Consider the following 143,470-nt stretch of genomic DNA (forward strand, 5'->3'; position numbering starts at 1 on the left):
CTTTGTCAAACTTCCTTACCATTACTTTACTGTTTACTATATTTTGATTTCGTTACATATGTGAAGATGTGATATAACAATCTTTTCAGTGCTGAGGGCTTCTAAAGATCTTAATCCAACTCTCATTCTAAAAAATGGTACAAGATAAACTTAAAGAAAGAAGGCAGAAGTTGGGCACTAAAAAATGAATTTTGGATACAGCATCTTAAGGAAAATAAAAAGCAGAGCCATGATGAACGATATAAGGAGTAAGGATTTCTTTAAGTGGTGTGGAAGAAGAGAGGAAATTTAAATGTAAAAATTGAAGACAATTAAGTTAGATGTAAAATAGGGTCAATGTTAGAAAAGCCTCCAGAATCTTAACTACATTGTGTAACAGAGACACCTGCTGGTCACTATATATATTTCACTGTTCAAACCTTCAAAATGTTCTTTCACTCTGTAACTTGTTCGCCAGATCATCTCTAAACCATTAAAATTTCACAGCATGAACAAGGTGAGAGATTCATATTAAAAAGATAATAATTAAATAAATGGAGTGCATTTTTCCTCGAATCTGGGAACAAAATCTGGGCTAGCAAGACACCTTTAATTACATTAAGCCTGCTTTGTGTAATGTATAATAATATCCTACTGAAAGTTAACGTATACCATACAACTCTAGTAAAATAACTAGTTTTGCTTTTTGAAAGTACATAATAATAGTATGGTTAATGACAAAGATTAAAAAGTATAAAACAAATATATCTAAGACATTAAATTAGGATTCTGTCTTAGAAAATGAATGTAAGCCATGATTATGTAAAAATATTAAAAGTTTATCTTATAGTATTATAAACCAGTAAAAGAAACTGGTTTATTTTCTCTCACTGCTATAAAATTCTCAAGATAGATGTATCCATATCAACTACAGCAGTACCTAAAAGTCCTCAGACATAAGCATTAATCAGCTGATTGTGACTGATAAATTGGGACTCCTATCCCTAAGAGCACTTTGACTCAGTGGAAATATATCCCTTTTTCTTAAATAATTCAGGTTAATTAAGATACTATAAATATACCTTTGGCTAACAAAATATAATTTGCATATTCTTTAGCACCCTCAAGTTTCATGCTTTGAACCCTGAGATTTAAAAAATATTTCAAAAACCAAGAATTGCAATCAGAATCTTAATTTGCTTGTACCATAAATTAACTCAGTATGTTAGATATTATCCATGGCTAAAGTCACAATGTGGGCAAATATAAAAATGCTAATTATAATCAAATAGTTCATCAGTTAACATGTATCACCCCTCTGTGTTCAATACTATACTTAGGATTGTAAGAGATGCAGAACTATAAGACAATCTATTTTCAAGGACCCCATATTCTGATTGGATAGACCACTTTATTTCACATGAAATAATATAGTCAACAAAAGTCAGCAATAAATTATGAACTAAATTAAGTCATGTAAAAGCTCCTGCATGAGTTTTGGGATTGTTAGAGACTAGTTTGGGAAATGCTCATAGTGGAAAGGCACTGAAAGGGCATATGAATACTGGTCTGGATCCGAGAAGGCAGAAGTCTTAGTGAACGTTGCATCAGGCAAAGAGAACAACGTGAGCAATGGGAAGGGAGCAAGCCTGGTAAGAATCTGTTTGTGGGCAGGGAGTAGGTCACCCTAAAGCAGAGAGTGGAGTAAGGGAATAGCAAGGAATACTTGGCTTGAGAGTGAGGGGCCAGTATAGGGAGATTCAAGCTTTCAAGCTTGGCAGAAGGTTTAGATCTGGTGAATCAGGACGTAAGAAAGATGAGTTTTGATAAATTCAAAGAGAGTGACTTGATAAATTCACTGTTTAGGGAAGATTAGTTTGGCAGCAACCTTCACCATAAGTGGTCTAAAATAGATCGGCTCTGCTTGAGTTACTTTGCTAATAATATTTGGATTCGAACTTCAGCTACAGGGAAAGCAGTTCATATATAACTTCATACATTCTATATGATGATTAAATTATTTACTTGATGTCTATGCCAATAATAAATGAGGAAGACAGTTAAGCAATAAATTTGATTCCTATTGATGACCAACCTAGTAAATGAGAGCCCCATGCTCGCCCTCTTCTACCTCCTTTGCTCCACTCCTTGATTAAAGGATAAATATTGCTTAAGAGGAAAGAATAATTATCATTCTCCTCTTATTATCTAATCCTCATTAGGAAAATGTAGATTTGTCCAAGACTAGTAAGTACATAATAATTATAATAGGGAATACAAATACAGTCTATGCTACTATTAATGAATGCCTATTATTTGTCAAGTATAATATACATATTATTTCACTTCATTTTCACCACAGCCCTGCAAAGAAGGAACTGTGATCATTTTTCCAGCTGGGTTGTCTGAGGCTAACAGGGTCTAGAACTTCCCTCAGATTGTGTATTGGGATGTGAAGTCAGGTCTGTCTGGCTCCAAAACTCGTGCTCTCAGCATGCTTCTTCCCAGTCTCTCTGGTGAGGATACTGCTTGAAACATTGAAATGACTCCTTTCCCGCTTCATCCTCATAGAACTAAATGTCAAAGTTAAAGGTCACTTCAAACTACATCCAAATTATAGCATGCCAAAATGTTAGTGAACTGCTACAGCCATGATCGTGGAAAGCACAGGTATTGATGGTAAGGTCTGGCTAAGAACTCAAGCGGCAGACTTTCAATTCATAGTTTTAAAGTTAATTTGAAATATCTGAGAGTCATAATGAAGCCTGACATTGAATAAGAGGTTAACAAAACAATCTTCTGGTTTTGTTTCTTTGTTTCAGATACTTCTTAGTTTTGGGGATACCATCCAGGCATATCTACATTCTGGACTGTTTTTTAAAGTTCTTGAACTACTGATATTGAGATTTTCTTGACTATCCCTCTCATTTTGGCATGGCTTTTCACTATTATTGATTCATATAACCCCATCTGGAGAGCAAATAATCTCTGGTTTATAGTTTTTCAATAAGAGAGAAAGAAGGTTAAGAGTTCTCAGCTATCTAGGTACACAGTTCTTTCCAACTTCGGTAATAATGTACAATAGAGAAACAGGATATGGGTCCAGGTCAATTGATTTTAATGGCAGAAGTTAAGATATGTGGTCACTTTCACTGGCCCTAACTCACAAGTAAAAATTGCCATTTCAGGGGTCATCATTCAATTTAAATTATGCCATTTTTAGCTCAGAGTTTTTAAGGTTGCAACATAAGAAATCTGGAGGACTTTCACTTCCAGAAGAATTGTATATTAGACACATTAGAGTCCTCTCACTAGGGGAAAAAAAAAAAAGAGCTTCAATAAGACATTATTTTTATTGCATGCCGCTGAAAATTTGAGGAAAATCTCTAAGTGACTAAAATATATATATTTTAAAAAGCTTGCTGAAATTCAAAAGGAAAGCCAAAAAAGAATCCTCAGGAGGCAGAGATGCCCTAAGGGCAAATGTAAAAATCATCACTCCAAATCCTTGCTAGTAGCAAGACAGAGAAAATGAATCTGAGACTAGTGGATTTAGCTAAGGTCCTTGGACAGGACTAAAATGGTCCCAGATCCACTGTTCTGATTAAAGTGGATCACCCAAGTGCTTTTTTTTTTAAAAAAAAGACAAGTTTTTTAGAGCAGTTTTGGGCTCACAGCAAAACTGGGGGGAAGGTACAGAAATTTCCCATATACCTCCTGCACTGCACATGTATAGCCTCCTCCATTATCAACATCTCCCACGAGAGTGGCTACAACTGATGAACCTACATTAACACATCATAATCACCCAAAGTCCACAGTTTACCTTAGGGCTCACTCTTGGTTTTGCACGTTCTACAGGTTTGGATAAATGTATAAGGACATGTATATATCATTATTGTATCATACGGAATAGTTCCACTGCCCTAAAAGTCCTCTGTTCTTTGCCTTTTCATCCCTTCATCCCACTCTAACCCCTAGAAACCACTGATCTTTTTACTATCCTTTTACTATCCTCATAGTTTTGTCTTTTTTAGAATGTCATATAGTTGGAACCATATAGTATGTAGCCTTTTCAGATTGACTGTTTTCACTTAGTAATATGCATTTAAGGTTCCTCCATGTCTATTCATGGCCTGATAGCTCCTTTCTTTTTAGCACTAAATAATATTCCATTGTCTGGCTGTACCATAGTTTATTTATACATTCACCTACCTAAGGATATCTTGGTTGCTTCCAAATTTTGTTAATTATGAAGGAAGCTGCTATAAACGATCACATGCAGGTTTCTGTGTGGACCTAAGTTTTCAACTCCTTTAGGTAAATATCAGTGAGCACGACTGCTCATATGGGTATGTTTAATTTTGTAAGAAACTGCGGAACTATTGTGCAAAGTGACTGTACCATTTTGCATTCCCACTAGCAATTAATTTGAGTTCCTGTTATCCACATCCTCACCAGGATTTGGTGTTGCCAGTGTTCTGGTTTTGGGCCATTTTAATAAATGTGTAGTCGTATCTCATGGTTGTTTAATGTGCATTTCCCTGATGACACATGATGTAAAGCATCTTTTCACATGAACATTTGGCATCTGTATATCTTCTTGTTCAGGTGTCAAGGCCTTTGGCCCATTTATTAATGTGGTTGTTTGTTTTCTTATTGTTAAGTTTTACTAAGTCTTTGTATATTTTGGATAATAGTCATTTATCAGATGTCTTTTGCAAATATTTTCTCCTAGTTCATGGCTTGTCTTCTCCGACGTTGTCTTTTGCAGAACAGAAGTTTTTAATTTTAATGAAGTCCAGCTTAACAATTATTTCTTTCATGGATCATGTCTTTGGTGTTGTATCTAAAAAGTCATCATCATACCCAAGGTCATTTTCTCCCATGTTATCTTCTAGTTCTACAGTTTTGTGTTTTACGCTTAGGTCTATGATCCATTTGGAGTTAATTTTGTGAAAGATGTCAAATCTGTGTCTATATTCAATTTTTCACATGTGGATGTCCAGTTGTTCCAGCACAATTTGCTGAAAAGACCACCTTTACTCCATTGTATTGACTTTGCTCCTTTGACAAGGATCAGCTGATTATATTTACTTGGACCTATTTCTGAGCTCTCTATTCTGTTCCATTAATCTATTTGTCTATTCTTTTACCAATATCACACTGTCTTCAGTACTTCAGCTTTATAGTAAGTCTTGAAATCAGGTAGTGTCAGTTAACCAAACTTGTTCTTCTCCTTTAATATTGTTTTGGCTATTCTGGGTCTTTTACCTCTCCATTTAAACTTTAGAACCAGTTTGTTGATATTCACAAAATAACTTTCTGGGATTTTGATTGGGATTTCATTGAGTCTATAGATCAAGTTGGGAAGAACTGGTATCTTTACAATATCGAGTCTTCCTATCCATGTATAGAGTATCTATTTATTTAGTTCTTTGATTTCATTCATCAGGATTTTGTAGTTTTCTTTATACAGATCTTGTACACATTTTGTTAGATTTATACCTAAAATTTTCATATTCTGAGCGCTAAGGCAAATGTTATTGTTTTTAATTTCAAATTCCACTTGTTCATTGCTGATATATAAAAAAGTAATTGACTTTTGTGTATTAGCCTTGAATCCTGAAAACTTGCTAATCACTTATTAGTTCTAGGAGTTTTTCACGTTATTGTTAATTCTTTTGGATTTTATACATAGACAATTATGTCAACCACAGAGAAAGAGAGTTTTGTTTTTTCCTTCCCAACCTGTATAACTTTTATTTCTTTTTCTTTTCTTATTGGCTAGGACTTCCAATACAATGTCAAAATGAGTGATGGAAGGGGACATCCTTGCCTTGTACTTGATCTTAGTAGGAAAGATTCGAGTTTCTCACTATTAAGTATGGTGTTAGCTAAAGGTTTTTTACAGATTTTTTTTATCAAGTTGAGTACGTTTCCTTTCATTCCTAGTTTACTGAGAGTTTTTATCATGAATGGTTTTTGGCTTCTGTCAAATGCTTTTTCTGTATCTATTGATATGACCATGTGTTTTTGTTTTTGCTTTTAGCCTGTTGATGTGATGAATTACAGTAATTGACTTTTGAATGTTGAATTAGCCTTGCATACCTGGGATAAATCCCAGTTGGCCATGGTGTATAATTCTTTTTATACATTATTGGATTTGATTTGCTAATATTTTACTGAGAAGTTTTGCATCTATGTTCATGAGAGATATTGGTTTGTATTTTTCTTTTCTTGTAATGTCTTTATCTGGTTTTGGTATTACAGTAATGTTGGCCTCATAGAATGGGTTAGAAGTATTTCCTCTGTTGTATACTCTGAAAGAGATTGTAGAGAACTGGCATAATTTCTTTCCTAAATGTTTGACAGAATTCACCAGTGAACCCATCTGGGCCTGTTGTTTCCAGTTTTGGAAAGTTATTAATTATTGATTCAATTTCTTCAATAAATATACATCTGTCCAGACTATTTCTTCTTGTGTGAGTTTTGGCAGATTGTATCTTTCAATAAATTGGCCTATTTCATGTAGGTTATAAAATTTATGGGCATAGAACTGTTCATAGTATTCTTTTATTATCCTTTTAATGTTCATTGGGTGTACAGTAATGTCTCCTTTTTGATTTCCGATATTAGTAATCTGTATCCTCTCTCTCTCTCACTTTTTTTTCTTAATTAGCCTGGCTAGAGGCTTATTGATTTTGTTGATTTTCAAAGAATCAGCTTTTGGTTTCATTTTTTCTCACTGTTGATTTCTTGTTTTCAATTTCATTGATTTCTGCTCTAATTCTTGTTATTTCTTTTATTTGCATACTTTGAATTTAATTTGACCTTTTTCTAGTTTCTTATGGTAAAAACTTAGACTTTTTATTTTCCATCTTTCTTCTTTTCTAATGTATGCATTCAGTGCTATAAATTTCATTCAAAGCCCTACTTTTGTTGCATCTCACAAATTTTGATAAATTGTGTTTTTATTTTCATCTAGTTCAAAATATTTTAAATTTCTCTTGAGATTTCTTCTCTGATCCATGTGTTATTTAAAAGTACATTGTTTGATTCTGTACATATTTTGGAATTTTCCAGTCATCTTTCTATTATTATGACTGCCATTGTGGTCTGACAGCAAATATTGTATGATTTCTCTTCTTTTAAATTTGTTAAGGTGTGTTAACAAATATAGCCCAGAATGTGGTCTGTCTCAGTGAATGTTCCATATGTGCTTGCAAAGAATGTGTAATCTACTACTGTTTGATGAAATGGTCTATAGACGTCAGTTATATCCAATGGATTGATGGATTATTGAGTTCAACTATGTCCCTGCTGATTTTTCTACCTACTGGATCTATTTCTGATAAAGGAAGTTTTTGCTTCATGTATTTTGACACTCTGTTGTTAGGAACATATATGTTAAGGATTGTTAATTCTTCTCCAAGGATTGACTCCTTTATCAATAGGCAATGCCCTCTAAAGAGGGTATCCCTAACGTTCCTTACTTTAAAGTTTGCTCTGCACGAAATTAATATAGCTAGTCTTGCTTTCTTTTGACTAGTGTTAGCGTGGTATATTTTTCTCCAACCATTTACCCACCTCTCTTATGGATCCTAGAAGAGTTGATTTTTCAGTCTGTTCAGCTTTTTACTTGTTGTAGGACAGAATGGAGGCTTCTAAGTTCCTTGAATACAGAAATGGAAACTAGACTTTTTTTTCTAATATTTGTATAAAAAATAAATGGAAGAAAAATAGCCAACACACTCTTGAAGAAAAGGAATAAAGCAAAGGTATTTGCCCTGATAAAAAGCATGCTCTATTATAAAACTATAATAATAAAAATGATATTAGATCAATTGACTGGTAAAATAAAATAGCTCAGAAACAGACCTATAAATATTGAAATCTGGTGTATAATAGAGATGGCCATGCAAAACACAGAAATTATGGACTCTTCAATAAATAATATTCAGCTAATAGTTATAAATCTGAAAAAACAATAGTATGGGATCCTTACCACAAACCACACACAAATCAATTCCAATTTGATTAAAGACCCAATCGCAAAGCTAACAGAGTATAGGAGGATATATTAATGACCTCAGAGTAGGTTAGGTGTTTTTAAACAAGATATAAAAGGTATTAATCATAAAAGATTGATAAAATTGACCACATTATATAGTTAAAGTTTATGTCACTAAAAAACATTATAAAGGTAAGCTAAAGGTAAAGATAAGCCATAGAAATATTTGCAACATATATTAGTACTAAAAACTGCAAAATATAGTATTAAAAACATGTAAAGAACTCAATCTCATTAACAATCAGGAAAATGCAAATAAATATCACAAAGAGATATCACTCTACTTTTATCAGAGTAGAAAATATTAACCAGTATGATAAAGCCAAGTGTTGGCAACCATGTGGTTCAAATAAAACTCTGTATGGCATGGCTATGAGTATAAATTTGGTAAAACCACTCTAACAAACAATTTGGATTTATTTTATAAAGCCAAATATTCATGTATTCTACATTCTCCTATTTCTAAACCATTGAGAAATGCTTTTATAATTACATCAGGAGAATGTCTACAGCAGCATTCTTCATAACAACAGTTATAACTGGAAACAAATGAAATGTCCATAAAACAGCAGAATGGATAAGTTGTGAGGTATTTTCACATAATGAGCTATTATATACCAATAAAATTAAGGATATATAATTACAAAAAATAGCTCAGAAAGTAAATATTGAGAGAAAAAAGTCACAGAAATCTGTAAAGAGTGGATAATTTTTCATTAGGTCGATTCAACTAATTTGAAACTACGTGCCCTAGAGTCCCCCTGTCTCTGTGCTTTTTAGTTAAGTTTGCTACAAGAGAAATTTATCTGAGATTTGGAAGGTGAAGTTTTTAACTCCCAGAATATCAGTATCATTCATGTGCAGTTGCAGTTCACAAACACTGTGACTGATCTTGGCAAAGGACAGCAGCCAGGCCAACAGCTCCCCCCCAGATACCTCCAGGTCTTGTTCAGCTTCTCTGATTCTGGCTGTGGTTCAGCTCCAGGGTCAAGAGAGTCATCTTATCCTGCAGGTCATCTGCCTCATCAAGACTAGAGGTCATGGAGGCAAATATGTTTCCAGTTTGTCCTTGGTCTCTCCCACTTCATGTACAGCTTCACTTACAGACCCAGGCCTAGCTGACTTCAAACTGAGGGGAGCAAAAAAAAAAAAAAAAAAGACCTACAGAGACTGCGTATTTGGTTCTATAATTGCCTAAATTCTAACTCCTGTGATAAATACCTAATTCTATATCACTCATATGGGTTCTGCTTCCCCAAGCAAACCTTAACTGATGCCAACATGTGGCCAAATGTTTTACACAGCTCAAAACTAAAACTAAATAATGTATTGTTTTGGTATGCATCATACTGATAATTTTTTAAAGAAAGGAAATGGCTAACACAAAATTTACTTCTAAGAGGAAGGCAGGAATAGGAAAGGATAGGAAAGAAACACATTGGTAGATTCAGTGGTATTTGGAATGGCATGGGTAAAGTTCTTAAGGTAGGAGGGGGGATTCATCAGTGTACATTTTATTATTTTGCTTCACAATTTACACATAGATTATATACATAATTTTGTGTACCAAATATTATACAAGAATCATAAAAAATAAAGCACTGAGATAAGAAGGGCATGAAAAGAAAGAAAAAAAAATCAAAAATTCAACAGGAAAAGAATGTAGTATCCAGAGCAAAGGTACACCAATTTTCTGAACCAGTGCTAGGAAGAAACCCATCAGCAGAGGTTGGAAACACGAACAGGCCTGGGAGTAAGCAACAGGGTAATTGGAAAAATTTAGGAGTAAAGCATGCCTTTATAATACTCTGGAGGTACTAGCTTGTCTGTCTAATGAACGAAGGCTGCAACCAGTGAGGACTCCATTTTGGACAAAGTTAAAGCAGGTTCCTAACACGGTTCTCAAAGCCAAAGAAAAAGTGGAGTATTATCCCCATATAGCACTGCTCCATACAGTATAAATAAAAAGAAAAATGCTGCCACACATTTGCAGGGAACTCCTTCACTATTTTCTCACTCCACAACAGAAATGAATTATCATTATTTAAAGATGATAGCTACTTAGAAAATCAGAAATAAATCAAATGAGAATTAAACTGATTAAATGTATCAAAAAATCAGTAGTCTAAGAGTTTTAATTGACAATGTAATTCTAACAAAGATTGCATAATAATACCAACAAAGGCTACAGATTACCTTTGAATAAACTTAACAGGGAATGCGTAAAACCTATTTGAGGAAATTAAAACTGTACCACTGGACATAGAAGTCCTCATTAAATACGGAAATACATCTTATTCCTAGATAGAAAATCTCATTGCTGGAAAGATGTCAATTCTCCTCAAACCAATACAAAAAATTAAAGTTTTAATCAAAATCTTAATAGAATTTTTTAGAGAAAAAAGAACTAAGTTGATTCTTCAATCCATGTGGAAAAGTAAGTCAATGAAAAGGGGCAAGAAATTGTCAAAAGTGAGGAATAAATATACACTTATCCAATCAGATACAAATATTTACGATAAAGCTTCAGTGATTAAAACAGTATGTTACTAACCCTGATAATTGGATTAATGAAACACAATAGTCAAGCAAAGACCCATGAGCATATGGAAGTTTTGAACATCATAAATGAATCATTTCAAACCAGTGAGGAACAGAACAGCCTACTTGGTAACTATTATTTAAACAATTGCCTGTATATTTAGGAATAGAATTGGAAATCAATCTCACAACATATTTTATAATAAATTTCTGTTAACTTTAAGATTTGAATATAAAACAAAAATATATAAGAATAAAATGTGGGAACATTATTCAAATCTTAATTTGGAAAGTTCTTTCAATGAATGACACCAACCTTAGAAGCCATAAAAGAAAACACTTGACTATATAAAAATTTAAAACTTCAACATGACAAAAGATGGCATAAACAGAATAAAAAACAAACAACATACTGGGAAAAACTACTACAGCATATAAATGAGAATTTTGATATGAATATTAATAAGAAGTATCCACAAATAATAAATAAAAATGACCAACTAATGAATGAAGGATATGAACAAAATAAAATATAAATGAACTATAAACATTAACAAAGATTTTTTAACATCAGTAATAAACATATAAATGCAAAAATAAAGTAACTGTAATGTAATCATCTCCTATGAGATTAGCAAATATTGATAATATGCAGCACTGGCCAGAAGGAAGGGAGGGGCAGCTACACATACACATTTATGTACAGGAGTATAAATTGGTACAGATTTTTGGAGGACAAATTAGCAATACTTATCAAAATACCTATTCAAAATTAAAGTTTTTAACTCCTAATAAGTGATACGCAGAAATAATTATAGAAGAAGGAAAGACAGATGCAGAAAGATTTCAGTGCAGAATTATAAGAGCAAAAAGCGAGATATGATACAAGTGTCCAATAGTACCCAAGTACATATCTGATTGCTTAAATAAATTACAGTACATTAGTGTAGTGGAGAATTACATAGCTATTAGATTGGAACAGAATTTTTCATAACAACGTGGAAAGATATTTACTATATATTATTAAGGAAAATATGCAAAATTACAGAATAATATATATCATACAAGCACATTTCTGTTTAAAAAAAGTATAGTTATGTTATGTATGTCTGCAGAAAAAAAAATTCAAGAAAACACACCATATGGGGAAGTTGGATTTTTCAAAGGGGAAAAGTTTTCTAATTTTACATACTACTGCATTGTTTAAATTTTTTACAACAAGCTATATAAAGAAAATGTTTTCAGCTGGCCTAAAACTTACAGAAAAAAATTTCACATAAAAAATGAGAAATCTAGAGCAACAGTATATTTCACCTAATCTTCTGAGCTCATCATCTTCATGAATAAAACAACTCATTGCCAACATTTGAAATTCTTAAAGTATATGGCACTGAAATAAGTTTAAACCTATTTCCTAGAATACTGCAAAAGAAAAATTATAGGAAAGTACAGCTAATTTTGTTCAAAAATATATTTAAAAGAGTTCTAAAGTTAGTCTAAAAGAGTCCTAAGTAGAGTGCATTATCAGTATTATCTTCTTTATAGAAATTTTGGCCCATTAGCAATTAAATCTCTCTCTTTCATTACAGTAAAAAAAAAAAAAAAAAAAGGCTGAATGCTTCCCTTTAATACTTGGAAATAACTGTTGGGAAATAAAGACATAAAATATTATCCAAAAAGTTCCCTCTCCATTAAGGTAAATCTTTCTCTGAAGCAGTTATCACACTTAAAATTGTATGACTATTTTAGCAAGTAGTTGTTAAATGTCTGGGCTTCTCCAACTAAGTTATAAGCTCCTTGAGCTCAAAAATTCTTTCATTCTGGTTCCTTACTGTAAGAAATGGTAGGTGTAAAATAAATATTTGTGGAAGGAAGGAAGGAAGGAAGGATGAAAGGAAGGAAAGAAGGGAGGAAAGAAAGGTGGGAAAAGGGAGGGAGAGAAATCAGTTACAACATTTTAGAAGAAAAATGAATCTCCAAGGCCATCTCTGTTGAAGAGATGTAATCAGTGTCACAGAGCTGGCCCTGGAACTCTCTTCTAATAGCTGGCCCAGAATTATTCCTGTTCTACCAGGCAACATATGCTATTCTGTTTCAAGTTTATAGATTTCATCCCAATCTCAACCAAAAGAGTATCTTGATATACTTAGTACAGACAATCTGGTAAAAATTAGCCAAACCTTTCAACACTTATCACTAAAATCTCAGATAGGTTGTTGTTAAAATATTTAAGTCAGACCATTTGAATAGGACCTAGAGATTCTGAACATTTTACATCCCTCCCCTTCTCTCCTCTATCTTCAGCCTGTATGTAGTTAAGGCTAGAAAGCTTTTTTTTTTTTTTTAGTTTTTATTTTTATTTATTTATGGCTGTGTTGGGTCTTCGTTTCTGTGCGAGGGCTTTCTCTAGTTGCGGCAAGTGGGGGCCACTCTTCATCGCGGTGCACGGGCCTCTCATTATCGCGGCCTCTCTTGTTGCGGAGCACAGGCTCCAGACGCGCAGGCTCAGTAATTGTGGCTCACGGGCCGAGTTGCTCCGTGGCATGTGGGATCTTCCCAGACCAGGGCTCGAACCCGTGTCCCCTGCATTGGCAGGCAGGTTCTCAACCACTGCGCCACCAGGGAATCCCCTAGAAAGCTATTTTATTTTGCACTTCTCTTGAACTTCTTCTTTATGTCAGATAAAAATTTAAGGCCAAAACTTTTTGTTATGGAAAACAAATAAATACTTTGGAAAAGACCATGTTTCTTAAGGCTTTCTTTGTTGAAAAAGAGAAAACCACCTGAAAATTGATACACACTGCCATATTCTAGAATCCATATTAACTCCCCACGGAATGTTCCAGCTATATAAAATAATTTTTAACCATTGGGACAGTTTTATTCATGTGCTCCAAAACCATATCTAAAATATAATGATCTTGCTGTGGCTACATACTCTTTTGATGGGCTGAGGAACAATGAAGGTGGCAAAGAGGATTAGATTGTTGAAGTGCCATATCGTAAGGCATAATTAAATTTAGGAAACCAAAGATAGTTTAGGTTTATAACCATTTTCTGAATTCTAGAGCTACTAGGAAGAATAATTAAAGAGTGTCATTTGCATTAAAAATAATGTATAACTTATACTTTGGAGAGAAAAAATTGAAAATCATACAAGAACACAAATCTGTATGACCATAAACTTGTTCTTAGGAGATAGAATTCATTCATTAATTCAACAAATATTACTATGTGCCAGAGAGTTATTCATGGAGTTATTAATTGTAGGTCACAAAGCAAATTACACCCAGAAGACGAATAAAATAACTGAAAAAAACTCAAGATATTAAATCATTTCACCCTTATTTAAAAATTATAAATAGTACTAATTACAAAATTGCCTATTATAGTGTTGAAGAACTGCCATGGATTGAACGTGTTCCACTAAAATCATATGTTGAAGCCCTAACCCCCAATGTGACTGTATCTAGAGATAGGGTACTTAGGAAGTAAGTAAGATTAAATGAGGTTAGAAGGGTGGGGCCCTAATCTGAAAGGCCTGTGGTCTTAAAAGGAAGAGAAAGAGATCTTTCTCTCTCTCTCTCTCTTTCTCTCTCTCTCTCTCTCTCTCCCTTTCTCCCTCTCAACCATGTGAGGATACCGTGAGAAGGCAACTATCTGCAAGCCAGGAAGAGAACTCTCATCAGGAACTGAACTGGCTGCCATCTTGATCATGGATATTACAGCCTCCAGAAATAATGGGGAAATAAATTTCTGTTGTTTAAGCCACCCAAGCTGACTAAGACAAGAAGATAGTTTCTTTGTTTGCTTTTAATAAGACAGGCTTGGTTTCAAATTCTGCCTTAGCTAACTCTCTAAATCTTAGTTTCCTGTCTGTAAAAAATTATTAACCTATCCCAAAATCCATTTTTAGAAATACAGCTTATAATACATATAAAGCAGTTATTATAGAATTAAATAAATGATAAATATTATTATTTTGTTTTATTCATCATTTAAATAAATTGTTTTGCAAATCATAGACTGTTATAACTTAAAGAGAACTTAAATAATACATATTTATATACAAATTCGTCATTAATAAATGGCTTTTCAGAAAGAAGTGATTTATCTCTCATGAGTAGAGTCATTTGTTTTGATCTTCAAGTTCAAGGTAGTATAATCTTTGAATGACTAGCTTCATGGCAGAAGACACTAATGCTCATTAAACAAGATAAAAGACTAAAATTATTTTAACAGGTCGTTGAATACACTGTTTATGTAGCATTTAGTGAAAAAAATTTTAAGATATTATCTTATTGTTTGTATAAATTTTCATATTGTTATTACTTTAAGTAAAAATTGTCCTCAGTATATGTAGAATTTGACAACAGATAGGCAATCAGTAAAAGTTCATGTAATGAATGGATAAATCCAATTATTTTAGCAACACTAAAAATATATATGATGACCTGCTCCAATACACATCCAATCACTCATTCAAAAGCATCTAATCACCATGTATGGCATGCTGTGGAAATACTAAGATAAGCCAGACATGATCATAGTCTGCAAGCAGCTGGGTCCCCAAAATTCAGGAAAGGGTCTCACCTACATCCAATTATATCCACTTCATATTTACTTCTCTTACTTATTCAGTTAATACATTTTAAGCAGCCCCAATGTATTTAGCACTCACTGTTTCAGAAACTGGGAATACAATGGAGAACAAGACAACAAAGCCCCTTCTCCCATGGAGGCTCCATTCATAGTCTATAATGTACATGCCTCTTTCCGTCTTTATCTTTCTTTGTCTTGGGCACATCCACCACCTACCAAAGTTTGTAGCACACAGTAATAAATAGTGCAGTTAGACATAGGACTAGCATAAGTGTTACACTCCCATATCCAAACCCATGGTAGAAATTGTTAATTAATTATGGCCCTCATTCCCCAAGAGTCCGAAGTTGATGTCAAAATCCTTTTCATCACAGTATTCATACCAGCCATGACTAATCAACTAGACTTAACAAAAAAGCTAAAATATCTATTTAAACTGCTGAGTAGAATGCAGAATATAGGTGCAAGCTATAACTTCCCCCAACCATGTTAACAGGAAAAAAATGCATGCATCCATAAGTCAAATTTATAAAACCAGAGCAGTGAGGAAGCAAAGAGGAATGGACAAACTATTTCTAGAGATGGAATATCTCTTCTTAGGCAAGATGAGATCAGCAGCGATTAGCTTCATTAGGAGCATTTGTCAAATCTGTGATTTGAAGATCTAGTTAAGACTTAAGTAGAGGAACTCTACTAGGAGAAAGAGAAACTAGCAGAGCTTTGGGTAGTCACTGGAAATGGAATATAAGTGCTGGGGTGGTGCAAAAAACTCTTGCTTTCTTGCAATGCTTAGGAGACAAAGCCCTTCTAGAGGGAGGGGCCTGTGAAAACAAAAGAAATGTCTCTACTTGAAATATATGAAACCCGAGAAGTACTAAATTTATCTTAACCTACAATTCAGCACCCATCACGCTAAATTTCCAATTGAACTGAAGTAATTTGCCCTCAGTCTATGTGTGTAACAGAGAAGAGCAAATACTGACTGAGGGAAAATAAGATCAACCTCTCTCTCTATGGTTTTTGGCATGCTAAAATAAATATGAGATATCTGAAGAAGCACGAGAATGTAACTGAAAATAAAAAGAAAAAAAAACAAGATGATATAAGGAGATTCTCCACCCTCCATCATGTCATTGGAATAAACAGATGAGAGCTTTAAAATAAATAACAAGAAAAATTGTAAATAAAGTAAATAATGGAAAGAATAAAAGATTTTCAGTATACAATTAGAATCAACATAAAAATTAAATGAGACATTCTAAAACTGAAAAAAATACATATATGAGTTTAAGAACTCATGGAATGTGTTTAACAGCAGACTAGACACAGTAAATAGCAGACTGACACAATAAAGACATTATTAGTGAGCATAAAAATAGAATATTCAAACAGAAGTACACAGAGAAACAACTTGGAAAAAACAGAACTGCATATTAGACTATAGGGCAAAAAATAATACAGGACATGAATATATGTGTAATTGGAATCTCAGAAGAAAAGGGATGGAGACAATATTTGAAAAGATATGGATGATAATTTTTCCAAACCTGATGGCAGGCATCAACCAGAGATCCAAGAATCTCTGCCAACCCCAAGAAGGATAAATACAAAGAAACTATAAATGGAAAAACACAGTTAAAATGCTCAAATTATAGAGAAAAATAACATTTTTAATCAGGCCGAGAAAAAAAGACACATCACCTTCAAAAAGTAAGAATGAGATTTATGACTGACTTTCCAAAATAAATAATAAAAGACAAAAGTAATGGAATGACATCGTTAAAGCCTTGAAAGAAAAAAATTAAAACTGCCAACTAAATCCTATATCCAATGAAAATATTCTTCAAAAATGAAGGTGAATTGAAGATGTTTTCAGCCCCTCCTTAAAAAACCTGAAAGAATGTGTTACCAGTGAACCAGCACTATAAGAAACATGAAAGGAATATTTTCAAGTTGAAAGAAAATAGTCAAAGATGAAAGAAATGAACACTATAAAAGTTAAAGTTAAACCAAATGCATATTTATGATTTAAAAATAATAATAAGTAATAAGTATGCCTTGTGGGGTTAATAACATACTCTATGTACAAAATATGACATAGCAATAGTTCAAGGATAGGAGTGGTAAATGGAAAGAAACTCTAATCACATTTAAATAAATGTAAATCAAAAGAGTAACATGACTTTTTGCTGCCTAAGTTGAATTGTGTCCCCCTCCCCAAAAAAGATATGCTGAAGTCCTAACCTTCATTACCTCAGAGTGTGACCTTATTTGAAAGTTAGGATTGTTGCACATGTAATTAGGTAAAATGAGGTCACAATGGAGTAGAGTGGTTTCTCAATCCAATATTACTGATGTCCTTACAAGAAAATGGCCATCTAGGGCTTCCCTGGTGGCGCAGTGGTTGAGAATCTGCCTGCCAATGCAGGGGACACGGGTTCGAGCCCTGGTCTGGGAAGATCCCATATGCCGCGGAGCAACTAAGCCCGTGAGGCACAACTACTGAGCCTGCGTGTCTAGAGCGTGTGCTCCGCAACAAGAGAAGCCACGACAGTGAGAAGCCCGCGCACCGCGATGAAGAGTGGCCCCCGCTCGCCACAACTGGAGAAAGCCCGCGCACAGAAACGAAGACCCAACACAGCCAAAAATAAATAAATAAATAAATAAATTTATTAAAAAAAAAAAAAAAAAGAAAATGGCCATCTAAAGATACACTGAGACACACAGAGAAATGTCATATGATGATAAAGTCATGTTCTGTTACTGAGAGTGGTATGCTAAAATGTCCATCTATGGTTCTGGGTTTTACTGTTTTTCCTGTATGTGTTTTTAAAGCTATGTCAATTTTAGCTTTATATATTTCAAAGCTTTTTTTTTAGGCATATGCAAATTTAAGATTGCTGTTATCCTTTATTATCATGAAATATTCCTTTTTACATCTAATAATCCTTCTTGCTTCAGAGTCTACTTTGTCACAGGGCAGAACCAGAGTGCAAAATTTAAGGAGACACTGATTCTCTGGTGCTGACTCTGCACTTGCATTTTTATTTTCTTTCTATTAATTGGCTAGTAATAACTTTTATGATTTTTTAATTAGGTTGTAAATATTTATATTTAGAGGAGCTCTCTGTAAAGTAAGGAAGTTAATCTCTCTTGTATCTCATGTATGTTTAATATTTCCTCAGTTTGTCATTTGTCTTTTGACTTCATATATATTTATATATGAATAATTTAAAATTCTATATAATGAAATTTCTTTTTTGTATAGTTTTGTTTTATAATTTCTGGGTTTTAAGTTTTAATTTGAAATACCTCTTCAAATCCCAAGTTAATGAATAAAACCACCTATACTTTTTGAATTAAATCTTTCATCCATCTGGAATTTATTTTGATGTTAAAGTAAAATATCTCTATGGTTAATGACATAACCAATTGTTCCAATAAAACTTATTGGATAACCCATCTCTCCCTTTCTACTCATTTTAAAGGAAATGCCACTTTCTTCTTTGGTCTATTTTCTATTTCCTCTGCAGTATAAAGTTGTTTTGATTTTTGTAGCTTTGTCATTTATTTTAACATGTGAAAGGGCTTTCTCATTAAATTCTTATTCCTAAATATTCCAAATGAGTTTTATTGTCATTTTGTCAAGTTATAAAATACCCTTCTGGCATTGTATTTGATATTTCATTGAAATTAAAAATATAAGAACTGGCATCTTTAAAATAGTAACTCCCTATCTCACAAATTATGGTCTCTAAATACCAAATCCAAGCAAAAGGTGCAGGGATCCTTGGAGGTATGGCTAATAATAAATATGAGGCAAAAAAAAGAATAAGGGGATCCTGTGGCATCTTTTCAGAGCAAGTAGCAAGGAAATAAGCAAAGCCTACTAGGGTTGTGGTAAAAGCACTCAACAGTGAATTTTGAAGACGCTGCCACTGGCCAAAGTTAAGAAAATCTAAGTATTAAAAGGATAATAATTAACATAGATTGGAACATATACCACCACACAACAACAATAACTATAACAACAAATTAACTGGTCACCATTGGAGGATGCAAGTAAGCTAACTGATTATTTTTTAAAGTAGAAAGTAAAGAGAACAAATCAAGGGTTAATCTTGCCTTTTTACATAAGCTATGCCACTAGGTAATCAAATAGTAAATGAGAGAAGTTCTTCTTTATAAATATATTCCACCTAACAAAGAAGGAAAAATAGAATATCATTGTTTTGCAATGCTTAATAAATTAATGAGCTTGGGCATTAATCATCAACTAAAAGGGAGACAACCAAGTATTATTTGCCTTCTAATAGAAAAACACATGGCCAAAGACAAAATAGTCTTGCAAGAACAAAACAAAAAAGAGCCTAAATTAGATCAAACCTCCATATCCAACTAACAATCTTTACTAAATACACAAAAGGAACAAACATGTTTATACCACAGAGATGCAATCAGCAAAATTCAGACTATACAAAACCTTGGAGGACAATTTTTTTAAAACTGCAAGTTCTAGACTTTATTTGAATTCTAAGTCAATGGACCAAACTGGAAAACGATATAATATTTATGAAGCAATTGGAAATTTGAGTACTAACTAAATTCTTAATAGTAGAGAATTATTTTTAATATTTGGGTTTGACAACATTGTGTGTGTATTTGCAAATTATTAATTTTTAAAGATATTTATTGAAATATTTAAAGATAAAAAATATATCTATTTTCTATTAGCTTCAAACTAATACGGAATGGGGAATGGGTGGAAATAGATATGAAACATGATTAGTCACTAGTTGATAATTATTGAATCTGGATAAAGTATATGTAATTAATTTATTTTACATATGTTTAAAATTTTCTATAATAAATTTATTGAGTTTTCCTATCCAAGAAGGTTTTATCTTTCATTTACTTAAATATATTGTTCTAGTCTTAGGGGAGTTTGAAAGTTTCTCCTTTTATTTTTAAATTTAATTCTATGGGTTTTACCTTTTTGTTTCTACATTAAACAGGATCTTTCCTGCCATATTTTTCTAACTGGTTATTGTTTGCATATAGGAAAATTATTTGTGCACAATATTATTAAAGGAGCCCCTTATTCAATTCTTATTGTTTCTCAGATATTTTTGGTGTGCTAATTTTTCCATGTATATAATTGCTATAGACTGAATGTTTGTGTTTGTGCCCCTACCATACATATATTAAAACTTAATCCCCAATGTGATGGTATTATGAGGTGGGACCTTAGGCGGTGACTGGATCTTGAGGGTGGAACACTCCTGAGTGGGGTTAGTACCCTTATCAAAGAGACTCCAGAGAGTTCCCTTGTCCCTTCCACTCTGTGAAGACACAAAGACAAGACAGCTGTCTATGAACCAGAAAGCAGGTTCTTCCCAGACATCAAATCTGCCAGTGCCTTGATCTTGGACTTCACAGTCTCCAGAACTGTGAGAAGTAAATTTCTGTTGTTTATGAGCTACCCAGTCTATGGCATTTTGTTACAGTTGTCTGAATTAAGACAATAATTATATAATTAGAAAAGAATCATAAACTTTTTTCTTTATTCTTTCTCCAAATTTATACTTCTATTTTATTCTCTTGCACTGGCTGTTAACTCCAGAGCAATGCTCTATAAGAGTTGTAAATGAGTATACTTATTTCATTCTCAGTTTTACTGGTAATAATTCTAAGTTTTGTCTGGTTTATTGTTTGGGATATATATTTTTGATCACGTAAGAAGTATTAATGCGTTCTTATGCCTTTAAGTTTTTATTATGTTTTGCTTTGATCAGAAATATATTTTTAAAAGACAATATGTTACTTATTGAGGACACATGTAATATATATTTCCATTTAAATTCATTTGAAACGTATAGGCAATATCCAAAATAAAAGATATTTTCAAACTAAATAGCAAATACATTTATCAAAGGTTCTGAAGTGTAATAGATTCTTTGAAAAAACAACATTGGCATCAGCTTTTTAGTTACAAACCAAATTTATTACTTACCTATACCTTTACATGAAAAATCTTCATGTAATAAATGTTCAGTCCCCAGAAGATAGAAATATATGAAACCATAACACTCTAGTAAAAGAAAAAAAAGTACACATACTCTGGTTCATTAAATGAGATTTGTCCTGTTATGGCATAATTTTAACAAAGGAGTAATTTTTTATGTTCAAATATTATAGTGTTTCATACAGTCTAACAATGTAATGCACAGTAAGTTGTAATTTCAATACACTTACTCTTTTAATGAATGTCCAGAGAACTGGATCAATTTTCCATTGAATGAATTTTTCTTAAACAACAACAAGGGCAATTTGTCCTCTGAATTACATTGATATGTTGTAAGATTTTAATTATTTGGCAATGAGTTTCCTAATGGAGTACATTTCTGAAATAATGTGAATTACTGGGATATATAATTAGACAATTTTCACTCTACCTACTATTTTTAAAGATTACCTACCTCTAATCACTAAATTGAAGGTGAGGTTTAATTTATTAAGAGAATGAATGCTAATTGAGAGCATAATTTTCTTGACTTCTCTTGGCCTTTTAGTTTTCTCTCTGTAAATAAGGGGTAGCTCCACCTTGCCCTCTAGGATATTTTCAAGCTATGAACTTCATTTAGTTATCCACTCAAAAAGTCTCTCATAAATAGCTACAACTGCATAAAAAAAAAAAAGAAAATCTGACAATGTGCCAGTTTTTTGTCTATCCCATTTATATTTATAAATATAATAAAAATTGATCTTAAATCTGTCATCTGATATATTTTTTGGTTTTACTGCTTCCTTTGTTGATATATTTTGCCATATAGATTATAAAAGTTTAAGTTTAAATTATATATACTGACACTCCTCCATGAAAAACTGGAAAAAATGTACGTTTTAGTTTTATCCCACTTATTCTTAATAACCTATTCCTTTTTCTATAAGTTTTTTTTTTTTTTTTAAGATTTATTTATTTATTTATTTTTGGCTGTGTTGGGTCTTCGCTTCTGTGCGAGGGCTTTCTCCAGTTGCGGCGAGCGGGGGCCACTCTTCATCGCGGTGCGTGGGCCTCTCACTATCGCGGCCTCTCTTGTTGCGGAGCGCAGGCTCAGTAGTTGTGGTTCACGGGCCTAGCCGCTCCGCGGCATGTGGTATCTTCCCGGACCGGGGCATGAACCCGTGTTCCCTGCATTGGCAGGCGGACTCTTAACCACTGCGCCACCAGGGTAGCCCCTTTTTCTATAAGTTTTATCAGTTTTTGGTCCTCCAGGAAGTTGCCTTCATAAACTTAAATGATCTACTTAGGTTTCTATTTCTTAAATTCGCCATTCTACATAATACCTATTAACTCCCTGCTAGGAAAAATGAAGAAATCAGTATATCCACATTTCTTTCCATATCCCTGCCCTCATCCTTATTTCCCAACTCTGCTGTTTTCTGTTCTTAACAACATTACTGTACCCCTGAGAAATAACTGGGATAGTCTTACCAGCAATCTTTGTTCCTATTAGCAAGGAGGAAGGGGTGGGTGGCAAGGAGAATGGCAATGACCAGTGCCTGCCACAAATGACTAATCCTCCTGACTTGGTTTACACCTCTAGTTCTATCTCTGGAACTTCCACCTCATGCTTTATGATCCAGCAGCCTTCCATGAGACTGCCTTCTGCTTCCACACTCTTGGTAATTCAGTTCCCTCTTCCTGGAACACCTCCAGCCAACTGCTTCTTATTATCCCATCAACCCATCTCGTGGCTCCCTTTTACTCTTCAAAGTACTGCTTAGACGTATTATCTTCCACTAAGTCTTCTCCTCAAGATAAAATTATACAGCCTTTATTCAATCCTGTTTCTGCCCTATGGCCATACTGCAATTATGTTACACACCATAATAAATTACATTTATGTGTTTATCTTCTGTCTCTCCTTCTGGTTGTTACCAGTGGCTAACACTGTGCTCAATAAATGTTCACATGATCATTATACCCAGTAATATTCAGGAACTGAGTGTTTGAATTACGCATTCTTCATAAGGAAATGGTAGTGAACACTACTCACTATAGGCACACACGCTTTTTATTCTTTACATTATGAAACATTTAAAATATACACGAAAGTGGAGAGCACATTATAAAGAATCCGCATTAACCATAACAGCTTCAATAACCATCAACATTTTCATACACATTTTTATACCGACTAGAAAGCCACTGGCGGGTTATTCTCCTAGCAGGTTGACCTGTTGTCAACAGGAATTGTTTGACTTATATCTAAGGCAAGGAAATAGATTTCAAGTCTCCGGGATCATTGTTCTAATGAACTTTAACAGCAGTAACGGACGAAACACTTTCAGAAGGAGCCATGAAGTACACTAGGGACCAAGAAGCGAGAAAACTCCGGTCTATTTAAGACTAGAACCAGAAAAACAGTTCACAAGTGTCCTAAATGGCCATTGCATGTTAAGGGATTTGTTCATGAAAACAATTCCTGCCACTTATAACTTAATTCAAGAGAAAGTTAAGGTATTTCGTTTACGTTTTTCTTTTCAACGGCCCTCTTCAGTGTTAGCAATAGAGGAAAATGTGTCCCTGCTCCTTTGGATAAATCGCATTGACTGAAGATTCCTCGAATTCATTTTTTCCAAAACGAAAGCACAGGAGTGAGGATCGTATCCAAGTTCCAGGGTCGCCAGCCCCTGCCTCCCTCTACGCCCGCACTGTGGCAGGGGCTCTTCTAGGGATGCTGCGGCGAGGGGCGGGGGGGGGAATGTTTGGGACCGCCCCCCCCCTCAATCTGGAATCTAGATCCCCGGCAAACGAGCACGCTTTAAAAGGTAGAAAGAACGAAATAACAAACGCTGGAACCTGGGCCTGGTTAGGCACATCACCCCAAAACGCAATAACCTAATGGTGCTCACTGCCCCTCAGGCGAATGGGGACAGGCCGGAACTACACTTCCCAGAAAGCAAAGCGGCGGGGCGGTGCTAAAAAGACTGTTTTTACCTCAAGTTCGCTCCAGGTGCTTCAGGTTCGCTTAGAAACTCCAGTCCCTCTTGCTAGCGCTCCTCCGCCCCAGCCTAATTGGCTCTGTAGTCCGTTGCGTGGGAGGCGGCTCGGGCGCCCCTGGCAGCTGTTGAATGGGGGCCCTCATGCCCTCGGCCTCACGGTAAATGAAGTCCTTTCTCTGGTCCGAGATGTAGCTTCTCGGGCCGCGTCAGAGCAACAGGACTACATTTCCCAGAGGAGCGCGGGGCTGCCGGGCGGCGTGGGGGCGGTGCCTCACGTCTGGTACAGTCATTCTAAGCTGCTTCGGCTGGACTGTGATGGCCGGAGAGATGACGATCTTAGGTCAGTGACCAGGAGGGTCCTTTGCGCTGTTGCGGGCACCGGAGCGGTTGAGGGAGGCCGGGGTGTTGGGGTCGTTGCATCTGCTGGATCCCGCTGGCGCAGCGGGTAGGGCGCCAGAAAGGTGACTTAGAGGCGGTTTGGGGCTGTTCGCGACGCCGGGTTGGGGGTCGCCTCTAGGAAGGCCCGGGCCGCAGTAGGCCCGGGTAAGGCCGGCGGCGACCTCTGCATACATCCCAGGGACGTTGGGCCTCGGGAAGTGTTCTTTCCTACGCAACGTCGATTTTTGAATCGTTGGTTGAATTGGGGCCTTTGAGAGGCTGCCAGAATGTGCATCTCCTAGATCCCTAGACCCCTTTGTGGAGGAAGGGGGAGGAACAGCAGCAGCATCCCGAGCTGTAGACTCAGGGGATGCTGGATTTTGAGAGAGCCAGATACCTCTCTGATGTACAGTCCAGTGTTCTTTCCACCAATCCGGGTAGGAATTACCCTCTCCGGAGGAGAAGGTGATGAAATGCTTCTGAAAATGTGTACGTAGGAGCAAGAGGAAGCTGGAATTGCCACCTGATGTCATTTCATTATGTGTTGATGAGGATGACCTAATAATTAGTAAAGCCGACTCCTACAAATTGGTGTTTTGAGTTGTATGTAACATGGATGGACACAGGTGTATAGCACAGCCTCCTGAAACCAAATAACAGATTAGCTGTAAACTCGAATTGACTTCTTTCTCCATCACTTATGTTTACAGTCTGCGTGGTGTTTGTTCGTATTTGGCTTTTTCAGCAATTAATATTCATTGAACAGTCTTCTACTGGCTAGGAACCATTGGTGCAGGGGATACAGCGTGACTAAAACCTGACTTCAAAGAGCTTCCATTTATGTTATCATCAGGGTTACACACTTTTAATTCTTCTCCGAAATATCACCTCTGCAAGATGTCCTTAATTCGTATTTAATACAGAAAAAGTTAACTATATTCTGTTATGAAGTGATCGTTTAAAAATATCTAAGCAATTTCCAAAATTATTTTAATCCAGTTTATCCATTTCATCCTTTTGAAAGGAAAAAAGAGAGAGGGGATAAAGAGTTTTACCCTTACAATAACAGAGCTTTTGCTGTGGAAATTTTACTGCTAGTTTCTTTTTAATAATGACATCTAAAGCTAATTATAAAACTGTAAAATCTAAATATCATTTGATCAAGAATTGGATTATATTCTAGCTTTTGCTCCAGATGAATGACCTCTGTCAGCATTAGCACAATTATTATCAAAATGTTTTTATTTTTTATCCCTTTACTCACCCATAAGTGAAGCACACAAACATACAGGGGTTTTTTTGTTTGTTTGTTTTTGTTGTTACTTCATTTTAATTGTATTATAGTCAGTTTGCATTATGAAAAACTTGATGTTTGAGAAATGTTATCGTGAGTACTGTAAAAGAAAATATTTGGAGAGTATTTTTAGTCTAGCACGGAAGCGTGATAGTAAAGGGATTTTACTGTTGTAATTTCGCGCATTGTACTAGTTTGATAAGACGCAACTTGTAATTTGCCTGTATTTCAGGATCAGCCGTTCTGACTCTCCTGTTGGCTGGCTATTTCGCGCAACAATATTTACCACTGCCTACTCCTAAGGTGATTGGAATTGACCTTGGCACTACCTACTGTTCAGTTGGGGTGTTTTTTCCTGGAACAGGAAAAGTAAAGGTCATTCCAGATGAAAATGGGCACGTCAGCCTACCCAGCATGGTGTCCTTTACTGACAACGATGTTTATGTGGGGTATGAAAGCTTAGAGCTGGCGGACTCAAATCCTCAGAACACAATATATGACGCTAAAAGATTCATAGGCAAGATTTTTACCCCAGAAGAGCTAGAAGCTGAAATTGGCAGATACCCATTTAAGGTAAGTGAAGCCAAAATCTATTTTAACTTTAGTTCAGCATACTGTTTCAATTAATGCTTTGGCTTCAAGTTACAAAACATTCTATTTCAACAGACTCAGTTTGCCTGGAAGTTATATTATCTCATATAACAAACAATCCCACAGCAGCTCCAGGGTTAGCTAATTCAGTGGTTCCGCAATATTACTGAGGACTTAGGATATTACCATCTCCTCACTCTGCTATCCTCAGAATGTCTGCACAGCTCTTTCATTGTAGCCAGAGGCTAATGAAGCCCCATGTACCTATAGATGGGTGGATGGATTAATAGATATTCTTCCTGTGTTTGTGTGTATACATATTTATATACATAAAAAGAGATCACACTAGGCATGCTGTGTAATGACTTGTTTGAAACTCATCAATATATCATGGACAATTAGTCAGTGGGCTCACATCATTCATTATCTTTCATGGTTGTGTGAAACGACTGTTCCGCCAATTAATTGTCCAGTCTCTGTCAGTGTAAGTTTTATTTTTTCCCTGGTTTTCCACTATTATTGGAGCTTCAGTGAATATCCTTGTACATGTATGTTTTTACACTTCTCTGATAATTTCCTAAATTTGAATTCAAGAACTGGAATTGATAGGCCAAATGATTGCATGTTTTTAAGGCTTTTGATTTGTATTGCCAAATTGTGCACTGAAAAGTTTATGTGCCCATATCTATTTTTTAGAATGCCTATATCTTCACTAGTGGTAAAATCATCTCTTAATAATTTTTTTAAAATGTTTTTGGACTCTTACCATGCTTACAGTGGCCTTTCCCATCCTATCCACTTGTATTTTTTTTCTAATGCTTTTATATAAGTATTTGTAGGTTTAGGTTTTGCTAAGGTTTTTTTTTCTTTTAAACATTTAAATGTTTATTCCTTGTAGGGTTTTTTTTCCCCCCCCTTTTGGTTAATTATGAAGTGAGATTCTAAATAAATAGATTTTAAAATAGATAGTGGTATCAGTGCTGCTTATTGATTAACCCATCACAAAAATTCTCAAATTTTTATTCATTTTCAAAGGAGCAAAAAAAGAATCTCTCCAGGCATTTCTTAGGTTTACATCTTTGTTCTTTTTTAGCTTCTTTCTTAAGACCCTTTACTAATTTGTAATTTTTCTTATGTAATGATAAAATCATATAAAGCTATACAGTTTCCTCTAAATTACAGCTTTGGGTACATTACTTATTGATCCAAGAGTTATTTTAAAGGTTTTTTTTGTTTGTTTTAAGTTTCTAAGTGATCTGATTTTTTTTTGTTGTTTCTGTTTCATGATCACTCTGAAGGTACTGGTATATTTGGGTCTTATTTTAAGGACCTTATTTTAAGTGTCCGTAGCTTGTTTTTGTTTTCCCCAGACAGGTAAAATACTTTTTGGAAGGTCAGATTTTCTTAATTGAAAACTAATTATGTAGTCTTGAATGATTGGGGTAAACTTCTTATAATTTCTTAGAACAGACTAATTCTCTTTTACTGTTGATGTTAATACAAACTATTGGTGAAACTAGTATGTTTTAGAATTAGTCTAATTTTTTAAATGTACAAATGTACAACTACATTAGCAGGAAAAAGATGCTAATACATGTTTTCATGGAAACAAGAATGTGAGTGATATTTGATTCTTAGATAAGAACATAACAAAGTACTAAAATTATTCTTGTTAATATGTACCAGAACATTCTTTCAATTATCTATTACTTTTGGAAATAAGTTAATTTTTTAAAAAAGAAGATCTTGAGTCACAAACATGACTTAGCCACTGTTATTCCTTCTACTTCATCATTCATCTTTTCTTTCATTTAACAGATATATATTGAGAATCTTCTATGTTTCAATTATATGCTTAGTGATGAATTTTATTTTTCTGCTCTTATTGAGAGCTATGGAGTGGATTCATTTTATAGCTTTTAAAGTATGACTTTTAATAACCTCTAATCTTAGTAAATGCACTTGCTAGATAACAAATGAATTTTATGACCCTTTAAAGGTAAGTTTTGATTGAATACATTCCATATGTATGTGTGTTAGCGTATGTGTATGTACGTATATGTAGGAATATACACACACAGTTTTATATATATTTTTTTTATCTTTGCAAATCTTATTCACAGGTTTTAAACAAAAATGGAATGGTTGAGTTTTCTGTGACAAGTAATGAGACCATCACCGTTTCCCCAGAATATGTTGGCTCTAGACTGTTGCTGAAATTAAAGGAAATGGCAGAGGAATATCTTGGAATGCCAGTTGCCAATGCTGTTATTTCTGTACCAGCAGAATTTGATCTAAAACAGAGAAATTCGACAATTCAAGCTGCTAACCTTGCAGGTAATATCACTTGCCTGAGTTACATTTTGCTCAAAATTTTGTTAGGCTGAAAATCTGTAGTAATGTGTATCATTTTGCAAACCACCTAACTAGGCACCTAGACAAACTATATGGTAGATAAATCAGATGGATTTTTATATAGGTTTACAAACAATTTAGAAAGCTCCATGGTACAATGTAAAATGTGTATATTATGACAGCAGCCTATCAGTTAGGCATATGAGAAAGGCTGAGAAAGAACGTGGACACATGTTAGCAATGAGGAATTTTTTCTTCTAAAATTCTTTTAATGTTAAGATGAATATAATATAATGCTTTTTAAAAATCTGAGGTGGGAGAAAATTCATTCAACACCATTCAGCAAGTATTAAGTGCCTAGGTAAACAAAACAGATAAATCCGTTTTCTCATGGAGCTTATATTCTGTTGGAGGGAACAGAAAATCAGCATTGAAGATAAGTATATTATGGCGTTTCTTACTTAGCATTATTAACATTTGGGGCTGGATTATTCTTTGCTGTGGGCAACTGTCCTGTGTATTACAGGGTATTTTGCAGCACCCCTAGCCTGTACACACTAGAAGGTAGTGGCACTCTCCCCACCAAGTAGTGATCATTTTATGTCTCCAGACAATGCCAAATGTCCCCAGAGGAACAAAATGACCTCTGGTTGAGAGCCTTGATACAATGTATGTCAGAAAGTAATGTGCTGTAGAAAAAAAGACAGGATAAGGGGACAGGTGGGTGATCAGAGAATAGGGGGATTTGCAGGTTTTAAAGAGAGCGGTCAGGTAGACCTCATTGAGAAAGTGACGTTTAAGCAGATTTGAAGGAAGCAAGGTAGTGAGCCAAGCAGATATATGGAGGAACTGTGTTGCAGGAGAGAGAGTGCCAGTGTAGCAGCCATAAAATGAGAATTTGCTGGTACATAAGAAGATAGGAAGTTGGCCAGTGTGGCCAGAGCAGAGTTAGTGATGAAGTCAGAGAGCTAAGGGGAAGGGTATTAAGGTCTTTGAATAAATTCTTCAGAGTTTGACTAGTTTTTATGGCTTGTGATACATAAAGCCATACTACTTTCATGGCCGTTCATTATGTGTGGCAGTTAGTTTAAAGCAGGAGTTTTGCTCAAGGAAATCTGATCTTTTGCTTGCACATTTACTGTTTAACTTTCCCTTGAAGTCAGATTTTGCTATATATTTCAGATTTGCAAGGGTCTTGCATTTTAAGTACTTTTTTAAAGTGTCATTGTAGCTATTGTAGCTACTGGATTTTTCATTTTATTATCATTTCTTCTCTGTTTATTCATGTGTTCTTTTTATCAAAAATTCATTTTTAAAAGAAGAGCACACTAAGCTTACCTCATTTTGATAGCAATTTGTTACAGTGCATAATGACTAAAGTTTATTTGCTCACATATTCCCAAGTAAAATAGGAAAATTAGAAGAGGCTGAGAGATTTTTAAAAATTAAGTATTAATAAAGAATAGAATGATGTATTCTGCTGAATCTGGGCCTTTATTTCTTTATATTATAATCTTCTTTTAGAATAATTTTAATGACACCCATTTAGAAGAACCTATATTTATCCTTCCCATTTCATTATTTTTATTGGGTTTGTGACTGTGTACTCAGTGGAGTTCGCTTCAGAGAAGATACTAATGTGTTGTAAGATTAAGTGAGAAGAAATTTCTTAATAGTGTCCTCTCATGATTGTTCTTCCCACCAACCAATTTTATAGGACTGAAGATCTTAAGAGTAATAAATGAACCCACAGCAGCAGCTATGGCCTATGGTCTCCACAAAGCTGATGTCTTTCACGTCTTGGTGATAGATTTGGGCGGAGGAACTCTAGATGTGTCATTGCTGAATAAACAAGGAGGAATGTTTTTAACCCGAGCGATGTCTGGTAAGAAAAATAGAGGGAGCGTTAAAGAGATTCAGGCACGTTAACATATCTAATGTGTAAAGTGTTCATTTTTAAATTTTTCCGTACTCTTTGCGTTCATTTTGGTAATCTTCTGTACATGTAATCTTATGCCACCACTTACTGTATTTATAGCAAAAAGTTAAGTCTCAAAAAAATGACTGGACATCCTGTAAGTCAAATAAATATACTGCCATTTGTAGCTGAGCCAGTAGTTTTCACCTCCATGGTAAAGGGAACAGAAGGAAAGAAATTATTTTAAAATGAAGGATGATCAGTTTATTTCACTTAATAATCTGTTTCACAAAATAGATATCTTTAGGAAATCTAATAATAGTATTTTGCATTCTAAATTTTTTTTTAAGGTTAATTTAGTTTAAGGAATTAAGCCTGTGGAGCTTAAGTTACAGGTGGCCTAACTGGACTCCATTTAGAACCAAGTTCAGTGGTGGGCATTTATATTGCATTACTCTTTTCCTAATTAAATTATTTTTTCTACTTTTCAGCTCTTAATCATTTAAACAAAAGGATTTTTTAAAAAAGAGAAAATGCTTACTGGTACTTTTTAATTATAAGAAGGACTTCCTTCTGTTGAGAATAATGACATTTAGTGTTTTTAAATTGCTACTTAAAAGCCGGTCTGTGTTCTCAATTTCTTACTTTCTGCAAAAGTATTTGATATCACTGAGATACTTCCTATTACATCATTTAAACCCGGATGTGCACTGTATTTTAATAGTACACATTTGAATTAAAATCATTTTAATCCAGTTATTTTTAATCAGTCTTTGTATGAATAAAATCTTAATACGTTAAATAAGGATTTATTATTCCCAGAATATCATTTATACATACATACTACACAGACACACGTATATATGTACACACATACACGTATATTCATAAATATAATATAAACTTTTTAATTTTTAACTTAGGAAACAATAAACTTGGAGGACAAGACTTCAATCAAAGATTGCTTCAGTACTTATATAAACAGATCTATCAAACATATGGCTTCCTACCCTCTAGGAAAGAGGAAATCCACAGATTAAGACAAGCTGTAGAAATGGTCAAATTAAACCTGACTCTTCATCAGACTGCCCAGATGTCAGTATTACTAACGGTGGAGGAAAAGGACGGGAAGGAACCTCAGAGTAGTGACACTGAACCGCCAAAGGACGAACTTTCCCCGGCAGACAGCCCCCATGTGAACAGCATGTTTGGAGCTAGCCTTCCTGAAAAGAAGAATGGAGAAAGTCAGGTTTTATTTGAAACAGAAATATCACGGAAGCTCTTTGACACCCTTAATGAAGATCTTTTCCAGAAAATACTCGTACCCATTCAGCAAGTGTTAAAAGAAGGCCACCTGGAAAAAACTGAGATTGATGAGGTGGTTTTGGTTGGGGGCTCAACTCGTATTCCTCGAATCCGCCAAGTCATTCAAGAGTTCTTTGGAAAGGATCCCAACACGTCTGTAGACCCTGACTTGGCAGTGGTGACAGGAGTGGCTATCCAAGCAGGGATTGATGGAGGCTCTTGGCCTCTCCAGGTCAGTGCGTTAGAAATTCCCAGTAAGCATTTACAAAAGACCAACTTCAACTGAATTATGGAGGGATGGTCATTTGAGATCTTGTCTGATGATCTCTTCCTATTTATCAGACCATTTCTGTCCACTAAATAAAGTCTCTAAAATATCTCACACATTTACCTAAAAGGTAACATTTATATATATGAAATTTTACAGAACATTTTGTTTTAGAATTGAATGTGACCAGATTGATCCTTGATTTTGGAGAGATCCCATTCCAACAAGTACTTCTAAAGTGAAAGAATTGAGGTAAAACTCTTATAGGAGCATAGGTGACTGTATTTTCTGGATTCTGGAAGTAGATATCCATGTGCACTTAAAACTAGATTCTATAAACATTGCCTAGTGCCAATTATAGGATTCCCAGTTCTTACTAAATTATATTAGCAGGAGCTGGTAATTTATTTACTTGGTTATCACATGTAACTCTTAAATTTGAACTATACTTGAAGGACAGTGTTGATGTCAGGTACTTACAGTGGCTGGGAGATAGTAGTATTATTAATATAAGCTGCATATATAATATTCAATAACTGCCATATATAACAAAATTACTTTCACAAATTCAGTATCCCATTTTGTGTCCTATTCCTATAACCTGCATTCTCCAGATTTTCAAAATATATTTATTGGATCAATTTATTTTCTTTCTAAAATAGCTACAGATTTATTCAAATGTTTCATTACCAATTTATATTTTAGTTCTTCATCTGCTATGTGTCATTCTCTGCTTGGATTTCCATGATTCTGCATGGTTTGAAAACAATAGAGAATTATTAATTACATTTTAAAAATGTGTTAATGTCACAATAAAGCCGTCATTACTATAAATTTTTTTTGTTATTTAAGACCTTTGTAGACATTGATAAACAGCAGTAATTAGGTACAGTATTTATTTATTTTATGTTTTTGTTTCATTGTTTATTTTCAGTAAGCCCTGGAGAATTTAGCTTGCATTTGATTCAGTTTTACCAAGATTTTTTCCCCGTATTTAGTTTTAAATGAGGAAAATTGTACTCATTTGTAAAAACCTTGTTATTGTTTCCTACCATCATTTAAAAATAATCAGACTTGGACTGTTTTTAGCCTTAAGGTTAGTGTGTGATGAGAGCAAAAAATTTGTGAATACTGGAAATAATGTGGAAATCTAATGTGGAAGACGATGTGAAAAAAATGTCCACAAATCTGTATTTGTAGTAGTTTTGGTTTGTTTCCTTTTAGAAAAGATGCAGGAACCAAGAAAGAAAATATAGTAGTTTTATTTATGTGATGCCCCTATTATTTGAAGATTTTCTTTTTCCTTAATAGAAGCTACTTCCTATCAATACTCAAAAATTAAACTCTGGTCAGCAGTTTTGCTAATATAAAATATGTCTGCTTTATCCATTGTTGAATTTGAAAGGATGTTGAATTTCCAATCACTGAAAAAGAGAAATAAGCAAACTCATTTCAACAACATCAAAACATTTCTGCTTCTCATAGTAAAAATCTGAGTGTTTTTTGCAGATCTTAAAAAAAAAAAAGTTTCTTAGCAATGAAATTGCTGTTAAAACAATTTCAATCAAATACTTTTGTGTACAGAAAATGTCTGTAGTAGGTAAATAGAAAAATATAAAATGTTGACATGTTTTATTTTAGAACTAAGTGGAGAAATGCCAAAGAGGAATCCTTCACTGCGTTATGAAAATATTCAAGTGTTCTTTTGGACTTTATAAAAATCTTTACTAGATTTTAAAATTGAAAAATATCTTTTTGCAAAGGTCTTTAAGAGAAAAATGTTCAATTTATCAAAATCTCCATAGATAGTAACCAGCTTTAACCTAAAGCATTTTAAGATTTTTTTTAAAAAGCTTGAATTTCTCCAGTATATGAGATAGTTCAGGACAATCTGTTAACAGTTCTTAGAGGAAACAATTTGCAAAACAGGGCAGCTAATCTCATACTCTAAAATTGGAATTTAAATAATTTGATTGTTTCTGAAAAATAGGCAGTGTTGGAATTGGGGGACATTAGCATATTAGAAAAGCATAACTATTCTCTAGTATAGTTATACCTTTAAAAAAAATTAATGTCTGTCTTCAATCATATTAGGGGGCTATATATAAATAGTTTTGAAATCAATGTAGTTTATTTAAAAGGTAAAAATGCATTCTGAAAGGGATCATTTATGCATAATAATCTGAAGACATTTTTCATAAAACAAACAGTACATTTTGGTTGTACATCTTGCTAGTGTTTTTTGAAGTACATAACTTTTAAAATATTAACTGTCTTGTATGATTAGAATATGTGAATGAATAATTTATTTTGTGTCAGGAATGTTTTGGTATTTACTGTGTTTTCACTGGAACCACTTACGTATCAGCAGATACTATTGTGTATAACATGTTCTGAAGATCATAGTTATTATGCATAACAGATTGTGCCTCTTAGATTTGTGTGTATACAGGTATTTCACATTTTAATGTAAATAAATATCACTTTGCAGTTTGTTTTTTAAATTGTGTCCTTTATTTTCTATTCTGGACTACACCCAGAGTACATTTTTGAGGTATGTAAATAAAAAGGAAATGGGAATAGAGCTGATCTGAAGCTCATGGTACGTGACCTCAGGAGCTATTACCTAATTCCCTACATCCTGAATGTCCCTGGAATTGCTTACTTTTCTACTTACTTCTTTCTTTTTTTTTAATTAATTTTTATTGGAGTATAGTTGCTTTACAATGTTTTGTTAGTTTCTGCTGTACAGCGAAGTGAATCAGCTATACATATACATATATCCCCTCTTATTTGGATTTCCTTCCCATTTAGGTCACCACAGAGGATTAAGTAGAGTTCCCTGTGCTGTACAGTAGGTTCTCATTAGTTATCTGTTTTATACATAGTAGTGTATATATGTCAGTCCCAATCTCCCAGTTCATCCACCCCTCCTTCCCCCCTTGGTGTCCATATGTTTGTTCTCTACGTCTGTGTCTCTATTTCTGCTTTGCAAATACGTTCATCTGTATCATTTTTCTGGATTCCACATATAAGCAATACACGATATTTGTTTTTCTAGATTAGTTTTGGCTCCGTTATAGTCAGAAGCCATGAATTGGTATTCAGAATTTTGAGTATACTGTTCATGATACAGGAAATGTCTCTTCTAAATTAAAGAAATATTTCACTCTATGACATATTTCTTTGACATATTTCTTTAACTTAGAAGAGACATTTCCTGTATCATGAACAGTATACTCAAAATTCTGAATACCAATTCATGGCTTCTGACTATAACGGAGCCAAAACTAATCTAGATAGTTAATAATCCTGCATAATAGACTACTGTAATCCTTTGGTTGGTGATTAATACTTTATAATTCTCTAATAAAGTTTATTCTTTGGGCAAGAAACTCAATACAATTTTTTTAAAAGTTCATGTGATAAATGTAGTCTTTTCAAATGAGCCCTTAAATGAAAACAGTAGATTTGACTCTCCAATCACTAGTTCCTGTGATTCCTTCATAGTTATTTTAACTACTGCTGCTGGGAGATTCAAAATATATGAGGAAATATAGTGACACATCCATATTTATTTCACTTGACTAACAAATACACAGTGCCCTATTGAGGTAGGCAGCTTCTTATGTGACTTCCAATGCTTTGACCTGGTATTCAAGGCTTCAAATGATGTAGCCATACTTCAAATTTGAATGTAATCTTTTGAGAGACCCTAAGCCCGAATCACTTGAGCTAAGCAGTTCCAGAGTCCCGATTCACAGAAACTGAGATAATACATTTTTTGTTGTTTTAAGCTTACTAAATTTTTATTAATTTCTTATTCAGCAATAGATAATAGTGCTTACTATGTACAGGAGTGTTCTAAATGTTTTAACAATACTAATTAGTTTTGTTCTAACAAACTTAGGAGTAGTTACTCTTACCCCATTTTCAGATAGGGAAATTAAGGCACAGATGTGTTAGGTAATTTTCCCAGGATTATACAACTAATACGTAGCAGAGTTATTCAAATCCAGTCCATGTTCAGCCCCAATGCTGTGCTGCCTTATCCATCCCATAACGCAATCCTATAGTACCATTTTTGTTCAGTACTAAACTGGATAGTATCCATGAAAGACCTCTTGTTTACCAGATAATGTTACAGTTTAGACAGTGCTATTTAATTCTTTACATTTCTGAGAAGCAAACTTGAATTTACAGATTTTTTTAGATACGAAATGAAGATAATAGTACCTAATTCGTTGGGATTTTGTGAGTGCCTGGCACAGAAAGTGCTGAGTATTATGAATGGAGATGATAGAAGGAGAATGAACAAAGTTCAGTGACTTGCTAATTTTATGAGGGATTATAAGAAAATGCCACAAGAAAATAGGTTATTTTCCCTAATATCCTCAAGACCCTGAAACTATGAGTCAAAAACTTCTGCAGAATTCTGCAGAAATATAAGAGAAAATAAATTTGCTGTGGTAAAGCATTTATTTAGTTTTGGGAAGAATTAATAGCTTGCCTCATGTTAAGTTTTTTGGATGTTAAAAAACTAACAAGTACAGTCTGTCTTACACCTCACTGAATTAACTATTTTTTGGCTTACCTAAAAGACCTGAAATGTCTTAAATGGCATAACACAACTTTATAACTATAGCTATATATATGTGTGTGTATATATATATATATCTACACATACATACACAACGTAAATACATAAATACACACACACAAACACAATTCTGTTGAGTTCATCCAACCACCTTAAATTGCTTAACATAGCCTATATAGTATTGGAAACTGGAAATTGGATCTTAATTATTAGTTGTTACTACCCTTCCTTTGTCTCCCAAGTAACTAAATTAAGAATATTTTGTCATAGTTGAAAAATACTTTGCGACCAAAATGTAGTGGTGGCAGACCTTGCTAAATGCTACTGCAATATCTTTTCTATTCATTCTTACTTTCAGAACCCAGTTTTTTAGAGTGGCAACATCCCCTACTTTAAAAATTATTTTGCAGCTAGGGATGGGTATGTGACATAATTCTGCTCTACCTTCTTGAAATGCAGACATGATGCTGGAGATAAAGCAATGGGTTTGCAACTACCAATCAATGGACATGTAATGGTTGGTTGACCCAAAGGTAGAAGCAGCCAGTGGTGTTACGGAACTGCTCTGGCCAGCTTTGTCCTTTCTACCTTGGGACTTCTTTCTACCTAAGAAAAACAAGCCCCTTAGTTGTTTACACTACTTTCTTTGTTTTCCTTCTTTCCTTGTGTTTTTAAACTTTTGACCCTTACTTTGTGGTTAAACATTTGGTCAAATTGCCATTTGTTGGACTTCTGCTTCTGGCCAAGATGGAATAAAAAGGAACTGATTCAACTAAAAAGTGGAAGAAAATACATGAAACAACAGTTTTCAAGACCTTACGCATCATGGCCAACATTAATTATTACCTTTGTAAAGTCATAGCTATAGCAATACAGGGAAAGCAGAGGCTGTTCTGTAATATCTGGAAATTGTTGCACAAATGCTCAGAACAGAAAGCCAGAAGCAGATGTTCAGACAGAATTAGTGTTGACTAAAGCTGGATTAACATTTATGCCTAGTTCCTGTGGTACTCCACTGTCACATATTCTGAATCATTCATTTAGTCTTATTCTCTAATAACCACATTACATTTTCTATCAAGAGTTGAAAAATAGCAGTAAACCAATAATCATTCACAAGTATATTAATGATAAGCTGAGTTTTATAAACATGAACTCAAAAATCAATCTTGTATCTCTTCCCTTGACACACAAAAATGCACATGTATCATTTTCCTTGTAAGTGTCTTGGAAAAATATTTTTCAAATTTTTCACAAATATTTTTCACAACTATCACAAATATTTTTCAGTTTATGATATATTTTTACACTTTACTCATATGCCTATTCATTTTTATTTTTCTCTTTGTGCCGCCCTCAAGAGATAAAATGTTGCTATCGTTGATCAACTATGATAACTATTGAGCATGTGCAAAATCTGGTCGATCTGTAAATAACCTGGTTACCTAGTCAGCAGTCATCAAGAGAAGCCAGTCAGCCTTTACTGGGTTCACACCCGTTACCTTGGCCCCATTAACCCAATAGCAGCCACCATACAAACTACCAAAATAGTATTCATTTTCATAAATGATTTAGAGAAATGTGGCTCATAATGTAGCCAGAAGTCCTGATTTCTGTATTCCACAGATGGTCTACTTGCTTGGAAAATGACGGCTAGAAAAGTGGGAACTAGGAGAACTGGAACTAGGAAGAGATCTGCCCTGTTTCTGCCTTCTCAACTTTGCTTAATCTCACTGAGATCAATCGCATTGCACACCACTGAGGACTGTGTCTTATTTTAATCTCCAATTATCCCCAAGTTGCTGTGTATAGAATAGCCTTTCATAAACATTGGCGCAGTTTTGCCCTTTTTGTTTACTTAATACTATGTCCTATGATGTGATTTTGTTTGTAAACACAAAACTGCAACTACAAGGAGATACGACTGTTAGTACTGAAGTGATTGCTAACATGTTACTGAATGTTTTCTATATTCCAGAAAGTGTTTTATCTGTCCTAAATGTTGTGTTAATTTTCAAAAAAAAAAACCCTTAGGAGGTAGATAAAATTCTTACACCCAAATAAGTCCAGAGAAATAAGTTAACTTGCCCAAGTTTACAGAATTAGAAAGTGCTAGAGTTGAGATTTAGCATAAGTACTTTGTCACTAGACCCTGAACTCTTTTAACTACTATAATATTTTCTTATTTTAGTTTTCTTGATTTTTTTCCTAGAATAAAAGCCCTCTAGATCAGTTAGAACTATTCATTATTTTCACGTGTATTAAAATACTGCATTACATCTTCTTAACACTAACTTTGATATCAAAGCTATATTTAAAAGTATATGAAATTGCCCTTATTCAACTATTTTTTTACCTACAAAAATGACTATTTCATATGGCTCAAACTAATACTATATTTGAAGAAGCACCCTACCCCCAAGGTTTAATTCCATTTGTCTACACAGCTATTGGTTTACAATTCTTCTCCCCCCAATTCTGGAACTATGGACTCTTTAAGTGGCTCTTCTAGGAATGAGACATCTTATTAGAGAACTGAAAAGAGCATCATCATCAGTTTTGTAGTCATGCGGGCCTGGATTCTACGTTTTATTGGCCAAGATCCTCTTGGTATCTTACCATATTTGGTAAAATAGGGCGGGCGGTAATAACTTTCATATATTCTTTACTGAGAATTGAAAGTAATAAATTATTCCAGTGCCTTGCACATTACTTGGCATATAGTGGGCTTTCAGTAATAAATATTCTCATCCTAAAATAATTCAACTTAATGCTTCTTAGGATTTTCCTTCTGTCAGCTAAGGTAAATATTTCTGCATATCCAAATGATAATAATTATTTTCTTAATATATTTTGAAGTTAAAATTTTGAAATAAGTAAATCATTGAACTAAAAGGTTTTTTTAATTCAAATTTACTACTTCTCTATAGTCCAGTCATTTTAAGTATCCTGCACTTTGTTTCAAAGAGCACTTCAGTGACTGAACAAACTTGATGTACATAATAAAAATGAGAATGAAATATTGATTTTTTTAAACACAATAATATTATATTGAGTAATTTTGGCTTAGTCATTTTAAATGACTAATTTGTTTTATTTTTTCTTTCTTTTTACTCTTTATTTAACTATATTATACATGAGATATCTATGTATATATATAGCTATAACTATCTATCTATATTTTCACAAATCCTAAGTATACAGAGTGATGATTTTTACAAATTGAACCAATACTCAGACCGAGATCAAGAAATAGAACATAACCATTTCCCAGAAGCCCACCTTGTTCACCCTTTCAATCATTACCCATCACCACCAAGAGTAGCCAGTATCCCAACTTCTAGGAGTATAGTTTCTCCTCTTTTTTTAAAAAAAAAACAAATCTTTTGTATCAATAGAATCATGGAATCATAAAAGAATACGCTTTTGTGGTTTAAAATTTTTTTTAAAATTTATTTATTTGGTTGCGTGGGGTCTTAGTTGTGTCAGGCAGGCTCTTTGTTGCAGCTCGTGGTCTCCTTAGTTGCAGCACACAGCTCCTTAGTTGTGGCACACGAACTCTTAGTTGCGGCATGCATGTGGGATCCAGTTCCCTGACCAGGAACCGAACCCAGGGAGCATGGAGTCTTACCCACTGTGCCACCAGGGAAGTCCCCTGTGTTTTCTTTCACTCCACATTATGTTTGTGAGATTCATTGGTGTTGTTGCCTGTAGCACGTGTTCATTCATTCTCATAGCTGTATAGCATTCCACTATATGAAGATACCACAATTTATCCAGGTGACTGTTGATTTCCCATTAGATTTCTAAATTATGCAGTGTCTCTGATTGATTTACTACATGTGTAAAGAGGCCAAAACATAAATTTTAACTGATATTAATGAAATATCCAGTTCCCTTTCTTAATGGATTTCAACAGATATTTATTCAATGCCTACTGAGTACAAAACATAGTGGTAGGTACTACAGGAATTGTAAAGACAGGACAACACTTTCAGTAGCTTACATTTTAAGGAATGAAGCTTTAGATAATATAGGGTTTTATAATTTACGGTAACTTTTCATAAATACCCTTAGGGGATGAAGCAAGGTTGTACAAAGTTGTGGCATAGGAAGGAGAAAAAGAGGATAAAAGACATGGCTGATGAGTCTTAACATGTTAAAACATTTTATTAAAATCATCTTGAAAGGAAAATACCATTGAAGTTTGAAAACTTCAAATTTGAATGGCAATTCAGAGACATAATGTTGCTTCTATTACATACAACTACCAAATGAAAAAGCCCTTCAAAATATAATTAGTACTACAAATCAACAATTACTTGTGAATGTATACCATCTGATATATAACTCACTGAGGTTAATCAAGCCAAAAAATGACGTTCCATAGAAAATATAGGTTTTTTACTCAAAGTAAATAGTAAAAATATTATAAAATATTATTTTTAAATAAAGCAAAATTTTATTTTATAAAATTCAGTTAACATATAATTACTCTTTCCAAAAAGCAGCTGAATAACTCAATATGTTTTTGTGATTCCTCCATAATTTTATATACTGTAAAATAACTCAAAAGTTATTACATATGTATATAGGTGCCTGTATAATATTACTCTAAAATGCTTAATCATTCATTCTACAAACGTTTGTGGAGTATCAACAATCTGAAAGGCACTATGCTAGGAACCTAACACACAAAAACGATAAACTGGGCACTTGCCTTCAAGTAGCTTTAAGGAGAGGCAGACTAAAAGAATTTAAATAGAGTATGGTCCCCGCCATGATAAAAGTATGCACATAGGGCTACTCAGAGGACAGAAAAAGGGCATGTGGATCAGACAGGGGAGCGAAGGGAAAAATCAAGAGATGCTTTGTGCAGACGATGACTCCTGAACAAAGTCAGAGACTTAAGGGATAAATGGCATTTAGCACTTTGGGCAATGAGGAAAAGGCAGATATTCTGGAGGGAATGAATGGAAGAAAGAAGGTTGTGTACAGCCCATTATGGTTAGAACTACGGTGCTTATCTCTGTTTGTGTTAAAACATGTAGCTAGGGGCCTGCTTTTTTGCATTTCTCCCCTGTCTTTATTTTTTCAAATACTATTTTATTTGGTATAATCAATATACAACTAAAAGTATTTACTTTTTGTCCCTGAGTCTTGTGTTATTCCTGCTTCTGTTAGCATGTCAAAGAAAAGTCCTTTCTGGTGTATCAAATTCTGTGGTGTTTCAAATTCTGTAATCCTTCCAGAGTCTAGAACAAGCACCCTGCAATGTGAAAAGAATCCAGTCAGGTAACCTATAATCAGTGTTTCAGTTCACCCTTCTTGTTCTTGCTACCGTAAAGTTTAAATTACTGTATGAGTTATGTCAGTACAAAATAAAGGTACTATTTAACTCAGGAAATATATCAAGTTTTCTAATATTCTTCGAGCATTAACAAATTCCTCTATTTTGGAAAATATCTTCCATACTATTAGGGGACATTTTGTATCTCTCAGCACAGATAAAATCCTTTATTAGTGGCAAGTAATTAATGTGTTTCATATGTTCAGTAGGTATCTCTGTAGAAACTGTTTTATTTCTGAAAACAAATAAAGCATACCTGTCTGAATCAATGATAGAATGCAGTCTGTGAGCAATCATCAGGATGGTACAATCAGAAAACTCCTTCCTGATTGTGGTCTGCACCAAGTTATCAGTCTCAAAATCGATGGAAGCTGTTGCCTCATCCAAGATGAGAATTTTTGTTTTTCTCAGCAAAGCGCGAGCAAGACAGACAAGCTGTCTCTGTCCAACGCTGTTATAAAAAATAGTAAAATGATTTCCACAATGGATTTTATGGTCACACACTTCCTGTTCTAAAATTCTAATTATACTGTTATTCTCTTCCTAACCCACACATTCATTCATTCTTTTCTTTAAGAAATATTCACTGAGTGATTACTATATGCCAGACTCTGGTCCAAGTTCTGCACATAGAACGATGAATTAAACAGACAAAAGGCTCTGTCTGTGTGTTTACATGGGGAGACAAAAAATAAAGATAAATGAGCAAAATGCATAGTAATGAGAAGAATTCGAACGTACAGAAAGGGAGGGTGTAAAATGTGGGTACGGGGTGGGCATTTTAGATGGGCATGCCAAAATAATCCTGAGAAGATGCCTTTAAATTCAAGGCCTGAAGGAAGTGGAAAGTGAGTCCTGAAGATTTCCAATGGGAACTTGTTCCTGGCAAAGTGATTGGCAGATGTAAAATTCCTGAGGCAGGCGGGAACTGGCCTGGCATCTTCATGAAACCGCAAGGAACCAAGGAGGCCAAGGTGGCAGAAACAGAGAGAGGGAGGGGAGAGTAAACAAAGAAGAAGCTGAGTCATACAGGTTGTGTCTCTCCAGTGCAGAGAGGGTCTAACTCATTTCCCTTAGGTCTCTGATCACATAAAGGGACTATCCTAAGACATCAAACATCAAAGTAGCCCTTACAACATTTTTTTTAGGAAGAAAGCTATTAGAGTAGGAGTCTTTGGAAAGGAAGATTCAATTAAATAGTGACTCTTCATACTGCATTGTTCCTCTTTTTCCCCTTTGTTTCCCTTCACCAGCAGTTTCCCAGCCACTGGCTATCATTTTATTTACTCCTTGTCTGTCTTCCCTAGAAGAAATCAGCAATGGTGTGCTTTGAACAGGCCAGACAAAATCCGTGGTAGCTCAGGAGTGACTTCCTTTTGAGGCCCTGAATGAATAACCTGGGCAAGCTCTGTTCTTAGCAGCTTACCTGAGGTTTTCACCACCCTCTGAAATTTCATGCAGCAGCTTCTTGGGAAGGGACTGCACAAACTCTTTTAAGTGACATAGTTCCAGCACCTCCCATAGCTCGCCATCAGAATACTTGTCTAGGGGGTCCAGGTTCATTTGAAGGGTTCCAGAAAATAAAACAGGGTCCTAGAGAATAAAATAGTCACCAGTAATCTTACTGTCACATGAGGCATGCGTACATTAAATAAGGAAAAAACAAAATGATCAAAACTAAATAGTTGTCAAATTCATTTTATATTGAACCCAAAAGCAGAAGAAAATCAGAATAAGTCGCAAGTTAGATTAAATCATTATAAGCTTCCTGATTCTTTCTCGTCCTCTTATTAATAATGTTGATCACAACCATGATAATAATGATGATGGTAGCTGCCCTTTAGTCAGGGATATAATATAATACAGAAAAGAACTGAATAAATGTAATCTATACTATGTATATAATATTATCTATCAGCTCACCAACCCAGAAAGATAGAAGTAAATATTCTCATTTGACAGATAGTGAACTGGAGGTTTTACAAAGCTCTCGTCCAAGGACACACAGAAGGTAAGTGCTCAAGTAGAATTCGAAGACGACAAGTCCACGCTCTTTCCAATACACTGACATGTCTAGTGAAACTGTATTTTACTACACCGGTTTTGATGTATAAGAGAGGAATGACTGTTTCTTTTCTCCAGTCAATTTTATCCCTGTCAGAACTTCAGATTTTACTCAAATTTGTTTTGAAGTGAATTCATGAATGTAAGTATGTGTTTAAACACTATGACAAAGAGATGATAGTATTTTAAGATATTTTTAAAGAATAATATAAAGGTATTTCATAAATGCTCAGCTTAAATCTCTCAAACACAACTGAATAAAGTCATCTTTGACTGCAGAGGCATATTATTAAGCCAATTGGCATACTTGTTAATGATCAAGTTCCTTTGATGCCACAGATGGAAAAATCAAAGGACTTGAAAAAAGATCTAACTGCATTATTGTTCTTTTCATTTTTTCAATATTTCTAAACCTCAAGTCAAAAGAATCAAAATCCTACATTCAAATTACCAACTAAGCAAAAGCCTCAGTAATTGTTTTTTTCTTCCAAAAAATACCAATGTGTTGCAGCCTGACCTCTACATTTGAATTTTATTTGTATTTACTATTATGAAGGAAACTTGCAAAGCAACATACCAGTTTTTCAAATAGATAAATGTACATAGGGAGAACACTTCAGATTTAGAGTGTTTAATAGGATTTAATTACATAGTTATTTTTCATAATACATTTAAAATAATTTGGTTCCCCACAATGAATGTATATGCTTCAAAGGAATATATTAAAAAAAAACAAAATAAAATAGAGCAAAAGAAGAAGTTTCCCTAGAGGGAGTTAAGAAAGACTAACGACAAAACAGTCTTTACCTGTGGAATAATATTAAGTTTGCCACGAAGGTCATGAAGCCCAATTGTAGATATGTCAATTCCATCAATAATAATTTTGCCTCCTGATCTTTCTACAATTCTAAATAGGCAATTTGATAGTGTTGATTTGCCTGCTCCAGTTCGTCCCACAATTCCAATCTATAATGAAATTATCATAAACAGTTTACATTGTACTTTTTGTAAGGGAAGGGGACCTTGGTACTGACAACAAATACATTACGTGTCGGGTCAGTAGAATCTAATTTTGCCAACCAGAATAACATTGACTGTCATGGAAGACTTAACGTGACTTGCAAGGATGAGTCTTTATCCAGACACTCCTTACTCACTGGAAAGGCTTGGGCTAATATGTGTGTTTCCTCCAGTTTTGTTTTTTTTTTAATTTTTATTCATTTATTTATTTCTTTATTGGCTGCATTGCATCTTCGTTGCTGCGCTCAGGCTTTCTCTAGTTGCGGCGAGCGGGGGCTACTCTTCCTTGCGGTGCACGGGCTTCTCATTGCGGTGGCTTCTCTTGTTGCTGAGTATGTGCTCTAGGCGCACAGGTTTCAGTAGTTGTGGCACGCGGGCTCAGTAGCTGTGGCTTGCAGGCTCAGTAGTTGTGGCGCACGAGCTTAGTTGCTCTGCGGCATGTGGGATCTTCCTGGACCAGGGCTAGAACCCGTGTCCCCTGCATTGGCAGGCAGATTCCTAACCACTGAGCCACCAGGGAAGTCCCTTTCCTCCAGTTTTGAGTAATTTACTTACCACCTAACTAGAGCACATTAGCAGCCCCAGGAAGAGTAGATCATCCCTGAACCATCCCTAAACTAGCCATTAAGGGTGTGGTTTAAAGAGAGACTGATAATGGGGTTGTTTTCCTGAGACTTTCAAAATGAGGCTTCTCTACCATCCCTCCCCCAAAACAAACAAGCAAACAAACATAGGGGACTGGAACCCTTTGCTTAGCTCGGCTAAAAAATCTAAAGGAATGCCTGCAAATTTCCTTGGTGTATCAAAACAACTACTGCATCAAAACCACTAAGGGTGGTCACAGATAATGTCTGAGTATTTTGGATTCTTGGACAAAATAATCAGCTTGTCATAAACATCCAGTGATTGCGTGTGTTCCTTTGGCCATGAGAACTAAAGCAACCTCTTTTGGGTGCTGATTTGTGTCTTGGTGTTAGTAGAACATTGGGCAGAGAGAAGATTATGGTGGCTGGTTTGCCCTAATTAAAGATCTTAAATCTTAAATCTGACATACTATTATACATCAGAAAAACCAGGAGTATGTTGAATTAATTAGAATAATTAAAATTCCACAATGATTTCATTTGTTCCAAAAATATTTTTGTCCTTGATGTCACTGCAGTGGACCTGGTTTAGAGGGTTAGAAAAGGAGGTGTTTGGAGATACCAAAGGCAGGTTTCTGAAAAAGGGAAAATGGAACATTGCTGTTAATTAAAATGTTTTTTTACTTTTACTGATTTGTAAAATATCAATCTGATTAGGCAGGATAATAATATGTTTTCATAAAACATTTTGAAAAATGTGGGGAAAATATAGAAGCAAAAATCATCTAAAATCCCATCACCTAGAGAGAATCAGTGTTTATGTTTTGTAACTGTTCTTCTAGGATTTTTGCTAATGTGTATATGTTTGCTTGTTTAAAACACAAAAATGATATACTATCAATAGTTTCGTATGTAGTTTTTATCAACTAAATTACATCTCAAGCATTTTCCCATTTCACTAATGGTCTTGGAAAACATGATGTCACTGACTATACAAATATTCTCTCCTATGTATTTACTGTATAGGTAACTATATATTATCTTACTGTCTTACTGTTGCACTTCACTTACTAGAGGACATAAAAATAAAGTATACTAATACTGGGTATATAGCCAAAGGAAATGAAATTAGTATGATGAAGGGGAATCTGCACTCCCGAGTTCATTGCAACATTATTCACAGTAGCCAAGATATGGAACCAACCTAAGTGTATGCCATGCATGAATGGATAAAGAAAAAGAAAAATATATATATGTATATAAACATACATATAATCCTGCCATAAAAATGAAGAAAATCCTGCGATTTGTGGTAACATGGTGAACCTCAAGGACATTATGCTAAGTAAAAGAAGCCAGACAGAGAAAAATATTGTATGATCTCACTTAAATGTGGAATCTAAAAACGTCAAACAAAAGGTTACCAGGGATTGAAGGGTGGGGAAAATGGGAAGACGTTGGTCAAAGGGTACAAACTTTCAGTTATAAGGCAAATAAATTCTAGGTATCTAATGCACAGCATGGTGACTATAATTAATAATACTGAAATTTGCTAAGAGAGTAGATCTTAAGTGTTCTTAAGGTTATGATAATCATTTCACAATATATGTATATCAAACTATCACACTGTACACCCTAAAAATACAATTTTTATTTGTTAATTTTACCTCAATAAAGCTAAAAAATAGTAAAATCATGTTTCACAATAGATTATGAACAGCTTAAAATATATATTTTTGTTGATAGAGGAAAAACTTATTCTGTACAAACCAACCACGTCTTTATTACTTTTATATGAAATTTGAATAAATGACCATCTTATATTCAATATCACAGTATACTTTGGCCTTAACAATAAATATATTCAGATGAAAGGTAAAGTGAGACTTATGAAATATATATGGTACCTTCTCTTCCCCATGAGTCTGGAAAGTGATATCTTGTAACGCTAAACCAAGATCATCTCCGTATCGAGCCTGATAATTAACAAATTCCACTATCCCTTTATTGGGCCATTGTGATGGAGGCCTTTTAGACATTATCCAGGGTGCCTTAAAACAAAGAAATATTTTTTTAAACTATAATTACAATAAAAATATCTCCCCCCATAAAAATAATTCTCATGCATATAAACAAAAGTGATAAAACAAAAATGATGAAAGACATTTGTAAACATTATGATTTTTCTGAAAACACTTTTTAAAAATACCAAAATCTTAGAAATAAATTTTTTACACATAAAGAGGCTTCCCATCTTCTCTTAAGTTATTAAGAAAAATCTAAAACCTTATAAAGGAGCTGAAGGTAACCTGAAATTTTAGCTGAGAGGAGGACAGTTTGTCATTTATTCATTTCCCAAATACTGAGTGTTTACTGTGCCAGTTAATGCTTTGGTTGTTGGTGATTTAGCAGTGAGAAAAACAAATAATTCTTGCCCTTACGGAGCATGCATGCTGGTGAGGAGAGACAAAAAGCACCATATAGCCTATGCAGAATGTTAGTTGATGATAAAGCTTTGGAAGTCAGGAAATAGGCAGGGTTGGTGTAATTTTAAGCAGGGTGGTTAGAAAAGGCTTGACTGGACATGGTCAGGAAACAAATCATGTGGATATCAGAGGAAACCCTTTCCAGGTAAAGGAGACTAACTACATATGCTGAGGACCTGAGACTGAGGCCTGGCTCTGGAACACTGGAGGAATAGCAGGAGGTAGAAGAACACACAAAAGAGTGCGGTGCCCCGCCAGTGAGGTGAAGTGTTTTCATGAGAGGGAGTGATCACAAGTGTCAAATGACAGGCCAGGTAAAGTGAAGACTGAGAGGCTACCACTGGTGATCTTGACTAGGGCAGGCTCAGTGAAGTGGTAGGATTTAAAGCCTGTGTGAAAGAGGGTCCAGAAAAGAATGAGAGAAGAGGAATTAGAGAGAACAAGTACAGGAACTATTCCCAAGAATTCTGCTGTAAAGAGGAGCAGAGAAATGGGGCTATAGAGGAGTAAATAGGGGTCATTTGGACACATTTACTTCTTTCCGCATCAAGAGTTTTTGCAATGGTGTCTGTTACAACTTGCATCAAATTACATAAAGATGATTTTTTTTTAAATGTGTGTGTGCTTGTGTGTGCACACACACATTTTATTGTCCTTTTTTCAAAATGGAAAAAAACATATATTAATAGCAAAAGATTTAGAAAATATAGAAAATGATACAATTTTTATATTAGTCATTACATGGCAATAAGCTGAACAAACTAAGTATTGGTAACTGTGATTGTGATTGTTAAGGTAGACTAATCTTTTGTGAAATGTGTATGAAAAAGGAAGGTAAGACCCAGGGAAGAATCTAGAGGAAGATTCAAAGTTTAGGTAGGAGTTGGAGTATGCAGAAAATATTTTAGTATATTTATAGGCTGAAAGGAGTAAAGGGGTTTGGGTGCTGAAATTAGGAATTAGAGAAGGTGGTTAATGGAATAAGGTCTGAGAAAAGATATGAAGAGATGCTTCCAAAATACAACTGGAAATTTGTAGGTTTTTATTTGGAGGAGGAACACTTCTTCCTCAGAGTTACGAGCAAAAGAGGAAAGTTTCACGAAGATTTAGATACCTTTATAAATGGACTGAAGAAGGTACAGAAATTCAACATATACCCTTTATCATGTGCCCTGTTAATTCATGGAACTGGGAGACAGAAGTACCCTAGATTAGTAAAATATGTAGATAATGCAAACATTATACTCTGTCTATAGTCTAATTCTTCCCTCTCCCAAATTATAGCTAATTAAAGGGAAAAAAGCAGACTGATTTATTCTCCTTCTCCTTCCCATCCACAGAGATGCTAATGATAAGTAAATGGGACAGAAGGTATAAGCAGTAAAGGCGTAGTTAATTTTAAAATTGGACAATCAGACTGTAAATAATTATGAGGTGACTGCATTAAGACACTTTTCTCAATGTAAAATCTTTACAAAGTTATAATCATAGGCTGCATCTATTTTACTTTACATTGGTAGGGGACAGATCACTGTGCCTCTTAATACAGGTGCTCATATTTCATTTTTATAACAATACTGAAATGGGATATCTTATAATTTATGAACAGTCCTAATTTAATTAGCAGTGCTTTTTTTCTACTTTAGTGATTATATAAAATAATGGTGTATTTTACAATAGATTGAATTTTAATTTTGTTGAAATGCAAAATATTACAGCATAAATTTGGAAATGCAGGTTTTGTTCAAAATTGATTTTTAAGATGTCAATTCAAGGTGTATTACAATATCTTAATTCTGCATCCATTTATTAGTTATTTAGGAGTGCTTACCTCTTTATCCATATTTTCATATTCACAAACTCTTTCAATGGAAACTGCATTGGTTTCAATTTCACATGCTTTCCTTACCCAAAAATTGAGAGATTGAGTAATCTGGAGGTGAAAAACCAAGAGCTTAATGAATGAGCATCAGTCTTTTACATACTATGAATAATACTTTATAAAGCTTCATTTTTCAGAATTTTCATATATTTTATCTCTTAGAATTATTTAACAACTTTAGAAGTAAGCATATTTATTCTTAGACACACATATGTGCTTCTTTAAGTTTGTTAAATTCATTAATATCATAAACAATGGTTATTTGTCAGAAGATGGAATGAATATAGTTCAACATATATTAAAGGAGACCATACTTGGTGTAAGAAATGATGAATACCAAGATTGATGGGATATGCCTTAAGAAATGTACATCCTAAGTGAGGAAAAAATCTGTACACAATGTTACCTTTGGCATTCTTTACCAGCTTCCATTAGAAGGAATTTTCTGACTACTCCTGTCTCCTTTTTTTCCCCAAACTCTACTTTCTTCTCACGCACCTTACCCCTAAATATAAGTTCCCCAAGGTTGTAACTTCAAATCTAGTGCTGAAAGTCACAAAACTCTCACGATTCAGATTTTTCTTGAGTTTGGTGCTAAACCATTTGATGGCCGACCTGACTGAACTGATGTGGGTCTCCTTAAAGTGTTGATTTAACCCACTTAGGATGTACGTTCACATATTTCACTGCAGAACAAATAGTTTGATTACAGACTTCTGCCCCAGGCCCTGCATATATACATACATACATACATACATATGTATATATTTATTTGTGTGTGTGTGTGTGTGTGTGTGTATATGTGTGTGTGTGTGTTAAATGTATTATATTTCCTTTATAGAAGCCTAAGTTCTGAATTCTGAAATGCAACTGACTTGAGGCTTTTAGATAAGGGACTAAGGGCATGTACCCAAAGCATGTAGACCCATCTTTTAAATAATATAGAATTATATTAAGCAGTTTGATACATTTTCTGTTTTACTAAGGGGACCTGCACACAGTCATACCACTAGCACTTTGCAGTATCATATAAAATAGGGCTTATTAGGAAAATAATTACAAGCAGAGAAGAAGCAGAGCATACATTCTCCCCAGAGCTTGCATTATCTCTCTGCTTAGTTTGGGCAAACTGGATGAACAGGCCACGGTAGAGAGGGGCCCTATTCCTGTTATACTTTATAACTCTATAAGGATAGGAGAACAGGAAACTTCTGGGTAATGATGCAACAGCAGGAGTTTCCTGGATCCTCTAGCACTGAGTCTTGGGTATCAGCCTGTTTTCCCTGTGAGCTAACTTAGAAATACTGAGCTAGCTCTTTTGCTAGTAGCAAAAGAAAGAAATGAGCCTCCAGGGTAATCCAGATTTGTCTCTCATTACTTAGTTAATACAATCTATAATTCAGACAGGAAAAGGAGAAGAGAGCTTAATTAATTGGATTATAAACATATCATATACCACAAAATCACTATTACTTACATTTAGGGCATAGGATATGGACAAACCAACTATTGCTGAATCCATAGAATTGCCAGCCAGCACAGCAAGCAGTGAAGCAAAGAACACCATTAAATTGCCAAGAAATTCAAGTCTAACAGACAGCCACCTGTAATAATGGAAAATATCCCTGAACTGAGATGCAGAAGTTTTAGTGCACTTAGTATGAACTCTCCTCTGAAAAATGAAGAAGTAAACATCAATAGCTGCATTCTCTTTTTTCACACTTACTCAGAACTCAAACAGGATTTTTGCAGTGATGATAGAGTAAAGGATACACTTTACTTTTGCAGAACTTTGCTTTAAAACGTAATCAGAATTAAAAATCAAAAGAAAAGAACATCAGCTGAAATGATGCATTTATCTTAAAATCCCATTGGAAAATCACTTACCTTTCTGATTACATACACGTTTTTTATATGATAAAATTAGTCACTAAAAGTTAACATGTGCCCAACTACTATTTAATGTTTTATTTTTTCTCCTCTATGTGAAATGTATAGCTTCAAATTCAAAATATTATAGATTATTGTTTGCAAAGAAAATCCATTCTACAAATATAAAATACAACAAAGAGTCACATCTTTACTAATTCTAATAGCATCCTGTATAACCTTCAAAAAACGTGGGACCTTATTTTCACGTAAAGTAGCATGTACTATTCATACAGACATAAATAGATATACTTTAACTTAAATGTATATTAAATACTAGAAATATTTAAGGCTTTAATATTTTTGATGAAATATCATTAAAAACACTTTCTGTTTAGAAGTTAGTGAACAAAATATCCAAGAAGAGACTAGTCCTGAACTGGGTATGTGGATATGACTTACCTGTTCGAAATCACATTGTTGTAGAAACAGACCAAATTCTCATTCACCACCTCTTTGTTTTGCTGGATGAACCTCTGTTCATGTCCAAATGCCCTGATAGTGGACACCCCAAGTAGAGTCTCGCTAAAGTGGGAAAGGACAGGAGAGCGAGATGCTCCTGCCAACCGCCGAATCTGCCGAGAGCTTGCCACGTAGTATCTCTAACAGGAAAACAGAAAGAGGCAGTTGGGAAGATGTAGCCAAAATTGCTTCAGTAGTTTGAAAATGGCAAGATACTTGTGTAGTGGATACTTGTGTAACTAAAGAGCAGCCCCCAAAAGTTAAGTTCAAGTTCTAACCTCCAGTACCTGTGAATGTGACCTTATTTGGAAATAGGATCTTTGCAGATGTCATTAAGGTTCTTGAGATGAGATCATCCTGGATTTAGGGTGGGCCCTAAATACAATCTGAGTGTCATTATAAAAAATAGAAAAGGAGAAGACACAGACACAGGGAGAAAGCCGTGTGAAGATGAGACTGGAGTGATGGACCTAGGAGTCAAGGAAAATGCCAGGGGTCTCTGACAGCCCCCAGAAGCTAGGAGAGAAGCATGCAACAGATGCTCCCTCAGAGCCTCCAGAAGAAGCCAACCCTGCCTACTCCTGGATTTTGGACTTTTGGCCTCCAGAAATGTGAGAGAATAAAATTTCTGTTGTTTTAAGCCACCAAGTTTGTTACAGGAGCCCCAGGAAACGAATGCACCTTTGTAACAGTAAAAACCCAAATTCTGGATAGCACAACTAGAACACAATTGGGAAAAATTTCACTTTGATAATGCTCTCAAACACCCATTATTGAGTACCTACTGTAGAAAAAGCTCTATGTTACATGTTGGAAGTGTGGCCAGGTGGTTACCCCATTAAATGAAGGAAGCCAACCAAATGTACAAACAATAATATTTTTGTACCTAAATATAATTATGGAAAAAATTTTCTTTAATTTTTTTCTACCAAAAAAACCAACGTGGCCACAATTATAATTGACTACTTCCCCTCTGACTTGGGCTGAGGACAGCTGGGATGGGTGGAGACTGGAGAGCTGGAGGGAATGTGCCCTGAGTTAACTGGACCATCCTTCATCAGCCCCACGTAATTGCTACAACCTGGAAATGAAAATAAAGAGTTTGCTACACCTCGCAATTTTTTTTCATGAAAATCTTCAGATCTGGAATTTTATGTAGAATTCCTAATTTTAAAAATGTCTTCATTTTGGTAAAAACATTGAGCAAGCTAAGCTAAAACATATCTGAAGGTACATGTGGCCTGTCAGCTTACAGTTTACAAGCTCTACTCTATGCTAAGTGCCCTAGAGAATACAAACGATTACGGCACTCTGAGCCTGCAAGGGGACTTAAGAGATTGTCTCAAAGGTAGTTTCATAAAAGTTCAATGAATTGTAGGAGCCCTGGGGTCCTTCCATGAAACTGTCCAGAGCATTGAGCTTAAGAACCTTTGATATAGATCAGTGCTTCTCATACTTTAGTAAAAATTACCAGAAGGATTTTAAAAACACAGACTTCTGTGAGAAATTCTTTATTTCCCTCTGCTCTATTAGGGTATGATTAACAAATAAAAATTGTATATATTTCCGTTGTAAAATGTGATTTTTTTAAAAGAGATTCTGATTCTATAGGCCCATGGGTCCAGGGACCACACTTTGAGTGGCACTGACCTAAAGCAAACCTCTTATTTTACAGGGGAAAGAAATGAAGCCTGGAAAAGGAAGCGATATACCAAACACAGGAGTCAGGAAAGTAATTTGAGGCTCCTGAATCTTCATTCAGGGCTCACCCTATAAAGTTCCCCCTAACAAGACATGGTTTCTAGACTCTTTTCCACTCCTAGACACCCTGTTATAGTGCATCAACCACAAGACTATCACTTGTGATATGTTTTGTTGTTTTTGTTTTTTTAAGCAGACACCATTGATCCTCAACACCATTCCTCAATTTCTTGATTTTTTTTTTTTTTTCTAACTATAAGACATAGTGTCTGCCCCAGAGGACTTACAATCACATTGAGGAGACAACTTTTGGTCTAGTAAATAAATAAATAAATACAATGACAACAAGAACAACAAAAAAACAGCCTATAATACTAGCAGTATAATAAATCCATAATACCTACATGAGTCATATCTCTTTGCCCTACTTTGGTAGAGAATGCTTCACACAGAAAGTAGAATATAACCTAGACATGAAGGGTAAGTAAGATCCAGACAGGCAGAGAGAAGAGGGACGACATAGGAAGTAGGAGGAATATGATAGTACAGGTGTAGAAATGAGCAAATGATTAACATCCTGGTTGGACAAATTAAACTCCAATATGAATTTGAAAACTGAGGTTGAGAAAACATTAAACTACAAGAACTGCATCCTTTTGTATAAAGAGCCTCAAAAAACTTTTATATTTAATTTAAATATGTGTTAAGAAATTTTGTTTTTACACTACAGCCTCGCAGTGACATAATTTTGGAATTCAAATTGGTTGACCACATTTTAATTGGAATATAAGGATATATACATATCATAAGAGATCTGTTTAGTTCTTCCAGCAATAGTTTGTCGATAGCAGGGATAACAGGGCAAAAGGCAATATGTGCTTCTCTCTTGGATCTTCAGGCAAATTAACTTTCTGCTAAAATGTAAACAACACCTAGGTTTTATGGTGGCCATAAAAATGTACAACTCAGTTCTCCTGTTGCAGGGCCCATAGCTGATTGATAGCCCAGCCGCTGCCCCTCCAAATCCACTACTATAGTAGAATGAAGGCCATTTTTTCCACAGGTGGCTCCCAGGCAAAGACTGAGCATGGCAGGGGTGCTAAAACAAGCCCATTCAGGGGTCACATGGGAGCATCCAATGGGCAGTGTTGGTTGTGGACTTCCCATTCATTCAACCAAACCTCTTATGGAACCGTTCTGCAGTCCAAGACTCTTCCTACCCAATCCTCTTCCTTCTCCCTCGAAGGAAGAAGACCTGCCTCACTGTCTAAGGGCTCACCCAGCCTTCTCCTGCTCCCTCTCCTTTATCTTTTACAGGCATTTCCCCCAGCAATTCTCTAGTACATCTAATCCTTTCTTGATGTCTGCTCCTTAGAGAACCTTAACTAATAGGCCGTCTAAGTGGGTCTGAAACTATATTTGACTGTGAACTTATAAGTTATTAATACACATAAAAATCCATGTACTTACTTGCATAGTGAAATAGAGGAAAACCAAAGGAATAATCCCCAGAATGAAGAGTGGTAAAGCTCCCACAATGACCAAAACTGTTCCAATCACATCCAGCGTACAATTCACCCGGGTTCGTAAGTAGTAATGGAAACGCATATCAATTATAAACATGTCCTGAAAATTTTGATATCGAGTCACTCTATTTTTAACTTTTCATGGTTTAAAATGAGGGGAAGAAGACGTATATCATTCAATGTAAAAATAGAAACATTTACCCAGATATGACAATCTGATTATTAAATATCTAACTATTCAATATATGATCTTTGCCCTCCCCAGCCCACCCCCATGTATTTTTCAGCTGTAACAATTAAGAGGGTGTTCTAGTACCAATATGTCTATGATCAAGCAATTTGTACTTCCCAATGACAACTACATGGCACTTAATTTATATGACTGAAATCAGACTCTGTTAAAAAAAAAAAGAGTCCAAACCCCAGTAGCTGGGTATTCAGGGGCATTGGTCTACCATTATTCACTACCTAAAAACTGTAAAACACTCCTGGGCCATTCTTATCCACTGAGAACATGTCCAGTGACCTTCCTGGATAGCTGGATCCTGCCAGTATCAGAAGAAACAGGAAAACAAAATAACCTTCATTTACAGAATTAAAAACTGAAAGATAGAGGTGGACAATGGGACTGAGAAAAGGACATGGGAAGGTCATGCATCAGTTCACATGTAACTTAAAGCTATGTTTGTGGTATAAGGTACGACCTAAGAGATTCCAGGGAATAGGAAGGCACTCAACCTTGAAGGGATGGACTATTCAGTTTAGGACAAAACTGATAAAGAATGGAGATATAGAATTTTATTTATTCTCAGCCTTGCTTTGGGACTTCCCTGATTATCTCACATACCAAATAGTGTAAGAGCATCATATTCATATGCAACTTCCTGCCTGTCTTTAAAATACACCTTCTCATATTCTCATCTGTTCAAGACCCAATCATTTGTCATGTTACTGTATAATAATCAGAGTTGTTTAGTAGGGTCATAGAGATATGTCCACTGGAAGACAAAGAACACTGGTGATCAAGTTCTTCTATAAACTTTCAAAGAACAGTGTGACATTGGTATGATTAAGCAAGATTTAATACTCCATCAAGAATTGATTATGTTAGGTATTTTCATTTACATTTTGATGTTTTATCCTCATTTTTCCCCATACCACACCAAATGATTTTCATATACACAAAAATATATTGCCATATTTTAAGGTCATGGCTATGCACTGTCTAATACAGAAGCCACTAGTAATATATGGCTATTGAGCCCTTGAAACATGGCTGCTGCAAACTGAGATCTAACAGAAGTCTATTACACAAACCAGATTTTGAAGACTCTGTAGGAAAAAAATAAAATATTCAATCAATAATTTTACATTGACTATACTTTAAAGTAATGTTTCAGATATTTTCTGTTAAAATATATTATTATAAATAATTACTTCAACTGTTTCTTTTTACTTTTATATTGTGGCTACTAGAAAATTTTACATTACCTCTGTGGCTTGCTTTACATTTTATTGGACAGTACAATTATAAGTACTTAGTAGTAAACACAATGGGTAAAACCCTATAGGTTAGCAGAGACACTCTGGGAACCTCTACCCATCCCCCATTTGCCATTAGTGAGTTGATAGTTTTTTTAAAGGCAGAATGCTTAAAATCTGGACATGTCAATATAGACTTACATTTCTCCCCCTCCTCAGCCTGAACCACTGATTCTCAAACTAAATGTGTATAAGAATTGGAGTTGTAGACACCAGAGCACATGTACTTCTTGGATTCTTTCAGCAATTTTTAAGGGTTATTTTAAGAATGTGTGTAAGATGTGACTCTGCTATACATCAATTATAAATGTCCCAAGAATTAGAAATAAAATAACAATGAAATCTACCCTAAACGTAATCTCATCTTTTTAGAATGATATTTTTTACAAATGAGATAATAAGGTACTAAATGTGGATCATTTATACGTATGCTCTTTAATAAGGTATGGCTTACTTACCTTGGTGAACCGATTGATGATCTGGCCTATGGGATTGGTTTCAGAGAACTGGAGTGGGGGATGCAGCACATTATCCAACAGTTGACCATGCAAAGTTCGAGAGGCAGCCAAGGATCCTCTGGTGAGTACATAAGCTCCAGAGCAAACAAAGAGACCTAAACACAAATTGTTATCAATGACATGTTAACAGCTTAAACTCTGAATTTTAACTCTCAAAAGATTGCTTGTAATAGCATTTATTTTTAATGGAAAACTCAAATATCAAACTTAAAAATGTATCACTGTGGACCAAACTAAGTATAAATGCATATGGTGCATGGAAAATAAATACAGACACTCTGGTGCGCTATCAGAGCAGGGCTCTCCTTATTCATGAACATAGGTTCTAGAGAAATGCTCTAAAGATAAGAGATCAACCGGGTTGACAGAATTTTAGCAACCTATTAACTTTATGATGTCCTGAAAGACAATGTGGTAGTCACTGGTATTGCTAGACAAATAATTTCAGTTCTCCTAGCTTCTAGGTCCATGGTAGAATTGCACTTTCTGACCTCCTTGTGATTGATGGAATCAAATGAATAGTTTTGAACAGTAAGTTGAGATACTGCACATGATACTTCCAGGTTAGAGCATTTTGGTGTCAGACCTGCTAAAGCTCCTATTCCCTTTGCACAGTGCCTGCCAACATTTAAAATAGTGATTGGATTGCTTCTTCAACTTGGGCCCTAGAATCAGAAGAGTCCCTTTCCTGACCTACAGTGGACAAGTGGTATGGGTCATGAATAAACTATTTTTGGTCTGTCAAGCTATTACGATTCGGTTGGTGAGAAGGTTCTTGAAAAAACTAAGAAGTTAGAAAATATAAATAATAAACATGTAGCTTTAGTGGAAGAGGTTAAAAAACAGTTAATAGCATCTATTGACTACTGTTAGCTGTGTTTGGCAAAAATATAACAAGAAAGAGACAAGCTCAGAAAAGAACTATCCAGGTGTGTAAGAAGAAATGAAAGGACAAAGAATCCCCAAACTGGGGAACTTGTAGGGGTGGAGGAAGAAATGCTTGGTTACACTGATTGATTGATTCAAGGGTGGATATGTGACTCAAATTGTTTCAAGGAGAGTAATTTCATGGATTTCTATGGAAAGAAGTTCTTTGAAAGAGAACATTTTCATCACCATGTGAAGCCTGAGAATGGCTCAGGAAAAGAGGAAAACGAGCAGAACTGAGAAAGCATGGTGGACACTTCGTTTGAGCCCCTGGATCAAGTGTGTTTAAAAACTTGTGCCTGGACTTTTCCATTTGAGGCATCAATAAATTTCCATGTTATTTAAGCCATTTGCTCTTGAGTGTTCTGGGATACGTAATTGCACCACTGATCTCTACTATACAAAATTGTTTGTAAAAGTGTGTTGCCAACATGATTCTTGTTCCGTTGTAGGTAAAATGTTTAAAACAAAACAAAACAAAAATAGTTAACCCTGACCACTTCAAATTCTTTTAGCTAGTTCCTTTATATTTTAAATAACATCACACCCTGCCCTTTAATAATTTCTTACTCTTAAATACTTTCTATTATTTTCCTACCTCACTCCCGCATACTTCCTTCTAGCCCTTCCAAAAATAGGTTGTTGCCCTTTTGTTCTCAAATATTCAGTGTTTACATTACTACTAAACATAATATTCATGAAGTTCACTAAATTTATAATGCTTGTACCACTATTTTTCTATGCAACAAGCACTAATCTATTCCCAAACAATTCAACAGTCAGCAAATCTCTTTGGAATATATTTAAACTCAGCAGATAGTCTATTATTTCTTTCATCCTATTTCACCCCCTCGTCCTGCAACATAAACTACTCTCTTGGAACCCTCTGTATTTCTGCTGTAAACTGGAAATTTTTGTGGGAACAGGCTTTAGTATTCTTCAGTTACAGAAAATGTTGTTAAATATTATGCATTTGATAATTTCCATCTGCATTTCTGTGTCTTATTATATGGATGTTGAACATCTTGGATTATTCCTCTAATTTTTCCTTATTTATCATTTGCCATCTATGTTTTTGATGTTGTACATCTGGGACAATTTCTTCCGATTTATCTTCTCACACTTGTACAATCTTTTTAAATTCTTTAAATTTTTTAAGAACTTTCTTGTTCTTAGATTGAATTTATTTAAGCACATTCTGCACTTGCTTTGCTTCTGCTTTTGAATATCTGAAGATACTAATTTTAAGCTTCTCATATATCAAATATGACTATTTTACTTCTGGGCTCCACTGCTCTATTTGTTGGCTCTTATCTATACTGCTCACTTGATTAAAATGCATGACCATCCATCATTATCAGTTACAACATGCAAGATTAAGACATGGTTAATTAAGAGGTACCTGGTGTGGCTTTCTTCTGCTAGTGTACACATTAATTTCCCCCAATCTCCTCTGAATGGAAATTCCACTTAAGTGGGTGTGACACTGGAAGTCTCATATGGTGATCTAGACATGTAGGCTGGAACTTCTCCAAAAGCCACATAAAGAGGCTTTCTTCTATGTATGTCACACACACTAGTAACCCTAATTTCCTTTTTAAACATCAGCTTCCTAGTTTTCACTGTACTACTTCTGTGCCAGATGGTAACATGTGAACAATGATCTAGTGAATCACTTTGATTATTTCGACGCTACTCAATCCTACTCTCTGTACCTGAGTTCCTCCACAGCTAGACTGAACCGCTCCCTATTCTTTTACAGCTTCATCTAGTATCTGTTCCTGGTTACAGGTTCTTCTACCCTTGATTATCAGTATAATCGCTTATGTAGACATTTATCACTCTGAAATCCCCTGAACCCTTTACTTTTATATTTATCCACTGTCATTTCAGTGGAATTTTGTGAGGTAAGTAAAGTAAATGATCCACTCACTCATCTTAGACTGGTGTACTCCTTAAACATTGCACTTTGAAAATAAGGCACCTATATTTTACACTTTGGGTTGGAAAAGGAAGTTCCTAACAAGGGGGCATAAAACACAATAGATTAGGGATGTTCAGAGTGTCCTAGAGATTCTAAAGGAAATAACTGGGAACCAGGAATAAAATGTTCAGGGCTATTTCTTTTTCAGAAGATAAGGTAAGATCTTTATTATTGTTATAAAATATAGATGCAATGTTTTCTGCTTCAGTATTCCAGTTTTCTTTGAATGTTAGCCCTCTATATTATTCATAGCCTCTGGTATTAACATGTGAAAGTGCTATTTATGTTTTAAAGCTCAAAAAATAATGGGAGCTTTGATGATATCATTGAATACAGCCTGCTCTTGATTGAACCAGGTTCCATAGGACACAGCTGTGGACTACTAAAAAAATCAGAAATTATATATTTTCATTTCTTAAGAAATAATTTAAAATTTATAATAATTTATAATTGTATTTAATAATAAGTCAAAAATTTAAATGTTTTTAAATGTAAAAAACAAAAATCCAATCAGGAAAAAATCTTTTTGATTAAACTCTGCAAAATCTGTTACCTTTACTACAAAATACTTTCTATACCTACTGATAGTTAATTAAAAGTAAGACTTTACACAAGTAAAATTTTGAACACTAAACTTGCATACCTTGTCTAGTATAGGAAAAACAGTATTTGCTCACTTAAAATATTCTCCAAAGGATACTGAATCTCCCTTAAAACTGTAACATGAGCTCACTGGATTGGTAAGAGTTTAACCCTCCTATATATGTGTGACAGACATAGTTATAGAGATGTATATGGGACATTTCTTTTGCTGCTCAGCATTCTAGATCTCTATATCTACTTTTTCCTCGAGTTGCAAACCACAAGCCAAAAAACTTGATTCGGTGACTCAAAACCAAACACATTCTAAGTCCTTGTATCTCATTTTAGTTGTTAACGTAACAACTCTTTCCTCAATGAGTGTTGTTAACAGAATGACAAAACAAACATAAATTTGTCTCACAATATTTGCTTACTTTCTGATGGAGATACTTATAAGAAGTACTATGGTCACACAATAAAAATAAGATAGGAGAGGAGAAAACAGAAGCAAGGCCCTAAATCACAAATTTTTAAATGTTATCTTCATTTTCTGTTACCAAAAGCATGCATCTCTGTTTTCCCTTATGCATATCCCTAGATAGCAAGACTTCCACATAGATGGCTTTGTTATTTCTTATTTGAATTTATCACTCTCCTTCACTTTGTCTTCCTTTCTTCTTATAAACACATCAAAAATTGTCTATTTAAAAAATCTTCCCTTGGGTTTCCCTGGTGGAGCAGTGGTTAAGAATCCGCCTGCCAATGCAGGGGACACGGATTCGAGCCCTGGTCCGGGAAGATCCCACATGCCGTGGAGCGGCTGAGCCCGTGCGCCACAGCTACTGAGCCCGCACTCTAGAGCCCGCGAGCCACGACTGCTGAGCCCGCGTGCCACAGCTCCCGAAGCCCTTGTGCCTAAAGGCCGTGCCCCACAATAAGAGATGCCATCACAATGAGAAGCCCGCGCACCGCAACAGAGAGTAGCCCCCGCTCGCCGCAACTAGAGAAAGCCTGCGCTCAGCAACGAAGACCCAACGCAGCCAAAAGTTAATTAATTAATTAATTAGTTAATTAATTAATTAATTAATTTTTAAAAATCTTCCCTTTAATATTTCTACACTTTTGAGTACTATACTTTTGAGTATCTTTCTTCTTACTCTTTCATATCACCTAACTTCTTGGAAGGACAATGTGTATCTATTCTGCTACTGGGGAGAAAAAAAAACAGCAGAAAAATATGTATCCACACTTCCCATTAAACGTGCTCCAAATTGAATTAATCATTTCTCTGCTCTACCAACTGACTTCCCTCATCCCTGGTTTCTTTATTTTTGTCTTCATTGTTCTCTCAATTACCCAAACTTCAAAATCACGAGTGATGTTCTCTTCTTACCCACAAATCAGCAATTCTTATATATGTTTTCACTGCAGTGTCTTTCCTATCCGCCCCTTTTCTCCAGTCCCACTGCAGCTCTCTGACCCTTCCTCCATTCATACTTTATTCAAATCTTATTCCATTCCCTACCCATTGGTTAGCACTAGTCTAGATGCTTTGGGTGACAAGGAGATGCATCAGATAAGAGATCTTTTTGTACTATATTATCTCCCATCTAGACTCCTGAAGATCCATTGATTATTTTTTCCCTACTCACCCCAACTTCTCCCTGGTCTCTGACTTTAGTCCCACCAATAAAAATCCATCTTTTTTCATCACTGAAAATTTATTCTTATTCTGAAAAATAACTCCAAATTCTGTCACTTCTTTTTCCCCAAATTCTCCAAGTTTTCTACTTGCCTTTCCAACTATCATCTCCAAACTACCTTTCCACCTCTAGTTCCCCTACTGCCCTATCAATAACCTAAAGACTACTCAGACTGGCATCCTCACCTATGCCTATATCCCCCTTACCTTCCCCATCCGTCTTTATTCACATCTTTCTCTGCATCTATCAGCTTTTGTCCTCTGTGATCCCTGACGAAATTCCATCCATCTTTTTAGTGTCACCTCAAATGCCAACTATGCCCTGGAAATTACCTTAATCTCTCAACCAAATATGGCTTCCCCCTGCTCTAAATCCTCACAGTGTTTTCTTTTACTACTTTTACACGAATATTGCTTGCAATGTAGTTTTAAGCTTTACTTACAATGCAGTTTTTAAGACTCAATTACTGATCTTCACATCAGTCACAAGCCTCACACATACAGTGGACAGCCACATATTCAAGACTTCTGAGTCCTGACTGACTTAACATATGAGACTCAGTTTCCTCAGCTGTAAAATGGGGATATTGACACCTTTCTAAATACTTATTGTCAAGATTAAATGAGACAAATTGATAATATTCAGTGTGGGCCATGTAGTTGACACATACAAGTTTTTGTTTACTCTTGCAAATATGGTGAATTAAAAACATAGGCATTTGAATTATCCCAAAGTATTTGAATATTATGACATAGATTTTTAAAAAGTAAAACCATGCCCTACGTTTGCATCTGAATCAATTAGGTTAGAAAGAGAAAAGAAAAGCAGCTAGACTTTTTGTTTAACCTTGCATTAATCCCAATAATCCACAGATGTTAAGTTTATTGCTTCTTATTCGCTTCCATTCTGTGAAATCATTCATGTGCTTTGCTTCTTTTGCCCAGGCACTAAGCCATAGATTCTGTCCAATTCCCACCAAATTCTGCCCCAGGTAAGTGGCCACATTCAGCCACACCCAGAGCCAGCCGAAGGCTTGGAGGTACTTCAGAATGATTGAGAACTTCACCTAAAAGCAAAATTGTTTAAAAAAACATAAGTTACTGTACTTAAAAGTCACACAAGCTAGATTTAAATCCTGCTCTGACATATCCTAAGCTTTATGATCTTGGTCCAAGTTACTAACTACTCTAATCCTCAGATTACTCATCTGTAAATTGGAGTAATACTAGTAGCCACCTTATAAGTACAAGCAAAGTGCTTGCACAGTCCTGAGCACTTAAAAATAAAAGTTGAAATAATGTTAGTTACTATCATTAGTAAACCAGAATATACATAGCTAAATAACATGTAATCCTAATTAAACACCACTATAATGTCCAACTGTTCCATTTAATTCAATTTCCTCAAACTATTATATAGCAACCTTCCTCAAATTCAATGAAAAATATATGGTATTTATTAATAACATTTATATTTGAGTGGTTAGTAACAAATAACACTAGTTATTCTGGTGCTTACCCCGCCAACAGGGACCTTTTCTTTTCTCACTGAGAACTGTTTTCCTTGATCCAATAAGGGCCTGATAAAGCAAGATGATGTACATTTTTTTTAGGTTTTTAGATCAACTAAACATTTTTTAAAAAGTTAAACATTCTCAACCACTTTGTTGCATATTCTTCTGCTTCATTAACAGAGACCTGACTTGCCTTGATAATAACATTGTTCCTTTAATCTTCTGGAGATTGTTTATTCTTTTTTACCCCATATATTTTAGGGCCAAGGCATATTGTATGATTTTTTTCACTGCTTCTTCTAGATAATTACCCTTCAAACTTGAGCCAAATCCCTAGATTGTGTAAGCCAATGCCATCTGGTTGTACAATAATCTGTGCCTCCTCATCTACTTGCCTCCTGTCCTATCAGAAGACTAGCATCAGGCTAATTCGTCCCACTTTGTTCTGCCACCATTCTGGGTGATGTCACAGCTGACAAGGACAACTGTATTAAACTCAATCTCTTTTCACGTTCATGACCTTCATACTTCCAGAGTCCTCCATCTGCATTCTACATTGGCCATCAACTTTCATGACCGCAGACCATGAATCTTATTACCTGGAACTAATCCACCTTCGAAAACTTTACTCCAATTGTTTCAGTCCCTGGCCATAACATAACCTTTTCTATTTCTAAATTGTACATTCAGTTACTTTCACTGTATTTGGTTTTTATTCTACCTAGACTCCCAGTTCCCAAATGTAACTTTCTATCATCCTCGCCCCCTAAGATGATTAATGATCCTGGTTTACCTGGGATATTCCTGGTTTTAGCACTGACTGTCCCACATCTGGGAAAGTCTCAGCCCCAGGCAAACCTAGGCCCTGTCTCGATTCCTTTTATTATCCAACCTGTACTCCATGATTACCATGTCATCCAAACTGTGGTGACATTCTGAACTTTAATAGCTTTGCTTCAATTAAATTTCAACGTTAAAACTCACAAGTTAGCCTTTGTCGCACTTGCTGCCCATCTGTGGAGTGCTGCTTCAAAAGATCATAGAGCCCAGCAAACTGGCTCCACCATAAATTAATATCTTCCTTCCACCCGGGTTTTTATAGTGCCTAGAAATTCTTGCATCTCTCTCAGAAGGGGCCCCCATGTCCTACTTGATGGAGAAAGTCAAAGCAGATAGGGAAGTCAGTCACCACACTTCTACTTTTATCTGCATCTCCACCCAGCCTTTTCTAATCCTCTCCTGTAAAAAACAAAGGTAGTTTTCTCCTCAGATCTAAGGATAACCTTATGAGCTGAATCCCATTCTGCCCCATTTTCTCAAAATACATTTATTAAATACAGCTTTTCCACACTTTCCTGTCGATGACACACTTGACAGTGTTTTTTAAAAATGCAGATTATAAGATTTCCCCTCTAGAAATCTGTCTTTTAAACAAATGATGCAAGGGATTCTTAGCTTAAGGCAAATCTAGGAGACCCTGAATTGTTTCCTCTCTTTTCTAATCTTCACCTTCTTCCTTTCTAGCGACTCCTTCCCTTCAGTCCACAGAGAACTCCACATGTTTCTCATCTTATAATTAATACCATCACCACAAAAATGATTCCACCCTCAACTCTATGTTCAGTTACTATCCTACTTCTTGCCTTCTTTCTGTAGCCAAACATTTTTCTGCCAAACCACTTTTTTCTCCTCGAACTTTCTGGCACCTGGCTGAAACGGTTTCCATCAACGGGGCCTTGATAAAATAAGTACAATACTTATTGCTGTATTCATGGGATACTTTAAAAATTATTTCACTTAAATTCTCCATAGCATTTAACATCATTGACCGTTCCCTTGTTGAAGAGACATTTCCTTTTACTTCCCTACCATCACACATTTGTGTTTTCTCCCGCCTCTCTGGGCCTCCATTAGTTTCCGTCTTCCTTTAACGTTTATATTTCCTGAGGCTCAGTTCTAGTCATTATTTCCTTTCTATGCTCCACCCTCTTTTCTGAGCGCTCTCATCCATTCCCGGTTTCTACAACCTTCGTCTTTGTGGGTGACTCTCACCTGGATTTCTCAAGTCCATACCTCTTCCTTGAGCTCCATATCCATACGGTAAAAAACCTACTTGCCACCTACTTCATCTCTGCTTGATTATCTCAAACGCGCCCTACACGAAACCAGTTATTTCCTACCTCCTCAAAAGCTTTCTCTGGCCACAACACTTCCTCTGTCTCAACCTTGACACATTTCCAACCAATCACCAAGTAGCTGTCAATTCCTCTGGAATTGTGTTACTGAAGAAATATTTGGAAAATACAGAATGGCACGAAGAGGAGCAAAGACAACAGAGGAGAGAGAAGAGAGACAACAGAGGAGGAAGACAAGCAGAAGCAAAGTACTCATAATGCTATATCCCAGAGATAGTTGGTGCTAACACGCTGGTGAGGATTGCTATAGTCTTTTCTCTATATGTGTGGTATCATAATTCAAATGTTGCTCTATAGCCAGTCTTAATTTTTAAAAAATTTTACCCATGGTCTTTGTAACTCAGTATATAATGAACCTCAAGTATTATTCTATTACAGCATTATATTTTGTCATATGGCAACATAATATTTTATCATTTTACTTTATTAAGATTTATTTAACAAAATCAAAATTTATACTGGTTGCAGATTTTTCCTGCTTTAATTATTGCTGTAATGATAATTCTCTTTACACATCTCTCATGGTCCCTTGTAGGGACATAGGAGCATGGGATATGCTACATTCTAAGTCATTTGATATATCTAATATCAAACTGACCTCTAGAAATTCTAAACTGAGGTACATGCCCCCATTTCTCCACATTTCCCATTTTGTTTACCAGAATAAAAAATGGCTATTTGATCAGTCCAGTAGTTCTTCCCTTTCCGTCTCTGGCATTAGTGTCAAGAAACATTCTGTGGGAGGTTGCAGTACATGCATGCCCTTTGTAGGATCAGCTTTACCATCAGGAAAAGATACACTATTTAACAGACACTTTCATTGGAATAGCTCCTGGTATATGATTTGGGTTAATTACTGTCATCATCCTTCAAGCCCTTGGCATGGCTTCTGTTTGGATAAGCAAATTTAGCATTGGTGTCAAGCCAAAAAATTAATTCTTAATGTAGCTGGATATAAAATGCTATGAACCCAACTGTTAAAAGGGAATTAAAGCATTCTAATTAGACATAACTAACAAAGACCAATAATTTACTGGCCACTACACAGGAGGGTGCTGTTTTTCCAAACCACAAAGTTAATTATCCTTCTTCCACAAAAGTACTGCATTTGGTCCTGGGCACTTTGTTGTGAATAACAGGTTTTATTTGAATTTTAAAAGAGCAAATTTTTTTATGCTGGTAGAGAAGTTTTAAAAATGAGTCTTGCTCTGTCCTTCAGAAACCCTTGGGAAAGTTGGCATAATACCCGTCTGCATATTTTTGTATAAAATATATAAAATTAACATACTGAAACCGTTATCCCTGAACTGAGCATACAGTTGCAAAGTATAGAGTATGTATGGGAGGATTAAAGTGATTAATAGAGTCTGACATGAAAGCCAGAAGCGGGGGCAGTCTAGATACTAAAATAGCGTTTCCAGTTTATTTTGGTCAGGGAAGATAGTAACAAATATTTAAGGAAATAAAATAATATATACCACATAAATTTAATCCAAAAAATGAAAAACAAAATATTGAAACAGTTCAACTTATTTTAGTCCCCATTTGAAAACAAAACTAACATCATAATGTAATCCTAACTCTTAAATTTCAAAGGGAGGGACTCTCAGACATTATTCGGTCCAACTTCCTTTCCACCTCCCTCTTGATGGGTAGTTTCCCTGTGAACCCTTCCATGAGGAGGATTCATTGTTCTATCTCAGTACATCCCACTGTGGAAAGTCTCCATTGTAAAGTTCTTGTCTGTTTGTATCTTCCAATCTCTAGTCTATCTTAATTCTGCATAAATTGGAAATAATTGGGTAAGGTTAAAAAAAATTAGGTTGAAAGTCAGGAGAATTTTCTCCATGTAATGTTATCTTACCAAATAGTAAAGCAGATAAAAAAAAGATGAAAGCTAGACTAGGAATAGTATAGAAAGTAATAAACTAGGAAATACATGGAAGTAAGCAAAGATGCACATATTTCGGAGAAATGAAAATAGGTCTCTGACCTCTTAAACAAAAGATAAAAATGATATAATTGCCATGCATAAAAACAAGAAAAGATTGGTATGCGGGGATTCATGGACCTCCAGTAACATTTTTATCACAGTCATTAAAAAGTAAGTTTGACGCTGGGTTCTGTTGACATGGATGTGCCATAGTAGAATTGAGGTGATCTTTTTGATGTACTCTACTGAAGAATTAAGTTTCAGCATGCTGGCTTCTGTTTGAGCCGCCAGAACTTGAGAAATGTTTAGAAACCAGTTCTGTAAACAAACGTTTATAGGGATTCGGGTTCTTTTTTCAAGGAGAAATTTTGTAAAAGTGGTTCACAAAAACTTTAAGAGGTTCAATTTGGATATGACTAACCGTGACTTATGAATAGAAAAAATGATTTATTACAGAGGAAAGGGTATGATTATGTTTATAACAATACTTATTGATTTTTAAGATTTAAGCCTTAAAGCAAGCTACTTATTGAGTGTATGGTGAGACTATACACAGGTGAAAACTCTCTTTGTAATTTAGAGATTTGAAGATCCCACAGCCCAGAAATTTCAAAGTCTGTTTCAGTGGTTTTTTTTTTTGCTTTTCTTGGACATCCTTAAAAACTGACACTCATTTAAATGAAACTTATTGTTATAATGGTAAGAAAAATAAAATAAAATAAATGATGGATTAAAAGTTCCTTGAGTGTGCTTTCAGTCTCTAGTTATTCATCCATTCAAAATACTTACTGAACACATGCTATTCAGTGTTTAGTTGAAATGTGTTATGTAGATGGCAACAGAAGAGTGAACAAAAAGACAAAAATTCCTGCTCTTATAAAGCTTATAACCTAGAGGTAAGAGAAAGACAAAATAAAAGTAAATAAGTATATTTTCCAGTATGCTGATAATTAGTAAAAATTGTGGGGGAAAAAGCATGGAAGGGGTAAGAAGTATTGTGGTATAAAATAGGGTGGCTAACTAAGCCTTCATTGATGAGGTGACATTCGAGCAGAAGACATGCAGAAGACGGGCAAGCAAGCCATACGGATATCTGGGAGAAATACGCCCTAAGCGGCGGGATCGGAAAGTGCAAAGGCCCCAGGCGAGGCGCACGCCTAGTCTTCCAGGAACAGCAGAGTCAGTCTTGCTGCAGTAGAAGAGTGAAATGAGCTTTAGGAGGTTCTGAGAAAGGTAAACAGGTCCAGGTCCTCCAAGGCTTTATATATAGGTCATTGTGAGGACTCGGGATTTTACTCTGAGATGTCAATCCTTTGGAGCTTTGGGGGCAGAAGAATGACCTGATCGGACTCATATTTGTAAAACAAACCACTCTGGATGTTATGCTGCAAACAGACTGTACAGGGCAAGGCTGGTGGCAGGAAGACCTGTAAGAAGACAATTATAATAATTCAGGGGAGAAATGATAGTGATGTGGACAAAGGGAAGCTGTGAAAGTGATGAGTAGTGTTTGAATTCTGGATTCTTGGATATATTTTGAAGATAGAGCCAATGGGATTTGATGATGGATTGGATATGGAGTAAGAGAGAGGTCAAGGGTGATCGCAAGATATTTTATCTAAGCAACTGGAAGAACAGTGTTGCCATTAGCTAAGAAGATTAGACATCAAAGAGGAGGGTCCAACTCGGGGGTTCAGAGAACAGGTTGGGCTGGGGATATAAACCTGGAGTAAAGGTCATTAAAGTCATGAGACTGGATGACAACACCAAGACAATAAAGAAGAAAAACAGTCCAAGGTCTTTATGATCCAGAGGAATCATTTAATTGACCTCTTCAGTCAGCTAAACCTGGCATGTACACAAAGCTGCAAGCTGCAACATCCACATCGTCACACAACCACAGGAATATCCAACCCCTTCAAAAAAAATAATAAATTCAAGGCCCATTCTTTTACTCAAGGTCAAAACTACAAAATTCTGAGCTATTGGATCCTGAAGTATTTGCTTCTCTCTAATCCATTCCAATTCTCCATTTTAGCAACTTTGACCAGTGGCAGCTCCCTAGAATTCTAGCCACTTACTTTTTAAACCACTTTTTGCTATTATTCCTTTTTGTTTTTTTGGGTTTTTTTGGCTCCTCTTTGCAACTGTTGGAGTATTAGGGCAAATAACTGATAAGGTTAATTTGCTTCAATCACTGTTCATTTTAGTTACTTACAAAAATGAAAAAGAAGTATAATATAACAATCCAGTCAGGGTCAAAGTTTTATTATTTTTATTTCTCTCTTCCTTTCCCTTATCATTCTTTTCCTCCCTCCTTCCCCTCCTTCCTCTTATTTTTCTAAACAGATTCATTTGGGGTATATCTTTAGCTCACACACACACAAATCCGAGTAGATTTCTTCTAGTACTAAAAATTACTGAGAATTACTATGTGTCCCAAATTAAGTCACATACATCTCACTTAAAAACTTAGATACAACCATGTAACTTATAGTATAAAATCTGGAAACCACTAAGTACATTTTGTATCCATCATAATGTACAGATTTTTATAGCATGCATTTTAAATGCTAAAAAATGTAATTAATTAGTCCATAATCCCTCTGATCCTGGTATTACCCTAATACTCACCTATCATTTTGCTCCAGGATTTGTTCTTTCAGTACAGTTCTGGAGTTGATTACACTGACTCGCTTTAAAGCATGAGCTGCGGAAGAAGATGGTGGTGCTTTTATATCCATAAAAGCAAACAATGCACAAAATAGAGAGAAATATGATGAAAGATTATACAAGTTAGAGAATTTTTTGTGTTCTGGATCCATAGGTATACTGGGAGCCTTTCATTTTCCCCATTATTTCCCCTTCACCTAAAATGTTTTGTAATGTCTTGATAAAACTAAGATTCCATAATGAAAAAGCCTACAGAGAAGTTCTTTCTTAGAGATTAGAGAGGAGTGCTAACTTGTTTTGGATCTTCCACAGAAGGTTTAAGTATTTGCCCAAGAGGAACATGACTCCAGTCTTTTTAAAAAAAAAATGCAATATCATCAAGTCTTACAGACAAATGTTATTATTGTGAAAAGTATTAAGAGCATGCAATGGTAATCCCCGAATCTCTGTCATGTTCTTACTAATGTCACTAATAATAGCTTCCTACATGGCAGGCAATGTTCTAAATACTTTACATATTTTAACTCTTATGTTTCAAAACTACCCCTGTGAGGAAGATGCTACAATTATCCTTATTTTACAGATAAAAAGCACAGAGAAGTAAAGCAGGTAGCATTAATCAAAGTCACACATCTAGGACTACAAGACTGAGGTTCAAGTTACTGTTAGTGAATTCGATGGGAAACATCTCAGAGCTAGGCAGATTTTTGTCTTTCCCCACAGTGTAATACTTAACCTCCTTGAATTTCAGACTTCTTATCTTTAAAAAGAAGGAAGTGGACTTTGACATTTCTAAGGTCTCTTATATGAACTCTATGTTTTCTTATTTCCAGAAGTAAACATCTGGTCCTTAAAGGATGCCTTTGATTTACATCAACTACCTCTAAGAAACATGGGATTCCATGTCTCACAGAATTAAAATTCAATTTGGGGATGTTTCATCCTCTCCTGTCTAAGGCACATTTTCATCTTTATAGCTGATAATAATAATGTTTAAATTTATATATTTATAATTTATAGAATGTGTTCACATACATTATACAATTTGAGTGCCAAAATGAGCTGATAAGATAAAGAGAACAGGTAAGTTTACCCATATCTTGCAGGGAAAAGTAAAACTCAGATAGGATAAGTGACTTGCCTGAAACCCAAAGTTGTCAAAGAGACAGAGAGGGAGAGAGAGAGGAAAAGAGGAAGACAGAGAGATGGCGAGAGCAAGAGTGAGCTGAGCCCTACACTCCTTCCTGTCTTTCACACTAAGTCAATGTACTTGTTCCTACAGGTTTGATATAATGTTTAAGAGTTTGGCCTCTGGCATGAAACAGAGGCAGTGATGGATTCAAATTCTGCAACTTACAATCTATCTTAACTTGGGCAAGATATATATCCTCTTTGTCCTGCGAGTTCCTCTGGGGAATGCGGTAGTCCTGGGTGAGGTGGTCAAGGTCCTTGCTGGGTTTTCTCCCACCCCAGCTCCACTCCTCACCATGTCTGTAGCCACCTCAGCTACATGTCCAGACTCTGTCAACCCTCCTCCAAGAAAAAAAACATCCTTTATCCAAGGAGTAGTGAATGCCAGTAGAACAGTCGACCCTTAAGAGGATAGAACTAAAGAATGAGAGCCCAGGTCCTTGGAGTAAATTTATGTCATATGGGCAGAGAACTCTGGGACTCCAAGTACCTGGAGTTGTCAAGGAGTGGGGGGATGGAAAGAGGACCCCCGATGGGCACAATCCCTAGGCCTTGGCCACAGACCCAGCCCGGGAAGGCAGAGTGGAGACGTAGTACAGGACTGGGTCAAATTGGCCCAGGTCTAAGGGCAATACTGCAGGAATGTGACTATATGTAACCAGGTTTGACGTTGTTGTTTGGGGGATGTTTTATATCAATTTTATATCAGTTAATCTATTTTTGTTCTGCTCTGTGTGGTCACTAATAAAATTACAATATATATGGCTGACTTTTTACAAATATCTATCCAGTATTAACATGAGTAATTTTATGCCTGCTTTTAAAAAGACTTTATATATATTTTTACTCAGCATCCAAATAAATCAAAATCCCAGAAATATTCATTGTAAAAAACATATTCTATTTCTAGTATAAAAATGATTTCTACTCACCACCTTTATGAATTTTAACAGAAAAGACACAATACTGAAGTAATTAGAAGAAAGTTCAGTTTACATTTTCCTAAATCTGTCATATTTCTGTTGCTGAGATAGTAACATCTATTAATGTCAGCTCAACTTCAAGATGTTTTCCACTTGTTACCACAGAGGACTGGTGTACATGAGATACATCAATGCAGGGAGGTATGACATTTGTTTCCAAAACTGGAGACTTAAACAAGAGCAAATTTCACAACTTTCAAAATTGTGTTCCATATTTTATGGTAGATTAAATATTGAACTTAAAACTCACACATTGCCTGCTTTCAGAGTTATATTTTCCAAAGTAATACAACTTATATTTCATGTTGCCTTTAAAATAAATAGCAAAAAATATATACTGGCTCGTAGCATTACAAATCATCCCATTAACTCTGAGGAGACATACTTTTGGTAGAAAAAATGGAGGCAGATTCATCTGTTTAACAAACAGCTACTGAGTACCTGTTATTTGCCTAACATGAGGCTACCTAAGTGCTGGGGATAGAGGAAATGACAGACCACATCCTCATTGCAGCCCTCAGAGACACTCATAGATATATCTTTCCTACACACTAAATATAAATTATTACTTAGCCTGACCAAATAGGCAAGGGCTCATTTCCAAAACTTCTAGCCATTAAGAAAAGACAAGGTGCTTCTTTTATTAAGAATGATCACAGCCACCTGACAATGGATCAGGTATTTCTGAATGCATCTACATATAGAATGTTTAAATTTGAGAAAGGAGTATAAACAAGGAATAAAAAAAATAGTAGTGCATACCTAATGTGTATTAGCTTAGAGAAACACATCAGCAAAATGGCTCTGCTTTTTGATTTCATGGCATTAAAATACTAAATTGCACTGATCTTGTTATAAACTGGTTTCATATCTTTCTGACTTTTATATCCAGGTAAAGTGTAAAGTGAATGAATAGATACCAGTTCATGTAGGAAATACTAAGAATAACTCTATATGTCTTCTTTTAGCCTGCAATTATGAAATAGTTCACTGGTTTTACAGCCATTTCTCAGTGGTGTTCTGGAAAGGTATAGAACAAGGATCATGATGGTGGTACACATGAGAAAACATCTACAGCTGGAAAAAGATAATGGTACATCCAACTTTCAGAGTTGGAAAATGACTGATCTCTGGAATATTAAACTAATACTAGATTTCAAACATCCTTATGTCCTAATTAGATAAAGATCAAGCCACTTCATTTACACAAATATCTATGAATCTTAATTTAAAATACTAGGACTATAGTAACAAAAATTAGTAGTAAATAAACTCAGTTATTATTTTGTAAAAGTTAGACAAATATCATTCTCCTTTGTCATTCTTCAGATTTTCTTTTCTTTTGTTTCTCTCCCACAACATGCGATAGTATGTTTTAAATATTTATTACTTATTTGACATGGATTTAATTTCAAAGAAAGTAGAATGTTTAGACCCATTATATTCTAAACCTGCAACAGAGCTTATAAATCATCTAATCTCTTATTTCATAAATGAACAAACTGACCCTGGGGCATAACATTTTGCTTAAAAATCATAAACAAGGTTGATTTTTAGCTGATGTGTCCCAACGTATTTGTTTCTTTTCTAGAGAAAGGAAGACACCCAGTTCCTGACTTAAGTAGCATGAATGAAGAAAAATGCATAGTAAGAAATCAGGCAATTAATGGGCTTTCAAAATGGGTAAGCACACTGTATCTTAGGTTTATTTCTCACTGTGTCCTCACCTTTTTCTTGTTCACTGAAGGCCTGAAGCAAATTTGTGAGATTTTTGGTTTTAGACAGAAGTTCCTGGTATGTTCCCATTTGTGCTATGCTGCCACTTTCCATTACAACAATAAGATCCATCAGGGGTAGAAGTGTGAGGTTGTGTGTCACTAAAATTCGAGTCTGCAGAAGAGTATTTTATTCCCTGGGTTACAAAAGATGGCAAAAATAAGCCATTTTAAAGAGATCTGCAATCATTATTTTTTGTCTTTACTATTTTAGAGTATAATTCTTGGTAGGTGCCAGTTTAAGGCAGCATATATAAATATATTTCACAATGAATGATGATACACTGCTAGACAAAAAAAGTCAGCAAATGTTTTTAACCCATTAGTTCAGGTATTCGTCATTCATTCAAAATGAATCAAATTTACAGCAAATTAAAAACAATCTTATAACTGTCCTTCTTGCTTCCTTTTTCTAAGGTCCTGTAGCATTACAAAAACATGTTTGATTCAAGTCTTTATTTTTAAATCTTTCCATATTATTGTATACATATACATAAAATTGAATGAGAAGATTTATCTTGGTTTCATTTCAATAAGTAAAGACATCTGTCTATTCTTTACTTAAATATTTATTTTATTATTTTATACATTTAATGTTTCCAGAATTCTCTATATTAATAAATCTGTAAACACATATTGTGAATGGATGAGTGTGATTTTGTGGTCAGACAGTCTTTTAAAAATCTCTGTGGCTCTTAAATTAAGCAAGCTACATCGAGTCATTATAAGCCCTGAGTTTCTTCATGTATAAAATAGGAATAACGATAATGCCTATCTCAGAGACTTGCTATAAGAACTAAATGAACTAATTTAGTGTCAAACATAGTATGCACTTGGTAAATATTAATTCCTTTCTTCTTGGTTCCTTCACAAAACAACTGAATTGTTATGAATGCTAGATTAATAATACCAAATTTTAAGTAATAAATAATAAAGTAATACTATTTTTTATAAAAGTACTACGCATCAAATACCACTTTTCAAAAAAAGTCACCTAAGCTAAAAACAACTCATTTTGGCATGTAAACCACCTTCGAATATGGTATTAGTCAATGAGGTAATAATCACATAAGTTGTGGTCAGAGTAAACTTGTAAAAAATTTTAAAACATTCATTAAAGTGTGTCTGTAAAAGAGCAATATAACATCTCATTCTTTATGTGAAATTTAACTACTCTGCTTCAACAAATAAACAAAATATTAGAATTTTGGGCACAATGCTACATAGATTATCCTCTCCTTCCCTCACTAAAGCAAAAGTGATGCTATGGCTACCTTGTTTTTCAACATGCCGGAGGACCCAATCACTTTTTCAAAAAGTTGCTTTCCAACATGAACATCAACTGCAGACAAGGGATCATCCAGGAGGTAGATGTCGGCCCCACTATAGACAGCTCTGGCCAGACTGACTCGATGCCTCTGACCCCCACTTATATTCACACCCTGAAAATGAAGCAGGAGAAAAAAGAACAAAACAAAACCAGAGGAAAAATGTGTAAATCTCAAAGCACATAGAGTTATGTCCAAATTCTCTTCTGTAGCAGGGATAGGTGATAATTCAGGGTTAACACTCCAACCTTTCTTTATCCTAAAATTCCAAAAGCCTCTATTTCCTAGTACCGCTAATTTGTGCAAATTAACAGATATATCTGCTTTCTCTTAATTGCTTGCTTTCAAAAGTAGATACTAACAGTTATGGAGAAAAGAATTTCCAGTTCCCTAACTCTGAAAAGTTGTGCCTGTGGAACATTAAAGAAAACTTTTGGCTGCCAGCCGTGTACTGACACTGGTGATCATTTTTAAATTGACACATAGGAGACTGAGAATAATAGCTAAATTACCAAAGCAGCAATCAACATGTCCTATTTTCTTCTGTAGAAAGATTAGTACAAGTCTTGTTGGCAAAAGTACAACTCTAAGAAGCAAGAATAAGGAATATACATCACTCTTTGTGAGAATTAAAGTCGACATGTACAGCCATGTATGGAGAATTATGGGGCCAGGCCCAATTTACTTGATTTATTTTATATTTAGTGTTTACAGATCTGGTTTAAAAGCTCTCCATGCAGCACAGAACTTAGCCAGTGCCCTATAATTGTAAAATGTCATTGCTTCTTTGCCTTTCTCATCCTCCTACTATTCACAAATATCTCCTATATTCTGGGTGCTGTGCTAGCACTTGGGATTTAAAGATAAATGAAACCGAGCCTCTGTCATGAGGAGGTCACATTTTAGCAGGGGAGCCAGGAGTGAAAAAAATATATACAAAGTAATATGATACGTATATGTGTGTGTGTGTGTGTGTGTGTGTGTGTGTGATTATAACAGCCCCCAACTCATGGGCTTGTCATGAGCATTTACTGAGTGTAAAATATTTAGGACAAAGCCAATACCAAATACAGACACAATCAACATTAGCTATTATCATCCAATCACTCCTCTCTCCAATCCATCCTCTGACTTGTCATCACGTATCTTGTAATTATGTTATCATCTTGCTTAAAAATCTTGTACGCCCACATCTCTCTCTTCCCATCATCCATGAGCATCAGCAAATTCCTTAGTAGAAACCTAAGATACTTATATTCTGGTATTAACTCATCTTTCAACCACTCACCCAATGCTGCCTTCTCAAGTGACTGTGACCTACAAGCAGACTAGCCTGCCTTTTCATACCTGGGCAGAGCCTATACACTCTGCTTGGGTGCCCATATCCTCCCTTTTCAACTCAAAAGATACTCACTCTAAGTCCTCTTTGAAATCAATCTTCTACCCAGAGTTCCAAGTAAAGTGATTCATTCCTTCCCTTCTTGTCTTGCAGTGTCCTGTTTACTCACCCATTGCTAGAAATGACAATACCCATGTCAGTGTCTCACTCTCCTATGAGCTCCTGCCTAGTTTATCCTTGCATTCCCAGCACATAGTGTCCAAATAAATACTGGTAAAGACAATTGATAATATCACTGGCAGATATCCAGTTGATTGCAGTCCCTTGAAGACTGGGTGATTGATAGCTCTTTTGCTCACCCTTATATACCCCATTGCAGAATAAGGGCATATAATAGATTAATAACTATTTGTGTTCAGTGGAAGAATGCCAAAGAAAAAGATGAATAAAAGTGAGGAAAATTCTACATTCATTATCTTGGTTGTCTCATAAACAGCTGTAAACAGATTTCTTTTTGAAATATTCAATTATATGTTTACTTTAAAGTACATCATCAGATTGGGAGAAATTTAATTTAAAAATATAAAAAGCAGAAATAATAGGTAGCAATAACATTTAATGACTATATTAAATCTATACTTCACATTTTGAATTTTTCCCACTTTAATTTTTTAGTTACATACTTAGCTATTTCATTTTATTAGAGATTGGCTTTATCAGCATAATGTTCGATATGTATTAACAAGTTTGAAGAAGGAGTCACAATTCTGCATAATTCTAGCTATGGTGCCATTTTGCCGAGGGATAGTGAAGATTCCAGAAAAAACACAGAGGTTGCAAAAAAATTAAATCAATTTAACACTTTGAGAAAATACATCTGCAAAGTAACAGGCTATGAATGAAACCAATGTAAGTCTAGTTAAAGGTAAAATTTGCCTCATCCTAGGTTTTATTTTTTTAATTTTTATTGAAATATAGTTGATTTACAATGTTGTGTTAGTTTCAGATGTACAGCAAAATGTACACCCTCGATTTTAAATATTTCCCCTTTCTGTAGTTTTGTTCTATAGTTTTCAATTTATATAACAAGACAATTAAATAACTTGAAGCCAGGGTAAAAATGCCTAACAATGTTATGCTAACTCTCTTCTCAGAAATTCAAAGCACTAAGGATTATTTACTTATCTTCATAGTACACATGAATCGTAGGCAGAGGCTGCTTTTGCATTCATGTTTAATTAGTGGAGATTTTAGTCATGGGTTGCGGATCATCTCTCGGGCTTCATACTTTGGCTCATGATATCTGGTTTTGTTTTGCTTTATTTTTAACTCCAAACCACTGGGCAGCATAGTGACTATTCATTAATGCGATGAAAATAAAATAGAGCAAAGAATACGATGCCTGGGAAACAAGTTCCTCTTAAGCAGGCATGTGTAAATATGGAACAGGTACATTCATGACAGCATCATCTCAGAGCCTCGTTGGAACCTGGCCTTGGTGCTACCCCTGGAGACTGGGGCTCTGTTGCTATTGTCCTAGGCTTGACTTTGTGCACAAGAGCTTCAGCAAGAAACAAAACTATTATTCCCTCATTAGATAGTGAACAGCATTATGCCAGCAACTAAGGCAAAGCATTGATGATCTACTTGGTGGGCTTTCATTCCCCCATTTGGATACTAACAACAGAATTTCCTGCTGATTTTTAATCTGTTTTCCAAATAGTCAATAATAAATAATTATTCATCCTTAATATGGCCATCTCTTTCATAGGAATTCTACAATGACTTTTTAAAATTATAGTTGTATAGCTCTTCGAGACCTCAGTAAAAAGGCTATAAATATTTTATTAGCACAGCTGAATGGAATGTTATTCCTGCATAAGATAAAATGTATTTTCCTTACTCTTTCTCCAATCTGTTTGATCTGCATTTGGTAACTGCTCCAAATCGGGAAGGAGAGCACAGGCTTCCAAAACTCACTCATAACGCTGCTTCTTCATGACAGAGCCAAAGAGAATGTTTTCTTGCAAAATGCAATTCTGAATCCAAGCCTGCTGGGAAACATAAGCCACAGAGCCCTAAAAAAGAAATAAATAAAAGAAATACTCTTAACAAGGGAAAAGGAGAACTTGCATGCACCGCATCAAAGGAACATATTTAGTCCATCGTTTTGCCTTCTTTAAATTGAATTTAAAAATATTTAGATTATTTCTTAAACGTAAATATGTTCTATTTATATTTTAATCTTATATCCTGTTTTAATCTTATGTATTTTTATTAGAGGCCCCTTCAAATGAGTTACTTTGTGCCTTTTATTTACTTTCACTCTAGCGTCTATCAAAGTTACCTGTCTGGTGGGATTTTCTGGAAGCAGACACTGAGTTTATTAGTCAGCTCTACTTACCCTAACAAGGTACCATGAACTGGGTTGCTTAAACAACAGAAATTTCTTTTCTCACAAGTGTGAGATCAAGGTGTTGGCAGGGTTGGCTTCTCCTGAGGCCTGTCTCCTTAGCTTGTAGATGGCTTTCTTCTCCTGAGTCTTCACATGGCCTTCCCTTTGTGTGTGTGTGTCCTAATTTCTTCTTCTCATAGAGATATCAGCCATGTTGGATTAGGGCCCACCCTACTGACCTTATTTTAACTTATTACCTCCTTAAAGACCTTATCTCCAAATACAGTCACATTCTCAGGTACTGTGGGTTAGTACTTCAACATATGAATTTGGGGGGAACACAATTCAGCCCATAACATTGAATTTGGGGTGCAAGTTGTTTATTTGGAATCAATTCTTAGGAAAGAAAAGGAAGAAGGAGGATTGGGTAGAGCAGGAAGTCACACAGCAATCCAGATCCAACAAAGATTTGGTCAACCCTCCAGAGAGCTGTGGAGGTGCATCACCCATCAGAGTCATTCTCTGTTAGGCTGAACTGGCCTGGCCTTTCAGAGTGGGACCCCAGGAGGCCAGCATGAAGGTGCTGATGTGCTATATGTACTCCCAAGGCTGGGTGGCAAGCCCTTCCTAGAAGGGGGGGTCTGGGCAGCACATCTCTCTCTTCCACATACTCACTGCTCTTAAATTCATTTTTTGATAACTTTATGTCTTGACATTATTCTTAAATATGACTCTGCTATATAAAATATCCTTTTAACTAGCCCTTGTCTTCTAAAGGACTCCCAGTATTTGAACTAGACTCACATTTCAATCTGCCCCATGGACTCTATCCAAACATTGATTTGAGTATTTTGAATATTATGCACTCTGTAACAATACCACACATTTAAAGTACTTTCTGACGTAGACCTGTGCGTAACTACCAGTCTTTTGATTTCTACCAACTATTTTGAAGATCAAAGATTAACTTTTAATTCCTCCTTGTTGAGCATGTAAGACATAGAATGGCTTTTGAGCCAAAACAATATAATTCTGATCTGACTTGATCTTGAACACAAAAGTAATTGCTCTTGAATTGCCTCACTTAGTGAATAACCTTTGATTAGAATAGCATATTAAATCTGTCCTCGGGTGATAGAAGTTCTGAATACTTGATATACATTCGTCAAGATTAGAGGAACAGAGGATGACGAACACAAGAGAAAAGATTGCAGAACAGGGAAAAGTGGTATATAATATAAAACAGGAACTAAATACTACATTGAGAGGTGTGGACTTGATGTTCTGGTATGACAGCAGCTGAAAAAAAGTTGATCAATTTTCACAGAGATGCAAATTTTTCCTTTTATTATCATTATAATTATCAATTGCATCTCACAAACAAATGAAAATGTTTTTGTTTCATTTCATTCTTAATAATAAAACTACAATAGAAGTTTTGCTAATTCAAAAATGGACTCTAAATCTCTGATGTTTTATCAAAGAACACTGAATACTGGATACTCTGCATGAATGATGTTTGATGTAAGCCTTAGAAACTGAGAATAGGGGATCTTAGAATTTGAATGTTGGAATGATATGCCTCAAAAAAGTGCTCATGTGAAACCTTGAGAAACAGAAAGATGTAAACAAGATCACCTTATAAATACTAAATGTTAAGTTGGCCATGCCATCATTATGATTATTACTACTAAATTAGATATAATCAGGATGACACATATATTTAGGATTAAAAATGTTTTCAGAAATAATTCAGAGTGTGGTACCTCAAATCCTCCACTGATCCAGACCAACAAGCTTCCTAAAGAACAATGTGGCCAATTATATAGACAGATAATATTGTTTCTCTTTGACAACCCTAGCCTAACATAAACAAAGTGTGTCCTCTCTGCTTTACGATCAGTAATAGCAATGATATGGTTTCTATTATCACCATGAACACTTTCTTAATTACGAATTCTCAAAGGTATCAGAAATAATCTTTAAATCTTACCATGAGTACCCCAACAATCATAATGAAGATAACAATAACCATAAAAACTCATAGGGAGCCAGCTGACTCTATGCCAATAACTAGTCTAGGTCTTTGCACATTATCTTATTCAATCTACTCCTTAACCTGTCAAGCCTATTATTATCATTTATGCATCAGGTGAAACCTAGAATTGATATTGTTTTTATCTTGATAAACTCCTAATTATTTTTCAAGATTAAATAAAAGGCTACCAACTTTCTGATTATTTTTCTCTTTAAAGCAGAATTTGTTGTTTTTATACTGTTTCATTTTAAAAATCTAATTTAAATACTTGTTGTAATTGACCTTAGTATCTCCCTCACTAGACTATGAACTCTGTAAGAAGAGTAGCATATCCTACTCATGTTTATTTCCCTGGTACAAAGTGCTAGGCACATAGTATGTGCTCAATAATTGCTTTGTGAAATTAGCCGAAGAAACTGAACGATAATAAAATCAACATGACAAGCATTATATTTTTAAAGGATACTTACTGGCCTAGGAAAAGTTATAGTCATCTTGATCGATAGACAAATGGCTGATTGTAATCATTAGGAAGAGCATAAGGAGACAAAGATAGGGTACTTAAAGTTAAAAAGTAGCGATATTCATTAAGTGTAATCTTATCAGAAAAAGTCCTAAAAATCATACTTGATTCCAAACTAAGAAATAGCAATGCTGAGAGAGAAATAAATAATCACTAAAGAACTGGAGTCAGGAAAGATATAAAGACATGAGGAAAGATATATTATGAACAAAAAATAAAAAGATTTGGAGTTGATTTTTCCTCAAGAGAAAAACTGTGAAGACACTGGTTTCAGATCCATAGAGCTTCTCCATCTTGTCAGATGTGAGAGGAGGGAATAGGTAGTATTTTACCTAAGAGTTAGTTAGGTCTAAGGAAAAACTCATTAGATAGTCTAGTATTTCAAAGAAGAAAAAGCTGATGAAGAACTTCTTGAATTCTTATTCTTACTGACCTTTAAGAATAAAACAAATGGCTCGGAGTAGACCTCTCCTTAGTCCAAAGGCTTAAATTTAAATGTAAGCTATTAATATTATTATTTTCCTGAGGTTTTTCTACGTCAAAGGTCCTTCTCATGAGCAACTACAAGATTTCTTAGAAATGGAACTGCCGTAATTACTTAGGAAACATTGCAGTGAATGATAATTAGAAACCTAATCAAATTACATTATAAATCACATTCGTTTCTCTATAATTGGTTGCAATTTAGTTAATATCATCAAACAATTACCATAAGCATTCCTAAATGATTTGCTGAAGTACTTGGAGGACAGAATGCTCTTACTAAGCCATCCATAGTTAATCAATTTCTGTGGAAATTTAAATGTTTGTTACAACCTAGAAATGCTCATTAAATACTTGCATCTTCAATTCAATTTGATAAATTCTTATTGACACTAATGATGTGCTGGCTGTAGCCTATTAACACTAGGAGATGTGAAAAGAATGCATTGTTGACTTTACCTTTCTTTGGACTACTCCTTTAAGTTTCTCCATTTCCCCTAGAACGGCAGAAAGCAGAGATGATTTTCCAGACCCAACTTGCCCTATAACAGCCACTAAAGCTCCTTCTGGAATCTTTATGTTTAAGCTGCATGACAAGAAAAGGAGAGAGATGACATAAGTTCTTGTTATAATTGTTTTTAATGTATATTCCTAGACAAGTCACTGTATCACTGCACTGGGTATCATCCCTGAAATTGCTGCTATTCACATTGTCCTACATTATTCTACAAACACCCAAACTTCCAAAATGCAACAACAAATGTTGCAGAGGAAATAGAGGAAATGAAAAGGGAAAAAAGAGAGTAAAACAACCATAAAAATGAAATGTGCACTGAGAGGTTTAAAAAAAATCTTGTAAATTCCAATAGATGCATCTTCTGCTTAAAAACTCTAAAAAATAAAAACATGGAACGGGCTTCCCTGGTGGTGCAGTGGTTGAGAATCTGCCTGCCAATGCAGGGGACATGGGTTCGAGCCCTGGTCTGGGAAGATCCCACATGCCGCGGAGCAGCTAGGCCCGTGAGCCACAACTACTGAGCCTGCGCGTCTGGAGCCTGTGCTCCACAACAAGAGAGGCCGCGATAGTGAGAGGCCCGCGCACCGCGACGAAGAGTGGCCCCCGCTTGCCACAACTAGAGAAAGCCCTTGTACAGAAACGAAGACCCAACACAGCCAAAAAAATAAATAAATAAATAAATAATAAAAATAAGTAAATTAAAAAAAAAAAACAAAACATGGAACATTATAGAATTCAATGATAAATTTTTTTTGTTTTTAATTTTCCCCAAACCATGACTTACTCTTTTTATATTGGAATCCCTGTTTTATCCCAGGAAAAGGAAGCATTTGTAAAACCAATGGCATGATCTAGGAAGAAAAAATAAATACAAATATATCTTAGAATCAATTGTCTTCAGCCTAGAAGTCAAATAAGTATTGAATACAAAGAGGAACTGCTGACCTCCTATGTACTTTGTTTCTATACTTTGAGGATGAAAGTCCTCAGTGTTGAGAAAGTCTTCCAAACGAACCAATGATATTCTTGTCTATCAAAATAAATGCAAATGAAATTTCTTGGGTTTCAAGCACAAGTTAAACTGAAAAGCATTTATTGTGATTTACAGTATGATTAAAATTTTTTGATGCAAATTGAAGATATTGATACAAATATTCAGCAAGCATAGTTTGCATTGTTTTAATGTTTATAAATAAGTCCATCTATAAAGAAAAAGAACAGTTTCAAGGATCAAAGATCAAAACAAATATCATATATGCAGGAAAGCATGAGAAGAAGAAACCAAAATTCCTCCTTAACATTCTAGTAAAGACATAATAACTAATTAATAATTATAGAAAAATTAGTTTTTAAAAGCAACTTCAGGATGGTTGAATGAATTCTGCTTCTGAGCATAAATAAAATGATTGTTTTGGCAATAATAACATTTAGTTATAGTAAAATACCTGTAAAAGGTTTACCTACAATTATGATAAATAGAATCATTTTTCCCCCTGAAACTGACTTGCATGAAACCTCTAGTATATTTTTATTCACTTTATGCTAGGAAATGTCTATTGTTAATGGATAAGATGTAATTGGGCTGTGGTTTTGTTTACCAAGTGTGTCATATCAGTATGCAGAGCTGGTTCTTTATCTTTTTCTTCTCTTTTCTTTTCTTTTTTTTTTTTTGACAATTGTTCTCCTTATTTGTTTAGTGACAGTAGTAGCATACCACTAGGCGTTGGAAAACACTTTGCCATACCAGACCTTTAGCTAGATTCTAATTTCAAAAGCAAAACAAAACTGTTACTCTAAGAATGACATTTTCTTTAAGAGAAGTGTGCTGTGAAACAAGTGTTAAAAGCATCACAACAATAGTACTTCTACGCCCTCTGTTGGTCATTATTAGTAAAATAACATTAAAATGGTATTATGTAACAAAAATAGCTTAATTGGTATTTACTATAGAAGTATGTTACTCTTCAGTTAAATAATTTAAAAATTAAAAGGCAAAGTTCTTAGATCAAAGAGCTGATTCCAATAAGCAAAGATTCACTTTGTTTATGAACCCAGACTTGAAAAGGATTTGATGGGGGAATGCCCAAACCTGATATCAAAAAAATTTAACTGAGAAAATCTCAGGGCAAAGGGATGAAGGAACTCAGTTCTTTGGATTCCCTGTGGTTTTAGCCTCCTTCTACTCATTATAGCATCTAAAGAGCCTCTAGCAATTGGAGATTACAATAAAAGCAGGCTGAACCAGATACCTCATACAAGGTTTGTTGGCAGACTGATATTATCAATGCACTTTTCTCCCTGGTTTATTCATTCAGTACAGATGAAATGCTGCTGAACCCTGAGAAAATTCAGATCCAGCTCTGTGCAAAGCACCTAGTTAAAAATTTTTCAACTGAAAACAGAAAGTGAACCCTTTAATGACATAGTGTCAAACACCAAATTTTAAAAAGCTAAATAAAAGAAACTAACACTTAGCAAAGAAAACAGTATCACATATTGAAAAGTCATTTTCAATTGACTTGAAAAGAAAGTCAATTGACTTTCCATTGAAAAGACGCTTAAAAGTCATTTTTATAGAAGAGAAGCACAGGCAAAGAAGACATGATTCCTTCCATTCTATAATGTTCTCTATTGCTCATTAATTCAGGGAGGTTAATTTTGAAAGCAGTGTAAAGCAACTACAAAAAGTGAAATTTAAAAAAAAGACAAAGAAATGAAATATGCAAAACCATAGATTTCAGTAGAGAAATGATTCTCAGTTTAAGGATACTTTGGATGTACCTGGACCACAGCTGAGATCACCATTGGTAAATCAAACAGAGGAAGCCTCAAAATATTAAACAAAGACATAGATGTGAACACTTTAGTGGCTGTTAAAATGTTGCCTTCGTCCAGTAAGAAATAGACGCCAAATGTTGCCAGGGACACCTTAAAAATAGAGATATGTTATTATCTTCAATTATTCAATTATGAGTTAGAGACTCAAAATTAGGAAAGAAAATTTTAATAACCTTTATTGTTGTTTACCAAAATTCAGTACTATTCAGTACTACTGCAGAAGGATATGAAATCAATGTTTAGTACAGATCATACAATTGTGTATCTTAGATAATGACATCCTATGAACCTGTGGTCTAGCTCCCTTCTTTGACACATCGTATTTTCACTAGAGTAATTATTCCTATTTAAAACATATAGTAGTTCATCTTTTTTCAAAGTGGAGAAGTTTTATGTAAATTTTTTCCAGTGACGTGTGCATACCTTCTGTCTCATATTCAACAATTATACTTTCTCTGTGTCTTAGTATTAACTGAGGAAGGCATAAATAAATCACGACTGATAAGATTTATATTTACTCACGTTTCATTTAGAAAAGGCAGAAAAGTTCATTTATGCGTGAGAATGTATTGACTATTTATCATGTACATAGGACTGTCTTAAACAAATGTTTCTTGGACATTTCTACTAAAGTATTCCAAATGTAAATATTGCTTTTACTTTCATAATACCCACATGTTTGTTTGAATAAAAAATAATAATATTTTAAATTAACAACAGGGGAGACATATAGAATGTTCCCTGATCCCATCACCACTGAGAGTGGTAACTTTGGTTAAAATTGATGCTTCAGGTATATGTAGTTTTCTTATCCTTTGGCTTTCAGCTGCTGCTTCATATTTCAAGGCAATTTATACTCTTTAAATAGCATGAGATTCCCAATATCTGTATGAAGTGACAGAAGGAGAAGGACCTCAGTTCATATCAATTCACCTACAAATACTAATTCTATAACTTTGAGGATGTTTCCAAACTATCAATATTTCCATTTCCTTTTGTGAAATGAGAAAAGTAATGCCTTATTATTTCAAGAATGAAATAAAGCAATGCATATAACTTGTCTGGTAAACAGTAGAAACACTCAATAAATGTTTAGATAACTTCCCTTCCCAACTCTATGTAGTGTGACTTTGGGTCTTGCTTAAAAGGGATTAATCATGAAAATAAAAAAATTTTAGAGCTGAAATGGAACTCTGAAATACAGGTTATATTTTTTAAGAATGAGGATGGCATATGCTCAATCTGTAAGAAATTTACAAAGATGTAAAATCTTACTATATATAAAAAATACAGACCAATGAGAATGCACCAAAAAAATTTTCCCCTTCTTTAAAACTTTCATTCTCTTATCTCCATAGGTTAATGACTGCATATTTTTTTAATTTAAATTCAGATAAAGATTTCACTTTGGACACCTTAATTCCAGGTAATTTGAAGGTGAATCTGCAAATCAAATTTGAAAATCAAAACAAGAAATAATACACACACTCACAAAGAATGGAATGCAAGTTAAAGTCAGCATAGAAAATACAGCAAGATACCCAGCTGATTTTTGAACTTCCAATTCCTGTTCTCGAATTTCAATAATCTTCTTTTTATAGGAGGGTTCCCATGCATAAAGTTTAAGGATCTGTAAAGAAGTCAGACAATGACTATCTGACAATCGATATCATAGAAGGAATAAAAACATGCACACATACAAATACACACACTATAACACATACACACACTCACATAATTGTGTAGGTGAAAAAAAAAGATGTTACCTATAAAGTAAAGAAAATTTCTCCTGTTTTCAACTGAGTCAAAACACTTCCTTGAATTGTGTTTTTTTGGGGTGGGTCGGGGGAGGAAATCACCATGTCCCCAGGCTTATGTCTCTCTTACCCACCAGTAGCTTATTCTTGAGCCAGACTTTGGCCACATCCCAGTTCCTGGCATGAGCTCCATAGCAGTTTCTATGTAGCTTAATCCTGTCAATTTTCCTGCTGGTCCAACTCTCAGTTCTGTTCTCTTCCCATTTCTAAATATCTAAGCTTCTCTCCTTGGTCTCCCAATTTCTTGAAAACTGATGTCTTGGGACTTCAAGCCATTTTCTGAAAGGTTACTGGTGTTCTGAGATTGTAAACTATTTTCTGAGATGGAAAACATGCAGAAGCAGAATCAAACAGTGGCTCACCACATATGTTTTAGAGTGAGATAGACCTACATTCAAATTCCAGCTCTGTCTCTTTGTGATGATTAATTTTATGTGTTAATTTGGCTACGTTATGTTGCCCGGTTCTTTGATTAAACACCAGTCTAGATGTTGCTGTGAAGGTAATTTTTAGATCTGATTAACATTTAAATCATCAGACTTTAAATAAAGCAGATTACCTTCCATTAAATGGGTTGGCCTCATCCAATCAGTTGAAGAACTTAAGAGAAAAAACTGAGGTTCCCTGAGAAGGAAGGAATTCTGCCTCCAGACTCAAGATGGCAACATCAACTCCTGCTGGAATTTCCAGGCTGCTCAACAGATTTCACACTTGCCAGCCCCCATAATCATAAGCCAATTCCTTAAAATAAATCTTTATTTATCTATCTATCTATCTATCTGTCTGTCTGTCTATCTGTCCTATTAGTCCTGCTTCTCTGGAGATCCCTAATAATCTCTCACCAGCTCTGTGAACTTAGACATGACCCTTACCTGCTCAGATACTTTGTTTCCTTATTTGTAAAATGAAGATGAGAAATCTTTTTCTTGAGGTTTATAAGAATTATATGAGGAAACAGATATAAAGTGATAGGCACAGTGCATGACACACAGAAAATGTTCAATAAATGCTAATATATTATCATTATCAAATAGAGGCTCTATGACACCTGTTTTCAGACTCCAAGGATGCAAACTGCTCACACCTTTAAACTATCCTAATTGATTGCCACTTGGACCTCTACCAATATTCTAGTGTATTTACTACTGGGACTGCTATTTTAAATCTTGAATTTTGCTTAGATCTTGAGGAAATTTTCTTTTATTTTATCTACACTGTCCTAGTCCTACTGATAATACAAATTTCCTTTTATGAATATCAATACTTAAAACCTATAAACATACATCACTCTACTTTCTAATGGATGCAGGGGCTCTCAATTAACCCACCAAGAGGTGCAAGATGCATCTGGATCATATACTTTGGGGATGTGTGACCTTATTGAATAATCTGAGTTAAATTTCAGAGTTACTTATTGCTATTCTAAAGTTCAGATGATTAAATGGATATTAGCCTCCTTTCAAGGTATCTTCAATCTAACAATGTCTTTCACTTCAGTAATTTATATTTTTGTAAAAATTCTACACAGCACAATACAGTATATCATTTATTGATTCTAAGGTGAATCAATGGGTACATATAATGGGTTTATTCTGTGTATATAATGATAGATGCACCAGACAGAGGGAATGTCCTATGCAGTTTTAAATGTCAGAAGGAAATTCCATGTGAACTCTGCAAATTTTGTGCTTTAGAAAAATCTGGTAAGCTATAATCCAAGTGCAATAGGATTTGAAATTATATACAGAAGGTCTCCAATTTACAATGATTCAATTTAGGATTTTTCAACTTTAGGATGGTGCAAAAGCAATGCTCATTCAATGGAAACTGCACCTCCAATTTTGGATTTTGATCTTTTCCCGGGTTAGTGATATGTGGTATAATACTCTGTCGTGATGCTGGGCAGCCACACAGCCCAGAGGGTAAACAACCAATACACTTGCAACCATTCTGTAACCATACTACCATTCTGTTTCTCACTTTCAGTAAGTATTCAATAAATTAATGAACTTTTCAACACTTTATTATAAAATAGGCTCTGTGTTAGATGATTTTGCCCAACTGTAGTCTAATGTAAGTGATCTGAGCATGTTTAGGCTAGGCTAAGCTATGATATTCGGTATGTTAGGTGTATTAAATGCATTTTCGACTTAAGGATATTTTCAGCTTATGATGGGTTTATCAGGATATAGCCCCATTGTAAATTGAGGAAGATCTCTATACAAAAGTTCACAAGGTTTCACTCATTTTATCACAGAGAAAATGTTAGTGGTGTAGAGTGGGGGTAGCTTTTCTAGTGAACAAATAACCTGTAACACACCTTTCATAGACTAGCATTTGTATGATCATTTCTATTCTGAGTAAAAGAACCCCGTATAAATCTGCCTTCTCATCACTTACCCTGTATAAATCTGCCTTCACACTGATGACAATGGTATTGTCACTCTGCCCTGCTTCATCCCATCTCTTCTACCCTTGAAACAAGTAATAGTTTGTATCTTTTGGGATGTTTGTGTTTAGTTGTTGGTTGGGAATCAAAAAAAAAAAAAAACCTGCATTTTATTTGGCTTTATTTAAATGTTATTTCAACAATAAGAATTCCTATACATCTGAAATCTAAAATACTCCCTCAAAAATTATACTTATATCATTACTTTGATATTGAGAATGCTAAAAAATTCATTTATTGTTTAACTCATTGCTATATTCTAAATAGTTAAAGGCATGCTCTTTTTATATTACCTTAATTCCATGTAAAATTTCATTGAGCAGTTTTATCTGTTTGTCTTTGTTCTTCGTTTGGCTTTTCTATGTAAGGGAAAGAAAATGAAAGCATATTTGACGAGAGTTGCTAATACTTTAATTGACATGACCATAGCTATTTTTAAAAATACAATGTATTTCCTCTATTTTATATAATATTTTATATAAAGCCATCTTATAATGTTCATCCAATATTATTCTGTTGATAATGTTAGAAAATAGTTATAAATAGACATTATAAACTTAAAAGTAGCCAGCAGTAGGATAAAAACAAGGTGGACATTTTCCAAAAGAGTAGAAAATATAATAGTTATTTAGAATGGAATGATAAAATAATATCCATATTCTATTAAAATGGGATAAAATTCCCCAAACTCTATCAATTATATATATATATAAATAAAGGTTTCTATATTTTAAGTATACTATCTTGAATGTTATTAGTACTTTGGAAATTAGAGTGATTAAAATGTATATTTTCAAATACTGGTTTTTTTGCAAACATTATATAAGTATTATACATGTATTCAAATGCTTAATATTTATATTATTTTATACTTATTATTGTTTAGATATTGCTTCTTAAGGGTTTCCTCCAATAATACTGCCACAATTATTTTACATATAATAATAAGTATTTGTATATCTAACAAAGTACACATTTACAAGTTAATATCCTTAATATTGTTTGTATGATTAAAGCATATTTTCTGTTTGGAATATTTGTATATAATATTGGAGTCTCTTTGGATGTTTTAGGGCTCTAGACTAAGGTCCTGAAAATGTAATTCCATTCCTAAAAATTTGACTTACAATTATTTAAAATCCAGAATATTTTTTAAAAATTAGTTTAAAAGTATTCACTGAAAAACCTGTTATTCTAAATACTAGTGTGTGTTTAGTAATTCGTAATTATTTTATAATCATATGTTATTTTCTATTTCTCATCTTTAAAGCCTAATCTTTTTGGTAATTATTTGAAAAATTCAGAAAAATATAAAAGAAGGTATAAATTTTCAGCACCTAAATGTACTAAAGTAATAAGTAAAAAAATATCCCCTTCTTCCACCTAATTTCTCTTTAGAGGCAACTATTCTTAAAAGACTGGTGCTTTATCTCTAAGTTATTTTTATACTTATACAAATACATTTAAATCTATATTTATATGTCTTCATTTATCTACCTCTGTCATATCCATGTGCATAGGTATAGTCACATTTTAAAAACTGGATCTTATACACACACAAACACACACACACGTGCATGACCTACACATATATATATATATATATACATATAACATATTCATATGTGTTTCTTAATTTACTTTCCATGTCAGTACATAGATACTGTTAATCTTTTATCCATTTAAAATAATAAAATGTCATAAGCAATACATCTGCATCTGTTTGTTACTTTAACATGTGAAACCATCTGTCTCTCCCATTACAGTGTGGTCTCCTTCAGAGCAGTGAACTAGTCTTGTTCCTCCATTCCTAGAGTAGAGCAGAGTGTACACTCTATTGCAAAAGGCAGATGTCAAAAATACATTGATAGTAAGATGACTGACTGAATGTAGAGGAAGAATATTAAAATTAATTGAGTTAAGCATTTACTGCCCACTTGCTGCATGCAGTCACTCCTTGCTCACTTTAGCCCACTAGCCTCCTTGACACTTCTTCAGACAGACCAAGCATACCTCTGTCTCTAGGCTGTGCACACACTATTCCCTTTGCTTGATATATCTTTTTCTCAGACATCCACATGGATTTCTACCCTACCCTTCAGATATATCATATCCTTCCTGAGGATGTCCTGGCCCCTGCATGTGGAATGACACCCTTTGTTACTCTATCACCTTATACTAATTTAGCTCTCTTCATACACAAATTAGCACCAGGCATTATCTTACATACCTATTTATTTACTTGCTTGATGCCTGTCTCCCCCAATAGCATAAAGAGAGCTGAAACTTGTCAGTTCTCCTCACTGCTGTACTTTCTTTGCCTGGCACAGGATAGATGCCCAATCAATATTGGTTGAATAAATGAATGATAAATTTGGATTATTTCCATTTATAACCTCTATTTTCCATATTTAGAGAATTAGTTCGATGATTATTATCAACTCAAGTCAGGAAACTCAACTTCTGTTGGACACATGTAACTTGAGGCAATCACATTCTTACCTTCAGCTTTTTCATTCTATTTGCAACTAAAGCATTCATTGGGATAACAAACACAAGGACTGCCACCCCTGCTAACACTGCTGGACCCAGCTCTTGCCAAAGGAATGATATGGCCATCAGGATTTGAAAAGGAGCTGACCAAAGGAGATTGATGTTTGTGGTCAAGTCCATGAGCTGCTGGGCATCTGCTGACATCAAGTTAATAATTTCCCCAGTGGAAAACTTTTTTCTAGAAACATTAGATAATAGCAGGCCCTGGAAAAAGAAAAGCAAAATACTCAGAGTTCTGTAGATCATGGGGGATCTTTACAGTCAAACAATGGTAACTTTTAACTAAAAATAAAAATTTGTAATATATTTAGACAAATATGCATGATTACTTATGCATTGGATCATATAATATCAAGAGCTATGTTTTTAGATGAAGAAAAAACAATTATTGATCAAATTACATAGTTTTAAAATTTACTATGTATTGGTAGAGAGTAACAGTTGGATTGCCAAGCTAATACATTCACCAAGAACCCTTTACGATTTGTGGAATTGAAAAACTGCAAGAGAAATCAATTCTAGATTTCTAGCACTGAGCTTCCTCTCTATTTACTGGCGTATAATGCTAAACCATCTAACTTTTATCAATACAAAGTACACAAGTGAATCAATGAATATCTAATGAATGCTAATTTTTAAATGATACAGTCCTAATTCTTAAAGAGATTATAATCGAATTGTGCAGTCCACTCCCCTCCTACACAAACGTCCTACACACAGGCTGATTGTAAGTATAACAATAGGTAAGAAGGGCCATGGGGATTTAGAGAGATAAGAGTATTGAAAAGGCTTCATGGACCAGTTGGAAATACGTCTTTTCTTTTCTTCCAAAGCCGAATTCTCATTTTCCCTCTGTGTATGTTATTTAATATTATATTGAATTCAATATCCTTAAGGTTAATTACTGGTATCTTCTTACTAAGGTTGATATTAGAAATTCATTTATTTAATTTCCCACTCATTTAAAATTCCCAGTGAAAAGCATAAATAACTGTAAAAATAGTGGAAGTTTATATTTAAACTGGAAAAGAGGCAAAAGTCCATTCATATGACAAAAGTTCTAAAGAATTGCCACCACATTGATTTAAAGAGAGACAGGATTGAGAGCTGGATCTAACAAAAGTAAATGGTATACAGGAGGCACTCAAGATCTATTTATTCAATAAATGACTAATACAAAGCCAGAGGAAAAGCCCATCTGGAAAAAAAGTAGGCAGGGCCTTCAGTGGAACACTTCTAACATTCCCCAGCTTAAAGCCGAGGGGCTCAGTGCATGTGGGAGGTCATGGGGCCCCCGGAGGAGATGCGCAGACCTGGGAGGTTCACAAGGTGTCAGGATCCCCCTAAGCTCTATGACTACTGCAGTGTTGAATCCTTTACATTTCTGCTACTGCCTTCTAAGGGGCACAGTGGTGCTGATGATAAAACAGAATAAATACTGCTCCCATAAGAGGAAAAAAGGAAAAAATACTAATCACAACAATAGTTAGGCTTCTATCCACGCCTCCTCCAAATGTAGCTTTGTAAACTCCCTTCATAAGTTACTGACCATTTAAAGTGGCCAAGGAAAACAATGGAAATCCAAGAACAGTTATTCTCGTTTCATTAAGACTATAGCATTTTTTAAGAGCGATCCATTGATCTCTAATAGCACCCACCCCCAACTTACTATTATAAACTCTTTTCTCCCACTTTTCTAGAAGGAAAAGATAAACCACACTTAGCATTTATGAAAATACTAAAAGACTGAGTAATTCAAAATCATCAAATTATCCAAGGAATCAAATAAATACCCTCCTTTTGGAAAACACACAAAGCACACCTGTCACCGGCAAAACCCATTAACAATTCTAAGGGGACCGGGTAATACAATAAAGTCTAACCTTTTTTTTCTTCCCTTTTCCTGGGTGCTTAGGCTAGTCTCACGTGCTCCCAGGGGGCAGTGTGCAGAGGCCTCGCACCCGGCCCTTCAGACCAGAGTTCCTCCTGGGAAAGGAAACGGCTGAGCCTGCACCGAGGCTCGGTGTCGGGGTGCAGTGGCCACGCATGACGCTTAATCCAAGATGGCAGCCGCGGGCCGCGAGCAGAGATGTTGCGCCCGGCACCTTCATCAGGAGCCAGAGCAGCACGGCTGCAACCACCCAGCAAGAACCCCGCCCCCTGCCCTCCGTGCGAGCCTGTCGGGAGAGCCTGTGCTGTAGAGCAGCGGTCCCCAAGGGCTGGTTTCCTGGAAGAAAATTTTTCCCCGGGTCCGGGGTAGGGGGGGGAATGGTTCAGGCCTGATGCTAGCAACGGGCAAGGGGGGGGGATTGTGGACCCCTGCTCTAGAGCGAGCTCCCACCTCTCCATTATCTGATCAGAGAATAAAGCTTTCCTTTGCTCCTAACCCAAACTTGGTTGGCTCGAAGGACACTGGACGGAAGGACCCTTGTTGGGGACCCACTCAGGAAGCTCTGTAACACAACTATGTGACTCATCACTTTTTGAAACTTCATTCATTTCATTGATTGAATTATGCTCTAAGAAGACCCAGATAAACCAGATATGGCTTCCAACCTCAAAAACCCTTTTTATGGGCTGGAAATATCTTTTTTTTATCACTGAGCTCAATTCACTAATGGTTCATTTCATCTTATGATGAAATTTGCTTTACAATTTCACATTCTCCCTCATGTATTTGTTCCTTTCTGGACTCATTGCCACGGCCCTGGTTCATATCTATTTCCTGAACTATTTTTCCTGATCATCCTAGCTGTAAGTCATAGACATCATATGATTTAGAACTTGCTGGGCCCTAAACATTTCTATCCCAGTGATTCTCAAACAGTGGTTGCCATACTTCTAATGAGTCATGGTGTTCGTAAAGGTGGATCCTCAAAAATCTATGAGAATTCATTTTTCCTCAGTTCTTTTGGATGCAAAAAAAGTATGCCAGGATTTTCTTTCTCTCTCCTCCTTCTGACCACACTTAAGTATATCTATTTTAAAGAATGGAAACAGAATTTTATCAGTTTTCTTTATATTATATACTTCCCACAATTAAGGAAAGAATAAACCTTTAAGCCACAAATGTAGACAGTCTAGACACGGTTATTAAACTTAAATTTAATTGAAATTAAAAATCGACTTCCTTACTCTTACTAGCCACGTTTCAGTTTCAAGGGTTCAACAGCCATATATGACTAGTGGCTACCATACTGGGCAATATGGATATAGAATATTTTAAAAATCACAGAAACTCCTATTGGATGGTATTTGATGGAAGAATGCCCTCGGACTGCCCACATTAAGCCCAGGACTAACTGATGCTGCTTTTGAACCATGTCTTGTTCCTTAGTCCTCAAGAATTCCCATGGAGCCTGCAACTGAGAGCTAAGGGGTAACAAAATCTGAGTTTTAAGACCCAAAGACTCGTGAAGTGCTCAAGTGGAAGGAGGCCTGTGTTTTTCCCCACAAACCTTAAAAACTGATGTTCCCTGAACTCTACTCCAAAGTAGCAGCAGTCATGTGGATGGATACAGAACAAGAGCTTTCAAACACCTCCCTTCCTCACCAAGAAAAAGGTGTGAGACCAGCTTTACCCCAGTGTAACGACAAATCCCTGATGAAGGAGGGCCAGTGTCAGATGAACATGGGTCATCTGGTGCCACTATGAGAGCCATTTAGGATCTTGAAGTTATCTAAATATGACAAAAATCAGAATCCTAAGATCTGTATAGGAGAAGGGAAATTTAGCAACCTCAGTTAGTCCCTCTGGAAAGCGGATGTAGGATAAGAGACTCAGAAGAAAGACTGCCTTATATTTGTGCCACCTGCGTGGGCTGTCCCAGAGCATCCTAACACGACAGGTCACTACTAATGTCTTCCGCTGTGTGTCTGATGGAGTTAGAATTAAATCTTAATCCCTACTGCAGGATCCACTGAACCAGCTTGATTGCTGTATTCCTTTGATCCTTGAGTGCCCTTTGTTATTAAACATGCTCTAAGGACCCATACAGTCTCACTCCTGTAGACTCTGTTCCCTCTTACATTATCTCCAGGGTCTTTTTGCCCTTGTAATGGACTCACCCATAGCACTTGATTTTCCTTTTTATTTCGGACAGTTTGCTCCAATTTCTACCGCAATCTACTCTTTTATGCTTGTAAATGCACCCAAATCCTATACCTAAACTCCAATGCTTTAATCAATGAATGAAGTCCTGTTCCATATAGACCATATATCGAAAACAAATGTTAGCATTTAAACTGATTCCTAGACTCTTTGATCAATCTTTTCTCCCTATTTGGATTCTGTAAATTCTCAGAATTTACAGCCGTTAAAATTACAACTGGGGCAGCCTCTCTGACCCTGTATCTGGGCTACGTTATACAGAGCTAGCTCTACTTCAAGTTTAGTATTTCCTGGCTCAATTGAGCTTGGGTCATTCCAGAGTCTCTAAAATCACTCTATGCCTCCATTTTGGCCTAATATGGCCAAATGGTCTGTAACACTTCATGCCCAGGTCAACCCAAATTATATTTCCTTCCACTTACAAAAATCCTACAGCTTTCCCAAAGACTATTTCAAGTCTCCTTTCTATGTGAAACCTTCCTTAACTGCCTACACACATTGTAGATTTCCTGCTTATCTGATCTCTTATAATATCTGCATTTAGTTCCACACATTTATTATGTATGCTAATAGTTCTCCCCAATTTCTTGAAGGCAATGGCTCATTTATTCATTTACTCAGTCTTCCAACTTTTATAAAAATGTGTAAAAGCCACTCTCTTAGATGATAAAGGTACAACAGGTTAAAAAGTTCCTATTCCAAATCTGAAGAGCCCACAATTTATGGAGGAGTACAGACTAAGAAGGCAAAATACACCTGTTGATTTAATAACTCCGTGATAACTACGGGAGGGAGGAAACTTTTTAATTGTTTATAACTATCATGTAAATAAAAGGCTCTGAATGGTAAAGAGGTGGTATTTAAAATTGTATTTTCAAGAAAGGACAAATTAAACTTTAGGGTCATGCTAGGTATAAGGATCAGCTAGGTTTTGGGGTGGGTGGCAAAGGGCTTAGACTCAAAGAGAAATAGGTAACGACTGTATAGAGAAGGATGGCTTTGTTGCATGAAAAGACAGAGTGAGCCGAGGAAGAAGTAAAAGGTACTATGTAGATGGAAAATGATCATGGAAAGAAATTTTATTGATACATAAATATAGACAACCATAAAACATTCAATTCCATTCATTTTCTGAGGAGGAGTTAAGTGATGTAACAGTGGACAGAGAACATCATTTAATTTCATGGATTAGAGTTGACTAGAAGTTTCAGGGACTATAGAAAGAGGACCCTATAAAGAAATTAATGCAACCAATATTGATGAGTCAAAGTTCTTTCATAGCAAAATAAATGTATATTCAAAGGACACACTAGAACTTTTTAATATACACTTCTATTTTTCCAGATCCCTTATTTTAAAGCACATAAGGATACAGTTCATTTAGAAATTGGGAATTTCTTCAATCTTTTACCTTCTTGTAGATCAGTCCAATTACAGCTGTCTTAATTTTTGCTGAAGTGAGCATGTTAAAACGTTGGTACTGCTGAAGGATCAGGGTTTGCAAGAAGACTACAACAAAAAGTGCCAAAGCATAACCATAGCCACTCCAGCCAAAATCTGGGCGGTGTTCACAGAAAATGATCATTTGCCTGAATGTCATATGCAAATTGAGAAAAGGGAAGAAATGTTAAACATCTGAAGTAATAAAATGCTTATGTGAATTAAGTACTGTCAAAATGTTACACACGCACACACACACACACATTCTTGCCTGTTCTTTTTTTACTTACCCAATTTGGCATCCTTTCCCCCTTTATTTTTATTCAAGCATATATAATAAATAGAATCAACAATTATTATCTCAGGCTTGTGGGTAGAAGGATATTTTCTAGTTTTCATATGGCAATCTCATCAAATAATTTAATGTTCTGGCCTAACTTCATCATGAAAATTGAGACACAGAGACATTTAAAAGTTCTTTTTTTTTTGCTGAAATCATGCATTTTGTTAAATACAGGGAAACATGACAATTAGAACTTAAGTAGAGAATCTCTTAGCATGGCAAAAAGACACTGTTTCTTTAAAGGCCTGAATTATAGCTCACCGTTTATTACTTTTATGCATATCCAATTTCCCTCTCCTCTACCTTTACTTATTTCCTCTTAAGTTTGGTGACAACATGGTCATCATGATTAAGGTCAATGCTGGGTACACCTAGACAATGGGGATGGTTCTAATTATCTAAGCTTCGATCTACTTTATTGACAGCTTGGACAGTTAATGGATGTACACTTAAAAGCAATTCATGTTGCCCGAATTGCTTTATAAACCAAGTACTTCAAAAATTATTAAAATTGTACCTTAGAATCAAATATAATACCAGTGCCTCTAAAAATCCTACTATAAACCTCTAGTCACTGAAAATCACCATTTGAAGTGACCACAACCCACATAAACATTATACAACAGCAGGTTCTGTATTTTTAGTTGATGTCTATCAGATGCCATCCATTGGGACTCCAGATTATTTTTACAAAAGCAACTTACTAAATAACTTCTTGATCTCAGAATTAAATTTCCTGAACGAGAAGCACTATTCTTCTTACTGTAGATACATCTATCAATTAGACTGTTTCCTGTTTCATAAAGTCAAACAACTAAATGACTATCACCAGGTACTATATTAATATGGAACTACTAAAAATATTTCCAGGAAATACTGTAAATAATCTGTGATCAAGGCATGGTAAAGACCGTAAATCTATATTCATGATATCAGATACAAATACTCATTTTTTTGTTTGACTGACATTAGAATAAAATCCCAATAAATGGGAAAAAAGAGTAAGCACCACGATCAGCAAGAAACAAATTTCTTCTACTAGTAAATTAATGAAAGTATTATTTTGATATATTTATTATCCATGAGACATGATCATATAAATTCATAAAATTCTTTCTGATGACTCAATTCTTCCCCAATGCGGGAATTGTAAGCTTATTCAGCTACTCTAGAATGAGTGTTTCTTGGAAAAGCATAGCTTTGGATAAGTCCATTTACTCAGTAATCCATTCAGGAAATGTATTTCGTCCTATGTGCCAGGGTCTGTGCTAGGAGCTAAGGACACAAAAATTGAATAAGTTCCTGGAGGAACTTATAGTCTACTCAGGGAGAAAGACATGTCAACTGACTCATTTCAATGCAATGTTGAAATTTCTGTTTTGCAGGTGTGATCAAGCTAGTATGTTATAAAAAGTGTGTGACAAAATTAGGGAGACAATTCTCTACCCCACAGCCAAGGACTTAACAATTCTTTAGTACCCAACAGACTGCACATTTGGGAAGAATACAGAGACACTGAATTGCCATCGTCTATAACTATTTTCAGAAAGAGTGACCACAGTGAGATTCTCTAATGAGTTTCTTGAGCAGTAGTCAGTCATTGGCAAATGGAAATCAGAACATGACTAAGAATGGCTGGGGATCACTTGCTACTCCTCTCATTTTGAATTTGAACCTAATTCCCCTCCCTTTGGATCTGAGCTGAATTAAGGGATTGCTTGACCAAAATAATATGGCTCAAGTGACATTCTGGGATTTCCAAGTCTAGGTCCTAAAATGACTTGCCTAAACTTCTTGGAATGTTTACTCTGGGAACATCCAGCTGCTATGTAAGAAGATCAACTAACCAGAGACCTCAGTGCTTAAGCTAACCATTCAGAGAAGCTGTGGAGAGAGAGAAAAAGAGGGAAAGAGAGATGACCATTTCCAGCCATCTTAGCCCAGGCATCAGGCATATAAGTTTAGAAGCCATCTTCACATTCTGGTACCAGCAGATGCAGAAAAGAATCAAGATATCACTCAGCCAGCAGCCAGGTCCAAGTTCCCAGATGCATGTCTCTATTGGAGCTGCTACAACTATCTCAACCCTTCAAGCTACTCAGTGAATGCCCCAGTCATTGTGGAGCAGAGAAAAGCAATCTCTCTCTGAAGTCCTGGTCCACAAAATCATGAACATAATAAAATCATGGTTTTTTTATACCACTTAGTTTTGAAGTGGCTAATTTTGCAGCAATAGATCACCAGAACAAGGCAGGAGAGAAGATGCTGGCCAATGCATCTCTCATAGATGGACTTCTGGTCATAGATGAATGGTAATTACTCAGTGATAACTACTTAAAAATAACTGGGATATTCAGAGGTGAGGGGCAGAGGCGGGGGAATGAGACATCTGTTATCTTGTCTGTGGGAGGAGGGGACGGTTAATCCAGGAGACATTTGGCTTATACGTCTATACACAAGGGAACCAAATAGAGACTCTGGGGTAAAAACAACAGAAACAGTTTTCTGACAGCAATAAAACAGCTTCTGCCCTTGGATTCCTTAACACCATTCTCTTTCGGTTCTCCTCTCTCTGTTACAGCCACTCCTCCTCACTATCTTTTTTTTTTTTTTTAAAGGAACTCCTTTATTTATTTATTTATGGCTGCGTTGGGTCTTCGTTTCTGTGCGAGGGCTTTCTCTAGTTGCGGCGAGCGGGCCTCTCACTATCACGGCCTCTCTCGTTGCGGAGCACAGGCTCCAGATGCGCAGGCTCAGTAGTTGTGGCTCACGGGCCTAGTTGCTCCGCGGCATGTGGGATCTTCCCAGACCAGGGCTTGAACCCGTGTCCCCTGCATTGGCAGGCAGATTCTCAACCACTGCGCCACCAGGGAAGCCCTCACTATCTTTTGATGGATTTCCCTGTCTTCACCACCTCTACACACTGAAAAAGCTTATGATTTTTTGTGTGGACATCTTTACTTCCCTTCACTGTAGCTAAGGTGAACTCATCCAGAACAGTAGCTTGATATACCCAGTCTAATTTGGAACAATCCCAAATTTATCACTCTAGCCTATATCTTTCTTAACTCCAAACTTACGTAGACGATTGCTCATTCAAACTTTTTACCTAAATGTCTGTCAGGGATCCCCAAGACCACTCCCTCGTTAAATGATTCATTAGAACAACTTCTGGGACTCAGCATATAGTCATATCCATGACTATTAATTATTATGGTGAAAGGATGCAAAACAAAATTAACAAAAAGAAAAGGTGAATGGGGTGAAGTCTAGGGGAAAACAGGTACAAGCTTCAAAAAGTCCTCTCTCAGTAGAGTCACAGAGAACACTCTTAATTCTCCCAGCAGCTAGTTGTGGCAAATATGTGAAATGTTGTCCACCAGGGAAACCCTTTAAAGACTCAGCATCCAGGGCACCCTCTTCCTAACACATGCCCAAATTCCAGACTCCCAGAAGGAAAGCAGGTATTCAGCATGGACCATGTTGACTGTATAAACAGTCTGGACATACTGAACCACTCCTATCAGTTAAGGTAGTGGGAACCCTCCTGAAATTCAAGTTCCAACTGCCAGCCAAAGGCCAGCCCTATAAACAGACCTTCCAAAGGACAGCAGTCAGGTCTGCTATTTTAATTCTTTTCTGCAGAATGGCTAATACATATTTCAAATTTAGCAAATTCCACTCCCTCCTTGACTCTTTCCTGAGCCTTCCATACCTCAGTAAATGGTAACTCATTTACCTTGTGATTTAACAGAAACTCGGAAGCCATCCTTGACTCCTTTCTTCCTCTCTCAACCTATGTTCAATCTACCAGTGCATTATGTTGACTCTACCTTAAAATAAAGCCAGAAGCTGACCACTTATCACCTCCATTGCTACAACCTAGTTGAAGCCATCATTGACTTTTGCCTGGATTATTTTAGCTGTTCCTTCTTCCACTCTTGCTCTACTTTATTCTCTGTGCAGCAGCTAGAGTGATTCCTGTAAAACTGAAGTCTAATCATATCATTCTACGCTCAAAATCATTCAAAGGTTTCCCTTCTAATATATCATGTTCCATAAGGCCCTCCAAAATCTTTTCCAGCCCCCAAATCTTTCTGACCTCAGTCTCATCACTTTCCTTTTCTGACCTCTCAGCTTCCCTGCTCCAGTCTCACTTGCCTTCTAAGGGTCCTCAAAGACACCAAGCACGCTGCTGCCTCATGGCTTTAGCCCTACCTGTGCTTCCTATTTGCAACAGATATGGTCTCGGCTTCCTCCCTAACTTTCTTCAGAACTTTGTTCAAATTTCACCTTATAACAAATGTCTTCCCTAATCACCTCACAGAAAAAACTTTCCAGTTCCCCAGACTGGTATTCCCTACCCTATTGCCTTGCTGCACTTTGCTTTCCTTAGCACTGATTATTTCTTAATACAATTTATATTTATTCATTTGTTTATTATTTATCTCTCCCTTCTAAGTGTCATCGGGGCAGAGACTTTTTGATTTTTGCTCTATCCCCATGGTCTACTTAGAACAGTTTGGCATGTAGTAGGTGCTTAATAAATATTGGATAAATATGTGCCTGAATATTATTTGGGATCCAGGCAACTCAGGATTAATTCTATTTTCATGAATTAAATTGTTCTTAAAAACTCCAACTTGAAAACTTATTCAAAACAAAAAATATAATTATTAGTTCATAAAAAAATGTTTCCTTGTGTTTCCTTCATATGACAGGCAGAGGTAAGGAAATGTCCCCTTGAAAAAGGTAGCATATAGTCAAGGACTCAATTTTAACGTCTGCCCGTAAATCCTTGCATATAGATACTATAGAAATATTATAGAAATGCTTTAACTTTTTTCTCTCTATGTGTACACATAAATATATACACATACATATATATTTATGCATATTTATATATTATTACCTTGGCTGATAAATTTCAATTCCCAAAAGTCCACAGCTAAGAAAAATAGTAGAGGTATGTGTCCTTTCATTTTCTAAACATATACTCAAGCCAGATTTCCTAGATTTGAATTGTAACTCTGGCATTTTCTAGCTGTATGGTCTTAGGCAAAGTACTAGAATTTCTTTGTTTCTGCATTGTGATAGTCGGTACAATATTACTTCCTACATCATAGGATTGTTGTAAAGATTAAATAAGATAATTAATATAAAGATTTTAGAACAGTGCTTAGTACATGGTAGGTTTCAGTAATTACTCACTATAGTATCATAATTCACATTCATATCACAGGCAAACATAATAGACTGCCTGTATTCTAAATAAAATTTGTAATTGGGACCTATCTCATTCTTTTTTAGTGAATGATTTGCTTATCATTTTCCTGTGGGAAGAAGAAAAAACAAGACTTCAACTTACTTCATTATGAGTGGGCTAGTGAAGGACAAAACATCAGCAAACACTTTGAATAAAGCAACTTGAATCAGGACAAACTTAAAGGTGTTCCACAATGCACGGAGTAGAGATGGTTTCCTGGTATGTGCCTCTTTATGAAAAGATGACTACATAATTAAAGAAAATAAAAACAATGTGAAAAGGGAACAGAACTAATACATAAAATATATATAAACTAACCATAAAATTAGTATTGTACTCCAAAGATAGTAAAGCAACAAAAAAAGAATAAATTCAGCTAAACTTGAAAATATGACCCATATCATTGGTATGGTAGGTCTCCAAACCACATGGTATTATTTATACCATGTGGCATAAGTGGAAAAATATTTTATTTTATCACTTTTGTGAGTTTTGAAACTGTTTAATACAGTTTTTATCTTCAAATTATATTTTCTTTTTGAGAAGTCTAAAGACTATATATATATTCATATGTGTGTGTGTGTGTGTATCATGCTACATGTGGAGAACCTATCCCTGCCCCACAGGCTTTGGCCTTGGCCACTATATGACTTACTTTGACCAATAGACATGATTCTCTGAGATATGCAGACCATCTTTGCCATGATGGATGAGGAAAGATATTGGTGAGATGCCAAAAATTATATACATATCAACACATTTGCTCCTGAGCTTTGAAGGGAAGAGATGCTTAATAATTTGATGACAGAAATTAGCTGCAATAACAACCAATTATACTTATAGAAATGGCTTGTTATTTCACATATTTAAGGGATTTTCTATATTGATACCTCATATTTGGAACAAGCTTTATTAGTTTTTTAATTAAGTACTAAGAATTTAATAATTAATTACCTTTACTTTTTGCCTCTCTTGATTCTTTAAAACTTCCTTCCTCCATTGTTTTTCAAAGATGGGACACACAATATAGGAGGAATCACTTTCATTTAGTTCGAAAAGATCCTCTCTTTCCAAAGGTTTTTTATAGCCTAAAATAATTATTCTAAAAATGAAAGAGCAAGGTAAACAATTCAGCAAAACCAACAATGAAGTTAAAGCTAATTTTGCACACATTTGCTTGACTTCTTGATTTATAAATTATTTTATTGATCAGGGTGGAATGACTAGAGAGTGTGTTTGAAAACTCATACAACTCTATCCTGGAGTTCAATAATGTATAATAATCCTTTGTAGCTTTTAACAGGGCTGCTTAGATATCCAGTTATTCAGTGAAACACTAACTTCATTTACTCATCTCATACTGGAGACACCCACCTACCCTACCTCCCTTACTGAAATTTAAATAGCTAACTTTCACAGCAAGGTATTCACGCCAAAACCCATATTTGCTTTTTAGGCTTGTATCAGAAGAGAAATGGATTCATCCTCTGCTGGGACTACATATACCCTTTGACACTTGACTTTACAGAATGTCCAAGTGGAGTACCTGTATCTGCCCCACAAACTTAGGCCTTGGCCATATGACTTACTTTGATCCATAGCATATGAGCCAATGTCATAGAGCCATTTTGGAGCTGATGCCTTAACAAGTACGGCAAGATACTGCCAGCCTCTTAGTACTTCCACGTTCCTCCATTCAAAAAGCTTGCCCCAGAGTACATGGTGAGTAATTATGCAAAAACAATGGGTCTAAACTGAGATTTTCCCAGGCAAACAAAGGTGCATGGTCTAGTTATACCACAAACGTTATTGTGGCAGACAATGATTTATATTTACCTTACACCCATCCCTTCTGCCTCATCTCTTCCTACTAACTTGAATTTGATATTTATTCATTTGAAAATCTCTTGAACTCAGAGTAAGTCCTTATTCCAGCCACAGAGTTATGACCTATGATTGGCCTAAATCAGTCCTGGTAATCTCATTACTTTTTTGCTTAGCATTAAATAATATAACTCAGTTATGGCTAAGGAAATCTAAACAAAAGTCTGCTGAGGAGAACTTTATTTTTCAAAAGAAGACACAAAACAGGGAGTTCCCTGGTGGCCTAGTGGTTAGGAGTCCACGCTCTCACTGCCGTGATCCGGGTTCAATCCCTGGTGGGGGAACTGAGATCCCACAAGCCGGGCCGAGTGGCCAAAAAAAAAAAAAAAAGACACAAAACTTCAAAAGGAGAAAATGCTTGCCTTCCTTTTCCTGCGCCTTCCTCCTTCCTCCCTGTACTGAAGACATAATGGTCTGAGATGGAGAAGCCAACTTTGCCACCATGGGTGAAAAGCCAAATACTAGAAATGGAGGGTGGAAAGATAGAAAAAGCCTGGGTCCTTGATAACATTGCTGAGGTAGTTCACCAGCCTATTCCCTGCTGGTGAACTACCCAACAACATAAGAAAATAAATACATATCTATTTAAGCTATTATTATTTGGCTATTCTGTTACCTGAAGCCAAACACACCGCTAAGTAATACAGTTCAGATATACTCAGTTTTGAGCTTGATGACATGACTCGTTCAATAAGAAATTAAACTACCATTTAAACCCAGGCCTTCTGACTCTATAGCTTCAGTTTTTTCCATTACAAAGTATACTAGTCCAAGAGACCATAACAAGTATTACACTACTCCAAATTGGAACTGCTTTCATTGTCATTGTTACTGAACAACCTGAATTGATTGACCCTCAGATGGATTTAAACCCTGTGGTAACCAGTCTCCACTGGATTCAATTTTACTTTTATTACACTATCTAATATCATATTACAATTCATATTTAACAAAAAGGCTTAAATGCACTAAGAAAGGACCTTCCGTAATCATGTTTCTGTTGGCTCAATATGCTGGACAATTTCCTTCAGTGCACTTTTAAAAACATATTAAGCAATAAACTATTTTTATGTCATATTAAGTCCTTCTATTCTGTTCCACAAAATAAATATTCATTTTCAAAATAAGATTGCATTGAGTTTCACAAAAGCATTTTTAATAACATTTACTGCCTCAGCATTTTGAGTTAGAACTGTGCAAAACTCAGCGGTTTTGGTTCACGGGGATAAGTGACCCCTGGCTTTCATGCTGAGTCTCCAAATAATGCAACATCTAAAAGTGACACTTAAGCTGAATTGATTGTGGTGTATTTGGGCTCAGCTGTGACTTCCCTTTTGCCAGGTGTGTGCTTCTTCCACCTCTTTTGCTCTCTTCTGGTCTAACTTTTACACATAAGCATCTAGGAAAAGAGGAAGTGGTGTTTCTTTAAATCAATTGATGAAGCAGCTTTGGGGAAGCAGCTAGGACCAATAGTTGACCCTCCCAATGAGTGAAATGTAGCATGCATCAGGTCCCACAAACTTGTGGACTTTAGTCCTAAAGCAATAACAAAGGTACATACATGCATCTTGTGTTTTTTAGATTGATATTTCTTTTCAAAGGACGTTCACTTAAACTACTTTGATACAACACTCTAAAGCATGCAGAGCAATATTAATTTCCCATTTTTACAGGTGGTTAAACAGCAGGAACTCTAGGGACTGGCCACAGGTTTGTTTTTTTTTTAATTTTTATGTATCTATTTATTTATTTATTTTTGGCTGTGTTGGGTCTTCGTTTCTGTGCGAGGGCTTTCTCTAGTTGCGGCAAGCGGGGGCCACTCTTCATCGCGGTGCGCAGCCCTCTCACTATCGGCCACAGGTTTTTAAATGTGATATACACCAGTGCTAACTTAACCAAAGGCAGACAGTGTCATTAAGTGTAATATTTCTACTCTGCATTCAATTTTGTTACATTAGAGAGAATTTTGAGTGTATTTAACATTAACAAGGGTGCATAAGTATCTCATCCAGCTGATGTTAAAGGTAGTAAACCAGTGGCAGTTGGGTAGGAAGATGAGATGAAAAGTAAATTTTGGGGCTTCCCTGGTGGCGCAGTGGTTGAGAATCTGCCTGCCAATGCAGAGGACGCGGGTTCGAGCCCTGGTCTGGGAAGATCCCACATGTGGCGGAGTGACTAGGCCCGTGAGCCACAATTGCTGAGCCTGCGCGTCTGGAGCCTGTGCTCCGCAACAAGAGAGGCCGCGATAGTGAGAGGCCCGCGCACCACGATGAAGAGTGGCCCCCACTTGCCGCAACTAGAGGAAGCCCTCGCGCAGAAACGAAGACCCAACACAGCCAAGAATAAATAAATAAATAAAATTTTTAAAAAAAAAAAAGTAAATTTTGTAGATGAGTAATAATTGAATACTTGGAAAGTATAGATATACAGTAGCATCATCATTTTCATTATTGCTAATTACGTTTTTAAACATTTCTGGAACGGGGTGATTGTGTAATGGGAAAAGGCAAGACAGTCTGTACAAAAATCGTAGGATAGGACAAAGTTAGGAAATGTACAAGTTTTATCAGTATGTGAGCAAAAGGTAGGACAGATTGAATAGTGTATCCCTGGTTAAAATAATAATTCAACTGTGACCTATAAGAACTTTAACTAGATTTTTCCATGTATGTCAAGGGGATTATTCTATGACCATGATTATTATACACTGATGACAGATTATATTTGCTAATAAAGCCTTCATAATTACTTGATCATCAACATGATCTAGACAGCTACTGCCTTAGAGATTAAGGCTCATAAGCATATAATTTGCTAATTGTATCATCTGAGTACATTTTAATTGAATTATTCATATAATTATGGGAGCTTGAATTGGGCCTAGGAAATAATTTCTGACTTCATTCTGTAACTCAAAGAACAGATCTGAGAACACAATTAACCACTGTCTTCAAAGAGACATTCTCTTAAACAATAGCTATATTTCAGCTGCAATTGTTTGATCACCAGATAAGAAACCACATTAGATTAACGCCAATGATAGTTTCAGATAATGGCATGCCATGAAAATATCTCCTATCTAGCGCTGAGATGTTAAATTTAAACAGAAAATAAATGCGATATTCAAAAATTATAGCTTATTGCCTATTTGATCTAAGATATGGACTTCAAGCTATTGGGTTGCCATATTTTAAAATTTGCTATGTTTTATCTTGCTTATTACACTTAATTTCAGCGTTTTCCTTTAGGCCTCCTAAAATGGTGTTTGTAATATTTAATATAAATGCATATAGTTTTTACAACTTGATAATAAAAGTTTTAAAGTACATTTACTTAAAATTATTTGAGTCATTTACATTCTGTGATAGTCTGTGACTTAAAAATGACACTCTGATAACTATGTATAAAATAGGTAACTAATGAGAACCAACTGTATAGCACAGGGAACTCTACTCAGTGCTCTGTGGTGACCTAAATGGGAAGGAAATCCAAAAAAGAGGGGATCTATGTAAACGTATAGCTGATTCACTTTGCTATACATTAGAAACTAACACAACATTGCAAAGCAACTATACTCTAATAAAAATTAATTAAAAAAAGAAAGAAAAAACTTATTATAATGGTATATTTGAAAAGCAGGATACAAAATTGTGTATGGAATCTGACAAGGGCAATGTCAGTGATTTTTTTAAAAGGCAAAGCATGAAAATAAAGTGGAAAGAAAAATCCGCGCTCCCCGCACCAAAAAAATGAGAGTCTGAAATTTTTAAAGCCAGTGTAGACATCACTCTTTCCCTCAATTCATGGATGAGACAGAACTCAGGTTTGGAAAACATATCTACACATACACAAATGTGAAAAATCAAAATCGTTAACTGTAAATAGCCCACATTTACATTTCTATTTAACCTTTATTTTTTTCTAGTGCGTAACAATGTAGCATATTGGCGTAAAATTTTTGCCATCCTCTTTAAGTGATTCCTAGATTTGTATAACTTGGAATTCTTATCATAATTCAACCTCTTCTGCCCAATTATTTGCTCATCAAGTATATCAGTTTTCTACTTCAACAGCTTTCATAAAAATCACCAATCATCTTTACAATGGAGAATATACTCAGCTCTTATTTCAATTTACCCCTTTTCAGTATTTAGCCCTATTGGTCACTTTGTATTTCTCCTTTTTTGACAGTTTCTCTAGCTTGCAATCACATGCTTTCTTTGGTTTGTCTCTCATATTCTGAGTACTTAGCTTCCTTTGTAGACTCTCCCTCCTCTCACTGTTTAAATACTAAATGTACTGTTTGTTCATCCTATTCAATAGGCTCTCCTTCTGGATGATCTCAATCAGGCTCATGGCTTCAACTACTGATCTACGGTCAGTGACCCTCAAATCCACATCCATAGGTCTGAGAGCTACTTTTCCATAGATATTTTTTATGGGAATGAGTCAGGCACCGGAAATTGAAACTTCCCCAAACCGAAGTCACAAAATTTTTAACAACACCTAATCCTCTCATTTATCTGAGCCAGAAATTGAGATTTATTCAACACTTTTCCCAGTTCCTCAATTTCCTCAACCAACCAACTCTCTCTCTTAAATAGCTCTTGAACCTGTTCCTTCCTCTTCATCATCTTTATCATTACCACAGTTCAGATGGTAACCATAAATCTACCAGGATACCCAAAGAGCCTTTTAACCTCTCTCTCTGTCTCCATTTTCATCTCCTACATATCATATCCACAGAATTGCAAAGGTGATTTTTCTGAAGTGCAAATAGTATGTCACTCTCTATTTAAAATCCTTCCCTGGCTTCTCACTATCTTCAGGATGTCCTAGAGAACTCTTTCTGATCTGTCCTTCCAGCTTGGTCGCTTGCCACACCAACACTCTGCAATGTGGAAGGGTCAGTTCTCCTCTGCCTCTGTGGTTTGCATATGGTATTTGCTCAACTTGGAATGCCACGTGGCTCACCCGTACACCTTTTAAATGTTGGGTTAAACCATTAATCACTTGTGAAACATTCCCAAACTGTGCAAACTTGGTTAGATGACACTCCTGAAAATTGTTTCTCCATCATGTTTATACTGCCTTTTGCCTTTTTGGGTAATTGATAGTGTACTTCTTAATCTTTCTAATTCTACTATGAATTCCTGGAAGACAGGATCTAGGTCATTTATGTCTGCATTTTTAAAGGTTAGCATAATATAGGGCATCTAGTATACAACCAAACTTTTCTTTTTTTTTACACCATTCGGCTACTCTTGAGAACATATTCGTAGATCAAATTGGGCAATTTTGTTTCTACCAACTAAAGATCAAGGAGCATTAAGATGATAAACTTAGTTTCATATTATCATAAAATTTCTGTGGGGAAAATAAATACATTTCTAAAGAAAGCTTCTGAATTTATAAAATTAGAAAAAAATCAACTCTTCTCATTTAATATGATGTAATTCTTGTGTTAAAGCCTTCATCACACATTATAGATGAATTACTCTATGAGAAGAATCACATTATATGTCTTGCAAAAATGATTGTGTGTGTGTTTTAATAGTAGTATACATAAGTATATATGAGAGCATTTCCAGGAAAGAGTAGAATAATGAAATGAACAAACAAACAAAAATGTGAAACATGAACTCAAAAAAACTGACTTCTAACATCAGGTCAGTGTGCTCCTACATGGGTATCAATGGACAAGTTACTTCCTCTTCCTGAGCCTCAGATTTTCTCATCTGTTAAAGCCTATCTCATAGGACATAGGGGAGAATTAAATGAAATAAAATGTATAAAGTGGGTAACATATTTGATGGATATATATTATATATATATATATATATACATATATATATATATATATTTTTTTTTTTTTTTTTTTTGCCCTTCCCTAGTGCTAACAGGGATACAAATCCTATAAAGGGGCAGCCTTATTACAGGAGTATTAGTAGTCTTATCTGTGGAACTATTTAGTATGTTACTATATGTGATTTTTTTGTAATAGATAATATGAGAAGAAAACCTGTACAAAGTTATTTTGTAAAAATATTCATGCTTAGATTAAAGGAATAACATGTAGATGTCATTTCTCTTGGAATCTTCCTCAGTGTGGTATACTACAGATAAATTAGTAAAATTCCTACCTGCTAAACCAGGAATAGGTCATCTTACTGAAGAATGAAGCACTTTTCTCTGGACTGCATTTCTAAAAAAAAAAGAATATATATAAAACAACTATTGTATGAAGAAAATGTCTTTTACATTTGAAATATCTTTGTCAGCAAGTGGAAGAGTAGACATGAAATCATTTATGTTTCAGCTACATTGATATCATAATCTTTAAGGAATACAATGAAGATATTCTTGGACAATGGTTGCACTAGAAGAATTTTAAGATTTCTCCCAAAATTACAACTGCTTACATAGCAAGAAACCATGTAGAATAGGAAAATTATTTCTAAAATTCCCATTACTTCCTCTCTCTTTCTCTCTCTCTATATATACACACACACATATATATACATAGCTCCTTGAATTTATATGACTGTGTATATATGTATGCATATGCTTATGTATATGAATACATATATACACACATAATTTAGCTTACATATATGTATAAGCTAAATTTAAAACATCTTAATTGCTAAATTAAAAACAGTTTTGGCTTTCTTCTGAAAAATAGAAAAATAATAGACTATAACAGGCATTTGGTTTACTAACTTCTGTGTGTTTAATTACATAATTTGTATAAATGTATAAATATACACACAATTATATATTTATCACTATTGCATATTATTTGGGGAGGTTATAATATTTCCATAAAATTCTTCCCATTGACCTGGTGAGTTCAACCAAAAGAGGAGGGGTTTAAAAGAGAAGTTCTCAAAAGTCATAATTTTACATTTTTAAGGTCAGCATCAATCTGTGTCTTTTAAAAAGTTAAACTAATCACAATATTAAATTTCATTCTTAGAAATTGTCCCATATTTAACAATTTTTGCATTGATCCTCTCTAATCCAGTTCTGATTTCATACTCAAAAAGTGTTTACCACATTTTTAAAAATTCTGATTCTAGAAGTAATGAGTGAAACAATGTTTCATCCTATACAGCAAAATGTCCCGACTATAGAGGAGAAAACCTAATACTCACTCCAAATCTGTTCTCTTAGTTATAGCAAATGGTATACTCTAAATCTTTGAAGAAATGTATATGTGTGTGTGTATATACACACACACAAACACACACATAGAGTTGACCCTTGAACAACATGAGTTTGAACTGCATGGATTTGAACATTTGGATTGCTTTCAATAGTAAGTACTACACAATCAGGGGTTGTTTGAATCTGTGGATGAGGAACTTTGGATGTGGAGGAACAGCATACATGGAAAGCTGACTATAAGTTACATGTGAATTTTCGACTTCGATGAGGCTCGGCACCCTTAACCTCTGTGTTGTTCAAGGGTAAACTGTAATTTAGCAAATTGGTATCTATCCTTATATGATTATTTCAAGAAGTAAATGCTGTGACAAACGTAAAACATTTATCACATGGTGGCCCCAAATAACCACTCAAACATGTGAACTATAGAACTGTCATAACTCTTGTTACCAAACATATTATTTGGAAAATAAGTATCAATGCATATATCAGTGGGGAAAATGTTCTGAAAACTCTCTGATTAACCTGGAAGTCACATTTTATTTTACAGGGAGTTGCCAATTTGATAACTGGCCACCAGTGTGAAGATTGTATTCTCATCCAAAATACATATATTTCTGTGGCTGACTACAAACGGCTACAAATTCTTTGCAGCTTTTCCCATCAAGACACAGACTCTATTTCCCACTCCTTGAATCTGGGCTGGCATTGTTTCTTGTTTTGATTATGAGAATGCAACAGGAGTGACATTAAGAGAACTCCAACTCTAAGCTTCAAGAGGCTTGCTATGCTTGGAACCCTGAGTGAACCACATGACTGAGACCCAGCTAACCTCCTGGAGGATGAGAGACCACATGGAGGAGAACCAAGGTTCTCATCTGATCATCCTGGCCAACAGCTTGAAAACTGCCAGACATATGAGGAAATTGGTCCTACATTATCCAGCCACCAGCCAACTCTCCAGCTGATAGCACATGCCTGAGAGAGCTCAGCAGAGATCAGCCAAGCTAACCCAAACCAGGACACCATCTAGCTGGTCCAGAGAATCATTAGCTAAATAAAAAAGGTTGTTGTTTTCAGGGCCAAAGTCTTGCAAAGCTACTAGACAAGGTTACTTTAGCAGGTCAAGAACTGGGTATTTGATTTAATATTTGCTCTAGGCCCATTTTCCATGTGAAAGCATCTTATACGAGGCTCTTTGAGTCCTCTGGCAAATAGCCTCCTTAAATGTGGGCCAGGCATCTTATACTGAATTTATTACAGTGAATTCCAAGCATATTTACCTCCCAGAAGAAATGGCAGGCAGGTAAAATATCTGGTAAATGTAATTAAGCCTTACCAAGCACCAAGAATGTATAAATGACTTCTCAATAAATAATTACTGAATTCATAACATGGGTCTCACTGAGTTTCTTATTGATATATTGCTGCAAAGCAACATCTATGTTAAAAACCAGGATATGACAATTCTGACAGTATCTTCCAATGTTCTAATTCACTCCCATCTTCTCCATTGGCCATTTTGCAATCTTTCTAACTCACCTATTCTCACTCTGACAGCACTTCCTCTGCAGATGTAACTGACACCAAATGATTTCTCATTTTTTTCATCTCCCCAGGCCCACTACAGGCCTTTGTTTTGTAAGCTATTTTATCATCTTTGTACTTATCTACCACTGGGCATATAGTAGGCATCCCATAAACACACCTTAATATTAATGACTTACGGGCAATTTTCATTTGAATGGTGGTCCTGTTATTTCTGAATTATGATGGAGGAGCAGAAAGTTTAGCCCACAGCATAGCTTGGGTCCAGGATTTAGTGAAATGTGCTGCTCTCAATCTTCTTTGGGTTCAACCTTGAGATGCGGCCTCCTGAGGATGTGGTGTGATTGCTACAGTTAACAATACCTCATAACCCCTAACTTCAGGTGCTTTCCTTGTGGGTATTAAAGGAGGGTCCTGGGAATCGTGAAGGAAGTTATGGGAAAGTGTCTGTACAGGCTAACGGAAAAGGGAAAACATCTAGAAAGCAAAAAGAACTTATGTTTCTTAATCACTTATTCTGTGCCAGATTCTGTACTAAGTATATTATTAAATATAACATGTCTTTGTGGTGGGACTATTTTTGTCATCCCCATTTTATAGAAGAGGAAACTAAGGCCTAGAGTTTAAAAAAAAACTTGCCCAAAGTCCTGCAACTGAGAAGTATAAGGCACTGGATTGGATCCAGTAAATTCATTGTATTTTCCAGCTCTACCTGTTACACACTGTTGCTGTTTGCTGCTGCTTAGAAACACCTTTCTTCTCGTCCACTTCCTTGTACTGCACGTCTCCTGGCTACATCTTACTTGTGCTTCAATCCTCTGTAGGATGTATTGCCTTTGGTGATTCCTCTCCTCCATTCCAACCTCCAATGCTCAGATTCTTGTTCTGTGTTACCATAGTTTAAAGGCTCTTCAGATCTGCCCTCTCTGAATTTACCTTCACTCTTACCTGACTATCCAATCATTTGCCTACAGGTGCTTCTCTCCTGCTAGAGTTAGTTTCTCTGGAGGACAGAAACTATGTTTGATCTACCTTTATATTTCCAGGGTCCGGCTCATAACATGTTTTAGATGAATGAATATATGAATGAATGAATGTTAATCACTGCCAATAAAAATTTTTAGAGGTTTTCTATTCATGGGTCACTATGCCAGCCCTAGAAATTCAATCAGAAGGTCAAGTTCTTCGCTTATAGGTCAGGTTGGGATTTTTATCTGAGATCTATTATGTCGAAAATATAAAGTCTCAGCAATGAAATGTAATCATACAAGGTTTTCAACATGCTTTGAAGCCATCAATTTTTTTTTTTTTTTAACTTGGCATCATAGAAGTAACAAATAGAAAATGAGTATTTTCAATCTCGCCTAAATGGATTCTTGGTCCATAAAGCTATTGAGGTTGAGTAATAGTCAAGGAAATAAACATTGTTGGAATCTTAGAGGAAGAATCCACTAGAATTTGGGGTGAGGGAATTGTTTGAGTTTTATAATTTCCCACCCCACCTATTTGTAATTCACTGCCTTTGGCCACCTCTGTGGTTAGACTAATGATGTTAAACCAGTTTGCCTGATTAAGCCTGCCATGTCTAAAATAAAAAAAGGTATATTGTCCTGGTGGAGCTCTTGCACATTTTTAAGGGACTTATTCAATACCTATATTTTATAGATTTAAATATAATTTGCTTTACTTTTAAAGAAATTTATAGTTTCATATGTAATTAGAAGAATAGCTGTCATATTCATTTGACACTTGGAGTTACTAACAAAAGCCAGGATTAGAACAAGGTCCTCTGAAATCTGAATCTGAAATTTTTTTGTTTTCCTTTTTAGTACTACAGAACTACATGTGTCAAGGGCTAGTTCTAAGACCCGGTCTTGTGTAGTGATGAGAAGTAAAACAAAGAGAAGTTTTATTAGGGAAATTGCTCCTGATACACAACTGCAGGGTTCATTTCCCTGTACTACTGCCTTAGCACATGACTTCTATTGTGGAAGGAGCAGGTGTTATGGGGGCCAGGGGGGGAGCGTAGCAAGGCACAGTCAAATGTCTGCAGTTTTTGGATTTGCCCCAGGCCTCAGTGTCCCAATACCATGTCAGCTGACACACAGAGTTTATTTATCCCAGATCTCTCCTGTGGTTTTAATGGGCTCTATCACTGGTTTTAGAGTCCCATCCCAACCTCTACTCCTTCAGCCGAAGTCAGGTCCATTCATTCCTTTCTCAAATGTTTGTTTCTGTTTGCAAACAAGGGAGTCACTTAGACCTTCAAAGATGCTGCTTTCTCTCCTCCAGCAGCCACCTTGACTGAGATCGCGCTGGCTGAAGTTTCACACCATCCTGGGGTCTGATCTCAGCTCTCCCGACTGTGTGTGTGTCTGTGTTGTGTGTGTCTGTGTGTGTGCGTGCGCGTCTGTCTGGGTCTGTGCTGTCCCTGTGTGATTACGACAAAAACAGGGATCTAAGACACCAGTTCACGTTTCAGGGTCTGGACAATCAGCTCTCCCCGCTTCCCCTCGCCGCCAGATGCGCCAGAAAACCGTCCCGCCTCCCGCACGTCCACCGAGAAGCTTTACCTGCGCCTCGGGGCCGCGGGGGAGCCGCTGGTAGGAGCCGCTGGCGCTCCACCTCCCCAAGCTGGAAAACATGGTCCGCGCGGGCTCCCGGCGACGGGAAGCGGATAGAGGTCCGCGGCTGTCACCTCTCTTGGCTGGGGATAGTCAATTCGGCGCCTGGAAGGTGGGAGGACGCGAGCACTCGGCCCGGGAGTCAGCTGTCGCCCTGCCCTCCACCAGCCCTTCCTGCGAGCGCCCTGGGCGGTGGTGGGGAACGGAGGGAGGAAGGGGAGGGGCGGAGTGGGAAGAAGTGCGACCTTCTTCAGAGGCCAAAGATCTCTGCCTTTGGGGGAATTTGCACTTGACTCGGTAATTCTCACTCCTCAATTTCCAGGGTTGCTCTGTTAGAAAATGTGTCCCTTTATAATAGAAGCAGAAAGCTCTTGCTTCCTTGGGATGACATTTAGGTGTTTGCAAACAGTGTTAACAGCTGTCCCCTACAGAAAACTGTTAAGGACAACAGGTGTCAGTAGAATTTTACAGAGTGAACTAAACTGCAAGGGTTTTAAAATTAGAAACTAATGAAATGCTTCCCTTAGTATTACAAAACAATAACTGTATAGGGAATCTAAATTTTACTTTTCAAATTAACCATAAAGCTATGTAATAAATGGGAAAACTTCGTAGCATAGGATTAGCAAAGAACTAAATGAAATACATGACTTATAAAGGGGGATATGAAAATTAAGAATAGCATTTTGACTTTTAATAAATATTGATGGGTCATGAACCTTGTATAAATAAGTATTGGTGTATGCAACAAATCCCTTTCCATGAGATGTGTCTAATGGTCTAATGAAATACTTTGTTTCAGTTCAGTAAGAAGGTGAAATAACAGAAGAGGGAGTAATTTTAAGAATTCTGTATAATGAGGATAAGGCCATGTGATAATTTTACAAGGATGGGTATTGTGTTTGTATTATGTTTCAGGACCAAGGAACATTCTGTCTGCTTCTTGAAATTAATGTTAGACGTAAATGGAAAGAATTGAGTATATAGGAAAAGAAAAGGCCAGCATCCTTGAGAAAAGCATTCAAAAGATGTTACTTACGGGGAGTTTAAGCCTGCCCACAGAATGGGTCAAACTGAGGTACCAAAAATGTCTACATGAGGATTAGACCAAATGATACCTCATGGAATTAAAGTACTGGGGAATATTTAGAACATTTATTTGGCTTTCTTCCTCCCTTCAGAGGGTATTTGTCTGGCCCCATGCAAAGAGGAAGTTGTAGATTTCACTTTAAAATAAATGTGTCTATGAAGAATTGAGGTCGAAGTTCAGGACTTAGAAATTTTGTTTCATGTCTTCCAGAACTTTTCACAAATTCACATACCAATTTGGGGACATCTTTTACTCAGCAGCCTCAGCCTGAGGGGCCCTTTCTCCATCTGCACTTTTAAACTATTCACTCTGTGGGTTCTTTGTGGAAAAGGCAAGGTGTTATAGAGATAGTTCCTGCTTTTTTCAGCTATAAGAAGGAACTTGAACCTGAACCAGAGGGGGAAGCCAGGAAGAAGAAAAGGCCTAGAAATAGCTCAGGCTCCAAACTCAACATATGTCTACCTTCCTCCTGTTAGAATTAATCCCCTCAGGAAAGGGCGGTTCTAGCAACTGGAAACAGACAGATTTTCATGAATACTCAGCTCTTTAAAGAGACCCAGCTCCTTGATTGGTGGGGAAAGAGGAATCCCTAAGGTAATGGAATAGATGAAGTTAGAAAGGCCTATAGGTGTGTTGGGGAGCTGGAGTGCTGGAGCCCCTACCCAAAGGGACTGAGGGAAACATCTCTGGGAGCCCCACAAAATTACATTTTAATCTCAAGCTTCCGCAAAAGGAGATAGAAGATAAGACTATGCTAATGAAAAGGAAGGCATGAGTTTTGGGGTGTTTGTTTTTAAGAAAGAAATTACAGTTTTTACTGCTTCAATGCTTAGTTAAGGAAAACTCAGTGAAGTATTCAGATTTGTCTAAGGAACAGAAAATATTAAATAAAATGACCCTGGCATAAACAAACCTTACCACAAAATTAGCATTCTGATTCACTGAATTCTCATGCTAGCTGAATTGTGAAATAAATATTTCCTTTTGCAGCAAAAAAAAAAAAAAAAATCATAGACAGGTAAGGAGTGGAACGTATTTTATGTCACAATATTCAATTTTTTAGGTCGCTGGAAAGATTCCTTGGTAGGGTTCTTACCTTTCCAGGGATTCTGCTCTACTTTACACGTTCTGCAGGCACTGTACCTCACCTTTTCTTGTTGAGGAGAGCCTCATAGATCAGGGTCAGAATCCCTGAGACTGATTAAAAGTAAAGCTGAAAGAAAGAGCTGCCTGTTTCCTATTGTTATCTGGTCATATGGTTGTCACTGTGGCAGAAAGGGGACAATTCTTTTCTTCAAGGTGATTTCAGGTTATATCTTCATGGGAGGTGAGGGATGGAATAGATGTTATTTTCTTTGTTCTTGTTAACCTTGGTATTAAAATTGAATTCACAACTCTTCGGTTCTTGGCATACTATCATCATTTTGTTAAGGACCATTTCTATTTTGTTTTGTTTTATTTATATTTCCCCACCTTCCTATCCATTTTCCCCACCATAAGTCAACTTATCTGGAGTAACACATAAGTATCTTTTCAATTCAACTTCTACACATTTATTGAGACACTTCTTTATATTTAAAAACTCTATGGTGCTGTTTCACCTGTTTCAAATATACATACAAATGGTATTTTCCTATAAAGTTATTGCAATACACCTCCCTCCCTCCCCGCATATTTTTTCACTTAACATTATTTGTAGAGCATCTACCCATGTGAGGCTACTCACACATTGTTTCTGACTGCTGTGTGATGTTTTGTTCTATGCAAATACTGCAATTTCCAGGAACTCAGAATGTGATTGAGCACAAAGGCACCAAGGTAAGACTGCAGATGCAAGTCTGGCACCACCATTTACCAGCAAATCATTAACACCTCAGGGCTCACTTTCCCATTTATAAAATGGAATAGTACTGCCTTCCTCATAGGTTTGTTGTAAGCACTATGTGATTTATTCATGTAATAAGTAAAGCATTTAGAACAGCAAGGGCACATGGTAAATATTGCATAAATTATTATGATGATTATTACTTAGCTAGTCACCTAGTGAACAACATGTAGGCTAACTCCAACTGTTTGCCCTCATGGTTACTGCTGTAAGGACTCTCTTCAAGACTGACATCACATTTTTCTTAGATCAAGGGTTCTCAGTTTTTGGACTCAGGACTTCTTTACATTCTTGAAAATTATTGACTACCCAAGTAACTTTTGTGTGTGTGGAGCAGCTCTACTGATATCTGCTATGTTAGAAATGAAAATTTTAAGTGTAAAAATATTTATTAATTATTTAAAGATAACAATAATAAATGCATTACATGTTTTTGTAAATGCTAAAAATTAAAAACAAAGATTACAGGGTTCTCAGGATACATTCCAAATCCACCACATCACAGAGGAGGTGACCAAGTCACGAGAAAGTTTGATGACTTTCCCAACATTACAGTCATAAGGAAAACTGGGGAAAAACATCAGATTTCCTTGAATCCAGGATTCTTTGTGTTTCTTTTTTCTCCTTTACCGATCTGATACCCTTTCATTTTGCCTCAAGTAGCTACTGATTTGCAAACATAAGAGAGAAGATGCAAAGTCTGCTCATTTTTACACTAACAAAGGGTAACATGGTTTATTTGTGATTATTTTTGTTGCAATCCTAAAGTTGTATCCACATGACTTGGCAAAAAAAGGAATTTCCAAATATTTTCCAAAAAATTTCTTCGGATCTCCACTGCATTTTGCTGAATGCTGTTCTTTACTTAATTAATGTATTTAACAAGCATTAATTTAGTACCTCTGTGTGCTAGGCATTCTGGAAGGTACTAGAAATGTAATGAATCATTCCTGTCCTCATTAAATTATGCACTAGTGGGAGAGACCAAGAAGAAATAAAAATAAATAGTAAAATAAATAAATAAATAAATAAATAAAATAATAATAAAATAAATAATAAAATAATAAAATAAATAAAATAAATAAATAAATAAATAACACCAAAAATAAATAAATAAATAACTACAAAATGTACAGTGCAATGAAGAAAATGAACAGGATGCAATATTAGAGAATAATCAACCAAGACAGGCACCTCCCTCCAGACTAGTTTGGTGAAGGCTCACAGGTTATGACATGATGAATTACACTGTAGGGAGCCATGAAAATAGCTAGAGGCCAACTATTTCAGGTAAAGGAATACTATGGACGGAAGCCTGAGTTCTTCTTTGTGTTTGTTTTTTCATACATTTTATGATGTAAGTTACTTGAAAAATATAATCTTCCCATGACTAGGTGTTGCTATACCTGCACAGGACTGTATTCTTTATTTCTCCACCTTCCTTCCCCATTATCATCTGAAGCATTATTTGATTTCTAAGGAGGTAGATATGGGATACAGTCCACATTTACTGTATTTAAATGAACATTTATTGAGCCTTATCCCACATATCTGTATGGGATTCTTTCTGGACATTCTGTACATAACGCATTTCAAATAGATTTGAATATTTTTGGTCAAACTCATGTAGGATGCTAGAAGAGAGCCCGGGAGGACTTTAAAAACTTAATAATAGCTAATATTTATAGTGCATTTATTACGTGTCAGGTATATACTAAGATATTTACATTCAATATCTAATGAAGTCTACAAAACCAAACCCATGCATTTTTGAGAAAACAAATAACTTGTAAAGAGTCATATAGCTGATAAGCCAAGAGTTGACCAGAAGCAGTTTTACCATCAAGGTAGTCAGAAGGAAGGGAAACAGGGCACTCAAAACTCAAGAGCTGTGGTGGTTTGTATGCACATTCATATTAACACAGCTAGGGAGGATGGTGTCAAAAGGGGTGGGGTTGTTACCATAGAGGAGGGTTCGAGGAGAAATACATTTTCTCACTGTGTAAACCCTGTCTTTCAAAGGCAGGGCGATGCCTGTGAATTAGGAATACTTTTCTGAATTTTTCATAGTTCAGGTGAATAGTCATTGAGTCATTCATCAGTTATTCATTGAGTATCTATTATGGGATAGGCACTGTGCTAGGTGCTGGGTAAAAAAAGGGTGGGGAAGTAAAATCCTGTCTCATAACACTTACAGTCTAGTGTGTTTGGGGGAAGACAATAAATAGATAAATGAGGAAATGTTTTGATGTCAGATGGGAATAAATGCTACTGGGAAGAAGAATGAGGGGAAGAGGAAAAGGAATATGGATGGTGTTGTTGCACACAATGTTGTTGTATGGTGATCAGCAAAAGACTCCCTGAAAAAGGGTCTTTCAGCAAACACCTGAGGAGAAAGAGGAACAAGGAATGTGGTATTTGGTAATATTCAAGGAAACCTTGACATGAAAACTTGCAAAACAGATGTCAACAGTTTGGAGAAAAGCTGGGACAACCGTGGGGCACTTTTCAGAATATCCACCTCACTATGGTTCTTGATGGCACAGTGGATGATATAGTGTGGACACAGAGGACCAAACAACTCTGGTCCAAAGAAAGATTTATTAAAGTTGGATCTGAGTGTGAAGATGTTTTAGAAATATATCAATTGACTTGGTTTGCTTCTATTTATATTTTTTATGTAGGCACAACAGTGATACAATAAAACCACTGTCTGAAGTCTAAAGAAGCTCTCTAAAGAAGTATAAAATAACACATTTAATAGAAAAGAGAACATTGTTTCATAGTTTCATTGGTAGTTTTTTTTGTTTGTTGGTTTTGTTTGTTAAAAAAGTATCATTTCAAAATAAGGTTAATATCATTTAAGTACCTAGAAGTAGAAACAATAGAAATGCAGATGTAGAGAATGGGGACTTGTGGACACGGGCGTTGGGGGGATGGTGAATTGGGAGATTAGGTTTGACATAAATACACTACCATGTGTAAAATAGATAGCTAGTGGGAACCTGCTGTATAGCACGGGGAGCTCAGCTCGGTGCTCTGTGATGACCTAGATGGGTGAGATGAGGGGCATGGGAGGGAGGTCCAAGAGGGAGGGGATATATGTATACATATAGCCGATTCACTTCATTGTACAGCAGAAACTAACACAACATTGTAAAACAATTATACTCCAATAAAAAAAAAATTGTGTGTATTTGAAAGCTTGAAAAAGAAGTCACAACAGGTTGTGTACAATTTCTGCCTCTTTCCCTATCCCCTCCTGGGCCAACATTCTCCTACTTAGAATCACTATCAATCTTTATCTGTTAAAGAAAAGGTGGTGGTTATGACACAAGAATGTAATCATTATCTTCCCATTAACATTAACAAGATGAATTTATGGGACAAGGATGAGCTATAGAAGAAAGTTTTATTAATTAGGCTGTAAAAATGGCATATTAATGAACAGAGAGAAATCAGAAAAGCTTTAGATTCTTCAGACTATGGAAGTGATTATCCTTAATCATAGTAAATTCCTACTAAAATTTAGACATGGTTTCTCCCCCGCTCCAGTGATTAGTTGGGAATTAATTTAAGGATTAATGAGAAAATTTTATTTTTATTCAAATTTGTAAAAAATGGAGGAGAAAGTGAAAATATATTACTTAATATGTTAAATTTATCCCTTTTTAATGAGCTGAAACAATCTAATTAAATCTCACATTAATTTGAATTTAAATGTCAATATACTTATGTATAGTTGGAAATAGTAATTATATTTATGAATATATTAAGCAAATTACCTAAATGTATTATCTCCCAATTTTATGAATTGAACATAAAAAGTATTTTTTAAAAAAGCGAAGAAAAAAATCACCAAAACTCCATATACCCATGTTGGTCACTCTATGTGTGATTTTCTGTGTAAGCACCATTATTGTAGTTAAGTGCCTTTTATCAGGATTACATTTATGTTCTTCCTTTTGCTACAATGATTTCCTTTTGCTACATTATCTACATAATTATCACTTGAAAAAAAATCAACCTACTATTCTATTGTGCTAATGCAGCAACTTTAATTAATGAAGTAATGTCGATTCTTCAAATTTTAGATTATTTTCAAATTTTTACTGTCACAGAGGACCTAGTCATAAACCTCTTTGTGCAGAAAGTGTTTTTATCCACTTCTTTTTATTACTTCCTTGAAACAAATTACCAAGAATCATTAGTTCAGGAGGTTTAAAATTTTTATTGGCTCTTGGTAACTTTTGGCAACATTATGTAAAAGTATACTACTAACATTGTTTCCAGGTCATATTTATTTCTAAATTTATTTATTTATTTCATCAATTCTGCAACTCTCCTCTAGTTCTGTGGATACTAATGATTGTAATGGTGTAAACATCACTAACAATGATAAATTTATCTAGTTCAAAACGTGCCAGGCACTATTCTAAGCACTTAATATAGAATTGTAATGGAAAATTATAGATTTTGTATTTAAATATACTTGCATTTGATTACTTACTCTTTCACTAATTAGCACAGTGACCTTGGGTAAGTTACTTAACCTCTTTGAGATAAGCTTTCCCAGTCATACTATGCAAATAGTATTAAAAATCTTGCAGAATTTTTGAGAGGATTGGTTTTCTTAAGACTTGAATTTTTTTGTTTGTTTTTTGTTTAACCCTTTAACCTGACTGGAATTTATTTCTGAACATGTTAAAATTTGTGTAACTTTTTTTTCTAAATTGTTAATTTTTCATAACATGGCTTATTAAATATTATCCCTTTGCCAATATTTAGTGATATGTACTTCCTTATATTTAAATTGTCATATACAATTGTATGTTTATGAACTTTCTATTCTTTTTCACTGATATATTTTCATGCCAACACAATAATACTTTAGTGATTATTGCATCCAAATATGTTTCATTCTTTAGCAGGCTATACTTTGCTTGCTAAACTCATGGTTTTTATTGTTCTGTTTGTTTCAAAGCACTATTTCATAGTTTTGAAAATTTATTTTTACCAGAAAATTTTAGAATTATTTTCTTGAGTTGCAAAATAAGTGTATGGGGTGGGGTTTTGTTAAATGCATTCATTAACTTCAGGAGTACCGATATCTTTTCAATATAATCAAAGTCAAATTGTTAAGGCTTTGTGGATAGTTGCTCAGTGTAAACAGGTGCAGCAGTCTCTGTAAATGAGACCGTTGGGGAGAGAGGGGCCCTCCAGTGCTCCTATTAAAATCAGTCGGCTTTAATGAATGTTTTCACTAGAACAAAATCCATGTGTGATTGTATCTACAGAATTAACGGAAATATATTAAATCGGGTACCTTTTTTGAAATATACAGGATATGCATTCTAAACTATTCCAGTTAAGTATAAAATTTGCAATCATATTTTAATTATCAAGAGTATAAATATTGGTATATTGAACCAGAATGTGGCATTCATAAAAAAGCATGAGGAAATTAATTCTGACTAATGAATTAAATCCTGATTTAATTGAAATCCATTTCAATTTAATTACATATGCCCTCAGTGTCATGCTATTTATATGGAAGATAATAACATGGCATTTTATAAAGTTGATTTGCATGAAATATTTAAATAAGAAAAAGGACAAACTTACCTTAAATGAATGGCCCAAATTACACAGTACAATTTTAATATTTTAGACATCTCTTCACAAAATTTAAATTTGTTAAATAATAGTAATGATAATTAATATTATTAGCATTCATTTAGTGCTTCCTACATGGCAGGCATGTTCTAAGTGCTTTCTTTGTATTCATGTTATCTCAGAGTAAACTTATGAGGAAGAAATTATATGATCCTCATTTTATAATTGAGGAAACTGAGGCACAGAAAAATCTAAGAACCTTGTTCCAAATTATACAGAGTGAGTGTTTGAACCTGGGTTGTTCTCCAGAGACTGTGCTGTCACCCATTTTGCCCAGAACAATCAAATCCTTTATATAGTCTTTCTTCAACTTTGCTTAGCAATTGCTTTTGATTATCTATAGATTTGTAAATTTTAGCTGAAATCCTTTACAATATTTTGACTATTTATTTCAGCTGATCAGGGATTCCTAGAAAAGATCAAACAAGGCTTAATAAGTGTTCTTGTTCAGGATTAAAGGCTAATCATAGAACAAAACAGTGAGCATATAGTATGGATTAAAAATAGAGCACAACTTTCAAATATGACTTTTCAATTAAAAGTATGACATATGATTATAAAGTATTGCCCTTTTGCCCATATAACACTTTCTGATTTAATTTCAAGACTATTTTATGATTCCATTAAAAAATGTATCAGTAGAGGTCTATAAAAGATGTAAGATATTGGTTTGAACTTTATTCTTTCTACACCAAAAGTAAAATAAGCAATTACATTCAGCTCCTATATAGAAGCAGGGGGCTGTCCAGCTCTAGCATTAACAACTGCAAATTCAGCCTTTACCTTTCTCTGGCAAAGGATGGCTGGTCGGGAGCAAATCATCAGCCAATAGGAGCCCCCCAAATCAACTATATATGTTGCTTGAGCACCATCTTCTGGACACTTTAAATAGCAACCAATTTGGGAACACTAAGATACCAGAGCAACGTTTGAATTCCAAATATACTTCTCTTTATGCCCCTGTGTAGTAGCAATCCATTTCCACTAGCTCTTTGGAATTAATTGCCCAGGCAGGACATTCACCTCCTTCTTTGCCTATTGATTCGCTGGCATGAGGAGCTGCAAGTGGCCAGGTGGTAGGCTAAACTTCCTAGATTAATGGAACCATATTACTGGGTCTCCTGGTGGAAGAATTCCTCCCTTGGGAACCAAGACCACTAAACTAGCAGAACCACAAATCCTGAGGTCCCTAAGGGCTCTGAAACAGCTACTTAACTCTGCCATTGTAGTGTGAAAGCAACCATAGACAATGGTTTGGCTGTATTATTACAATAAAAGTTTATTTAACAAATAAGCAGCAAGCTGAATGTGGCCTGTGGTTCATAGTTTACCAACCCCTGATATATATATGATACATCTCATATATATATATCTCCCCGATTTTTTGGCAGATAGATACAGATACATTTAGAGATAGAGATAAACATGATAGATATAGAAATAAATTTCTAGTAATAAGGAGCGTCTACTTGGCTGCTGAGACAGTTTTATCTGCCACCATGAACCAATAACCCTTAAAAGCCCTGTGCTAATCTTTTTCTTAATAACTGTGGTGTGTGTACACGTCTGTGTGTGTGTATGCATGTTAATCTAAAATCTTCTGTGATAACTAAACTTATCCTGCTACTTAAGACTGTAAGATTGATTCAAATCCCAAATCCACATCTTATGAAATATTCAAGGGGCTCCCCAAGACTTCTGGGAATACCCAGCATAGTCTTAGTCAGTGTCATCTTTACTTTCAAACTCCTACTTTAACTAAATTAGAACAAATAATTTATTGCCACTTCTCCACGACTTGTTAACTCAAACAGTGAACTCAGAGTTTTCCTTATTTTCTACACACACACACACACACACACACACACACACACACACACACTTTACTGAAGGCCTTTTCTGGCATATCTGACTTTACTGATGTTCTGGACAGATGACCTAGGTTGACCCAGACTGCAAAGTAATAATTTGAAATTGAACATTAAACATTATCTCATGGTGCTTTCCACCAACAAAGGGTCCAGTCACACAGCATTTTAATCAGCTCTCTCCCACACCATCCTATTCTGACACATTTTATTTTGTATTTTATATTTTATTTTACATTAACACAGTTCTGACACATTTTATTTTCCCAACTTCCTGCTAACTATTGCCCTCTAGTGGCTTCTCAAGGTGTTTTCCTAAACACAGACTTCTCGCACCTAAAAAGAACTCAGGTATCAGCTGTTCAGATCAACTCATCTTTAAACATTTCCCTTGCAATTGACTAAACCAGTATTCAGCATAGTCTTTATATAACTTTACTTTGTAACTCATTTAGGTTATTGAGTAATAATTAGGAAGATATTAAGTATTTCTCCACATAATTTGCCAAAACATGGCATCTCTGATAATAAATGATCTGTCAATGAACAATATCAAAAAAAGATATCTTCCAATAGGGTGATTCACTCGGCCACATTTCATAGTAGTTCATCTTATTTTGTGTAACAGAAGAAATAATGAAAATTAGAAGGCTTAAAGGAACCATACTGACGTGTTTATTGTTTTTGTTTTGTTTAATGGTACTGGCAACTGGACTTACTACCCATCTATAAAATTCTGTGGGCCAGAATAATATGTTTTAGTCTCAATGATCAGATCTCAGCCAAATACTTTTATAGACACTTGTGTGACTAAAAATATCTTTGAAAGAAAGCTGTTCATTGTCACATTGTTCATTGTCCTTTGATACAACTCAGGAGGGCTCCTGCCTGAGAGGGAATGTAGAGAGGACTCCTTGTTTCTTGGAGCAGAGCTGTAACCTTGGCTTTTCTCCTGCTGGTCTTAAAAACAATCAAATATGTCAAGCATCTGTAGTTAAGACACATGATAGGCACTTGTGCACAAGAGATCAGTATTCAGGAGTAAGCTCAGAGATGGAATATGAACTCAGGTATGATTCACAGAGGTCATGATGAGATATTTTTGACAAAGAGCACAGTGAGAGAAGAGCAAAGGGTCAAGGAGACTTATTGATCAGTCCTAAGACATACCGAGTGCCCTTGACTCTGGACCTTTTACTAGAAGCTCAATTTCTAAAACTTCTTGAGCTAAGACTCTCAGAGTGAAGTTTGATTTTGCTTAATATTTAGTTGACTACTTATTACGCTTTACTGGATTTGATAATTCAGACCAAAAAAAAAAAAAAATCCTCCACACAGGATTAGTGGGATTAATAGCCAAACTCTGTCTTTAATGATACTTACAGAACCCCAAGGAAGTGCCAGTCATTGGAACTCAAGATGAGGAGTCCTATTCTCTGAAAGTAGTTTTCAGTTTGCCCTTATCATTCTTGGGACTGGAATGATTTTCTTAACCTTCCTTTGACATCTGCTGGGAAGGATCAGTGATTCTGTATAATGATTCTATATTCATGACTGCCATCTATCTTTTCAGAAAGCTCTATGATTATAATATTACAACTCTTAGACACATGTAAGATGTAATTTTTCTCTTTTCTATTTCTCATTGCAAAAATGAATTTTGTAAGTGATTTTAGATATTGCTATATCCATGGTAGCAAAGGGGGTGATGAATCAAAACATTCATGTTTTCTTTGCATAGAGAAAACTGGAGAATAAAGTAAGGTGTCCCTACATCATCACTACACTCTGGGATATCCAGATAGTTACCTTAGATTATGTTAAGAAGAATTTTAATTTACTGTTTGTGCTGTGTCACATTGTAACAATCTGACTATGCTAGTTAGATAATGGATAAACAATTTAAGGGAATGAGATACATTTCTCTTCTCCTGATTATGTTTTCTAGGGTGAAAAATATTAAAATTCATCCTTGCACTTGAATTGGAGAATTGCATCAATTATCTGTCTCAATAGATAAACATAGGCATAGAAATATGGAAAACTGAACATAGTTATAGTATATTCTTGTACATATTAATATTGAAAGCTATTAAATTGTGCTGCTGTGTTGAGTGTTTTCTCATTTTCGTGCAACAGAACTTTGCTTTTGCTTTTAAGAACTGAGAAAACGTCAGTCCTTTTCCACACACCCTCTCATGGTTACACGTCAAATTCTTAAATTAAATATGGCATGTTAGATTTTTTTGTGGTCCAGAGGGTAAATAATATGTACTAAACATTTGTAAGATATCTAGGACATTCTTAGTTGCTTTATCCTTAACATGTGGAAAAGATTATTGTTTCCCACTTTGTGTATGAATAAACTAAGAAGAGAAATTGTACAAAGTTTTATTGCTGCATGTTTCTATATTTGATTTGGAGTGGACATAGATTTCAGATATTCAGTTTCTTGAAGAAATATTAAGGATCTGTTCTATAGGGAATTTAAGATGACTAGTACATGGTAATTTATGAAAATGTCCTAAGTAACGACATAAGTCAATTTAATTGCATATGTTCCTACAGTAAAATTATTTTTCATTGCATCCTGACTTAAGTACCTAAGTATTAGTAAACAATGACATCTTCAGATGAATGGTAAGAACAATCAATACACAGTCCATTTGATTCAAAGTTACTATTTATCTCCCTTAGAAGCTATGGTGAAGGAACAGATGAACTTGCTTTCATGATATGACTGCCATTAAGAGAAGTAATCAAGACTAATGTGATTTTTTTTATAAGATGTTTACTCTTTCTGTTTAAATTAATTGTGCCCCAGCATGTATTTAAATGCTTTTCTTAGTGAAAGATAAAGTAAATGGCAGAAAATATCAGTAGTTTAAATTTTGAAAACAAAATCAATCTTTTATACAGTATTTTTCCCCATCCGGTTGCTTTGGTTTCCTTTTTACACCTCATGAATAAAAAGCATCTAGTTAATGATCTCTCGTCTTTTGAGAAAATGGCTATAATTAATTTGCCTCACTCAACTTCTAACTCAGATAACCGATTCTAGAAACAGAAGAAAATAAAAACTCACAACAGCCATGGTAGTAAACCTAACTGAATTTGGGAACATTTTCTACAAACTGCCAGGATGATAGAAATGAGAAACCAATTAGCTCAGTGATGGGAAGCAGTAAGCCATTCTCTCTGCATCCTTTGCCATTTTCTTCCTGTTTCAGAACCTGAAGATCTTTATCAAACAGAAAAATTGACAGCTATTCTTCTACTTCCTAGATGCTACTTTGTGATGTCAACGTCTACAACCCAACTCAACTTTTTCTACATCTAATTAGAGACCAAAATTTCTGTAATACTAGTGGGATAGAACCAGGGGCCACCCAAAATTGAGACTGGTGGTGCCAGCTTACTATCTTCTGCAAGATGTAATGCACACAAATAAAGTATTAGAAAGAGGGATGGGGTCAGGAAGACCTCCGGTCATGGTACACACTGAGGGTTCTACAGATCCATGAGCGTTATTCGTTCAGAACGTTAAAAACCCAGGTGGTGAGTACAGAAAGGGCTCATTTCATTCCTGCAGGATCCAAATAGATAAAAGCCTTCTAAGTAATGAAAGAGCATATGAAATCAGCACATGCTCCTGAAACAGTGTTCTGGATAAAGTCCCAATAAAAGAATGGGACTTGCACCCAAGTTGGATCACAATGGACATAAACCCATTCCTCGGTCCTTGTGATGTGGTAATCACTGTGCCTGGGGAGAGTTCTCCTTATTTAGGACTGAGTACATTTTTAAAAGAGGGAGATTAAAATGTATGATAAAGCAACAGAAAAGAAGTCTTTGTGAAATTTCAGAGAAAGAGGAGACTCCAAAAATTATTTACTTTAAGACATATAATGATCAGCATGTTAATTCTCCTCAGGACACAAGGTGTTTCCACATTAATTAAGCATGACAGAAGACCACAAAGAAAGAGCAGGTTGGCATGAAGGTGAGTAAGACATGATAAAAAGGAGATGGGTGAGAAAAAGAGGGACTTAGTATATTCCATACCTGAAAAAAAGCCAAATTGGAAGAAGAGTACAGCATATTCCAGGTAAAGTCAATGATAATAAATTCGCACCTTAAAATATCCTGTGAACGAAAAGAAATTAACACCTTGAACATACCTTCATATTTTAAGAAACAGAATGGTAAATAGAAAAATTCTAGAAGTACCAAGGCAGGATAACTAAGTTGCTTACAAAGATTGAAAGAATATTTATACCGGTCTCAGAGTTCATCTTTGGAAAATTTTTTTCACATATTCATTGGCAATTTACTTTTCTTGTTTTGTGAATCACTGGTTAATATTATTTACTATTTTTAAAACGAAAAGATTTTAGTTTCACAACTGAGTCATAAATGTTGGTTCTTATTTTAAAACTCAAACACTGTAGAAGTATAAAGGAAAAAATAAAAGTCTCTTGTGTCTCTCAACCTTCATCATAACTCCTCTGAGCAAAGCTGGCCACTTTCAACTAATGCAATAGGAGGACTAAAAGAGCTCATCCTTCTGAATCTATTAACTCCTAGAAATGTATGTCATTAAATAAAGCCATTAACAATCAGCAGTTTATACAGAGATGTCTAGTACAGCATTATCTATGTTAGTGAAAAACTCTTCAAATTCCTAACAATAAAGTAATGAAGCCAATACTATGAAATGTGAGTTTCTCTAGTCTGTATTAGCTCGGGGTTTAAAATGTGATCATATGAGCTCTCGTCTCTATCTTGCTCTTGCCCACACTTGTTAATGGAAAGACAGCAGTTGGTCTGTGAAGAGCAGAATTCTTGAAGTTGAAATATGGAGTGGTTACATTTTTTGGTAATGAGTCAAAATCTAAGATATGACCACAGGAGTGAGTGTATGAGGTAGGGCAAGAGTTGAGATTCTTAGAGGAGAGTTCAGGAAACTAAGGAACCAGGGCTTTGGAAGGATCAGCTAGGTGTACATTGAAATCACTGAGAATTCTGGCAGGAACAGCATTGAAGAGATGGACAGTGAGCCAGGAGTGAAGTTGGACAGGAATAAAGACGCAGATGTGGAGAATGGACTTGAGGACACGGGGAGGGGGAAGGGTAAGCTGGGACGAAGTGAGAGAGTGGCATGGACATACATACACTACCAAATGTAAAATAGCTAGCTAGTGGGAAGCAGCCGCATAGCACAGGGAGATCAGCTTGGTGCTTTGTGACCACCTAGAGGGGTGGGATAGGGAGGGTGGGAGGGGGATGCAAGAGGGAGGAGATATGGGGATATATGTATATGTATAGCTGATTCACTTTGTTATAAAGCAGAAACTAGCACACCATTGTAAAGCAGTTATACTCCAATAAAGATGTCAAAAAAAAAAAAAAGAAGTGAGAGAGAGCACTGTAAATGATGCAATGAGAAGGCATGGCTGGTGATGTATCGCGATAGAGGGAAGAAGGGAGAGTGATCTTGAAGTGGCAATGCTGAGCAAAGAGCCAGCCACCCCTCCTCCAGGCTGAGCAGTGTGCGGTGGGTGCCTCCACCACAGAGGGCTGCAAGGGAACCAGTGTCTTCAGAGGAGAACTTAGTTTCAGTTAGAGCAGGTAGTTAAGGGAACAGGTTAAGGATACAGGGGGTTTTTCTACTGAATGACTATGAGTTCTAAAAGCACAGCAGGAAGGTTCAGGAAGTGAGAAGGAGAGGAACGTGAATAAGAGGAGGGACGTTCAGATGCCTGATGGTCCCTATAGTCTGGGAGAGGAGGGATGACCTTATGTGTTTTTTTGTAGCAACTGAAAGAAATCCAGATGGATACCATAATAAGAATCGTCTTAATGGGCCCAGGGGAAATGGTGACGGAGGAGCTGTGAGCACCAGAGTTGGTGGTAGGGAGAGAGAGAGTTATGAGGCTCTCGCCAGAGCATCACAGATATGGAGCCCTCCTTTACTCTCACTGAGGCGGCCAGAGGAGGGGGCATCCTGCCAGTACACAGCTGTCCCTTTGGATGGAACCCCCAATAATCCAGTCTACTGAGGGATTTAGAACTCTGATTTAACAATGAAAGAGCTATAGATTCCAGATTCTTATTTATAGAATACCTTATACTCTATACTTTCTTATACCTAGATTCTTATTTAATAGTTTTAGGAAATACTGGGGGGCCTAATACCACTTAGATTTTTAGAGTTAGGAAGCCTGAGAATGACACGGCTGGATCTGCATCATGGTCACTGTGAAGAAACAGGGTGGATTTGGAAAGAAGATGGGAAGAGACTATTTTGTCTCCTTGAATGAAATGTAAAGAAACGAAAGGCATTTAGTGACATAAACAGAGCTTTTGTAATCTACTTGACCTGAGAAGATTAAACTGGGTTTGAAGCTTTCTAGGTTATGTGGCTTGTGGTAGCCAGAGTTTAGGTGTGACAAAGGAAGTCCAAGAGATAGCTACACAGATGGCCAGCTCAGAGGGGAACTAAAAGCCAAAAATAAGCAGAGTATGCAAATTCTTAGAATAGTTTTAATGCAAGTTATTTCCCAAGACTTTTTAAGACCAGGTTTTAAAATATCTGTTTATGGATACAGCATATGATTAAATGGGATTTTTTATGGTTAAAATGAAATGAGCAGTAAAAAATTTTACAGATTACTCTCAGGATTAAAGCTCTGTAATTTTACTCACGCTCTAACCATAAGCAGGGAGAGGTGTCACACAGATCTAAACTTCCCGGTTAACAAATATGCTGAAAAAAGATTAAAGGCAGGCTGACTTGCAGAAATGCATTTAAATTGTTCAGCGAGCATATAGAAAGTAATTTGCGTTGGTTAATGGAAGATGACCAAAAAAAAAAAAAAATCAGTTCTTTCCTTTCCATCTCACTGGTATTTAAAAGCAAATAAAATCAATCTGATTGCATTAAAATTCTGAAAGTTGGGCTTGGCAGAAATACTTTAGAGAGGAATGAGAAAATATCCCTCCACATCTCTGCCTGAATTCCAAAGATGTCTGAAGAAAAAGAAGTGGCAGATGGAGGCCAAAACATAACACTTTTTATTAATAAAGCTTGGTGGGAAGATGTAGTGGAGTATTAGATCCAAATGGTCCCAATAATCGGACTCTAAAATCCAAAAAGTTTACTAACGTAGTAAAGGTTGTTTTGGTAAAATCTCTGGTATGAGGAACAGAGAATTACTACACCTTGAGCCCAAGTGACCACTAAGGAGACCAAGGGAAAGAGCAGTGCTTCTTTTTTTCCATTTTAAAATGATACGAATGTTTTTTCCATATCCCAGCTGCTGTACGCTGAGATGTCTCACGCTGAATGTCATTCCAGTTATCTATGGCAGAGTAATAAACTACCCCAAAACTACGTAGCTAAAAACAAAACATTTTACTATATTTCATGATTCTGTGGGTCAGAAATCAAAACAGGGCTCAGCTATAAAATTCTGCTCACCATGGTCTTGATTAGGGTCATTTGGGGGTATTCAGCTGATGGGCTGATACAGAAGGCCAAAATGGATTCACTTGCATGCCTGTCTTAGCACAGATTGATGGAAGACTGGGTTCAACTATGCTCTTCTCCCTCTCCACGCAGTCTCAGGACCTCTCCACATGGTTCCTCCAGCTGAACTTCTTACATGGAGACTCAAGACTCCAAAGGTGAATATTCGAGATACAGGAAATGGAAATGTTAGTCTGTTAAGAGTTGGACCCAGAATCTAGCCTCTCATCATTTTAGCCACATTCTATTTGCAAAGAAGTCAAAGAGCCCACTCAGATTCAAGCAACGTGATAGTTTGCCTGCCCTTTGACTACACAGAAAATACATTCAGCCCTTCCCATGACCCCCCTGAGTTCTCACTGCACTACAGCAACACGCTTAGGCCAGGTTCCAGGTGTGGATGAGCCTCCTTGGCTCCTGGGGCTTGATTCCTCTCTATCTGATGAGCTATGAACTAAAGAGACATGTTTTCCTACCACCACACAATGGTGAGATAAAATAAGAGCAGTAGGAAACTCAGTTCAAATAAGGAGGGAATGAGAGGCACAGCGGTTACTGAAATCTAGGGTCGGGGACAGTTTAGTTCCCTGGGAATGATTCACCTCTGCTCTTGGCATTGCCTTTTAGCTCTTGGTTCTGCTTTTTAGGTCCTTATCTATATGTACTAATCAATTTTTTTTGTAACCAAGTGACCTCCTCAGCCTGCTTCCTGTCCGTAGTAGGTTGGGGAGGTCCAAAGACTCCTTTGTATTTTGTATTGTACTTTTAAAATCCATGCCATTAGCATAAACCACTCACAATTTTTTTTTTTTTTTTTAACTGATACGGGCCCTTTTCTACCTCGGGCAGAGAGTAAGGCTGCTGTGGGGCAACATCTATAAGATCCTTTAGAGTCCTAGGAGTCATGCGCTTACATTTTGTTGAGGTCTCAACAAGGGGATTTAGAGCAGCCACACATTTACAGTCTTCACTGTGAGTTTCTTTTAGTGCACTGGAGTTTTATATTTGCTGAGGCTATTTCTTTCTTTGAGAATTTTTTTGGGAATGACTAGGGATGAAAAACCATTTTATTTTCAAACTTGACAATCCCTGGATTCTTTGTATTTCCTCTAAATTCTTAAAGTCTAAGTGAAAATGGTACAATTCTTTCTTTAGTTTCTCTCTCTTTTCCCATCCCCCTTTCATTTTGTGTTTAATCATAGAAAGAAGCCTGTTGGAATTTTCTACGTTCTGTCTATAAATTTCTCCCGCTAGATCAGCGAGTTCATTAAATATTTATTTTCCACATTATGACTGGGAGCTATGTTACCAAACTTTCCAATAAAAATTTTCTTACTGTTTTTCAAATTTTCACTGTCTTCTGTAGACTCTTCAACTTTAACGAATCATCTTGGGAAGACCCTTCCAGCTTCGGCCAGCTGCCCTCTTCCTGCTATGCTGTCCCAAAGCCAGGGTCAGTTGTTTTAGGTTTTTGTTATGACAGCATTTCTATTTCAGGCACCAGATTTTGTAGGATGCAACCAAGGAAGAAGAACTACTATGAGTGATAAGGAATGGGGATTTATTCTAGGGATTAAAACTTGCAATATCATTGAACCTGGTGGAGAAGTCTTGGAAGAGTGTTACCTCTGCATCCAGTAGCCAGCCTGAAGTTGCTATAGATCATTACGGCCAGAAGTAGAGGGCAAAAAAGGGGATGTGAAAGTGGGGTGATCAAGGACAAACAGGAATCTATGTTTATTTCTTAGAATTTCCAACCAGGATGATGTGAGTGACTGCAGAAGCAGCTGACGCTTCACACAGAACTAAACACACGCCTGCCCCAGGACTCAGAAAAACTGAACAAGGAGATCCCTGGGATACTGAAGAGCTGTGGGCTTGAACGTGAACCTGCAGAACAGTAACAGTGTGGCAGTGGGCTGCAACAGTGTCTGACGTCCCACACGCCACTTCAAAGCCTAACTGTTGCTGCTTCCATGTTTCCTTCCAAATACAGTTTTCCATATGCCTAACCTGACCTGGAATTACAGAGACAAGAATTCTGGGAAATGTAGTTCCAGTTCAGCTAAATTGACACACTACAAATTCACTGATAATGGGTGTAAGTCCTTCGAGGTGAGTTCATTCCCACCAAGTCTCTGATGTACCTCAACTTTTAAAGAGTTCAAGAGTTAGTAGGAAGCTCATAAATATCCCAGCACTGACCAAACCCTCAGCAAATTTAGAAAAAAGCCCATTCCTAGCCATGAGGACTATTATTCTAGAACTCAATATTTAGCATTGCCAAAGTCTATTGCAAGAGACTTAGCTGTAAATGAGTAGTGACGGGTAGATAGGACGATGGGTAGGGCATCCTGGTTTCAGCTCTGACAGAATGCTAGTGCTAACCATTTAATACCAGATAGTCAATGCTCACTGTATAGATACATAAATTGTAAACCTCAACTCATTCCTGTAGGAGGGTTATTTTGGTACAAGCATTTACCACATTTCTGGGTAAAATCCACAAAGACATACCCTTTTTTTTTCCAAAGTGGCAATCAAAACATTGCTAATGTCTTAGAAAGTGTGGACATTTGCAAAGTTGGAAGCTTTTCTTTGCAATCTGGAAAACCCTCTTCATTTTCATTTCCTGGCTCTTCATTGCTGTATTAAAGGGGAGCTTTGTCAGGTAATGAGGACTCCACACGTGGGAAGGTATTTTTAGCCCTGTTGCTTCTACCATTTGTTGTAGAATTGCTTAGACCTACAAAATCTTCCTGCTTTCACATTTGTTTCAGCTAGAGAAAACTTCCTCTGCAGATTTCTCAGTTGAAGCTGCTGTTGATGTTTCTGGTGTTCATGTACCTAACAGCCAAGAGAGAACAGATAACTCTGTCAGTCTCTCCTCCACTTCTGAATTCCATAACTTTCATGTACATGTTCATTTAAGACAGTTAATATTTGCATGTCCACCTGTAATAACTACATCATCCTGTTATAACTCTAGTACTTCCTACTCTTGAGCCGGAGGTCATGTTATATGAATTCCAGATTAGCCTTTTCCTGGTCTGGATGCTAAAAGGCTATACCATTGACGGTCTCTCCATGAGGAAGCACTTGTCTTACATAGATATAAATATTCAAGGACTTGGGGATGTTTAGTCCTTTTAAAGTATTATGTGTCAATACCACTGGAACGAGGGTTGGCACATTTTTATAATAGGAAGAGAACTTGAAGAAAAAAAAATGTCATGTTACAAGAGCTACCAATTGAACAAAGAAGAGAGAAGAAAAAAGAAAGCAATATTAGATTGTTCACTTTCCCTTATTATTTATTTCTAATGACACAGTCATATAAACGTTCAAAAATATTGATTTTGTTTTATCCTTTTCACCCTGAATAGGGACTACTTAAAACTGGAATGACTGATAAAATGTAAATTACATTGACACAAGAGGGCAGCCTTCTCATATATATTTTCAAAATAAATTGCCAGGACTTCAAAAAATTCTGTAGATATTTTAACTCACATTAGAAAAGAAGAAAAAAGGAATCCTAAGCAAAATTAACCCTTCAAGGTGATTATTGTGCTAGGTTCCTTATTTAATTATTGGTAAGTGGTTCTTGAATTTAAACTATCTTACATCAATAAAATAAAATAAGCAGAAAAACAAATTTTAACTGCAATAAAATTGCACTGATTTAAATGTTTTATGGAGATACAAAAGCCTGTGTAGATTATATTCTGAAGCTAGAGTAATTAAAACAATGTAGTATTTTTGTAAAGCCAAATACTTCAATGGAATATAGTAAAAAGCACAGAAACATGAACAAGTAAGAATTTATTATGTAACAGAGGAGTCATTTTTAACTATTTGGAGAATAAATAGGTTAGATCCTTAACTTATACCACACAATATTAATTCTAGATAGATTATATTATATATTTGAATGCTAAATATGAAATAACATGCCAGAGGTAAAGCTGGAGAAAGTCACATAATTTAATAATGAAAAAGCCTTCCTAAGAATGACACCCAAAGAAGGTACCACAAAGGAAAAAACGACAGACCTGAGAACAAATTGTAAATTCTTCAGTTCAAAGGTCCCCAAACAAGACTTGACAACAGGGAAAGTACATTTGTAACAACTATGAATGCAATGGTTAGTATTCCTTTCATAAAGGACCCACTTAAAATAACTAAGAAAATTAAGAAAAATATGAGTCCCCACCAGACAAAATGGACAAAGAACTTCATTTACACAGACCAGGAAGTGATCAATAATTAAAATAAAATATTCACCCTCTTTTTCCTCATAAATTTCATTTATAATAAAGTAACAACAACAAGATAACATACTTGGCTTATTAGAGATTGGCAATTATAAAAGAAATTAAATAACTAGTGAGGGTAAGATTGTTGGAAAATGAGCTATCTTACATTGTCATGGATGAATGTTTGTGTTCCTCTAGAACTCATATATTGAAACCGTACCTCTTAATGTCATGGTATTAGGAGGTGGAATCTTTGGGAAGTAATTAGGACTAGATGAGGTCACGAGGGTGGAACCCTCCTGAATGGGATTAGTGCCCTTCTAAGAGTCATGTGAAAGCTTGCCTCACCTCTCTGCTCTCTGCCATGTGAGGATACAATGAGAAGGTCACTGCCTACAACCTGGAAGAGAGTTCTCACTAGAGAACACCCTGGATGTCCATCCTCCAGAACTATGAGAAATAAATTTTATTTATTTATAAGACACCCAGTCTATGGTAATTTGACATAGCAGCCAGAAGTGACTAATATTGCTGATAGAAACATAGATTACCATCATCTTTCTAAAGAGAAAACCAAAATAAGATGTGTTAAGCCACTTACCCTAAGTAACAGATTGGATTTTGACACAGAGATCACTACCAGCTCGACCTATGATCCTTATGTTACAATAAATGCTTGGATTTAAGGAGTATATTATTTAGAATCTAAATCAAAGACCTAAGCAAAGAGAGGGAATTTATTGTAAAACCACAGATTCGTAGGTAGATTATTTGAACCATGGTCTCAAATGCCTTTATTACTTTGTTTCTGCTTTTCTCTGCATATCTATGTTATTCTCTTCTGTAAAGGACTTTATCTATTTTTCTTATACACAAGATGAAAAACGGCTACAGACATCTCTTGAATTTACATTTTCTGAATACAGCCATTCCTTCTCTTTCCCTTTTGTATTTTCCAGAGGAAGAGATCATGATTGAGCCATCTTGGATTGGGTGCCAATTCTGATCAAGTCCTTTTGGCCAGAAGTTGGAGGCACCAAGAGGCTCTGATTGGCTAGGCTTGGGTTTTGTACATTTAGCTGCTTCAAACATTCATGACTAAGGAACCAGTGTCCTTTGGCTGCTATAGTGTGGATCATGGTGGTGGGGAATTGGTATTTCAATGAGATTATTTAAAGTGAGTCAATCCACAATAGGTGTGCAGATATAATCAGGTTTCTGAACTTTGAAATGGAGGAACAGACTCTTCATAGACTGCTCTTTGTATTAAATTTAACAATTCCACCTTGTAAGTCCTCTTGTCAGGGAGCTGGCTACTCTCTCCAGACAACAACCCTGCTTTATATTGTACCTTTCTTTCAAATTTTGATACAGTCAATATGCCTCAAGTTTAGGTTTCTTTAAGCAAGTGACATATAAACTAACCGAGCAAAAATTAAAAGTGAAGTATGTCATTTCATCGTCATTCATCTTTGTAGGAGGTGTTGTGTTGCATTTAAAAATTCTTTTAATTTCTGTTTTTTGTTTGATTTTTTTGATACTGATAACTCTTAAACACAGACACCCATCCACACACACACACACACACACACACACACACAAACACACACACGCTCCACTAGCTCTTTTAAAATTTCTCATGTTTATTCTCAGTGGTGAATGTTATGTGGAGAAAAAAGAATTGAAACTTCAGGGAATATGGGACTAAAATAGGAAAATTAGGGGATCAAAGAATGAAAAAGCAGTTTCGTCATAAAATGGTTCTCTTCCAAAGAATATTTGCAGGAAAGCCTCCATTTAATTTACCCAAAGTAACCTTAATAGATTTGAAATTTATACTAAGTTAAGGCTGAGTCTTTACACAGAGCCTCATTTTTAGTCACACTGACCATTAGGTTCAGGTTTTTTTTTTTTAATTATTTATTTTATTTATGACTGTGTTGGGTCTTCGTTTCTGTGTGAGGGCTTTCTCTAGTTGTGGCAAGTGGGGGCCACTCTTCATCGCGGTGCGCGGGCCTCTCATTATCGCGGCCTCTCTTGTTGCGGAGCACAGGCTCCAGACGCGCAGGCTCAGTAATCGTGGCTCACGGGCCTAGTTGCTCCGCGGCATGTGGGATCTTCCCAGACCAGGGCTCGAACCCGTGTACCCTGCATTGGCAGGCAGATTTTCAACCACTGCGCCACCAGGGAAGCCCCTAGGTTCAGGTTTATATCTAGGAGAAGTGACAATGAAATCAATTCTAGCAAGAGGTAATTATGATAGCTGTTAACAAATTTCCATTTAAAAGCACCAATCAGTTATTATGGATCCTGCAAGTAAATCTTTAGTACCAACAGTGTGGTAGTATATTTAGAGCCCTGGAACAGGTCCCATGACACTTATATCCTAGCTTTTCGCTGCTGAAAAAAGATGTGCATTTTTGGGCAATTAAACTTCAGCTTCCTCATTTACAGGTGTTTTTCTCAGGACTAATGTCTGGCACACAGCAGCCTGAATAAGTAATAGTTATTCAGATTATTAGCTTCTTACAGCTTCAGTCCCTTATTCCTTCATTCATTAATCATTCACCCATTCATTCATTCATACTCCCCAAATCAAGTAATGAACATCTCCTATAGTAAACAAAGTTTGATTGATGTTCTCTTCTGCTATTGCCTGAAGATTTAGTTCTTTGAAGCAGTTCAGTGAATTTATCTTCAGTGTTCTTCAGAATAGTACATTATGGTAAACTGCACAATTCTTTCATAAGGTTCCCAATTACTTCTGTGGTACAGTGGACCAGAATGATTGTCTTAGTCCTACTTTGATGGGGGACGAGGAGGGAAGAACCTGCTGCATGGGCAGCTGGATAATCTGTGGGCAGAAGCTGGAGGTGGTACCAATTTGTGATAAAGACAGATCTGAGACTTTCATCAAAGTAATGGCATGTAACTGCCTCTCTCCTATGTTCACATACAACCCACAGGCTGACATTTGGAATTTCTTAACTTCTTGTTTCCTGAGTATGACGTTTATTTTAATCAGATTCTATCTTTGTGCACATATTCTGAGTTAGGG

The 143,470-nt window shown here is 35.6% G+C and overlaps 2 protein-coding genes across 2 annotated transcripts; one reads left to right on the forward strand and one right to left on the reverse strand.

Annotated features, from left to right (window-relative positions):
- The first annotated feature begins 24,494 nt into the window (after positions 1 to 24,494).
- Positions 24,495 to 34,062, forward strand: HSPA13 (heat shock protein family A (Hsp70) member 13). The gene is made up of 5 exons (XM_061192966.1): positions 24,495 to 24,545; positions 26,110 to 26,450; positions 28,592 to 28,805; positions 30,541 to 30,708; positions 31,665 to 34,062. Exons 1-5 carry the CDS (start codon positions 24,521 to 24,523, stop codon positions 32,330 to 32,332), a joined length of 1,416 nt encoding a protein of 471 aa, XP_061048949.1. The 5' UTR covers positions 24,495 to 24,520; the 3' UTR covers positions 32,333 to 34,062.
- Positions 34,063 to 42,044: 7,982 nt separating this feature from the next.
- LOC133093212 (multidrug resistance-associated protein 1-like) lies at positions 42,045 to 118,124 on the reverse strand. Its single transcript, XM_061192967.1, is given in 29 exon segments — positions 42,045 to 42,183; positions 42,521 to 42,715; positions 43,691 to 43,857; positions 45,136 to 45,294; positions 47,840 to 47,983; positions 50,250 to 50,351; positions 51,778 to 51,904; positions 52,632 to 52,831; positions 55,863 to 56,018; positions 57,919 to 58,073; positions 64,021 to 64,240; positions 64,693 to 64,753; positions 71,450 to 71,525; positions 75,390 to 75,552; positions 76,712 to 76,879; positions 80,008 to 80,020; positions 80,022 to 80,182; positions 84,003 to 84,129; positions 84,845 to 84,911; positions 85,006 to 85,090; positions 86,842 to 86,988; positions 88,391 to 88,528; positions 91,458 to 91,523; positions 93,667 to 93,921; positions 99,240 to 99,417; positions 104,980 to 105,122; positions 105,832 to 105,979; positions 112,905 to 112,966; positions 118,053 to 118,124. Coding segments are annotated over 29 exon segments (3,894 nt in total).
- Between the last annotated feature and the right edge of the window lie 25,346 nt (positions 118,125 to 143,470).

This window comes from Eubalaena glacialis, chromosome 6 (assembly GCF_028564815.1).
Source record: "Eubalaena glacialis isolate mEubGla1 chromosome 6, mEubGla1.1.hap2.+ XY, whole genome shotgun sequence".
In the NCBI taxonomy this organism is placed as follows: domain Eukaryota; kingdom Metazoa; phylum Chordata; class Mammalia; order Artiodactyla; family Balaenidae; genus Eubalaena; species Eubalaena glacialis.

Bases quoted from the DNA above. Each gene is read 5' to 3' on its own strand.
- HSPA13 (XM_061192966.1), top strand. From the start codon at position 24,521: ATGGCCGGAGAGATGACGATCTTAG. The intron at 26,451-28,591 runs GTAAGTGAAGCC...TCTTATTCACAG, and splicing joins TTGGCAGATACCCATTTAAG to GTTTTAAACAAAAATGGAAT. The intron at 30,709-31,664 runs GTAAGAAAAATA...TTTTTAACTTAG, and splicing joins TTTAACCCGAGCGATGTCTG to GAAACAATAAACTTGGAGGA.